The 131,487-nt window shown below is 46.5% G+C and overlaps 3 protein-coding genes across 3 annotated transcripts; 2 read left to right on the top strand and 1 right to left on the bottom strand.

Annotated features, from left to right (window-relative positions):
- Positions 1-1,310: 1,310 nt before the first annotated feature.
- LOC130475251 (ficolin-3-like) lies at positions 1,311-15,495 on the top strand. The gene is made up of 8 exons (XM_056846997.1): positions 1,311-1,401; positions 2,454-2,576; positions 7,311-7,355; positions 8,291-8,326; positions 10,109-10,236; positions 12,144-12,273; positions 13,487-13,621; positions 15,208-15,495. The coding sequence occupies exons 1-8, from the start codon at positions 1,311-1,313 to the stop codon at positions 15,447-15,449; spliced, it is 930 nt and encodes a 309-aa protein (XP_056702975.1). The 3' UTR covers positions 15,450-15,495.
- Positions 15,496-25,296: 9,801 nt separating this feature from the next.
- On the top strand, positions 25,297-93,053 carry MAP3K6 (mitogen-activated protein kinase kinase kinase 6). Its single transcript, XM_056846133.1, has 29 exons — positions 25,297-25,594; positions 37,578-37,717; positions 40,858-40,881; positions 42,683-42,870; positions 54,118-54,286; positions 55,502-55,608; positions 56,509-56,679; positions 58,470-58,582; positions 61,796-61,955; positions 63,315-63,465; positions 64,623-64,730; positions 65,414-65,463; positions 70,161-70,256; positions 71,194-71,272; positions 72,011-72,144; positions 72,341-72,468; positions 73,598-73,734; positions 73,893-73,998; positions 74,946-75,103; positions 77,109-77,286; positions 77,586-77,748; positions 80,618-80,789; positions 82,473-82,646; positions 84,263-84,368; positions 85,165-85,423; positions 87,078-87,187; positions 88,041-88,153; positions 90,216-90,292; positions 92,941-93,053. The coding sequence occupies exons 1-29, from the start codon at positions 25,297-25,299 to the stop codon at positions 93,017-93,019; spliced, it is 3,948 nt and encodes a 1,315-aa protein (XP_056702111.1). The 3' UTR covers positions 93,020-93,053.
- A 935-nt stretch (positions 93,054-93,988) lies between these two features.
- On the bottom strand, positions 93,989-116,306 carry SYTL1 (synaptotagmin like 1). Its single transcript, XM_056846982.1, has 14 exons — positions 116,117-116,306; positions 113,977-114,116; positions 113,265-113,379; positions 111,994-112,042; positions 110,594-110,636; positions 109,274-109,371; positions 108,301-108,429; positions 106,814-106,980; positions 105,463-105,565; positions 100,590-100,751; positions 98,882-98,960; positions 97,172-97,271; positions 96,857-97,062; positions 93,989-94,132 (listed from the first exon to the last, which is right to left on the bottom strand). Exons 1-14 carry the CDS (start codon positions 116,284-116,286, stop codon positions 93,993-93,995), a joined length of 1,701 nt encoding a protein of 566 aa, XP_056702960.1. The 5' UTR covers positions 116,287-116,306; the 3' UTR covers positions 93,989-93,992.
- Positions 116,307-131,487: the final 15,181 nt, after the last annotated feature.

The following is a 131,487-nucleotide window of genomic DNA, read 5'->3' as shown; positions in this document are numbered from 1 at the left end:
GAATTTGAGCAGTTAATATCTAAAAATGATACACACGTTTTAGGAAAAATATATAAGCTTCATCTGAAATATGACACAGAAGAAGAAGTGAAAACAAACATGATAAAGTGGATGCAAAATTTCGGAGAAATGATCAATATGGACCTATGGGAAAAACTTTGTTCCTCCGAATTGAAATATACTGTCTGTCAAGAAGTGAAAGAAAATTGGTACAAAACTTTTTACAGATGGTATCTGACTCCTAATATGCTATCCCATATGACAACTCCAGGGGAAAAAGGTGCATGTTGGAAATGTCAAGAGTCAGACGGCTCTTACTTTCATGTTTGGTGGACGTGCTCAAAATTACAACTATATTGGAAAAGAATTCATCGAGAACTACAGATGATGTTAGATACGAAGTTTACATTTGATCCAAAATTTTATTTACTCAGTATAGTGCCGTCAAGTTTACCTTCGAAATCGCATGACGTTTTCAAATATGCTACAACAGCTGCTAGAACAATTTTAGCAAGAACCTGGAAACAAATCCATATACCTGAAATTGATGACTGGAAAGAAAAACTTCTGGAATATGCAACCATGGCTAAAATGACTTTTGAATTAAATCCTAAACTCAGTGAATCCACTGAGCAATTTGAGGAGAAGTGGATGTCTTTTTATACTTACATGAAATGCAGCTAATTTATACGTAATATGCTTAAACGTTATAATAAATTCTGAAATAAATTTTTATCTTAATTAACTGCCAAGTAGAATATGAATTCTTAAAATATTATAAATCAGCCTGATGTAAGTATAATAAACTAAAGATATTCTGTAATTATGTTTTATTTAAAAACCATCTTATAATACTGTATTGTTTTTATAATGATAACACTTACCCCTTCCCCTTTTCCCTTCCTGTACCCTCCAATTATATAAATAAAATAATAATTAAAAAAAAAGAAGAAAAAAAAGAAGGGATGTCCAGATGTAAATACATTCATTTCTGCCTGCCAGTTCTGGGTGCTTGGAAAAGTTATGCATTTTCCCTAATAGAAGAAAGGGATTGTTGTATGGGACATATTGTACTATCTGGAGGATGAGGCAAAGATTCGCCCAATCCACTTCAGCGGATGTTTTCCAGGAAATGGTCAATATCTTTGGAGATTATTCTAGTTGCATTTGTGACAGGTGAAACAATGGTGGGAAAAACCTTTCGTTAGCTTTCCAAAAATAAGCTTTTTGCAAAGTCATTGTTTCTAACAAGTATATAAAGAGTGTGAGAGCAAAAGCCAGAGGTGGTTGCAAAAAGGGACAGAGCAAAGATGAATCCTCACGTCCCTCTGAAGATGTTTGCAGTCTTGCTTTGGTTCTCTTCCCGGACCACAGCAACCGGAGATCCCAACACATGCCCAGGTAGGAGACAGTTGATTCTCATGCAGTAATTTGAGATCTTTCAGGAAAGGTGCCAGACAAATTCAAGGAAGATAGGTCTATCAACGGCTATTGATGAAGACAGCTAATGGAACATCCATGTTCAGGAGCAGTATACCTATTACTGTGGAGAGCAACAGCAGGAGGACTTGGGCTCTATACCCTTGCTTCTCATTGGTCACTGTGGGAAACAAAATACTGGACTAGATGGGTCTGATCCAGCAGAGCTATTCTTCTGTCCTGGTGGAAGACTTTTGTCTTGGTGCTTCTAAAGGTACTTTGCTAGCTGATCCAAAAGTTCTAAGGGCTGAATATGACCACCACAGATCCTGCAACAATAGACCTATATCCCCAGGCCCATTTAAGGAAAGTGATAGAGGCAGCCGTGACATGGCAGGACAGCCAGCTATTTTTAACAGATGAAGGCCCGTTCCAGGAATTAAGTTCCAGGCGGAAACCTCCCAGAGCACCCGCCATTAGGACCTGCTGGGGACATATGTGTGGGGGGAGGGACATGAAGTCTTTGTAATGTGTCGGTCAGTCCCCTGGCCCAGTTTGCTGACTCCTCAAATTTTCCAGTGTGTGCACCAACATTGAGCCAAAGCATTGAATAATTGCTGTCTGTACCATATGCCCGGCTCTGTTGGGTCTCTCTACTCTTTTCCCTTCTCATTGCTGGCTGGGAAGCGAGTAAGGTTGCCAGCCTCCAGGTCATAGCAGGAGATCTCCTGCTATTACAACTGATCTCCAGCCGATACAGATCAGTTCACCTGGAGAAAATGGCCACTTTGGCAATTAGACTCTATGGCATTGCAGTCCCTCCCCGAACCCCACTCTCCTCAGGCTCCGCCCCAAAAGCCTCCCGCCGGTGGCAAAGAGGGACCTGGCAACCCTAGAAGTGAGGCTATCCCTGGAGCACACAGAACACAGTGGGTCTGGCTTCTGAGTCTCAGACACAGCCTCATCTTGGAGAGAATCCCTCACAGCAAGGAGTGGAATCATCTGCCTCACAGTGTTGCTTTCTGTTCCCACAGAAGTGAAGCTTGTGGGTCTTTCTGGTCAGGAGAAGCTCGCCATCCTCCAGGGGTGCCCTGGCATTCCAGGAGCAGCTGGAATCCCTGGAGAAAAAGGGGCACCTGGCATGGCAGGCCAAAAAGGTATGAAAGAAGCAGAGTAATGCCATAGCATGAGCCTTTTTTCAAGGGAAAAGACATCCTTGAAGGGCCGTGGCTGATCTCTCCCTGGGTGGCAGTGGTCAGCCTTGTGACTGCTTAATATCTGTACATGCATTCAGGTCTGATTCACGCATGCGGGAGAGTGAGGTGGCAGAACGAACCGCAGGTGGGGAAGTTCCAGCTTCACATTTAAAAAGTTCCCCGCAGATAGAAAATTAGTAGAGATTTTACTCCCTCCCATTTCTTGCTGTGCTAGTTTTCGGTTTACAAGGAATCTTTTGGAACAGAGGGGAGCATTCCAAAATATGAACCTCCACCTGCAGTCTTTGATGTGGTGCAGTCCATCCTTCCAGCTCCGTATTTTGCCCCCTTATCCCACTTCGTTTTCCTCACTCTATTGATTACCAGTTAGATTCTGGGTTCAATTTGAGATGCTGGTGATTACCAATAAGATTCCTTCATGGCCTAGGATCTGCATATCTGCAGGACCACCTCTCCTGCTAATGGCAGCTTCACTCACCTTAGGAAAACCTTCTGAAGGTGCCACCCTGCAAACGGGGTCCGTACCTGAGTATTCTCTGTTGTGGATCCCACCTGGGGGAATGGCTTTCAGGGTCTTATTTTGTAGCAAAATAAATACAACAGAATTGTTCAGGAGGGTTCTTTTTATAAAGGACTGTAGATTTAAGTGTGTATAAAAAAATTTCAACTGCATATAACCCCCCTGGTATTACATTATTTATTGGGTGTATTGGTCTTTATTGCATTGCTGTATAATTCTGTAATCCTCCTTGAGTCTCAGGGGAAAGGTGGATGATAAATGAAGTATGTAAACCAATAGAACCCATACTACCACCTCAGCTTTTGATCACCTAATTCCCACCTTACTCTGCTGCAGATGTAAATCAGGCCTTAGTGAGAACTCGAGTGTGGTAGCTATCACAAGTACCACAGTCAGGCCAAATGGAAATCCTGATCTCAAAACAGGTGATGTTTTGCGAGACACAAATGCACCAATTTAAAGTCAACATTGTACACTCCCGTTGCTTTTTTCCTCCAACACCTGGAAACTGCAGGGTTAACAAAGACTGATGAAATGTTCCAGAGACTATACTTTTGAGGGATTATTTGGTGGGAAAACAAGAACCATTACATCTGGGATGCAGTCATCCGGAGACGTTGCAGCCATTCAGTGGGAAATGTTGATGTCTGGCAGCAGGAAGCATGACGTGACTCTGTTGAAAGAATCCTTGGCTGCGTCCACATGGGGATGATTCTCCATTGTGGACTTGTTGCCGCTGCAAATTTAGAGGCATTTAAATCAACAATAGAGCACCCATGCTGGGTAATTCTGTTTTTCTTTCCCCATTTTCTCTCGCCTGCCACCACCACCCTGCATCTAGAGGGGTTTTTTTGCCAGTCTTTTTTTTTTTTAAATCAGTAGTAGGTACATCACTACATTGTTATAATTATATACCTACTACCGATTTCTTTAAAATGGCTAAAAACCTTTGGTGGACAGCAGGTACAAGCAAACATGGAGGGCACATGCTACTGAATGTGGGCAGAGGTGTGTGGAAATCTCCACCCTCCTGCCTACACTGCAGAAAAGCCTCATTTGACTGTGGTGTTTCCAGAACATCAGATCAAAGTTCCAGAAATACATGCAAAATACAAAGTTCCTTAAACCATGAGAAGTGAATGGGAGAAACAGCAAGATGTCATGTGATTGCTTCCTAAATCCCTTCTGCAGATTGGGAGCCAAACTGAAAGAAATCCTCAGTGTAGAAGAAGCCACTGTGCCAGATACAGCATTTGGCACTCTATTGGTTACCAATTAGTTTCTGGGTTCAATTTGAGATGCAGGTGATTACTTATAAAATTCCTTCATGGCCTAGGATCTGCATATCTGCAGCACCACCTCTCCTGCTAATGGCAGCTTCACTCACCTTAAGAAAACCTATTTATTTCATTTATTTGTTTAATTTATACCCCGCCCTCCCCAGAACTGTGATATCTCATTCATACATGTGAATGCTTACTGCTGCTGCATCCTCAACACCAATATGTTTGTATTCAAAAGCCCTCAAATAACAACTTTACCAAACTGCTGGGAAGGTGTTTACCCCCTGCCTTGCACTTTGCAAACATCCCCCAAATCAGCCTTGAGCTAAAAAATGGTTTAGATTCAGACTGAATTTGTGGGAGGGGATACAAATGATTTAGAAGTGGAATGAACAAAATATTCTATGCTGAAGGCCAGGAGGGGAAAAAGCTGCAATAGGGTTATATTTATGAACCAGACATTGATTGAATTGAGGTGTGTTTGTGCATTATGTCACAGGCACCAGGACACAGCTGGTACAGACACTGAATTTCGGCTATGAAACTGCACAGGATATTTTTTCCAGTAATTTGTTTTCCTGTAGATTTGTATGTTCTTTTCTGTACTGCACTGTTTCCCAAATTTTTAATAGCTGAGGTAAGCTTTTTCCTTAAATTACAATCAAACGCATCCTTCATCCTTACAATGGCAAAGGATGGGTGTAACAGTTGTGTTCCCCACCCCCTGAGTTTCTCTACATCACTGCTCTAAACATGCCTCTTGTTCTGAGCATGGGGAAGAAGGCAAGTTCCAGAACAGTGATTCATGCAGGGATATACTCCTGTAAGGCCTCCTCTAAGGGCTGTGCATCCTATATCAGGGGTGGGGAACGTCAGGCCCGGGGGCTGTATAAGGCCCGCGAAAGCGTTTGGTCTGGCCCTTCATGGGTCCTGGCAGATCTCTAGCTCAGAAGGATCTAAGACTGGTGATCCACCCCCTCCCGCAGACAGGAATAGCCTCTATTCAAGGCGGATGTGTTTGTTTTGCCGAGAAAAGGAACCTTTTTTCTGCCTTGAAGAAGAGTCATTAGCTATGGAGCTGCTAGGACTGCCCAAGAGTATAGCAGGCTAATTTTAAGTTGATAATTTTGTATGGCCCGCGAATGATATTATAAATATCTAAATGGCCCTTGGCAGAAAAAAGGTTCCCCACCCCTGTCCTATACTGTATTTGCATTCACAGTGGGTAGCCGTGTTAGTCTGTTTGCAGTAGTCAAAAAGGGCAAGAGTCCAGTAGCACCTTAAAGACTAACAAAAATATTTTCTGGTAGGGTATGAGCTTTCGTGAGCCACAGCTCACTTCTTCAGATACAGCTAGAATGTGAATCCATCGGTCTTTAAGTAGAGGAACAGTATGTAAATGTCAATAGCAGGCTTGATTGGATTAGGTGTGATATGCAGAAGAGTCTGTGATGTCCAGGGGAGAGATGGGTGTGGAGAAATCAGCATTGGTAATGGGCCATGAATGCAAGGTCTTTATTCAGCCCAGGTAAATGCATTGACTTTAGTTTGAATATCAACTGTAATTCAGCAGTTTCTCTTTCCAATCTCCCTTTAAAATTCCTTTGTAAGAGAACTGCTACTTTTAAATCTGCAACAGAATGTCCTGGAAGGTTGAAATGTTCACCCACTGGTTTTTGAATACTGTGGTTTCTGATGTCAGACTTATGTCCATTTAATCTTTGTCTAAGAGACTGACCTGTTTGTCCAGTGTAGATTGTGGAAGGGCATTGCTGGCATGTGATGGCATAAATCACATTAGAAGATGAGCAGGAATATGAACCTGAGATAGTATGGCTGACATTGGTGGGTCTGGACAAAGATTAAATGGACATAAGTCTGACATCAGAAACCACAGTATTCAAAAACCAGTGGGTGAACATTTCAACCTTCCAGGACATTCTGTTGCAGATTTAAGAGTAGCAGTTCTCTTACAAAGGAATTTTAAAGGGAGATTGGAAAGAGAAACTGCTGAATTACAGTTGATATTCAAACTAAAGTCAATGCATTTACCTGGGCTGAATAAAGACCTTGCATTCATGGCCCATTACCAATGCTGATTTCTCCACACCCCTCTCCCCTGGACATCACAGACTCTTCTGCATATCACACCTAATCCAATCAAGCCTGCTATTGACATTTACATACTGTTCCTCTACTTAAAGACCGATGGATTCACATTCTAGCTGTATCTGAAGAAGTGAGCTGTGGCTCACGAAAGCTCATACCCTACCAGAAAATATTTTTGTGTATTTGCATTGAATGCCTATTGATGCAATTACTTCCCATGCAGAGACACAGCAGATTTACCCACCCCACTGAAGGCTGATTGGATGGAGAGGAAATCAGAGCAGTGACTCATGCTGGAATGCAATAGGCAGCCTCCTCTGAGTATTCTGTGCCATCTTTGCAGTGAGAATGATAAATGATTCCATCCCACCTGACGCAGGCCACAGTGGACATACCCGCCATACTGGAGGCTGATCACATGCAGAGATACAGTGGGCAGATTCTTCTGTGTTTGAGCGCAGGGACAATTGATGCTAATCCCAGAGCCATTGCTACACACAATGCCAGACCAGACTGGACATTAAATATCAGAACTAATATTATACCTGGTATAATCGTCCTATTATTTGAGTGGGGGGGGGGATAAGGTGCTTTATCTTCTCTGATTTGGTATAATTGGCTTTGCACAGACTAGACCTATGTTTCCTCCCCTTTCTCAATTGGTATAATTGGCTTTGCACAGACTAGACCTATGTTTCCTCCCCTTTCTCACAGACCCCCCCCCAAAGTGTTCAGTGTTGTTCACATTCCACCTTTCTTTAGGAGACCCAGGACCTGCTGGCAAACAAGGGCCAAAAGGGGAACCAGGTAACCAAAAATTAATTTCCCTTTAAAAACAATGTTTGGGGGGAGGGAGGGAATAGCTATATCTGTGTCTGTCTGCTATAGCAAAACAATATTTATTTAGATATTTATACACTACTTTCTCCCCAGTGGGGGCCCAAAGCAACTCACAACATTGTTCCCCCCTTCTCCATGTTAACCTTACCATAACCCTGTGAGGTAGGTTAGGCTGAGAGAGAATGAGTGGCCCAAGGTCATATAGTAAGTTCCTACGGAAGAGAGGAATTCAAACTGGGTTCTCCCAGATGCTAATCTAATTATTACACCACACTGGCTTTGTATGCCACAAGACATAAATGTTCCCTCTTCCTAGGGAATCCTGGGAACTATGGGGGAAGAGGTTAAGATCTGTAACAGAAGAAGAATAAGAGTTGGTTTTTATATGCCGACTTTCTCTACTACTTAAGGGAGACTCAAACCAGCTTACAATCACGTTCCCATCCCCTCCCCACAACAGACACCCTGTGAGGTTGGTGGGGCTGAGAGAGCTCTTAATAGAACTGTAACTTGCCCAAGGTCACCCAGCTGGCTTTGTGTGTAGGAATGGGGAAACAAATCCAGTTCACCAGATTAGCCTCCACCTCCCATGTGGAGGAGTGGGGAATCAAACCCTGTTTTCCAGATCAGACTCCACCGCTCCAAACCACCGCTCTTAACCACTACACCACACTGATTGAGAGATTGTAGCTGATTGAGAGTGTAGAACAGTTCCAAGGATCCTTTGGGAGAAACCATAACAGTGAAACTGCAGTGTGTCTTTGTGGTGTAGATATACACACATAGGGAAAGAACCCATAATTTCTGTACCTTTTAACTAACCAAGATCTACAAGATGAGTGTCTACATGTTACGATTTGCTTGTAACAAGTTCTTTTCTTTCTTTCTTTTTCAAATCCCAGGAGACCCGATGGACTTTTCGGCTGGCTGCCGAAGTGGTAAGCATCTTTATTACTTCGGTAGGAAAGCATCCCTCAAACATCTATCCCTATTCTAATTATTTGCACCTCAGAACTGTAGCGATATAAAGCAACAAGCTATTAGTGAATTTTCCAAGCCTGATCCAATCATCCCTTTTTCAAAGGAGGATGCAGACTTTGAAATTGCACTGCTTTGCTTTAATTCATTATGAATGGTTGAGCATTTCATGGTAAGAAGCACAGCTGAGCTATTCATAAAATTCCAGCACATACACTGCAATGAGGTTTTCTTCTCAATGCCTCAAAAGCACCAACAAACCAAGATTCAGACATTTCCTAAATGTGGAAGTCTGATCAAAGTTTATCTTGATGAACTGTACTTGGATCAAACATTGGTTGTAACAATCAAATGCAAACTATGGTTTATTGGTAGGTACCAGACTGGGATTTCAAACTTGAGTTTGTAGCTGGTTTGCTAACCACAGTTGGTACTAATTGTGATTTGTTTTGACAGCTGAATTTATGAACCACGCTTTGTTGAGTACTGCTGTCCCTTGCAGCTGACCACAGAAATGGCAGGACAGGAAGATGTCCCCCCTTCTGGGAGGTGGGAAAGGACACAATCAGGAGATCAACTGGGGTTTATGGATAAACTGGGAGACCAACCAAAGTTTGCTGCAAAAGCCATGGGTTAGGGCAATGACTGACAAGCCAAAAAATGATGAGCAACAGATTTAAAAAGAGCATATATAATCCTATTTAAACAATTGTCCTTTAATAAGTATGCAAGATGGGTAAAAAAAATTCAAATATAAAATATCATACAGACCAATGTAAGGAAGTATTTAGATAAACAATCATATAGACCAAATGTGTTTTATCTGAACAGTCTTCCCCAGTTTTGGGCTATATGGTTATCAAAATATTTTCTTACTTCGATCTGTATATTTTATATTTTAATGCTTTAACCTATCTTGTGTATTTATTAAAGGACAGATGTTTTACTAGAATTATGTAAGTTGTCATAATAGATTTTTATCTGTTCCTCAGTATTTTTTGGTTTATAGTTTGGTGTGCTGGTGGGGGTTTAATTTCCCTTCTTTTTTGGTTGTACTCTCCTTAGGGCAGTGATCCCCAATGTGGTACCGAAGGGCACCAAAGTGCCCGCCAGTGTGTTTCCTGGTCCCACAATCCTTCTTCTCCAAAGCAAAGAGCCAATCCTGGTTTTGCTACACCTCACTGGAGTGGGAGGGGCTTTAGAAGAGCCTACAAGGCATCATCTCTGAGTCTTCAGGGAGCCCCATTTGGAAACAGCTCCTTCCCTCCCAGGATGCTGCTTGGCTTGGAACCTCCCAACGTTTTGTAATTGGCCATTTTGTGGTGGGCTGCACCTTCCTGTCCCAGCACCCAGTTTGTGGTGGTGCTCCCTATCTCACAATCCCAACACAATTCCCAAAGGCACAACAACCCTGCAGTTATGCCTTACTTCTCTCCCCAGTGGTGACACAAAGCACCTCACAACATCATTCTCTCCTCCTTTTTTTTTTTTATCCTTGCAACAGCTGCCCTGTAAAGCAGGCAAGACTGGCCCTCGGTCAGCCAGTGTGCTTTCGTGGCAGGGTGGGGATTGAACCTGGGACTCTCAAATCCTAGTCCCAAACTCTAACCACTACACCACGGTAGCCCTTAAAAGTCAAACATTCTGTTTGCTCTCAGTGCTTCCTTTCCTCCACTGCATTTGAGTTTTACCTTGTCGTTTGTCATATTCCGCTTGAGGACTAAATTCTGCTTCGGTTACAGCACCCAGGAGCTGCATGGAGTTACTGAGCAAAGGCAACTTCTTGAGCGGCTGGTACACCATCTGTCTGCTGGACTGCCGGCCGCTGAGAGTCTTCTGTGATATGGATACAGATGGAGGGGGATGGCTGGTAAGTACAGTACATCCTTCAAGGGGAAAGCAGTGTCGATAAAATTATGCATGTGGTGGATAAAGCAGGCAAATAGCTTTCCTCCCTCCCAGCATGGTGTAGTGGTTAAGAGCTGTGGTTTTGGAGGGGTGGACTCTGATCTGGAGAACCAGGTTTGATTCCCCTCTCCTCCACATGAGGGGTGGAGGCGAATCTGGTGAACTGGATTTGTTTCCCCACTCCTCCACATGAAGCCAGCTGAGTAACCTTGGGCTAGTCGCACACTCTCAGCCCCACATATCTCACAAGGTGTCTGTTGGGGGGGGGGAAGGTGATTGTAAGAAGCTTTGATTCTTCCTTAAGTGGTAGAGAAAGTTGGCATATACAAACCAAGTCTTCTTCTTCTCTCTCATACTAGATAAGTAACTGATAGTTAATAAGTAATGAATTCAGGATGGACCAAAGGAAGGTACAACAAATAATTACCTCACGTAATGCTGCCAGCTCTTATGATGTTGGCGGCTACTCTAGATGGTTGTTTTTTTTTAAGGGATTAGGATGGCAGGATCCTAATGGAGTGGCACTCCCCCTTACAAGAGCAAGTTCATAACTTAGGGATGCTGCTGGACCCAGGCCTTCTGTTGAATAAGCAGGTGGCAGTGGTAGCCAGGAGAGCCAATCACCAGCTTTGCAGCCCTTCCTGGGCAGGAAAATATCTTGCCACTGTGGTTCCTGCCTTGCTAACATCTAGATTAGATTACTGCAAAACAAGAGTCACTGGAAAAGAGAGCTAGGAAAAGTTGAAGGCAGCAGGGAAAGAGGAAGACCCAACAAGAGATGGATAGACTCTATAAAGGAAGCCACGGCCCTCAGTTTGCAAGACCTGAGTAAGGCTCTTAATGATAGGATGCTTTGGAGGACATTAATTCATAGGGTTGCCATATGTCAGAAGCTACTTGGAAGCACTTGCCACACACACACACACACACACACACACTGCACTGCACATGAGGCTGCCCTTGAAGATGGTCCTGAAGCTACAGCTGGTGCTGGAAGCTGTGGCCAGAATGTTAAATGGAGTCGGATGTAGGGACAATATCATGCCAGTCTTGGCCCATCTATGCTGGGTCCCAATTTGCTTCCATGTCCCATTCAAGGTGCTGGCATTGGCCTTTTAAAACCCGAGACAGCTTGGGGCCAACACACTTGAAGGACTGCCTACACCTGTATGAACCTACCTGTCCACTCAGGTCATCTTTGGAGTCCCTGCTTCAGGTGCCCCTGCCATCTGAAACCAGATGGGTGGCAAGCTGACAAAAGGTTTTGGTGGTCATGCCACCAAAACTTCAGAATTCCCTCCACAGGGAGATTTGTCTGTCTCTTTTTATTGTAGTCATCCGCCCGCAGGTGAAGTTCTGTTTTAAATAAGAAAAGTAGCTGGAGAGGTGTGACCATACCCTTCTGCCCTCCCCGCTACACAGCTCTGGCTCTCTCCTTACTAGCCTGTTGCAGAAATAGATTCTGCAAGTCTTATTTTTCATTCCCTCTGAAAAAGAGAAATTGCCACCTGCCTAATCAAGTAAGCCGATTTCACTGGCATCAGCCTCAAACTGATGAATAAAATAGTTATCCCATTATAATTCCAATGCCAGGCTTGCATTTGCTTAAGTAAAACCCCATTAATACAATCATACTAACAAAATGCAACCAATTCCAGTCCACATAGCCACGCACAAAGGAGCTACGGCTGCAGCGGCATCGCCCTGGTCAGCTTAGCAGTGACAGCGTCAGTCACCTGGTGGGCTTCTGTACTCATGTGCCCTTAGCTGGATAAGAGTCATTGAGGGAAAAGCCACAATTCCATGATCCTCTTGGGTCATGAATGACCTTCACTTTTCGATTGTCCTGTTCCAATATGTATTTTGCAGGTATTTCAGAGACGGGTAGATGGGTCTGTTGACTTCTACCGAACTTGGAATGACTACAAGAGAGGCTTTGGAAATGAGCTGTCAGAATTCTGGTTGGGCAACAAGAACATCCATCTGCTCACAAGTGAAGGCAAAGGTATCTGGCATTTTTTTAAAAAATTGGGGAAATATCAGTAACTGGCATCCTAGCAGCCCTCTCTCTTTCTCATACAATCTGCTCTGCTATGTTTTCTGCTGCTGCACTGCTGATGTTGAAAAGCCTAGCAGAAGGGGGTGAGGCAGGCACCTACTACCCTAGGGGGCTTTCTGTGGAGGCAGGGTATATAAGTATCCTAAATAAATAAACAAACAGGGTGGCACCATGGCTCAGTGGTAGAGCATCTGCTTTGCATTGAAATTGTCTTGGGGTCAAACCCTGGCATCTCCAGTTCGAAAGATCAGGTCATAGGCCCAATGAAAGACCTCTGCCCAAGGCTGACAGCTTAATTTCTGGTGTTCTTCCTGGTCCCAGTTCTGTTTCTGGAACAGATCAAAACCTGGAAACATGCCAAGTAGGAAAGAGTAGCTCAGGATATTTTTCATTATTCAGAAGTAACCACTGTTAAAGAAAAGGATCTGATTAAAGATGAGGGTCTGATTCAGTCTAAGGTAGCTTCATGTTTCAAAGTGGAACCTGTAATATCTTCATGGGCCTCAGGGAGGCAAGGGAGATCTATAGCTTGTTGTTTTCTTCTCCTTAAAAATTGGCAGCTGCACCCTTGGCAGTACAGTGTAAAAAGGCAGGGTGCCCCTCCCGCCTCCCTCGCCTCAAATTTGAGAATTCCCACGATCACACATCCCAGTTTGAAAACTTTTCGTATAACAACTGCCCAAATGAAGGAAGGTATGTCAATGCTACAAAACCAGAAGGATCAATTCCAGAGTTCCTATTGAAATTAATGTTGTTAGTCTTTAAGGGGTCTGCATCCCATCCCAGATATGTCTGAGATTTATGTGGGGTTCAGTTTCCCCATGCAGGAAGGCTCTATATGTGTGGGGGGAGTATTACTGCAGCAGAAGGATCACACTCATAATTGCCAAATGGATGGAGAGCGCACGGTACAGATCTTGTGCTGAAATGAAACAAGTCAGTTGGTGACGAGTGGCCGGTGGGAAGACCACCTGGGAATCCTATGCAAGCCACCTTGAGTTCAATGAAGGAAGAAAAGCAGATTATCAATGCAATCATAAACACCATTTTTATTTGCGGATAAAATTAAAATATTTATTCTGCTACATATTCACATTTATACTGAGAGCAGGGCTAACAGGTGTGCTGTAAAGTTCTGTTCTCTCTTTCCTAGGGATCCTGCAGCTCCGTGTGGACTTGGTAGACTTTGATGATATGAAAACCTTTGCTCATTATGAATCATTCCAGCTCAGGGGCGAAGAGGAGAACTATCAGCTTGTTCTGGGGCAGTTCCTGAGTGGCTCAGCAGGTGAGAGATGTTTCCAAATGGATTTGTTTAGAAAAAGGTTAAATACTCAGCCAAACATAGAGATTGCAGTAGCAATACAAAAGCCAGCAACAAGCATGGTTGAATAACAGAACCGCAGCACACACCGCTATTTCTTCGCCAGCATGGTGTAGTGGTTAGTAATAGGTTGTTTATGCATGGGAGTTTTACCTGAGGTTCGTTGCTCGCTGGACCCACTCCTGTTGGGAGTCTATGCATCAGCAGTCTCCAAGCTCAAATCAGAAAGTATTTGAATCCCCACCCCTTGAAATGCTGCTTCATAATTGGCTGTAGTTTGAAAAAATTTCCCTCCCCCCCAGCCCAATTACAGCATAAAAAGATTTTAAGAACATTAAACAAAAAACGGAGCAATCTGAAAAGAAGAGGGGGGGATGTCCAAGCCACTGTTTTAAAAAGCCTTCTGCTCAGAAAGAGTTCCGAGGAAGCAGGAAGTTTTTGAATCCCCGCCTCTGGTCATGCTACTTTGTAATTGGCTGTGAGTGAAACTATGCTTCCATGTCCCTCACTTTGCAAATGCATGGAGATTTCACCCAGGCTGAGCTCAGGGAACAGGAAGGAACTGGGTTAATAGAGGAAAGGGAAGGTCCCGGGATTTGTGACGGTTGGCAACGAGGTCATCTCTAATGGAGGGGACACTCATGCATAACTCCAAGGAACAACTGAGACAGACCGGGGGTGGGGGGGTGAACGTGGGTGAAAGTACCCATGCATAAACAACCTTAGATTAGGATCTGGGAGACCCAGGTTCAGATCCACCCTCTGCCATGGAAGCTCACTGGGTGACCTTAGGCCAGTCACCCACTCCTGGCCTAACCTACCTCGGAGAATGGTTGTTGTAAGAATAAAATGGAGGAAGGAGAATGAAATTGTAAGATGATCAGCATAGACCTTTGATGATTATTCCTTTGGTGAGATTGGTGTCAATGAGAGCCCCAATCTTTGTCCAGCATGGTTTCAATACTGAGGAACAACCTTCCAGAAGATGTCTAGAATTCTCCCTCCTTTGTATCATTCTACAGAACGGTACCTTTTCAAAAGGCATTTGATAAAACTGGTTCTCCAGGCAACACTTTCCTTTTCTGATGGTGGTGGTGGAAAGAGCTGTCAAGTCACAGCTGACTTATGGCAACCCCGTAGGGTTTTTAAGGCAAGAGGCATTCGGAGGTGGTTTGCCATTACCTGCCTCTGGGTGGGCTGAGAGAGTTCTGAGAGAACTGTGAATAGCCCAAGGTCATCCAGCAGGCTTCATGTGGAGGAGTGGGGAATCAAACCCAGTTCTTCAGATTCGAGTCTGCTGTTCTTAACCACTACAACACGCTGGCTCACACTTTTTGTTTTGCGTTCCCCCCCTTTTCTACTGAACTGAAACTGCACTGAGTTCTTGTGATTTGGAGGTCTTTTTTTGTAACAGCAGACTGATGCTGTTATGCTTAATTTTTAATTGATTTTATTGTAGGATGTTTTGATCCGTCTTGGAGAAGTGGGACATTGTTTTATTGTTGAAAAAATTGGATCTCCCCCTACATTTCTGTCCCTGTGCTTTGCAGGCGATTCCATGACTTTTCATAGCGGGCTGCCCTTTTCCACCCATGACAATGACCATGACAGCGGGTCACAGAACTGCGCAGTCACCGTGCACGGAGCCTGGTGGTATGCAAACTGCTACAAATCCAACCTGAACGGGGGCTATCCGATTGGTGCTAGGAAGGGCCAGAGGTATGGCATCGATTGGGCAAGCGGCAAAGGAGTTGGCACTTCCTACAAGCGCACAGAGATGAAAATGCGCTAAATACATACTGCAGTGAGAATCCGTGTTGGGCCTATGGGAAAACCAAAGTAAAAAACAAGTTTAAGAATATTGATCTGGTGGGTATATTGTGATTCATTTTGCAGATGGTATCCTGCTTCCAGTATCTTTTCGAGCAGAGGCAGCTGTAGGGGTCTTAGGGGCTATCGGGCATGGAGTGACCTTGCGGGCCCCGCCCCCCGCTGCAGCTCCTTTCTCCTGTCCCCTAATTGTGGCCACTGTTCCCACTTAATTATGACCCTATTCTTTCCCCCCATCCCCATATCGCTGCCTCCTCCTTTCCCAGCTGGTAGGGATATTAGTCTGTAGCAGCAAAATAAAACAGGGTGTCCCCTTTAATGACTAACCTTCACCTGAGACCCTGGAGAGCTGCTGCTAGCCAGAGAACACAAGACTGATCTTGATGGACGATGGCCCGATTCAGCAGAAAGCAGTTTCATGGTATCTGATAGGATGTCAGGAAGGAGATCTTTCCACTGAGGCTACCGATAAAGCAATATGTTTTGAAGACTGATTTGTGCTTAAACAACTGTGGTGTGTGTGTACCGGGGGTGGGGTGTTCCTAACAATCAGATCATATGGTAGAATTGCCAACTAGTGTTTTTCAAGAATATCTGTTCACTGGGTGGGGGCCAGGACAAGTTTTGACTGGTCAGGGGAGTAGAGACTGGTAAGATTTTGATGAATCAGGAGGTGTTAAGATCAAGATCAAATTCTTTTAAAAAAGAATTGTGCAATAATGTGATAACGATCTATCTCCACCGTCTACTAGTTTATGTGAATGCCCAGCTTTTGTTTCAAAAATGTTTTTCCTCATCACAGAGCACTTTCTCCTTATATCTCCAACAGAGCTGTAACAAGGGCAAGCCAAGTGAGACGCTTGCCTCAGGCACACAAAGCTGAGGGGTGCAGAAAACATATATGTATCAGAACTAAAAATATTTGTTGCCGTATTTATCTTGTTATTCATGGATTTATCTTTTTACCAAAATAACTGCTATGAAAGTAGAGGGTGGAATTTTATATTCTTGCTCCAACCGCAAAATTGAACACATGAACACATGAAGCTGCCTTATACTGAATCAGACCCTTGGTCCATCAAAGTCAGTATTGTCTACTCAGACCGGCAGCGGCTCTCCAGGGTCTCAGGCAGAGGTATTTCCCATCACCTACTTGCCTAGTCTCTTTAACTAGAGATGCCAGAAATTGAACCTGGGACCTTCTGCATGCCAAGCAGATGCTCTACCACTGAGCCATAGCCCCTCATTTAGCTAGTTATGGCTCTGCTCCAACATAAAGGGCTAGCAACTCTTAAAAAACAAAATCTGGGGATTCAGAGGATCTAGTAGATTGTGATGACAGACTGATATTGTGATACAATTACCAGTTGTGTTAAAAGCTCTCAAAAAGAACCCCAATGGGACGGCAGAGGGGATGGGGCAGCTGATGGAGGACAGTGCGCACAAAACTCCCATTTTCTGGACGTCTTTTCTTTACTTGCATGCCCATACTGTGTTGGTGTTTTTTTCCCCTTGTCCACACGTGTTTTGCTTCTTCTAGTGGTCGCTTCGATATTTCATTGCCGTATCAGTGACTTATTACAAGCACTTTTAAACTGCATTCACAGTAGGGCTGACAGGGAATCCTTGTCCTGTGGATTCAGTCTCACCATTACATTCTAATGGGACCTTTAACACATCATATTTTGTTTCTTGTCTGTGAACCAAGATTCCAAACTGTGGATGTATCCTGGTTGGTAAACAGGAAACAGATGGAAGGTTGTTAAAGCCTCCCCTTAGGACAGTGATGGCGAACCTTTTAGAGACCGAGTGCCCAAACTGCAACCCAAAACCCACTTATTTATCGCAAAGTGCCAACACGGCAATTTAACCTGAATACTGAGGTTTTAGTTTAGAAAAAACAACTCATACATTAACATCTTTTGCCTTAAAAGAAAAACACAATAACAGAGCTTTCAATGATACAAACAACTTTTTATTGAAAGGTAAAACTTTGCATTTGGCATGCTTTTGAACAATTAATGTTTGTTCAAAACCCCTAAGCTGGGCGGCAGGCAGTCCAGGAAGGGGGGGGCTTTGCAGGCAGTGCGGAGCAGTTCAAAGCCCCCGCTGCCCAGCTGGGCAGCGGGGAGTACAGGGAAGGCAGACGCGACGGCTGCTCAACTTATCCGCAGAGAGGGCTCGGCGTGCCAAGTCCGGCACACGTGCCATAGGTTCACCAACACGACCTTAGGATGTCCTGAGAAGAGGGAGGGGGAGTTGGTTTTTATATGCCAACTTTCTCTACCACCTAAGGAAGAATCAAACTAGCTTACAATCACCTTCCCTTCCTCTTCCCCCAACAGACACCCTGTGAGGTAGGTGGAGCTGAGAGAGCTCTAAGAGAGCTGTGACTAGCCCAAGGTCACCCAGCAGACTTCATGTGTTGGAGTGAGGAAACCAACCTGATTCACCAGATTAGCATCCACCGCTCCAAACCACCGCTATTAACCACTACACCACGCTGGCTCTCAAATTGCACTTAGTTCTGTAACAGCAAAGCCTTTAAACTCAGCCTAGCCAGGAAGAGGTGAGAGGAAGCAGCGTGTGAGTCCCAGAACTACCAAGGTTCATTCTTCTCATGAATCAACTATGCTTTCTTCGTTTTGTTTATGACATCTGAATCCAGCTGTTGAGTCAAACAAGTGATCCAGTCTGCCTGATGTCACTGGCAGTGGCTCTCCAAGGCCTTTTCTTCACATGAGCTGTTTTAATTAGAGACAACAGAGATGGAAATGAAGCCCTTTAGAGATGCAAAGCAAATGCTCTGCCACTGAAATAAGCACCTTTTGCAATTCATTGATGGGAGGTTATGTAGGGATAGCACTGTGATCAGTATGGCAGTTTTTGCTGTGGGCAACTCTGAGACTGTTAGTGGGGCCTTGCCCTGAGAGCTATGAAGAGCCTTAGTCAAACTAGACCTCAGGCCTACCAATGCTCCATTTTCAGACTACCGGAACATCCTCTTTTCTTCGTCTGCTAGTTTCTGTTGAAATCTTTTTGGATTTTCCCTTGACATCCATAGAGAAGACCAAGCTCTGCCTATGCTACAAACATTACATTGATTTTGTATCACTTTACCTGTCAGTGTTTGCTCCAGAGAATCCTGGAAACTGTATTTATTGAGTGTGTTTTTATCTCTCTCTTTCCCCAAGGAGCTCAGAGTGGTATATGTGGTTCTCCCTTCCTCCATTTTATATTCACAACAACCCTATGGGGTTGGTGAGGATGAGAGAGAGTGGCTGGCCCAAGGTTACTCAGTAAGCATAATGGCAACGGAGAACTGAACCCAATCCTAGTCCAAGACTGCAATCACTACACCATATTTTGTAGGGTTGCCAAATCCAGGTTGGGAAATTCCTAGAGATTTGAGGGTGGAGCCTGGGGAGGATGGACTTCATAGTCATGGGATAAGAGGACAAGTCCTCTTATGGATTGAGAGCTGGCTGAAAAATAGGAAGCAGAGAATAGGAATCAATGGTCAGTTCTCACAATGGTGGGATGTGAGCAGTGGGATGCCTCAGGGATCTGTGTTGGGACAGGTGCTTTTCAACCTGTTCATCAATGACCTGGAGTTGGGGTTAAACACTGAAGTAGCCAAGTTTGCAGATGACACCAAATTATTTAGGGTGGTTAAAACAAAATCGGACTGTGAAGAGGTCCAGAAGGATCTCTGCATACTGGAAGAATGGGCATTAAAATGGCAAATGAGATTCAGTGTGAGCAAGTGAAAAATGATGCATATTGGGGCAAAAAATCCCAACTTCACATATACACTGATGGGATCTGTGCTGGCAGCGACAGATCAAGAAAGGGATCTTGGGGTGGTAGTAGATAGCTCAATGAAGTCAACCCAGTGTGCGGCTGCTATAAAAGAGGCAAATTCCATGCTGGCCATAATTAGACGAGGAATAGAGAATAAAACTGCTGATATCATACTGCCCTTGTACAAATCTATGGTGAGACCACACTTGGAATACTGTGTACAGTTCTGTTCATCGCACCTAAAAAAGGATATTACAGAGCTTGAGAAGGTGCAGAAAAGAGCAACCGAAATGATTAGGGGACCAGAACAACTGTCCTATGGGGAGCAGTTAAGAAGCTTAGGGCTGTTTAGCTTGGAGAGAAGGTGGCTGAGGGCAGACATGCTAGAGGTTTATAAAATTATGCATCGTTTGGAGAGAGTGGACAGGGAGAAGTTTTTCTCCCTCTCCCATAATACTAGAACGCGAGATCATCTGTTGAAGCTGGAGGGTGAGAGATTCAAAACAGATAAAAGGAAGTATTTTTTCACACAACACATAGTTAAATTGTGGAACTCCCTGCCCCAGGATGTGGTGATGGCTGCCAACTTGGAAGGCTTTAAGAGGGGAGTGGACATATTCATGGAGGAAAGGGGTATTCATGGCTATTAGTTAGAATGGATACTAGTCATGCTGCATACCTATTCTCTCTAGTATCAGAGGAGCATGCCTATTATATTGGGTGCTGTGGAACCCAGGCAGGATGATGCTGCTGCAGTCGTCTTGTTTGTGGGCTTCCTAGAGGTACCTAGTTGCCCACTGTGTGAACAGACTGCTGGACTTGATGGGCCTTGGTCTGATCCAGTAGGGCCTTTCTTATGTTCTTATGCCCCAAATCCCTAGTTTCTCCTAGAGGTTTCATGTAGATGTTAAGCAGCGCATGGGCCAGAGAAGAACCCTGTGGGATTTTGTAGGGTGAATGATGCTGGACCAAGCCATGTTCCTTAGCACTGCCTTTTGGAAAAGACTGGTCACCCAGGAATGGAACCACCAGAGCACAGTGCCCCCAACCCAGCCTGTCCATCAAGTAGGAAGCCATGATCATTGGTACCAAAAGCTGCTGAGAGGTTCAAAAAAATTAACAGGGATGCACTCCTCTCTTCTAGTGTCTTGACGAAGATCATCAGTTAGGGCAGGGGTGTCCAAACTTTTTTCAAAGAGAGCCAGATTTGATGAAGTGAACATGCGCGAGGGCCGACCATTTTGCCTGACATTCTTAATTAAATTAATTAAATGCAAATTAACTATTTTGTGCAAAGTTTATTGCAAATGGCATACTTATTATGCCCATAACCACAGACTGCACCACAAAAACCATGGCTACATTCCTTCCTTTCCCCAAAGCCCCTTTCAGCTCACCGGACGCCCCCCAGCTTCTAAATCTCCAACCTTCCTTCTGTAGGGAGGGAGCAGGAACACTTCCTCCCCCCTCCCCCCCACTCATGTGCCTCTCTGGGACTGTTGACTCTCTCCCTTCAACCATGCCGGGGGTATTCTGTCCTCCCCTCATCTGAGCCAGGAAATAAACTGGTTTTCATTCTCATGGAGTCCAAGATTCAAACACTCTGACATCTCCCGTGCAGGGAGGAACGTGGAGTTTTTCTCCCCATGAGAGCCAGCATGGTGTAATGGTTAAGAGCGGTGGTTTGGAGCGGTGGAGTCTGGGTAAGAAGGAAGTGGCCTCTCTAGGGTTTCAGACTCGCTGGCCTTCATTCCGGGGGGTGGGGCTGAGACAGCCAATTGAGGCGACCCTCCACCCAAGCATTGCCCCCTCGTTCGGGGATGCAAAGCACAGGCGCAGCCCCCACACACACCCTTTTCTCTCTCTGCAAAACAGGCTGGGGGCCGTATTAAACTGGCCCAGGGGCCGCAATTGGCCCCCAGGCCGGACTTTGGACATGACTGAGTTAGGGCAACTGTTGCAATGTATACAAGCAGCCTCTAGGGGCGAGTTTCTGCTTTGCATGTCCTTTAGTTTTAGCCCTGCAGGGAGGGGGAACTCTATGGCATTGTACCCCACTGAGTTCCCTGTCCTCCCCAGGCTCCATCCCCAAATCTCCAGGAGTTTCCCAACCTGGATCTGGCAATCCTACCCCCCATCCCCCGTTAGTGGCCAAGGGGGACCTGGCAACCCTAATTGGACATGAGTCTGGATTGAAATGGGTCTACTCTAGCTTCTACTCATGCAAGACAGTTTCAAGTTGCATCTCCACTACACACTCAGGCACCTTGTCCAGAAATTGAATGTTAGCTACTGGTTGATGATAGTTTATGAGTGCTGAGAATTTAGCATCTCAAACCCACAGCTCTCACAAAACTACAGTCCTCAGGGTTCCTAAGGAAGAAGAGGCAAAGTAGTTTACACCTGTTCAGAAACCTTTCTCTCCTCTTGGTTGAAAACCTTCCAGCAGAGCCTGGAAATCTCCTGGAATGACAACTGGTCTCTAGATGACAGAGATCAGTTTCCCCGGAGAAAATGGCTGTTAGGGAGAATGGACTGTATCCCATTATACCCACTGAGGTTCCTCCCCTCCCCAAACCCTCCCCTCCCAAGGCTCCCTCTCCAAGTCTCCAGGAATTGCACAACCAAGAGTTGGCAACTCTATCTACCATTGATATGCAATAAATGAAAATAATTAGGTATTTGTAAACATTGACTTTGGTTCTTGCACAGAGGTGATCTGGAGTATTTGAAATGCAGACTATTTCAACCAGACCCTTTTCATTCTAAAAATGCCTTACTTTGGTTGCTGGGTCCAATCAGCTACATGTAACAAAGGGGAAATGCTCAATCAGACACCGCTTAAAATGGAGAAGGAGCAGCAGGTAGGCCTGTCCAACAAACTTTGTTTGAAATGGCATGCACATTTCTTTGATGTTCTCAGGCGTGTCTCTTGGGGAAACTAGAAGGGAGGCTTGGACCTGAGACCTGGAAAAGGGTTTGGAGAGTGCTTAGCACAGCAGGGGTAAGCAGTTCAGTATTCCAGTGGGTCCCTCCCTTCTGTTAGCTTTGGATTTCAGGTGGTGGATGGGTCCAAGAACAACCAGCCAAACCCTCTGGCTTGAAAAACAGCCTCAGTGCCTAGCCTAGGATTTCAAGGGTCTTCCTTTGTAATGATTGCAAAAGGTCTGAATTTCTACAAGCAAGCAAGATTTCAGGACTGCAAAGATAACAGTCACACCATGTTTCTAGGGTGTGTCTTCATGCATCTGACAAAATGGGTCAAAAAGCTTCTGCAGCAAAATGTGGTAGTCTGTAAGGTGCAATGAGCCTCTTCCTTGTTTTGGCCGCAGCATAAAGCTGCCTTATACTGAATCAGACCATCGGTCCATCAAAGTCAGTATTGTCTACTCAGACCAGCAGGGGCTCTCCAGGGTCTCAGGCAGAGGTCTTTCACATCACCTACTTGCCTAGTCCTTTTAACTGGAGATGCCGGGGATTAAACCTGGGACCTTCTGCATGCCAAGCAGATGCTCTACCACTGAGCCACAGCCCCTCTCACAGCCTTTCCCAGAGTGGTCATGCTGGCAAGTGCCATCAAGTTGCAGCTAACTTATGGCGACCCCGTAGGTTTTCAAGGCAAGAGACATTCAGAGGTGGTTTGCCATTGCCTGCCTCTGCATAGCGACCCTAGACTTCCTTGGTTCATCTTCCCAGTCCTCCACTGGCTGCAGCTACCATTGCAATAATGGAAATCCCTTTCATTTGAATGAGGGCAGCCAATAACAGGTCCTGGGGAACATAAGGGATGAAGGTATTCTCTGCTTTTGAAGCTTTCTTCCTGCCTCAACCACTATACACCAAACTAGAAGTACGTGAACAAAACCAAACTGAATCACTTTGGAAAAGCCCCTTGGCAATCTCAAACTAATCTGGAAACAGATGTCCTTTGGCAACAAAAGCAGGCCTGCAATAATTAACATTCTTGATCTGAGGATGAGGGCATCTTGTAACACTGGGTGATTCCCACTGGTCGGTCAGGGAGGCAGGATCAAATTTCCACTTCCTGTCCCTTGGGGTGGAATCGCCCACTCCCTAGTTCGTTTTTTGCCTAGCGTAGGGGCTGCCATTCCAGTCCCAGAACACTTCTGCTAGTTCCTGGGGCTGTCATTCCAGTGCCAGAATAGTCTATCTGGGCCAAGAGACCTTAATGGAAAAACCATTCCGCATTTTCTTTTTAACTGTTTTTTGGGTGTAACGTATTTCAATGGAGCCCATGCAAGTCAATTCGGCATCCCTGGCTCCCATGATCTTTTTTTTTTATATATATATTTTTATTAATTTCTAGTATTGAATGGGAATACAGGAAAGGAAAAAGGGTAAGGAAAAACATAAACAAAAGAAACAGTCATATTTTTACCCCCTTAACAAGGTTACAATTGTCATCAGTTTTTAACGTTATGTTGAATCATCAACTTTATTTTCATAACGGTTATCAAATTTATTGTTGCTTTTTGGTTTTAATAAATTCATAGGTGTGCCATTTGTCTTTTTTTGAATTTTGAGTGTCTGTTTGTAATAATTCTGTTAGGTGTGCCATTGATATGAATTCATATGCTTTATCAATCCAGAGTTCAATTTTAGGTATTTTTTCTGTTTTCCACAGTGAAGCTAGGACTATTCTTGCCGCTGTTATTAGGTATTTTAGTATGATCTGTTGGTCTTTAGTACATGCGTCTGGTGTTTTACTCAGGAGAAAAAGTTTGGGGTCGTATGTAATAGGTTGACCGACTATAGTTTCTATGTTCCTATGAATTTTCTTCCAGAATTTTTGGACTAGTGTACACGTCCACCAACAGTGATAGAAAGTGCCTCTAGCTTTACCACACTTCCAACTCAAGCCAGATGTCGAGCTGTTCATGTTCTGGATATCGCTTGGCGTAATGTACCACCTGTGCAACATTTTCAGCCAATTTTCTTGAATTCCTTGACATAGAGTAAATTTGAGATTAGCTCCCATGATCTTTAATGGACTTTCCAGACTCTCCCATTGTTTCCAGCGGGCAATCCTGTCATTCCTTTTAGTACCTGCCGCTTCTAATGGGCAATCCTGTCATTCCTTTTAATACATCCCTGTGTGAACCAGAAGACTGTAACACTTGGGGTTTCCTTTGGGAGCAGGCCGTCCTTACCAACTAGTCGCAAAAAAGTCCCCGCACACTGGGGATTGGAAAGCAGAGTCTTGTATTAGCGTGAGCTACAGGAGCCCCACAATTTATCTTTCTTCTTGCTTTTTAAGTAGTTTAAACAGGAGGCAGAAGCATTTTCCTGAGCAGCACCTGAACAAAAGCTAACGAAAACATCTCCTTGCGCGTAAAAAGGTAGCACATCGGGGAGAACGATCCCGGTTGGGCTTTCTCCGTGAAGAAACGCGCGCGCGCGTGTGTGTGTGATATGCGCGTGGGATCTTTTCCTGGCGCAAACCGTGCAACGCACGCAACCCTCTCTCCCCTCGGACCGGCATCGCTTTCCAGGGAAAGCACGACTAGAGTTTCCGGCATGTTGCGTCCATGCTGTAGCGTGCCAGGGCGTCAACAGGGCTGGCTTCTTGCACAACGCCGAAGCCTCTTGCCAACCGGAAAGAGGGCAGCAGAGGAGCGCTTGCCGCTCCGGCTGCAGCCTCTCCCAGGATCGCGCCAGGCCGTGGGCGTTGCTGCTGCGCCTTCGCCGGGGTTGGGCGTGCGTTTGTTAGCTTTTTTGCAGAAAAAGGCCCCGGAAGAGAGCTGCGCGACCTCAGCCACCCTCCTCTTGGGACTCGCCCGGGAACGCGGGGCGGGGTTTGGGCAGTCCCACGTGGGACTGGAAACGGACCAAATTTAGGAGTTGCAAAAAATCATCCTGGTTTTGAAAAGGGAAGAAAGCCTCTGATGCAGGGGGCGGCAGCAAAAAGTCACCCCGCTTCTCTTTTTGCTTTTGCAATGGAGCGCTTTCCAAAAGGCGCCTTGTGAATCGGGGTGGGGGGGAGCATGGAGAGCGACGGCTGCAAGCTGGGCAGCGCCGGGAGCCTCTGGCAGGACACTCTGGCCATCGCCCTGACCCCCAGCAGGCCCGTCTCGGCGGGGGGCCAAGGCAGCCGCGGGGGCAGCGGCCGGAGCCGGGCTCTGAGCGTCGTCCTCGTGTTCACCGAGGACCTCACCGAGCCCCTGCCGCTCCGGTGCTTGGAGGACGCCTGCCGGGAGATCCCGGCCGCCCAGCTGACGGTGCTGCCCTTCGGCACCGTGGCCCTGGGCGACATGGGCGCCTTGGACAGTTTTTATAACGCAGGTGAGTCCTCCCCACCCTCCCGCCGCGACAGGATGGGTGCGAAGCTGCCGGGTCAGCAGAGGAGCCCGGTGGCGCCTTGAAGACGGACGGCTTTGGGGGATCGGAGCTCACTTCATCAAATGCATGGGAGTGTGCATCCGTTGGAGATCTGTTTACGCTAAAAAGTTACTAGCAGTGGAAAGGCGGGAGTGGCCAGGAGATGTAAAAACTTCCCACTCCACTCCCACCTTTCTAAGGCTTTTTTATGTATAAATAGATCTCCTGTGGAATCCCATGCAGCTGATGAAGTGAGCTCTCATTGCCAAAAACTAATGGTGGAATTAAAAATTGCTTCTTTTTTAGGGGCCGCTGGGCTCCTGTCCTGATTTTTCTCTGAAGCTGTAATTTTCACCCATGTTGTAGGTAAGAACACCTCAGTGTGTTCAATTCCGCTTAGGGCTGCCAGTTTTTTGGGGTTTAACTGGACTTCTGCACCAAATATGACAGGCAATACCCTACGCTGCATCTCTCCATCAAGTGAAAAGCGGGGAATTTAAAATGACCCAGGGGCAAGCCCCTGTGGCAACACAGGCCACGCTGCAGGGGCCACTCAGTTCAGACCCTGCCAGATGTACTGATGGCAAGGCCTTGCTTCCTCCTGCTGTGCCAATGACTGGTGGCGACCCAGGAGGGTGCAGCTGGTGAGCTGACACTGGTAACTATTGGTGAAGAGTCCCAGTTGGCTGCTCCAGGGCTGGCAAGGCTACTGGGGCTAGGCTTTGCTTGGTCCTTTTTGCCAAGTGGCCTTCCAGAGTTGCAGCTTGTTGGGAGCTTTCCCTGTAAGTTAAATGGCCAGCCTGCCCCTGATGGAAAGTGTGGAAGTGCAGCAGCCCCCCCCCCCCTCAGAGTTTTGCCTTAATGTTCTTGTTGTTATGGCCCGGTATTTCCTGGCAAGTTCCAACAACATTGTTTTTTCTAGCTACAAACAGCACTTGGGCTGTGGTGATTCAGTGGTTACGAAATGTATAATCTTGTTATTGATGCAACGGTGTGCACACTTTTGAGATACACAGAGCTCTTTGTCTAGCAATGTGTATTTGCTTTAGGATGATGTTACAAAGTGCCAGACTTCGTTGGGAAATCCATCTGTGTCATGCAGACAGTGATATGAATATGTTTTTATTGCCCCAGCACTGAGAAGGTTCCTGATGGTAAAACTCATTTGTGCTCTCTTTCTCAGTGTTGAGAAATGTAATGTGTACAGACCACAAGAGCCAGTGTGGCATAATGGTTTGAGAGTCAGACTAGGATCTGGGAGTCCAGGGTTCAGATCCCCACTCTGCGGTAAAGCTAACTGCTCTCGGCCTAACCTACCTCACAGGGTTGTTGTGAGGATAAGATGAGGAAAGCTACCTGTTTCAGTAGTTTCCAGATTGTGTTTTGGGGATCACTGGGGTTGAACACATGAAGCTGCCTTATACTGAATCAGACCCTTGGTCCATCAAAGTCAGTATTGTCTACTCAGACTGGCAGCGGCTCTCTAGGGTCTTGCCTGGTCCCTTTAACAAGATGCCGGGGGTTGAACCTGGGACCTTCTGCATGCCAAGCAGAGGCTCTACCACTGAGCCACAGTCCCTCCCCAGAAGCTTACCAGAGTACCTCTATGAGAAGACAAATTCCAGCCAAAATAACAGGATCTTGTGACATATAACCAATTTTATTGTGGCATGAGTGTTGCCAAGTGTTACAGTAATTTGTCAGAAATGCTTATACCCCAAAGAAATGTTTATACCCCAAAACAGCAGAAGGGGTGGGAGTGGAAAATTATTACAAAGAGAGGCCAGAAAGCCCAGTTTCCCATGACGCGGTGTGTTGTGTCACATTACGTTGCAGAGCCCAGATGCAAACAAAACCCAGTCACAACCATCCATTCAGAGTGGGTGTGGGACACTCCCAACTGCTGATGAATTAACAGAGGAAGCTGAATCTGAACTGTGTATGTAAACCTGTCAGGAGGGACAATTTCCTTTTGTGGCGAGCTAACCACCCCAAATCCCTGTTGAGGCCAAGCCTGATAGTAGCAAGCCTGTCTATGAAATCCGACCAGCAGCTTCTCTCTGGCGTCTGCCTTTAGAAATGTTTCTGCAGCAACCTTTTGAATGTCCTGGGAAGTTAAATCCCCCCCCCACTTGTTTCTGAATGTTTCCATTTTGAATATGTGGTTTGTGTTCATTTATCCCCTGAGCAGAGTTGGGTTAGTTTTACCCCACAATCCTTTGTGGTAGGCAGCCACTGAAGAGCATTCAATAATACATTCTGCGTTCACACGGGTGGGGCTAGCCAGGTCCCTCTTTGCCACCGGCAGGAGATTTTTGGGGCAGAGCCTGATGAGGGCGTGGTTTGGGGAGGGGAGGGACTTCAATGCCATAGAGTCCAATTGCCAAAGCGGCCATTTTTCTCCAGGTGAACTGATTGCTACCGGCTGGAGATCAGTTGTAATAGCAGGGAATCCCCTGATACTACCTGGCAGTTGGCAACCCTAAGCCCAGTGCCTCACGTTTGCTAAAATGTGCCCTGTGGGACACATTTCCCAAAGATAAGTTTGTTTGAAAACAACTCACCATTTTTTATGGTCTTACCCATTGGTTTGGGGGCTGAATTTGGTTCTGTCCTTTACAGTCCTATCCTAAGCTGAATTACACCCTTCAATTACACACTTCAATTCCCATTGACTTGAATAGGCAGAGGGTAAAGCTCTGTTTAGGATGACACTGTCAAGTGTCTTAAATAGCCACTATCTGAGATAACCGCCCTCCAGATCCTGGGGAATTAAGGTCTTCTGGAGAAATACTAATCAGGGCTAGACTCTGCTTAGCTCTGACAAGAGCGGGCTAGCCTGGGCCATCCAGGTTAGCCCTCATCTCTGTTACTGAAAAATACACAAGTTAATGTTGCTGATATAGGTTGAGTATCCCTTATTCAAAATGCTTGGGACAAGCATTTGTTTCGGATTTTGGATTGTTTGGCATTTTGGAATATTTGCATATACATAATGAGATATCTTGGAAATGGGACCCAAGTCTAAAAACAAAATTCATTTATGTTTTATATGCACCGTATTCACATATCCTGAAGGTAATTTTATACAATATTTTTAATAATTTTGTGCATGTGGTGCATCGTGGGGAATCTGCTGTTGGTGCGACCGGCCTGCACACATGCCATTTTAGTACCCTTTGTGGGCATTCAGTAAGTTTTGGATCATTTTGGATATCGGATTTTCCAATAAGGGATACTCAACCTGTAATTGACATGGTGAGTAATTCATGAAGTTTGCTGGCTGTTTTGATTCCTTGATTAGGAAATGGCACACACAAGGTCTCACAATAAGTCATCAATATACACAGGAGCACCCTGCACAATTGTTTTAGTGCAGTGGCATAAATCTGTGCATTGCGTTTGCACTTTGATTCCTGCCAACTGTTCACCTGTATTGTTTCCCTTTCTGTAAAGCATCTCTAAGAAACCCTTTAGTCCCATCAAAGTCTTTGCCTGCCATTCCCTATGCAAGCATGTTATTCTAACATCCCACCTTCCCCTCCTACCGGTAGAGTCCTTAATTAAAAGATTTCATTTTTTAGGAGCCATAGTTGGTTCCATACTGAGTAGGGTTACCAACCTCCAGGTGGTGGCTGGAGATCTCCCGGTATTACAACTGATCTCCAGGCAACAGAGATCAGTTCACCTGGAGAAAATGGCCGCTTTGGCAATTGAACTCTATTGCATTGAAGTTCCTCCCCTCTCCAAACCCCGTCCTCCTCAGGCTCCACCCCCAAAATCTCCAGGTATTTCCCACCCCTGAGCTGACAACCCTAATACTGAGCCATATGGAATTGCAGATCTTGATCTAGCAGCTATCCAGAGCATCCCTGGAGAGTTGACTAGAAAAGGGATACTTCTTGGCTTCTTCTACACTACCTAAGTAGTGGCTAGGGCATCTATATCACACATAGCAATGTATCCTCTGCTGGGAAAGTATGGGTTGCCATTCCTTGTAGGAAGAGAGAAGAAATGACATTGTGGCTAAAAATGAGCAAAGTAATTATTACAGTGATTACCAAAGGAGTGAGCAAACATCCTTCCAATTAGTTGCTTGTGTGACAAGTAGGGCAGGTAATAAATTGGTGAACAACTTGCCATGCTGCTTCGTGCCACTTTATGTATAGGTCCCTTTTTACATGGGACAATCCCAGTTTGCTGGTTGCCCTTTCTAATAAATTGCTGTCCCTGTTTTGACTTTTGGGGGAATGCATTTCAAACATTTTAACACGTTTATCCTTTTCAGTCTTCTTCCTGAGATCTATAGAAGTTAAATATGTGAACAGATACAGCTTGATCCTAGTACACATACACATAAATGCCCACACATGCATCCTAATGCATCATCTAAGGATCGGACCAGTAGTCTGTCTAGTCCAACAGTGTGTTTTTCCATAGTAGCCCACCAGATGCCACTGGAAAGCCCAGAAATAAAGGCACAGAGACTTAAGTCTTCCCTGTTGTTTCTCCCAGCATTGGTATTCAGAGATACACTGCAACTGAAAATGGAGATTCCATTTAGTACTTCGTAAACCTGTCTTCTGGGATTTTGCTCAATTCCCCTTAAAAACTTATGAATGGGCAGTACTAATATGTGTGTATAAATGGCTTGTTTTATTAGAACCTGCTATAAGCAACAAGGAAAAGTAGAATAGAAATATATTTATTTTATTTATACCCTGCTTTTATCCCCAGCGGGGACCCAAAGCACCTTATAAGTTTGTTCTCCCTTCCACCATTTTATCCTCACAACAACAGTTCTATGACGTGGGTTAGGCTGAGGGAAAGTGACTGGCCCAATCACCCAGCGAGCTTCCATGGCAGAATGGGGGATTCAAACTTGGCCCCCAGATCCTAGTCCATGACCCCAGAATGCTGTCTATGGTCACCACTGAGCCTATCAATGTGTTTTCTGGCTCTTACTTCCTTCTTCCCCAAAGCAAAGAGCCAATCCTGGCTTTTCTCCAGCTCACCGGAGCTGGAATGTGGTTCAACTGAGCCGAGAAGCTATATACAGGAAGAGTTCATTCAGAAATGGCCGTCTCCATTGTAGCGGGATGTTTGGCTTGGAATCTCCCAACATTTAATGTAATGTGTAAAGTGCCTTCAAGTCGCAGCCAACTTATGGTGACCCCTTTTGGGGTTTTCATGGCAGGAGACTAACAGAGGTGGTTTGCCAGTACCTTCCTCTACACAGCAACCCTGGTATTCCTTGGTGGTCCCCCATCCAAATACTAACCAGGGCTGACCCTGCTTAGCTTCTGAGATCTGACGAGATCAGGCTAGCCTGGGCCATCCAGGTCAGGGCAACATTTAATAGAACCTTCCAATATTTTGCAATTGGTCTCATCCTTCCTCCGTGGCAGCTATTTTGTGGTGGCTCCCACTTCCCCTTCTCAGAACTCCAAAAGTGCCCACAGGGTTAACAAGATTGGGGATCTCTTCCTAGTGTGGCACTGTAACCACTATACCAAACTGGTACATAAATAAATGAAACCATCTAAGCTAGTGCCTGTCACTACATGCTGAGGCTGTTGTGATGGAGAAATGCAGGATCCCTTAATTAATACCCAGGGGAAAACATTCTTTCTCTGAGAACAGAACTATAAATGTCTCAGATTGCCGGCTGAGAGGAGATGAGGCAGAATGGAGTCAGAGGCAGAATGGAGATGACCATTTGCCCTCCTGTCAGGAGTGGGCAAGAGAGATGTCTGTTTGGATGTAGTGAGTAGGGTCATAAAAGATTTGGAACATGTGAAGTCTTTCTTGACCTGCCTCTATTTGACAAAGTTCCAGCAGACTTGCATCTATTCCAGGGTGGGGAAAGCCATGGTAACACCAGTGACTGTACAAATTAAGTTAGTCTCATATGTTTTATTTTCTGTTATAGTTCTGTAATACCCTCAGGCCCTGACCTGGTTAGCCCAGGCTAGTTTGATCTCGTCAGTTCTCAGAAACTAAGCAGGGTTGACCCTGCCAAGTATTTGGATACCAGGGTCATGACTCGGAGGCAGGTAATGGCAAACCACCTCTGAATGTCTGTTGTCTTGAAAACCCCACCAGGGGTAGCAAGTATAAAATGATGCATATTGGGGCAAAAAATCCCAACTTCACATATACATTGATGGGATCTGTGCTGGCAGCAACAGACCAAGAAAGGGATCTTGGGGTGGTGGTGGATCACTCGATGAAGAAGTCATCCCAGTGTGCGGCTGCTGTGAAAAAGGCAGATTCCATGCTGGCCATAATTAGACGAGGAATAGAGAATAAAACTGCAGCTATCATAGTGCCCTTGTACAAATCTAAGGTGAGACCACACTTGGAATACTGTGTACAGTTCTGCCCACCACACCTAAAAAAGGATATTACATAGTTTGAGAAGGTGCAGAAAAGAGCAACCAAAATGATCAGGGGACTAGAGCAACTGCCCTATGAGGAGCGGTTAAAACACTTAGGGCTGTTTAGCTTGGAAAGAAGGTGGTTAAGGGGAGACATGATAGAGGTCTATAAAATTATGCATGGTATGGAGAGAGTGGACATGGAGAAGCTTTTCTCCCTCTCTCATCATACTAGAACTTGGGGTCATCTTCTGAAGCTGGAGGGTGAGAGATTCAAAACTGATAAAAGGAAGTATTTCTTTACACAATGCATAGTTAAATTGTGGAACTCCTTGCCCCAGGATGTGGTGATGGCTGCTAACTTGGAAGGCTTTAAGAGGGGACTGCACATGTTCATGGAAGAAAGGAGTATTCATGACTACTAGTAAAAATGGATACTAGTCACGATGCATACCTATTCTCTCCAGGATCAGAGGAGCATGCCAAATGTATTATTGTGCTGTGGAACCCAGGCAGTATAATGCTGCTGCAGTCGTCTTGTTTGTGGGCTTCCTAGAGGCCCTGATTGGCCACTGTGTGAACAGACTGCTGGACTTGATGGACCTTGGTCTGATCCAGCAGGGCTTTTCTTATGTTCTTATGTCGCCATAAGTCAGATGTGTGGTGGGGAGGGGTACCTTTACTGGGGCTCAGAGCTCCAAAGGGGCCCAGCATCAGACCAGGCTGCCATCTCCATCACCATGAGGTTAGACTATAAATCATGCATTGAGGATATTTATAGAAACTTATTTCCTCGTATCTTTAGTTCATATCTCTTGCACAATTTGCTGGTGCTAATCAGAAGCAGTGTTAAGCAGCAACCTCAAGCAACATTCTGAACCGCTCAGCCTAGGGCCTTTCTCTAGAGCAGAGATAGTGTGTTTGTGCAGTTAAAGTAGAACTATGTGAATGAGACTTGGAGACAAGAGAGATTTGTTTTCTTCTGTTTCACAAGGGGCCTGTAGTTATCCCAGAATTACAACAGATCTCCAGATTACAGAGATCAGTTCCCCTACAGAAAATGGTAGCTTTGAAGGGTGAGCTCCATCCCCGAACCCTGTCCTTCTCAGGCACCACCCCCAAATCTCCAGGAATTTTCCAACTTGGAGAGGGCAATCCTGTTTATCATTTCAAGAATTACAAGTCTCAGAGTTCCTTTGTCGTAGGCTGGAAGAAGGGACATCTGGTGGGAAGGGCAAAACACCATAAGACAGTGTTGCTGCTGCTACTTGTGGTGGGGATTTGCAGACCCAAAATATATGTGAGCATGTATCTAATTCACTCATAGTCTCACACACACACCATGATGCCGTGTCTGGTGGTGGCTATAAATGCAAATGAGGCAACCAGAAAGATAATGACGTAAATAAAGTGAACAAAAAGTAGTTGAAGGACACCAATATGTACTTCAGTTTTTCAGATCAGACAAGGCCTTTCTGCGGTCGGCCAACAACACAGTAACTAGGGAAAAAGATGAACAGAATCAAGATGGAAATGGTGTTGGTTGGTTAGAGAGTACAAAAATCAAGATATCGACAGGATAACCCCTTTTTTTGCTGGCGCATCAGCATCTTCAGAAGTAGATGTGGTTTTGTGTGCGCACATGCTCACTTGAGCCAAAAAGGTTGCTTCTCCTGTTCCAGTGTATCTTTTTTTTTTAAGCCATAAAGGACAGGCTGTTGCAGAATAAAATAATACTGTGTATAACAAGTAGAGAAGGGATTTCTAGTGTATGCATTCCAGAGGGGTATACTGTGTGAGGCAGTTGCTATAAAAAATTTACGAGAATCTTGTGGCTTTGTGTGTGTATAGAATCTTGTGGCTTTAAAATATTTTTTATTCCAGAACACACATTCATACACGAGAGCCAAGGAGCATGTAGTTCAGAGGCAGATATTTAGATAAGAGGTTAGGACGAGATATAGAAAGCAGCAAGGCCTAATGATCGTGGTATGCAAGAAGTACAGGGTAAAATTTCATTATGTCTGCAAGGGTCCCTCTTTTTCTCCCTGTCTTTAAAATGCTGAAGGGTGTAGTTACGTGCAGTCGTTGCGGGAATTGGTAAATAATTCTTAGCTCCTTATCTAGACAGCTGGAGAACCAGCTGTGTTTATTTCAGGGGTGGGGAGGGCATAATTCAGAAATTAAATGGCAAACTCTGCAAGAAGATTAGAGACCCAGGCGTCTGGACTGGTGGGGGGGTGCTCATGCACTGTAACCACTGGGTCATGCTTGCTGCTCCCACAGGTGCCCCTTCTTGATAATTGGCCTCTCTGTGCTCAGTCTGTTTTATCGTAGGGATTTTGGAGACTTTTTCCCAACAAGATCCTTCACCTTTAATTGAAAGTTCTGTTCAATGACTGCCAGGAAACGTAGTAAAAAGGTCGCTTTTTGAACAAGATAGAAGCACTCACAGCACTTGGAGAGCAGATTAGGTCACACATGTTATTTGCTTATTTTAAGAAAAGGAGCAGAGGAAATGCTGTAATGGGGGAAATCCCAGATCTTGCCTTTGGAATCAACTTGGCATACTGGGCTGGATTAACCAGGATGATAAATACTTTGCAAGGAAGAGGGGGTCAGGCAAGCGGAGGCTTCTGCTACGGTTTAAATGCCTCTAATTTCCCTCTTTACAAAGGTTACCCGCCTTGCTCTGAGCACAGGGCGGCCTGAAAATGTCTTTTCTCCCCAGGCAGTTGGCTCTATGCTCACTTACCTTGCCAAAGTTTGAAGCTGATTTGCAATTGGAGCTGGTTTTCAATTGGAGCGGGAAGTGCACATAATCGAAAGCCAACCTGTAGATTGCTGGCTTATATCTAAATAATTATATCAGATGTACTAAACTGTTAGCGATAGCAAATAAAAGTACGTGCTCCGATGTAAAATCTTTTTACTATATATCTTATATAACATACAATATAGTGACAACTAAAGATTCCTAAACTAACTATGCTAGTGAGCTATACAAAATTACATACAATATATACAAAAGTGGAAACAACCTCTATTACAGAATGAGTGTCTTCAGACCCCAGTAAGGTATAATTAGCAAAGCCAAAAGCAATGCAAAAAATTTTGTTGTGTATCCACGCAACGTGGTATTGCAGAGGCCAGATATTTCAACCAGCGCAGCAAGGCGTTTTAGCGTGAAAGGCGTTTTAGCATAAATCTACGCTACCCCCGCATTCAAGCGGCACCTTTTACGCTAAAACGCCTTGCTGCGCTGGTTGAAATATCTGGCCTCTGCAATACCACATTGCTAATTATACACTATATTGTATGTTATATAAGATATATAGTAAAAAGATTTTGTATTTGAGCACGTACTTTTATTTGCTATGGCTTATATCTAAAGGCAAGTTACAACTTGCACTAAATCAGGAACTGACTTGCGGGATCACAGCATGCAGAGGAAGTGTGGGAGCCTAGAGCACATTCACAAATTTTGGCACTACATTCCTAGTGGCGTACAGTATGCTTTCTTATTGCAAGATGGGGGGGAAATAGACAATAATGTGAAGCTGATGAGAAAAATATTCCAGGAGATTCTTGGAGTGGAATGGGTCAGTTAGGGTTGCCATCCTCCAGATGGAGCCTGGAGATCTCCCAGAATTACAACTGATCTCCAGGGTACAGAGATCAGTTCCCCTGGAGAAAATGGCTGCTTTGGAGGGTGGACTCTATGTCATTATACCTTGCTGAGCTATCTTCCCTCCCCAGCCCCCCTCCCCCAAATCTCTAGGAATTTCCAAATCCAGGATATATAGAGCTTGGTATCATCAGCATATTAATGACAACCAACCCCAAACTATGAATTATTTGTTCTAAGGACTTTACATAGAGATTGAAAAGCATGGGGGATAGAATTGCGCCCAGTGGAACCCCACAACATAGGACCCACACTGATGACAACTGGTTTCCAATAGCAACCCTTTGAGTCTGATCCTTGAGGAATGATTTGAACCAGTCCAGTGTGCGTCCCTTGATACTTACTTCTGCCTCTAAGCGCCTCCACCAGATAGCATGATTTGGTATCAAAGGCTGCAGAGGAATCCAATAAGAGCAACAACAGAGAGGCATGGCTGTTGTCTGCACTCAGATGGAGGTCATCAACTAAAGCTAGTAGAGGCATTTCTGTCCCATCGCCTGGCCTGAAAAGGGTCTACAGCAGATGAGTTATCCAAGATTCGGAGTTGGTCTGCTACTGTTATCTCAATCACTTTGCCCAGAAAGGGCAGATTAGAGACAGGGCGATAATTGGTCACATCATTTTCCTGTAGAGAGGGTTTTTTTTAAAGTAGCACACAGATAACCACTTCTTTGAGTGGCTGAGGGAAGGTGCCCTGAATTAGTGATTGATTTATAATAGATACTAAGGGTTTGTTGATGTGATCCTTACAAGTAGTGGCCTTCACAGATCCCAGGATCTTGTTAACATCCATCATGGGAACTGGTTCAAAATGATCCATAAATAGACAGGGCCTTTCTTCAGGTATTCCTTGTCTTACAACTGACATCCAGATCAGAGTGCATTCCCGACATTTTATCAGCAAAAAACTTGGCAAAAGTATCACAGCCTATTGCTTATAATATATATAATAGTACACTGTTAAAGATTTCAGCATTTTCAGTGTAATAAAGTTTAATATGCTGCTAGTCTGATCATGATTGAATGAGATTGTTTTTATCCAAATAATATATTTTGTTTGCTTTGCTACGAAATCTCTATTTTCTGTTTTTCAACTTTCATTTCCCCCCTACCTTTCAGATAGCCAAAACTAAGATATGAGTGCTAAGCAGTTTGCAGGGGGGCCCTTCCCCCACTGGATGTAGTTACAATTTTGCAAGTAGAAAGCTGTGTACAGTTAAGCCAACCTAAATCTGTTGATTTCAATGGGCTTAGAGTGGCCTAACTCTGCTCAGGATTACAGTGTAAGGCATTTATACTTTATAAATTTCATAAATATGCCAAACAGTACCGTTTTATATGCTAAGTTCCAAATGACTCAATGTATGTTGTTAAAGCAGTAAAATGAGTTCAGGCTTGATAAGAAAGTAAACAGAGCATATATTTTTATTTTCCTACAAAGTTCTGGGTTTGTTTTGCATGGGGTGGGTGGGTGGGGACACACGTTATTTCCATGGCTTCAGATCCCTATCTCTTGCTGCCATTGATTTCAGTCAGAGAATTATACATTGCCTGGATCTCATCCTTTCATTTCTGCTACGTTTCCTGACCATCAGTTTCATTAGCCAACCCCCCAACTTCTTGTATTACAAGAGAGGAAGAAAAAAAGGTCCATCTATCCATCTTCTCCCAACCATGCATAATTTTATCTCTTTTTGCTATAACCCCCTTTTGCCCTCTGTTTTTCTTCTTTACCAAAAAGCTTCCACCGTTGAACCCTTTCCTGGTACAGAAGGTGTTCCAGTCCCTTGTTAATTTGTTACAGTGGTGACGGGGGTATCTGGGGGGGGGGGGACAATTGTTGGGAAGGTTGCATCTGATGGTCTCTCTCTCCTTGCAGATGTGGTTGTGGTGGAGATGAGCAACCGGCTGTGCCAGCCCTCACTCTTTTATCACCTGGGGGTCCGCGAGAGCTTCAGCATGACCAACAACATCCTCCTGTGCTGTTACACTGACCTGCCGGAGCTGCAGACTTTCCGGGTGAGTGAGGGGGTGTATCTGATCGGAGGGGATACGCTGGGATGTCGTACCTCTTGGCCTGCTGTGGAAAAGCCCCCCCCCCCGGTCAGATAGAGGGTGGTTTGGAGCGGTGGAGCCTAACCTGGAGAACCGGGTTTGATTCCCCACTCCTTCACATGAGCGGCGGACGCTAATCTGGTGAACTGGGTTGGTTTCCTCGCTCCTCCACATAAAGCCAGCTGGGTGACCTTGGGCTAGTCACAGTTCTCTTAGAGCTCTCTCAGCCTCACCTACCTCACAGGGCATCTGTTGTGGGGAGGGGAAGGGAAGGAGATTGTAAGACGGTTTGATTCTTCCTTAAGTGACAGAGAAAGTCAGCATATAAAAACCAAATCGTCCTCCTTTTCCAGTGGTGCGTAACATGAACACTCAATTAAAGCAGACTTATACTGTGTCAGAGCATTGGTTTTCCAGGGTCAATGTGTTCTACTCTGACTGGCAGCAGCTTTCCAGGGTCTCCGGTGAAAGTCTTTTACATTACCTGTTGCCTGATTTTTTAACTGGAGGTGCCGGGGATTGACCCTTGGACTCCCTGCAAGTAAACCAGTTGCTCTGCACATGAAGCTGCCATGTACAGACTATTGGTTTATCAAGGCCAGTCTTGTCTGCTCTGACTGGCTGTCCAGGTTTTCAGGAAAAGGTCTTTCACATCATCTGCCACCTGATCCTTTTAACGAGAGGTGCCAGGGATTGAACCTGAGACCTTCCATGCGCAGCGGGCCCTGTACCACTGAGCCACAGCCCCGTTCCCTGTGAACCCATGAAAGCATGATGACACAAGCATGACTGTAGCTGTTCAGAAGTGCTGTAGATTCCCTTGTGGCATTTAGTGAGTGGTAGTAACCACCCCTGATGAGGTTGTGGTCACTATGCCCGTTATCACATCTGTTGAGCGATAAGAAAATGCCACTCAACTATACCAAGGGATGCAATTGCCTCTCTTTCAGTAGACCATGTATCTCATCTTAGCATACACACAGAGGGATCATGCCCTTCAACTGCTCTTTAGTTTATCAGAAGTAAATACTACCTCCAGGTTTCATTCCCCAGAACTGCAAATTGGGATTCTTGTTTCTCATATAAGCATTTTGTGGAAACTGCTGCACCCAAGAGGGGGATCCTCCCTTTAGCCATTCTTTCAGTACCCTGTCATGACATCCTGTGACAAAGAGTTCTGCAGGTTAATTATGACCTGCAGTGAAGAAGTACAACGCATTTTGTAAAAGAATATAGATTGTGTAGAGGAGGCATTACATTTACTCAGCAGTTCAATGCACTTCACATACATTATCTTGGTAATGTTTACCACTAATTTGTAAAGTTGGCCAGTATTGTTATCTACATATTGTAGCTTGGAAGGGAGAAAAATTGAGTTTGCGAGGTTGTAGCAGACTATGGCAGAGGAGCGATTTGAAGGACTTTCGGATGGTTGCTGTCTAACGGTGCAGAGTGATACCCTTCTAAACCCATTGAATTCAATGGATTGAGAAGGGTGTAATGATGCTTATGCAGAATTACTCCAGTCTCCACTCACTGATTTCACTAGTCTTAGACTGGAGTAACTCTGGGTGGGATAGCGCAGTCAAAGATGTTAAGGAATAACTATCATGTGCTCACTGCCCATATATATGGCCAGAAGCTTATGTGGAGAATTTCAGACTTGAGCCAGGAATGTTGCAAGTTGGAGTCGAAAAGCAGGGTACAAATTGGCTTGGTAGTCCTTGCAACAGCTTTGTAAGGCAGATCAGAATTATTATCTGCATATTGCATATGGGGGGAGCGAGGCTGTGAATTCAAAAGTTCATGGCGGAGGCACAATTAAAATGTGGGAGCTTCCTGATCATACCTATGACTCTTCACACTGGTACATTGCTGTTTCTAAATCAAATGGCTTTAGCAGCCATGTATATTCTATACATTATTTTTCAATAGTCATATATGCTCTCATGCTATACTGTAGCCATCTGAACTAAAGTTTTCGTTTCCTGCTCTTAAATTGCTTTGCTTTTTTTAATCCCATGCAAACTTCCCTCTCTTGAACTTCATGCAGGAGCCAGGCTACAAATAGACCTTTGTGTACAATGGGCTGTTTGCAACCAATTAGTGTTATTCCCTTAGCTAAAATGCATTGTTGGTGAAATTGTGGGTTATCATATCCCAGAGGACCCAGTGATATTTTTTGTTAGCTAAGTTTTGAAAACGTTCACTTATCTGTGAGTTTAAGAGAGCCTGCTATCAATTTGCAATTGTCTGGAAAGTAAGTGGCATAACTTAACCACATCCCTTCTGAGGTTAGCTAAAATTTGGTATATAAAAGGAAAAATGGATCCCTGGAAGGTTTGTGAGTTTAGATGAATGCATGCCAAATGTATTAGTGGGAATACGGCTTCGGTCTGTAGAGGAATCAAATACATAACCTGCAAAGCCATCTAAAAATTGATTGTTCAGTATTTATAGATGAGTGACCATTTCATAACATTGGGTTGATTCCATCTCTTTCCATTTTCCCGTGTTTAGGAAGAAATGTGATATTGGATTATTCTTTCTGGTAAATTTTTACTCAGGCAGGTTTTTAAGTGTGTTTGTTAATAATAATATTAATAATGCTATTTCTTTGGTACTTTTGTCTTATTTATGTGCTAATTTGCCATTTTAAAATGAGTGGAAAAATAAATTTGTCTGGGAAATGGAGAGAAGGGGGGTGGATTTTAGTTTGCAAATGCAGATACTGACGGGTTGATCGGGGGAGGGCTTGGTTAGGATGATCTCTATGTGGGAGACAGGCAGTGGCTTCTCTGAGATGGTTTGGAACAAGCATGCCTTAGTGTTCAGACATATTTCTCATTATAGTCTCAGGTCAAACAGGTTGGACATGTTCTAGAACCACTGCAAAACCCTGCATGACCTGTTTTCCAGAGGGGAAAGTTGAATTCCTGGACACACTGTGAGCAGCTGTCCCTCTATTAAGCTAACCTTGGCTGTCCAGAACAAAACAGACCATTGGCTGCCTCAGGGGATAAATTATACTGAACCCGTTTCTTAAAATGTAAATGCAACAATACATTTAATAACCCTCCTGCGTGTTTTTTCTTTCTCTCTAGGAGGAGATTTTCCAGAAGAATTCTGTAAGTCTAGCTTCCTTTCTGACATTTTATTTGTTTATTGGGAAGAATGATAAGCTGCTTTTCAAATGTTTCAAAGCAGTGTATAATGTAGTAAAACAGCCAAACAATCATAACTTTATTTACTTAAACAGATATGAGCCTTTAAAAGCGCTCATTCTTACAATATTAAAAAGATAACAGCTGTATAGAAACAAAGTAGGCCATGTTAAGCATTTAAAAATTAAGTTTTAAGATGGCAAGAGGGGTTTTTTACTTCTTGGGAGAATGCCTGCATAGTCAAGGGATAGTAGACCTTCCTGAGGAAAACCATTCCAAAGCTTTGGGGCAGGAACAGTGAAGTCCCACAGGCAGGACACTTTGGCTTCCTTGCAAAATGAAACCTTAAATTGTTTGTCATATTACGGTCTTGTTCCATCCCTGGGAATTCAGTTGGTCCAAGAAGCTGATCCCCACCCCCAGCACTTTCTAAAATGTATCGCTCGGCATTGAATTAAGCGTTTGTAGTTTGATAGATTGCATTTTGAGACAATATGTATTTTTACCTGTTAGTTTCCTGATGTGTTGGGTAGACTTGTTGTGCACCTGTGTTGCTAGGGTCTTTGGTTGTGTTTTTCAGTAATCAAGTGTAGGATCCCAGGCCCAAGACATTGCACAGCAGAGTGGCTTCTCCTGGGCTTAGACAGAGAGGGTGGGAGTTGAGCACCACCCTGTTCCTAGGGTTGCCAACCTCCAGGTACTAACTGGAGATCTCCCGCTATTACAACTGATCTCCAGCTGATAGAGATCAGTTCACCTGGAGAAAATGGCCGCTTTGGCAATTGGACTCTATGGCATTGAAGTCCCTTCCCTCACCCCACCCTCCTCAGGCTCCGCCCCAAAAATCTCCAGGTGTTTCCCAACCCGGAGATGGCAACCCTGTCTGTTCTACCTCCACACTACTCCCTTCTGAACAGGGAACCAGAACTGGTCTGTCCTCCTCCCTCAAGCCTTTTAAAGGGGAGGGGCTGTGGCTCAGTGGTAGAGCATCTGCTTGGCATGCAGAAGGTCCTAGGTTCAATCCCCAGCATCTCCAGTTAAAGGGACCAGGCAAGTAGGTGATGTGAAAGACCTCTGCCTGAGACCCTGGAGAGCTCCTGCCGGTCTGAGTAGACAATACTGACTTTGATGGACCAAGGGTCTGATTCAGTATAAGGCAGCTTCATCTGTTCATGTGTTCAAAGGCCCTAGCCTGGGCATGTTCGGTGGCCTCCCTCTACCTAGAAGCCCCATGAAGGCGTGGCCAAACCTACAAGGGACCAATAGGGTCTTCTGAGCAATTTTTGCCCTGAGGGTGGAGCTTCCCAACAGCCGCAGGTGGGACAGCTGGTTGTCAAAGAGCCAAGGGTCAAGGGCTGCCTGACTCTTAAGGGGCTAGGCACCACTGATCAGCTTGCTGGTGTGAGGATCTTTATACGGTGCATCTATGCCCCTTCTAGGCCTGGTGGATGCCAGGCTAGACAATGTGAGGGGTCAATAAGGGTGGGCAGGGTGTGGTGTTGTCTCCCCCACCCCTGACATTAAGAATCTGGATCTTAAGTAACAAGGGAGAAGACGATGGAGAAGGAGAAACAAAATTAAAGCCTTAATAATGGGTGGAATCCAAAGGTGAGCAGAAGATTCTTCCACGGGTAGAAGGGCACCTTTGGGCCCAACCCAATGTAGCCACCAATATTCAGGATGGATGTTCCATGTTTAAAAATGCATTCCAAAGATGGAGATGGAAAGGGTTTTTATGGGGCTGATTCATCCCCTGTTCTTTCAGGACTGCCACTGCAGCTACACTGTCATCCCTTACGTGGTGACAGCTCAGAACAAGGTTTTCTGCTGCGACTCCAGCGTCATGATGTGCTTGAGTGAGCTCTACCAGCCCAACTTCAACATGGAAGCCTTCTTCACCCCGTTGACAGAGCAGCTTGCCAAACTGCTTGAGGGTACCTCTGCCAACTCCTGGTAATGTTCCCCCCTCCTCCTTCCACATATACACTTGACTAGACTGGCAATGGGAGGAGCATGCATGTGTGTAAGATTACTGCCATTATTTAATTGTGTCGATCCATTTCCCCCAGAGTGTGAACGGTTTGGGGCAGCTTTTACAGAGGGAGCTTTCTTTGATGGGGAAAAATACTGGATGCAAATGTGATAGGGCAAGGAGGTTTATAATTTATTTCATTTAAATCCCACCTCTCTCCCCAAAGTGGCTTTCATCACATTCCTCTCTTCCATTTTAGGCTCTCAGTAACCCTGTGAGGTAGGTTAGGTTGAGGGTCTGTGACCTGACCTAAGGTCAACCAGTGAGCTTCTATAGCTGAATGGGAATTTGAACCTGGATCCCCACATCCCAGTCTGACACATCACTGCATCAAACTGGCTGTCTATAAATGTAGAGGGCAAGCAAGCTTTGTGGAGGCAAAGATGTAAGCACACATGCAGGGCAGGTTCCTAAGGAATGTTACCTGCCCCTTTCCAATTAACTCTGTCCAACTCTCATCTAGGCCTCTCATTTACCCATTTGGGTAAATGAGTAGAATTAAAAATGGCTTCCACTTAATGATGCTCTAGGAATTTCCCTTAGTCTCTGTGGTAGACCGTAGAGACTTGAGGAGGCAGCTTAGAGCATCACTCGGAAGTGACATCTTATCCTTCTCCAAACTCTGCTCTTCCCAGGGACTTCCCCCCAAAAATCTCTCAGTATTTGCTGAAGCAGTAGTGGGAACACTACTCTCATTGGAGTAGGCGGATTGGTTTTAGACCCTAACTCAGACAGGAGGAGAGAACCTCCAGATACATGTGAATTGAATTAGTCAGGTACATGTGAAGTGAATTGAGATCAAGGTGGGGGCTATAACTCTCTGAACATATAATTTTCACTTATGGTCTGAGGAGGTCCAATTCACCGGATTGGGGATAGGGATGATTCTGCTCTGCATGCAGAATACCAGGGTGAGACCAGGGATCCCCAACCTTTTTGAGCCTGTGGACACCTTTGGAATTATGAGTAGGGTTGCCAGCTCTGGGTTCAGAAATTCCTGGAGATTTCAGGGTGGAGCCGAGAGAGTGGGGTTTAGGGAGGGGAGGGACCTTGGTAGGGTGTAATGCCGTGCAGCCCACCTTCCAAAGCAGCCATTTTCTCCAGAAGCGGAATAATATATTTTAAATAAACAAGTGATTTATGCAGTCTGGAGATCAGTTGTAGTTTTCAGAGATCTCCATCCCACACCTGGAGGTTGGCAACCCAGAGGCAGGAAGGTGTGTGCCACTACAAAATGGCTGCTACAGGAGGCAGAGCCAAGTGCAAAATAGCTGCTACACAATGCGGAGCCATGCACACATGCCAACACACACAAAAGAGGAAGGGAGATGGGAAATGTGAACACATACGCAGAAAAAGCTGCCATAGGGCCCATTTTCCAAAGCTGCCATTTCCTCCAGGGCAAATAAGCTCTGTAGTCTGGAGATCAGTTTTAATTCTGGGTGACTTCCAGGCCTGATCTGGAGGTTGGCCCCGGGAGCTCTGCCAGCGCCAAGGGGTCATGTGGCTCAGACCCTTCTGTGGCAGCGGTGACCTGTGCCAACTCAGCCATTACATCTTCTTGCTTTGTGGGGAGGTGATGGGGGAACCTTACCCATTCTCGGTGCTGCTGGCCAGGTCAAAGCTAAGCAGCTTCTACAGTCATTGCACTGTTGAGCTTGGGGTCATTTTTACATCCTCAACTCCTCCTGAATTCAAAGCGATTGTGTTCCAGCCAAGACTTTGCAGAAAGTTCTAAAAAAAGAACCCCAAAGAGGCCAGGATTTTAACTTTGGGAAGGGATTTCTTAATTTTTTTATACCCTTCCTTTCTCCCTAATGGAGACCCAAAGTGGCTTTCAATGTTCTTTCCTTCTCTGTTTTATCTTCACTACCATCCTGTGAGGTACATTAGGCTGAAACGCTACCTTTAACCTTTGACTCAAAACCCCTGTTCTTAGACCGAGGTCTTGAACAATAAAACCATAAAACTTAAGTAAGACCTAGATCTAAAAAAACACCTTCCTTCGACTCTTCTCTGCAGCCTCTAAAAAATGAGCAACAAAATAAGTACACTGAGCCTCAGAGTCCTCTAATAGGAACTGAACCTTTTGCTCCAAAGTTGCTCGAGAAAATTTGGACCATTTATTAAAATATGGCACAATCTATTTTAGCCTCAGTTTGGACACATAAGGGCATTGCAAAATGACATGTACCAAGGAGTCCACTAACTGAAGAGGGCAGGGGCATAGCCGGTCTGAAAAAGGCTATGAAAGGCTGAAAGAGAGTGATTGGCCCAACGTCACCCGGCAAGCTTAATGGCAAAGTGGGAATTCAAACCTGTTTCTCCCCAATCCTAGCCCAACACTCTAACTACTACAGTGGCTCAGACCAAGATGTCTGTGACAGAAACTGTTGCATTCAGAGAGAACAGCGACAGATAACATGACAGTTGATAAGAATCTGCCAATTAACTGTCGTGAATGCAACCATGCTTTTCTGCCCTGTGTGTTAGAAGCTTCATTGGATGGAGATCCCTTGAAGTTTCTTCTTCGGGCCTGCGTGCTCATGGTTTTGCTTGTAACAAGGAAGTTTTCTTCTCTGTCCCTCTCCCAATCCCCCCCCTTTAAACTGGAAAGCTGAGGCATTCAAGATGGTGTTAAAGATACCGAGGTGTCATTGTTTACAAGTGACGCAATCCTAGCCAGGAAGATTCTTAGAATTCCGGGGACAGATTTGTCACTGAAGATAGCAGTATTTTATTTAAATGACTGTACGTGGGAGTGGATGAATGGTGTTGACCCCTACTAAGTTCTCCAGAAGAATGTCACAGGACGCTGCCTTCTACTGCGTGAGACCCTTGGTTCACTGAGTTCTGTATTGTCAGCTCTGGCCAGCAGCAGCTCTCCCCGGTCTCAGGCCAAGAAAAGTATTTCCCAATAACTGCTGCCTGAGGTAACTGGAGATGCCAGGGATCAGACCCGGGACCTGCTACATGCGAAGGAAGCACCCAGCCACCTCTCAGTGTCTTCCAGGCGTTGATGGAAAGAGTCCTCAGTCGAGATGCTCTTGGAAGATTCCTTCCTTCCCAGGTTTCACAGATAAAAATAGGCATGTGCTTGTAACACCACCATTATAGCAAGGGTCATTTAACACACACACACACACACACCTGATGCACACACAGTGACATATTCCAAAAACTCTATGCTGCTTACTGTATTAAGTAGCGAAAACCAGGTCTGAAAAGCCAGGAAAGTGATCACTCTTTTGGCAAAGATACACTAGCAAAATGTTTGTGCCCTATAATAAGGGGGTGAAATGAGCCTCAAGGGTGTGAGAAGGGCATTCAGTTCATCATGTGGCATCTTCATGTCAGCTCATTGGAGAGCCAGGGGAGTGTCCATGGTTGGCCTCTCAAGACTAACCCTGGGGAGATGTGGGTTCAAATCCCCACTTTGCCAAGAAATTCAGCAAAAAAATTGATTGGGCAAAGGGAAGATGAACGTGCACGAGAGTCACAGTCCACTAAGGTTGCCAACCTCCAGGTATTAGCTGGAGATTTTCCCGCTATTACAACTGATCTCCTGCCAATAGAGATCAGTTCACCTGGAGAAAATGGCCACTTTGGCAATTGGACTCTATGGCATTGAAGTCCCTCCCCTCCCCCAGGCCTGCCCTCCTCAGGCTCTGCCCCAAAAACCTCCTGCCAGTGGCGAAGAGGGACCTGGCAACCCTACTGGGTGTCCTTGGGTGATTTACTCTAGGTCAGCCCAGTCTACCTCTCTGGGTTCTTGGGGGAATAAAATGGACAAGAATTGAATGTATGTTACCCATAGCTGCTTGGAGGAAGGGGGAAATAGCAATTAGTGCATATACATTGCATGCAGGTGCAGAAAGCCTGTGCCGTTTAGTGGTTAGAGCGTTGGACTAGGATCTGGGAGACCCAGGTTTGAATCCCCACTCTGCCACAGAAAATTGCTGGGTGACCTCGGGCCAATCACACACTCTCAGCATAACCTACGTTACAGGGTTGTTGTGAGAATACAATGGTGGAGGGGAGAATAAAGTAAGTTGTTTCAGGTCCTGAGAAAGGCGACATTTAAATAAAGTAAATAAAGATTGGTGAGAAGCAGCATCCCTTCTCCAAACCTCCTCCCCGCTCCCCCAAAGATGTAGGTAATTGAATTGTGAACATATCAGACTAACATAGTTTTAGCAAGACATCCCCAGAAGGGCATAATAGAGACATTGATCCAAAAAATATAGTCTATTCCTGTTTTTGTCGTTGTTATTGTTGTTTATCCGGAGTTGTTGAGTAGTCTTAGTTTGTAAGTCACCTTAGACCTTCTTATGTGAGGAATGGTGAGGTAAAAATATTGTAATAACATTAATAAACCAGGGTGTTTGGAGCATGTGAGATCTCTTCTGATGGGGTGTCCTTCCACACCACTTTCAGGAAGTCAGCTTGCAGTTTAATCTAAGCAAAGGGTACGAGGCCTTTGAACTCAGTTTCCATGGTTGCTGCTGGAATTTATTATCTGTTTGAGCTCATTGGCATCCCACCCTACCTCCAAGGGGCTAAGACAATAACCCTCTTGAAGTATGTTACTTGCCAAAGATCACTCAAGGACCTTCAAGGTCGAGTGGGGATTTGAACCCAGGTCACCCTTGCCCCAGTTAAACACATGTGTCCGTAATGCCACACAGAAATCCACGTGTTTGCTGCAGAACAAGACACAGAAATGAAGCACAACAGTGTGAGGAATAATTTGCAGTCCTGCACCATTGCAGAAGCAGTTATGAGACTGAAGAAGAGGAAGAGTTGGTTTTTGTATGCTGACTTTCTCTACCACTTGAGGGAGACTCAAACTGGCTGACAATCACCTTCCTTTCCCCTCCCCACAACAGACACCCTGTGAGGTAGGTGGGGCTGAGAGAGCTCTAAGAGCTGTAACTTGCCCCAGGTCACCCAGCTGGCTTCGTGTGTAGGAGCGGGGAAACAAATCCAGTTCACCAGATCAGCCTCCGCCGCTCCTGTGGAGGAGTGGGGAATCAAACCCGGTTCTCCAGATCAGAGTCCACTGCTCCAAATCACCGCTCTTAACCACTACAGCACAATATCAGGCCAAATGGGATTTTGCAACCAGTTGAGGTAGTGGCAAATATCTCCTGAGACAAATATTACCCACAGCAGGAAAGCAGAGAAGTGTAGTGGTTAGAGTGTTGGGCTTGCATTTGGGAAACCTAGGTTCAGATCCCTAGTCTTCCAGGGAAGCTTGCTGGGTGACATTGGGCCAGTGTCTCCCTCCCTTCCCCCCACTTAGCAGGGTGATTGAATTTAAGGATATAAGGTGGGGTTTAAATATTTTGAATAAATAAAATCATATAGAGTCATGTATGCTGCCCTGCTCTCCTAGGAGGAAGGCTGGGATAGAATGCTTTAGACAGACAGAAATACAGGCTATCTTCACAAGAACAACCCTGCGAGGTAGGTTAGGCTGAGAGAAACTACCTGGCCCAGGGACACCCCAGTGCGCTTCCACAGCGGAGTAGGGATTTGAACCTGGGTCTCCCAGACTGGAGTCTGACACGGAAACCACAACACCAAGCTGGCTAAGGGACTCTTGCTCACGTGTAGTTTGGCAAGCCTTGCTATTCTGTTTGTGCAGAATGTTGTGCCGGGAACACAGTCCAGGAGAGCGCAGACCTATTGTGCAATGCCTTGCATGAGTCAGACAGGAGTGTGGTGTGGGAGTAGGTCTGTTATTGTGTGTGTGTGGGGGGGGGATGTTTTGCATGTGTATATGGTGCCCCACACTGGACTTCTTGAAAGAAGAGGTGATCTTTCTGGGGTCAAGCAGGGCCAGCCTTATCCAAGGACTAAAAATCAGACCTTGTTCAGCACAGTTTTTTGAGTGCAGGATAATCCTACGGGTGCCTGTCAACTATATTAACTTTTGTGGTGGTACAAGCTAGCCATCACCCTCTTCTTATACGTTGTCACCAGGCAGTGTTTAACAAGAGAACATGGTACAGTCCTCACGGGGCGACTGCACCCTGCTCCTGTATTATGGTCTGTAAACTCTGAAAAGGGATCATGCAAATCTCCACACCATGACAAGCTTCTCTGGCTGATTTTGGCCGTTCATACCGCTGTTTGGAACACACTAGCAGGCCTGCTTTTTTTTAAATTCTAAAACGTTTTTATTATTATCTAAAATAATACAACAGATAATACAACACTAAAAGTAGCAATGATAAAGTTTAGGAAATACAATACAGTGACACATGGAGATCTTACAGCAAATGGGCTGGATCAGATTTTTACAACAAACAAAATAATCAAATTGGCGCAGAGAATATGAAGAGCGTTGGCTGGTACACTTGAAAAAACTGAGATATCTATTACCTGACATTTAAAGCCCGTGGCAGGCCTGCTTGTATTTTATTTTTCGGGTCTGTCGACAACCCTACATTGGTCACCTGGGAATGCCTGGCAGGGACTCACAAGTTTGAATGTGCATGCTTAAATGCTTGCATTAGCACATGGGGGGAAAGGGTTCAAATTCTTTCAAGGAAGTATACTTCCATGTTAACTTGTTGTTAATAATGAGTACTATTGTTCATGTGGAATCACCCGGGGACGTTTCAGCTTGATGTTGTTGCCAAGGCTTTCCTATGCAGCTTTTCTCTCCAAAGTGGCTTCCTGAAATTTCCTGAACAGATTAGATTGAGCAATATAACTGAAACAAGACAAGCGTGCACATCCTAGGGCATTCCTCATTCACTGGGCTGGTTGTCATAAGCCCCAGGCAAAGATCCAAAGGCCCTTTGGCTTATGTCTCTGGCCACGCCTAGACCTAAGGACCTTCCAGGAGAGGAAGAAACAAAGTCCGGCCAGACGGAACACCCCAGGATGTTCAAACAGAAAAACAAACACAAAACTTTTCCAAGAGAATCACTTGTTTGAAAGCACCCGAAACAGTCTTGCCAACATCCCTGCTTTACAAGTGTGAAGAAGGAGCTGTCTTCAGAACAGGGAGTCCCCTCCACACTGGGCTTCTTCTCCTGGACTCAGTTTATTTACTTATTTCCTTCTTTTATACCCCACCTTGGTCTCCAATGGGCACTCGAAGTGGCTTGCATCGTCATGAGAGAGTGTGACTAGCCCAAGGTCACCCAGCCAGCTTCCATGGCAGAGTGGGGATTTGAACCTGGGTCTCCCAGATCCTAGTCTGATGCTCTTAACCACTACACTACAGTGGTTCTCCCAAGGAGGTTCAAGAATAGGGTACCAGTTTAGCACTGTTGGCTGCCAGACTCCAAGAGGGACAGTTTGCTCAGTTGAGATGTGTATTTAAGCCATGTATCAGAATGATCCGACTGAAAGGGCTTGGAACATATTCAGCTACCTTATACTGAGGCAGCTCATTGTTCCATCTTGCCCAGGATTCTCTGTTCTGATGGGAAGCAAGGTGCAAAGCAGTCCTCTGGTTTCCCAGGGTCCTTGAACTACAGCAGGCCAGGGATTGAGCCTGTTCCCTCACCACTTTGTGAAGGACCCATGTAAAGAAAACATTGACAGATGCAATGAATGGCACAGATGAACCACTTGTCTATCTAGCTACTTGTGCATTTTCATTCTGTGCCATTCTGGGTGGTGTACATGGTTTTCCTTTCAGTCTTGACAATACCCTTACAAGGTAGATGAGGCTGAAACCATATGTTATTGGGTCAAGATCACCTAGCTAACTTCATGGCATAATGGGGATGTGAACCCAAGTTTCCTCAGTCCTAGCCCAACACTCTGACAATTGCACCAAACTGCATCTGAGTATCTACTGCTTAAGGGGATGTTATTTATCAGGTGATGTTTTTGATCTCTGTGCCATGGAGAGCTTTAGCTGCCCATTTGCACCCTTTAAGCCTCTATTCAGGATTGCCAGGCCCAGCCTGGCAACTAGTGGGAGACTGGGGACAGCATTTGATTACGTGTGATGTCACTTCTAGGGAAACCAGGAAGTGATGTCATGCCTCTCTAGGAATTGTCAGAAACTCTGTGGTAAAAAATCAGTGTTTTCTAGAGAGGTATGACATCACTTCTAGGGAAAACCTGGAAGTGATATAACATCATTGCTGATGGTACTTCCCCCCCTCCCCCCACCCGTGGCCACTGAAGTGTAGACAGACAATGGCTGCTGGGGGCAGGAGGTCTCCTGCCCTCAATAGGCATATGGCAGCCCTACCTCTATTAAAGAGACAGGACATTTTTTTCAGGACTGTTGGCTGCATCAATAGGAGTATTGTGTCTAGATCAGGGGTGGGGAACCTCAGGCCCGGGGGCCGTATGTGGCCCCCGAGGACATTTTTTGTGGCCCTCGGGAGCTCCGGGAACCCTGCCGCGGGAACCCTGCCGCGGAGCACTGGGGGGGGGGAATGCACGGAGACTGGGACCCGGTTGCTTGGTGCTCCGTGTGCCACCGGGTATGTGTGTGTGGGTGGGGAAGGTGGGGTGGCTGGGGCCCGGTCGCGCAGGCCGGCATGCGCGGGTGTGTGTGTGGGGGGAGGCTTTTCTCTCTTCCTCTTTTTCTGTCACTCTTTCTCCTTTCTCTCCCTCTCTTCCTCCCTCTTTTTCTGTCTCTTTCTTTGTCTCCCTCCGTCCTTTTTTTTTCTTTCCCTCCGTCCTTTTCTTTCTTTCTCCCCCTCTCTCCATTTCTTTCTCCCTCCCTCCCTTTTCCTCTTTCTCTGTTTTCCTTCCTCCCTTCCTCCCTTGCCAATCGACTGTGGGCTGCGCCCCCCTGGCGCCTTGTTTTCTGGGGCCCACTGCTGGCTGCCCTCCCACCTGGGAGGGGGGAGTGGGGGCGCCCTGCAGGCCTTCTCTGGGTGGCCTCCCCTGGGGTTGCCAACCTCCAGGTGGTGGCTGGAGACCTGGCAACCCTAGCCTCTCCCCCCCATGGGAGATCTACACCTGGTATGGCCCCCAAAAGATGTTATAAATGTGCAAATGGCCCTTGGCAGGAAAAAGGTTCCCCACCCCTGGTCTAGATCAAGGGAAGTAATACTACCACTGTATTCTGCATTGGTCTGACCTCACTTGGAATACTGTATCCATTTTTGGGCTCCACAATTTAAGAAGGATGTTAACAAGATGGAGCGTGTCCAGAGGAGGGTGACCAGAATGGTCAAAGGTCTGGAATCCATGCCCTATGAGGAGAGACTTAGGGAGTTGGGTTTGTTTAGTCTGGAGAAGAGAAGGTTGAGGGGAGACATGATAGCCATGTTTAAATATTTGAAGGGATGCCATGTTGATGAGGGAACTAGCTTGTTCTCTGTTGCTCCAGAGACTAGGACACGGAGTAATGGATTTAAACGAATAGAAAAGCAATTCCACCTAAACATTAGGAAGAACTTTCTGATGGTGAGGGCTGTTCGACGGTGGAATGCACTGCCTCGGAGGGTGGTGGAGTCCCCGTCTTTGGAGGTCTTTAAGCAGAGGCTGGATGGCCATCTGTCGGGAGTGCTTTGATTGTGGGATCCTGCATGGCGGGGGGAGGGTTGGGGTCACTGGGGAAGTGGGAGGGGTAGTTGTTAATTTCCTGCATTGGGCAGGGGGTTGGACTAGATGACCCATGTGGTCCCTTCCAACTCTGTGATTCTATGATTCTAACCTTAAGAGCGTTGTGTGCCACCTCCAGTTGGGGATATTTAAATCACACTTTAGGAAGTTCTGTTGCTAAGAACATAATTTCCTGTTGTTCCTAAGAGCAATGACTTCTGTTGTTGCTCTAAGACTTCTTCCAAAGAAAAGCAAACGTGCACATCATATGCTCCGAATCATGGATTTCCGACCACACCAAAAAGAAGAAGAAACCCTGCTGTTCACATTCTCCTCGCTTTCTCCAGAACTATGGCAGGAAGTTGTGGTAGGCCTCAGCAGTTTTGTCACAACTAAGTACACTGTTATCAGGACTCCGGTTCTGAAAGTGCGTATCTTGCCTGAGGAATGGAATGAAAAATGTCAGATGGGGCTGTGGTACAGTCAGCATTTGGGGCGTACCGTTCTGGCCATCCTGCCTCAAAAAAAAAGGTTTCATGGGTACAGAGACCTTAAGGTGCCTTCCTTTTGAGGCTTTCTGTTCGGGGCTTTCAGTTTAGAAGATTGATGATAACAGGTCTGTGAAACTATGTGTGGTGTGGAGAACTTTTCTCGCTTTCCCAGAACTTACAGAAGTTAACAGCTGGTGGATTCAGGACAGGCCCTTAGAAAGTACTTCTTCACACTGAGCACCAGTGCCATATTAAACGACTGCAAGATGAGGTGATGTCCCCACAATGGCTTTTGAAGGAAGGAGGATTAGAGAAATCTGTGGAACAGAAGTCCATCAATGGCACATAGCCCTGATGACTAAATGGAGCCTCCAGATTCTGTGTCAATGTACCTCTGATGACCAGTTGTTGGAAAGCAACAGCAGGGCCTTCAGTGGCTTGCTGCTGGGTAGGGTTGGGTAGGGTTGCCAACCTCCAGGTACTAGCTGGAGATCTCCTGCTATTACAACTGATTTCTAGCCAATGGAGATCAGTTCCCCTGGAGAAAATGGCCACTTTGGCAATTGGACTCTATGGCATTGAAGTCCCTCCCCTCCCCAAACCCTACCCTCTGCCCCAAAAACCTCCCGCCAGTGGCGAAGAGGGACCTACTGCTGGGTCTTCCAGAGTCAACCACTGTGGGAAGTAGGAAATGGATGGATCCTTGATCCGGTATGGAAGGGCTAGTTAAAGTAATACCAGAATACAGCGCTGTACCCTTTTTTGCCATCCAGCCTATACCTCCCCTGTGGTACAGAAGCTCAAGGGTCTTGTGAAGAATATTGGGCCCAGTAGAAGACTGACACTCGTGGACCTCAGATATCTCCTTCTCCACCCATCTCCCTTATTTGCCTCCATTCTAGGAGGACTCTTAGCTTGGGAGCCTCCCAATATTTTGAGTGCCCCCCTCAACTGCAGCCATTTTGTGGTAGCACCCCCCTACCCTTTCTCAGCCTTCCCCAAAAAAGTTCACAAGTTCAACAAGGTTGGGGGGATCCCAAATGCTCAGGCTGTACAAGAAGAAGTCTCCTGATTAAATTCACCATCTCTCTTGTGTGAGCCATGGTCATGATAGCATTCAGGTCTTTGCTCATTCTCCAGTGGCTACTTCCGAGAGATGATCCGGAGCGACATCCGGAGGGCTCGAGAAAGATACAGCGGGGCGCAGCTGAGCCACGAACTGACCACCATCCAGCAACGCCTAGACAGCGTCGAGTGCCTCAGCCTTGACATTGTCGTCAATTTTCTCCTGGCCTACCGCGATGCGCAGGTGAGTGGGGTTCACTGGTGCTGCCAGGCCCATAGCAGTGGCACGGTGGCACACGGTGACTTTAACTGGTAAGGTGGACGGTAGGGAAGAAGATGGTTCTTTAGGTGCCCCGGTCCCAAGCTGTTTAGGGCTTTCAAGGCGAGCACCAGCACTCGGAATTGTGGCCGGTAACGAACAGGCAGCCTTAGCAGGACTTTCAGCACTGGGCTGATCCTTTCCCTTGCTTCCAGCCTCCGACAGCTGGCTGCTGAGGACTGGTTGTCGTTTTCGAGTGGCATTCAGAGATCTAACCTGGATTGCCATAGCTAAATCATACTTTTTAAAGGAAAGCCATAATTGGCGCATCAGCCGAAGCTGATAAAAGGTATTATGTGGCACAGCGCACCTTTAGGCCTCCGACTGTAGGCCAGGATCCAGCAGCGGCCCCAAGCTGCAAATTTGCTATTTCAGGTTGAGTTCTTTAAGAGGAGCTATATTAACTTGGATGAAACTGAGTTTGATTTTTGCATTGACTAGAACAAAGAGGTTCAACTGTACCCTTTTCCGTTGCTTTCTTATGTGGTGAGCTTTTCCAATTCACTTGTTGCCAATTATTCCTCATTTGTCTGGGTTTTTTTTAAACAACATTTTTATGCAGTTGACACACACACACACAAACTGGCATCACTTTGAGTGATGATAACTTTTGAGTTTTGTTGGTATGGTCAGGTAAAAAATACCACTTAGTCCTGAATAGTGAGATCCCCTGTCAAAAATTGGAACTGTTGAATGGAAACAATAGATCTTTTCAGACTTTACAGTCCTGAATGCTACAAGCCTACAGACCGTGCTTATCAGACATGCACACTACCCGTACTCCTACCAATATGTGCAGTCACCGTGAATGGGTCACGCATGTATTTACTCTGTGCACACAGCCTCAGCACGCTCAAACTGGCCACCAAATTGTCCAGGGTTTACATTTACGCACACCAAAGCTATATACACGTGGTACATATATGTGCATTGCCCCTGGTCGCACTCCATGCCAACGGTGTGCATGGGTTAGGGTCATGGGTAGTGCATTCTTCCATTACATGTAGTTCATGGGCTCCCAGTACGCAGGATTGTAATGGGTAAAAAGAGGCAGAGTGTCCACAAAATTGAGTAACATCCCTGGTCCAGAAGGGGACTGTGTGCTTCCTGCAATGCCGCTTCTCTTGATATCCATTTCAGGATTTTGATGCCATCATCACTCTGGTGGAGACCTTGCAGACGCTGCCCACTTGTGACATTGCTGAGCAACATAACATCTGCTTCCACTATGCCTTTGCTCTTGACAGGTGAGGAATTTTGCTGAGCTGGGCCGGCTGAAAGTATTTTGTTTCTCCCGGCTAGGTCCATGCCGGCATTGGTCAGCCACAAGCAGGTAAATCCCTGTGGGGTCCCTGTGCCAACATCAGGTTTTGAGGAGCCTTTGACCTTGGGTGGCTTGGCCAGACAACCAGCCCGGCTCTGTGTCCAGCCCCAGTGATCTCCCTGGCTCCCTCAGGCCTAGAGGTATGAGAGCCAGCGTGGTGTAGTGGTTAAGAGCAGTGGTTTGGAGCGGTGGAGTCTGATCTGGAGAACCGGGTTTGATTCCCCACTCCTCCACATGAAGCCAGCTGGGTGACCTTGGGCTAGTCACAGCTCTCTTCGAGCTCTCTCAGCCCCACCTACCTCACAGGGTGTCTGTTGTGGGGAGGGGAAGGTGATTGAAGGCCGGTTTGATTCTCCCTTAAGTGGTAGAGAAAGTCAGCATATAAAACCCAACTTCTTCTTCTTCTTGATGAGGGTATCAGGACAGCTGTCCTCCTTAGGAAGGATTTATCATTTATCTTCTCTATCTGTGTGATGGCCCTGTCTGGGGGTCAGTATTGTGGGGCACCAGCCCAAGGCCCACACCCTCAGCCTCTCCCTCTTGCCATCACTCTGTGATGCTCACTTTTGAGGGAGCGGGCAGGGAGAGGACCCATGAGAAGGAGCAGCTCACAGCCTCTGCCTCTCCTTTAGGGCGGCATGGTGCCGATCAGGCCCAAGGGCAGAAGGGAAATGAGGGTTAGCAGCAAAGTAGGAGGCTCACTCGGGGCGTGGGGAGGACCTGCTGAGAACTTCTTGTTCAAAGGCCTTTCAAAGCCTGAAGCTGGCACTGGCCTGCTCTTTATGGCCCTCTGATGCCGAGCATTTGTGTGGTGTGTTTGCAGGCGGAACCAGCCCGGCGACCGCAAGAAGGCGCTCTCTGTTCTTCTGCCGCTGGTGGAAAGGCCTGAAGGGGTGGCGCCTGACCTGTATTGCATGTGTGGCCGCATCTACAAAGACATGTTCATTGATTCTGGCTTCACAGATGCTGAGAAGCGAGACCAGGCCTTTTTCTGGTGAGGAATGTCAGACCACTGGTCTTTCCAAGTCAGTCCTGTCTGCTCTGACTGGCAGCAGCTCTCCAGGATCTGCAGAGAAGGACTTTCACATCCCCTACTACCTGGCCCTTCTAGCTAGAGATGTTGGCGACTGCACCTGGGACCTTCTGCATGCCAAGCTGGTGCTCTGTCACTGAGCCACAGTCTCGCAACCAGTATATTGATGGTTTGAAAGCATTTGCTGGGCTGTCTTTCCTGCTCGCTCAAAGCAGGGTTACATAAAACAAAATGCATGGATTGCACTGCAACAAAACCAAACTCGAATAAGTCATCAAATCCAAAAATCACCCCCACTAGGTCAACTGTTTATGAAGGATACTGCCCAAGGTTTAACCCTGTCCTCTGTCCAAGGAGCTCACAACAGCATACATAATTCTCCCCTCTTCCAGTACATCTTTGTAATGATCCTTTAAGGTAGGTTAGGCTAAGACAGAGAGACTGAACCAAGGTCAATAAAACAAAAATCCAGTGGCAGCTTAAAACACGTAACAACATTTATTTCAGTATGAGCTTTTGTGGGTCACAGCCCACTTTGTCAGATAATGTGATGGAAAACTGTGTGCATGTAAAGTGCCATCAAGTCACAGCCGACCTATGATGACCCCTTATGGGGTTTTCAAGGCATGAGGCTAACAGGGGTGCTTTGCCATTGCCCTCCTCTACATAGCGACCCTGGTATTCCTTAGTGGTCTCCCATCCAAATATTAACCAGGGGTGAGCCTGCTTAGCTTGTGAGATCTGATGAGATCGGGCTATACCATGCTGCCTTTCCCCCCTATGGAAAACTATACTGAGGAATTTTATGGGATGGGCTGTGGGGGTGGGGGTCAACGCTTGGTGTGATTAACGCTACATTGACAGTTGCACTTTCAAGTGTAAATCTCAATGTAAGGGGGAAAGGAAGGAGTTGATGTAGAAAGGGTAGGAACGGTGGTCAGAGGCCACCCAGCAAGCTTCCCAACCAAGTATGGATTCGAACCTGAGTCTCCCCGATCCAAGCCTAATAAACTAGCTATGATGCCACGTTGGCTATCTATACAGTGAAAGGCTACTCAAAAAAGAAATGTTTGACAGCCTCTTCTAAATTGGAGAAATCCTTTCTAACCTTTTCTCTCTAACCTTTTCTTGTCAAGGCTAGAGAGGGTTACTCTTCAATACCTATTGACTTGACCTCAGTTTGGCTAAGGTTGATGAGGTGGGGTCCCTCAAGAACAGAAAGTCTTCCTTGGGGCCTGCCCTTTTAGGGGAGCTGCCATGTTTCTCGGATATCTCAAGATGGCTGAGGTATGAAGGTGATTCTTAAGGGTGTTTGCCTGGAGTGGCGTGCTGCATAAGTGTTTTGCATGGGTAGCAGCCCAGTGTAAATGAACCACCATGTGAGTGCAACATCCCACAGCTGAGTGTTGTGTTTAAATCAGGTCCCAGTCTGGTGCCAAAGAGTAGTGGTGGAAAGGGCCGTCAAGTCACAGCTGACTTATGGGGACCCCCATAGGGTTTTCAAGGCAAGAGATGTTCGGACGCGGTTTGCTATTGCCTGTCTCTGCGTGGGCTGAGAGAGTTCTGAGAGAACTGTGACTGGCCCAAGGTCACCCAGCAGGCTTCATGTGGAGGAGTGGGGAATCAAACCTGGTTCTCCAGATTAGAGTCCGCCGCTCTTAACCACTACACCATGCTGGCTCTGCAAACAGTGGAGGAAGCCTTTTCTTAGTTCCTCAGTCTGAAGCTTCCTTACACTTTTCACTTCCCAGGTACCACAAGGCCTTCTTAACGGAACCCAGCCTGCATGCTGGGATTAACTCTGTGGTCTTCCTCATGGCTGCTGGGCACAAGTTTGAAACCTCCGTGCAACTCCGGCAGATAGGTGCGGGGTTTTCCTTTTCTTTTTCTCTCATAAAGGGTTTCCAGGAAAGCAGTGTCAAATATGTGTGAGAGGTAGATACCACAATTCTTTACGAAAGGCTTCCAGGTGGACCATGTTGGTTAACTGTTTAAACTTTGGCCGGTAAGTCTGCAAGCATTTAGCTGTTGTTGACTATTTTTAAGCAGATAACATCCAGTATCTGCTTGACAAATTCAGTCTTTTCATGCCTGATTCAACAGCATCATGACTGGGAATACTGAGACACAATCAAATTAAGCAAAATATAAATGAAAGGGGGTTGTGTGTGTGTTTTTCCCAATCAGTTCACCTAATGCAGATACACTTTGTTAGCCTGCAGGGGAATTTTGAGAAAGGGTCATAGGTAGGGTTGCCAACCTCCAGGTAGTTATTGGAATTCTCAGGCACTTATGGCAAAGAATGCAAACACATAAATATGCTGCTAACAATATATTGTACCGAGGCACAACACAAACAAATATAGGAATACAAATGATGCACTAACATGCTAATACATGTGTAAGCTACATCTGAGCCTGCATCAATCGTCCGTATAACTTTAAGTCTTGGAAGCTTGATAATACAAGTCAAACTTAAAGTCCTTGAAGTCGTGTGTTGGAAGCCAAAATAAGTCTCCGGTAAGTTCCTTATTTCGCATTAGCTTCTTCCAGTTGGCAATCCACGCTTACAATATCCTCAGAACTTTTGTTCTGCAAATATTTTTATGTCTCATTTTGAACATCAATTTATTCATAACAACAACCCTTTTTTTGATAATATCCTTATGTGGAAGCGTTTTATTGATGACATTTTTTTGATTTTCCATCCTATGGACCGTTTGGAGGAGTTTATAACATGGCTCAACATTCGCCATGCAAACATATCATTTACGTGTACCTCTGACTGTCAAACCATTAACTTCCTGGACATCTGTGTATTTAAGACACAGTCACTCCAGCTAGCAGTAAAACCATTCAAGAAGAGTACTGACAAAGGAGCACTTTTACATTTTCAATCCCACCATCCTCAACATCTAATTAAAAATTTACCATATGGTCAATTCATTCGATTAAAACGTAATGCCACTTCTAATGATGATTATAATGAAGCAGCCAATTTTTTGAGTCACACCTTAAGTAATCGGGGTTTTCCGATTAATGTTATCAATCAAGCTAGAACACGAGTGGATAACATTCAGAGAAAGGATCTATTAATAGGTAAAAAGAAAGATAACACCACGAGAGGAATTACAGCAGCCCTACAATATACACCATTAACGGGACATATACAGAAAATAATTAAAAAACACTGGCACTTGGTCAGTAGTATCCCCGGCTGCGAATTACCCCCCCTTGTTGGGAATAAACGCCTGTGGTCCTTTAAGGATCGACTCATTCACTCTGATACTAACACACCTCCCAGGACCAAGTTACCTGCCGGACATTTCCGGTGTGGGGAATGTGTGGCTTGCGTACAGGCGCTACCCGTGAAAGAATTTGTTGACACCCGCACGATTTCAGATTTGTTTTGAAACATTTTTCTAATTGCAACAGCAAAAATGTGGTTTATTTAATTAGATGCCCGTGCGGTCTTTTATACACGGGTAAAACCAAACGACATATTAAATTAAGAATAGGTGAACATCGGTCGCGCGTGCGCAATAGGATTTTAGAGGCGCCGCTCACTGAACACTACATTCAAGCCAAACATGCAGACCACAAAATGCAATTCTTCGTGGTCTGGCAATACCAGGGTAAACCTTATCAACATCAGAACATTGACAGACTCTTGTGCCAGCAAGAATGTAGATTCATTTTTTTATTTGATACGCTGGCACCAAATGGTTTAAATTCAGGTTTTGATTTATCCAGTTTCTTATAATTATGTGTATTTAACATATTTTTGTATTTAGGTGTTAGAATTGATAGAAATATTTTATCTATATGCCTATAATTGTGGTTGTGCTTGCTCCTAATTGGCAAGTCAGCATCACCTGTTTGCAATTAGAAATACTCTCTTTATATTCAGAACACATGTAGTAATAGGTTAGATGATGCAGATTCGTCATCCACCATTACGAGGGAGCTATGAGCTTATCCATTTGGGTATATATACATGATTATAACTTTTATATTTATTGATTATGCTTTGCACTCCTATTTGTAAAAATCTTTTATTGATACACGAGCACTTGTACACTTTTGCAGAACAAAAGTTCTGAGGATATTGTAAGCGTGGATTGCCAACTGGAAGAAGCTAATGCGAAATAAGGAACTTACCGGAGACTTATTTTGGCTTCCAACACACGACTTCAAGGACTTTAAGTTTGACTTGTATTATCAAGCTTCCAAGACTTAAAGTTATACGGACGATTGATGCAGGCTCAGATGTAGCTTACACATGTATTAGCATGTTAGTGCATCATTTGTATTCCTATATTTGTTTGTGTTGTGCCTCGGTACAATATATTGTTAGCAGCATATTTATGTGTTTGCATTCTTTGCCATAAGTGCCTGAGAATTCCAATAGCTACTTTTTGGGCACTAGTCCTAGTTTCGGTTGCACAACCTCCAGGTAGTAGCTGGAGATCTGCTATTACAACTGATCTCCAGCCGATAGAAATCAGTTCACCTGGAGAAAATGGCCATTTTGGCAATTGGATTCTATGGCATTGAAGTCCCTCTCCTCCCCAGGCTCCACCCCAAAAACCTCCCACTGGTGGTGAAGAGGGACCTGGCAACCCTAGTCATAGGAATCACCAAAAATGGCTAGGGTAAGGCAATTCACAAATGGTTGGGAGTCTTCAGGCCCACTCTCCTGCCATGATGGAGGCAGCTGCCATACATAGAGGATTCCAAGCATGGTGACCTAAGAAAATCTATACGAGCAAGTCAAGGGCTCACAGGCCAAGATGCACATTCTGGGATGGGCTTAGCACCTTGCTAGTCAGTCAGCTGGTATGGAGCAACTCAAAGCTCTCTGCTTTTCTTATTCCATTCAAGTTTTTTTTTAATTGGGTACCAAGAGACATTGGCAGGCACTTGGGTGCTTCTTGGCACCATGTTGGGAATCACTGGTTTTTGAGCCAGAAAGCCATAACATATTTGGGATTTTTGCTTAAAAATTCTACCTCTCTCCCGCTGCTCTGACAAAATTTGTTTCACCTGTGGAAAAATCTCTTCCTTTTCCTCCCAGGTATGAAGCTGAGCTGTGTCCTCGGCCGCAAGGGCTGCTTGGAGAAGATGGAGCATTACTGGGATGTTGGTTTTTACCTGGGCGCGAGCATTCTGGCTGCTGACATGGACAAAATCATTCAGGCCTCAGAGAAACTTTACAAGCTCAACGCCCCTGTTTGGTATGTGGCTGGAAACTCTGGGTCCTGGGCCAAAGGCTCGATGCTGAGACCCTGAGGAGAACCAAAATAAGAATGTCTGGGTACTATAAAAGTAGGTATAACTAGAAAAAACAGCACCCAAGTTGCAAACAATGCAAGACAATGTACAAAATAGAATTACAAAAATGACAATACAGAGAATACACAAGACAAAACAACTACAACAATAAACCGTGGGGAAACGCTGAGAGCGTGTATCCCCGTGCCTCGGACCTGGCAAGAATATGTAGGAAACGTTTGCAAATGATGCGAACAAGAAGAATCAATGTCCAACTCTGAAAATGACGCGAAGAAGCGTTCCCACGCTGCTGTGCAGGCAAAAGATGTCCAAGTGCGATGACACATAAACCTTCAGTACGTGTTATCTGGATCAAGTTGACACATTTCACTATGGGCTTCATCAGCCCAATATGCGTAACACTTGATATGAATCCATAGTAGGCATTGATCATGGGACCTCAAAAGGTTCTGGTCAGGATCTCCAAAATGGATCCTGTGTATCTTCAGGGTCCTTTTTTTATTTTTATTTTTTGTTACTGGAAATTTTCACCAAAAGGAAGAAATGGTTATAATCATTCTGCAGTTACTTACAGCAGACCTTCGTCATTTGGCGGGGGATCCGTTCTCAGGATCACCGGGAATGGCAAAATCTGCGAATGATGGGTGTTGGGAGTCTGCTGCTTTGTAGGTGCAAAACAACACGTTTCCCTCAAAACGTAACAAGGCGTGGGCAATGGTGTGGAACTGGCTGAAGACTGTAGCACGTGGTCAGGCTGCAAATAAGTGAGATCGTGAGCTGAAATCTTCGAATGGCGAGGGTCTGCTGTGTTCCTATAAACGAGAACCCACTTGATGAAATGAAGATGGTGACTGCAGATTTTCTTCTAGTGGAAGTTAAACACTACTTAAGGCTTTAAAGAAAAAACAGACACAAAATGAGCAAGTTTTGCATCAGAGAGGTAGACATTAGGAAGAATTTTCCAGCAGAACGGTTCCTCAGTGGAACAGGCTTCCTTGGGAGGTGGTAAGCGCTCCTTCCCTGGAGGTTTTGAAGAGGTTAGACGGCCATCCGTCAGCAATGCTGATTCTGTGACCTTAGGCGGATGATGAGAGGGAGGGCATCTTGGCCATCTTCTGGTCACTGGGGGTGTGTGGTGGGGAGGTAGTTGTGAATTTCCTGTATTGTGCAGTGGGTTGGACTAGATGACCCTGGTGGTCCCTTCCAACTCTATGATTCTAAGCCTGTACTATGTGTGAGATAAGCTACTTACAAGTGCATTTCTCTTTCTCGCTCTCTCTTCTCCCCCGCCCCCACCCCAGGTACCTGAATTCCATCAAGGAGACATACATCATATACAGTCATTTCAAGATTGCTTCGGACACATGGTCGCCCAAACAGGAGCTGGTGGATTTCTGGTTGGGATTCTTGATGGAGTCGTGCCAGACCTTTGTCTCCACAGAGCAATGCCCGGTACGTTGGGATGCTGAGATCTTTGTGGTGAACATGTTTGGCAAGCGAACTGACCTTTCTCGTTGGCCGTGATCACACACGGACAGAGCCTCAGGTCGGCCAGGCTCACCTTTGCTGTCCAGCCCCCAACCCGAGCAGCACGCTAAGTAGCTTTGCAGCTGTGCGGTAGCTGTGGTGGTGGTAGAATTTCATGTCTCTCTGCCTTGCAGCCAGATTTGCACCTGAGCTGTAGGTGAAATCGATTTCCCCCAGGAAGGCTGGGTCAGGCAACGAAATGATGCCAGGGTATGGCTGGAAATCTACGAGTCCTGTTGGACTGTGCACAAACATGCATGTGCAAACTGCTGCTGATCCAGACAGACTCAGCCAAATGGGCAATAAGACTTTTTGAAAAATTGCAGTGTATATTTCTAGATAGTTGACTGTTTCAAATCAAGTTTCTAGTCCTGAAACCTGCAAATACAAATAGATTCTATTTAGCATGAGGAAACTGGCTAGGGTTTCTGGGGCTTAGTTAGGCTATCAGCACTCTCTGTAGCTTTTTCTGCCTCGGTACTAGAAAAAGCAGAATAATGGATGTAAGATAAATCTAAGCTAAGCTGCAATGGACAGTGTCGATTACAGGTTTTGGGGGTGGGATCAGGGTTTCTGGACGTGAGGGTAGGAAAAGTTGTCTGTCGACAACCTACACTGTGGTTTCTGGTTGTCACTAAAACGTCTTCCTGCTTTGATGCTCTTACAGAGCTCAGTGTGTTTTCAGCTTGGGAGGTGAACCCCTTCTGTTCTCTGGTTCCCCACCTGGCTGGATAGGATGAGGCTCTCACAGAATTGCAGGCCTGTAAATGCCATGGACTTCTGCACCTGTCTGATAGCAGCAATACTGGGGAGGGGGGTGCTGTGTCTGAGCTCAGGTTCCTGTAGGTTTCAGCCCTCTGCCAGGACAGTCTTTTGGAGCTCATTTTCCTTCCGTGGGTGAAGACACACACACTCACACACACACTATTTTTGAACTGTGTGGCCAACCCCCAAGCCCTCTCCTTGCTCGAAGCCCAAATGTAGTGGAGGAGAGCAGGGGGAGTGCCACGGGATGCTTGCCACTGGCCGTGCGGGACTGCTGGGGCTTGGGGTCTCCTCACTCTGGGTGCCTTCGTTGGCAGGTGCTGATCTTGGAGTTGGCCAGAGTGCTGCAGCCCTCCCAGCTCAGCGTCTGCAACACAGAGGGCAAGAGGTCCGTGACGTTGAGCCACATCGGCTCCCTGGAGGAGGTATGTCCGGGATGGCGTCACGCATGGGTAGGAAGCCCCCCGCCTGTGTACCAAACAGTTTCAAAGCTTTTTGCTCAGCACTGTGTTCTCTGCCCATGCAACCGAAGCAAGACCCTGAGATGCCGACTGCCCTGCTGGTCCCGGTGGGTGGGAAAAGGCAAGGAATGTCTTGGGCCTATCATTGCTCCCTGGACCCAGGCATTCACCCAGTGTGGTGGTCCAAGGCACTGGCGGTACCACTGAAATGCAGCTTTTTCCCAGCATGACTGAAAGATCTCTTTTCCCCTCTCCTTGCTTTGGAATTTGCCAGATTTGGAGCGGTGGAGTCTGATCTGGAGAACTGGGTTTGATTCCCCGCTCCTCCCCATGAGCGGCGGAGGCTAATCTGGTGAACCAAGTTGGTTTCCCCACTCCTATGCATGAAGCCAGCTGGGTGACCTTGGGCCAGTCACACTCTCTCAGCCCCACCTACCTCACAGGGTGTCTGTTGTGGGGAGAGGAAGGTGATTGTAAGCCGGTTTGATTCTTCCTTGTGGTAGTGTCCCCAGTGGTGTTGATGACTTTTCGGGGCTCGCATGGTTGGGGAAGTTTGCTTTTGTTTTGGATTATTTTTGTGTGGAGAGGAAGTTTTGTGTGTGTGTGTGTGGTTTCACTCTATTTCGAATTTCGATTGTTCCCTGCAGGAAGGGATTTCATCCTGGACATTTCCGGCATCTTCCATCCGTGGAGTCAGGTGATAACTTTTTAACACTGTTTAAATAGCTTGTGTTGAACTCCATGCTGGCTTGATGCTTCGGCAGGCTCGCTTGCCGCCTGCTGCCTTATAAGAAAGCCGTGGGAAGGAAGGGGCCACTGGCCCTCTCCTCCAGGCCTCACTTTCACTGAGGTGCTGAACCTCTCTCTAGGCTGTACCACTTGAGACAACGTGGCGGGAGATCAGGTGCTCTCCCATTAAAAAAAATACCCTCAACCCAGAAAAAGAGCATCACAGGGAGAAAAGTAGCTTTTTCTTGAGATCTTTGCCAGCCTTAGGATCAAGACAGACAAGACCCCAGGAGATCCACAATCAGGTCTTCACAGCAGTCTGTTCTTCCAGCAGTCTGTTTGCACAGTGGCCAACCAGATGCCTCTAGGAAGCCCACAAACAAGACAGCAGCAGCATTATCCTGCCTGTGTTCCACAGCACCTAAGATAATAGGCATGCTTCTCTGATTCTGGAGAGAATAGGCATGCATCATGACTAGTAACCATTTTTACTAGTTGCCATGAATAGCCCTCTCCTCCATGAACATGTCCACTCCCCTCTTAAAGCCTTCCAAGTTGGCAGCCATTGCCACATCTTGGGGCAGGCAGTTCCACAATTTAAATTTGTGTTGTGTGAAGAAATACTTCCTTTTATCTGTTTTGAATCCGTCACCCTCCAGCTTCAGCAGATGACCCCGCATTCTAGTATGATGAGAGAGGGAGAAAAGCTTCTCCCTGTCCACTCTCTCCATACCATGCCTAATTTTATAGACCTATATCATGTCTCCCCTTAACCACCTTCTTTCCAAGCTAAACAGCTCTAAGCATTTTAACCATTCCTCATAGGGCAGTTGCTCTAGTCCCCTGATCATTTTGGTTGCTCTTTTCTGCACCTTCTCTGCATATTCAGTTACATCTCTGTGGAGCCCTGCTATTGGTCAGAGCTGTACAAAAAGGGTTGAGGGGCTGGATAGAATCATAAAGTTGGAAGGGACCACCAGGGTCATCTAGTCCAATCCCTTGCACAATGTAGGAAATTCACAACTACCTCCCCCCCCACGCCCCCAGTGACCCCTACTCCATGCCCAGAAGTAAGGGTCACTGGGGGTATGTGGGGGGAGGTAGTTGTGAATTTCCTCTTTGCCCAGATTCATGAATCAAAACTGGGCACCCTCTTATCCCTCTTCAAAAAGGAGATGAGCAAAAAGATAAGTACTTTGTTCCTTGAAAGAACTCAGGGAAGTGAGTTTAGATTAGCAGAGCTGTGTGGGGGTGGAAGGGTTAAATCTCTTCCCACCTCCCTGTATGAACATAAGAAAGGCCCTGGTGGATCAGACCAAGGCCCATCAAGTCCAGCAGTCTGTTTACACAGTGGCCAACCAGGTGTCTCTAGGAAGCCCACAAACAAGATGACTTCAGCAGCATTGTCCTGCCTGTGTTCCACAGCACCCAAAATAATACGTGGATGCAGTTTTACAACAACTTAACGGAGGTCCACAAATCCCCGTCAATGCACTAATTGACTCCGGTTGCTGTCGCACTCTCATAAGCGAAGCCACGTTTGCTGCACTCAGAGCCGACTCAGAGGCTTTACCCGCCCCCGTCCAATTTGCTCAAATGGACGGGAGCCAATTCCAGGGGGGTCCAGTTGATCACCGCACCATAGGGGTGGCAATGGGAATTGGTTCCCACTGGGAACAAATAGACTTCACTTTAGCCCCTATCCGATTTGAAGTGGTCTTGGGAATTAACTGGATTAAAGGACATAGTCCCAGTATTGATTGGGAAACAAACACTATCTCTTTCGCTAGTCCCACCTGCGACCAGCATCGGCAAAACTTTGCTCTGCCATTTCCGCCCGTTCCAGCATTAACCTCTACTGCCCCAGTACCACCGGCTCTACCCGCTGTATACCGGGACTTTGAAGATGTCTTCGACCTTAGGGAATGTGATGCCTTACCCCCCCACCGGGCCTCAGACTGTGCGATTGAAGTAGTAAAGGACTGCACATTAACCAAAAGTAAGATTTACCCTATGAGCGCTTCCGAGCGCACTGTCCTCCGGGACTTTTTGGACAAAAACCTCGCCAGAGGGTTCATTCGCCCTTCGAATGCCCCAAACTCGGCCCCCGCGTTTTTCGTCCGGAAAAAAGAGGGCGACCTTCGCCTGTGCATTGACTTCAGAAAGCTCAATGCGGTTACCCAGACCAACGCCTATCCTATCCCATTAATATCGGATATTTTGGGACAATTACAGGAAGGCCGTGTGTTCTCTAAATTAGACTTGGTGGAAGCCTACTACCGAGTCCGTATCCGCGAAGGAGATGAACACCTCACTGCCTTCTCTAGCTGTTTCGGAATGTATGAATTCCTTGTAATGCCATTCGGATTAAAAGGGGCCCCGGGGGTCTTCATGCAACTCATCAATGAAATCCTACATGACCTTCTATATCGTGGGGTGGTGGTCTACTTAGATGACATTCTCATTTATTCGAAAACTGTGGACGAGCATGTGACTCTGGTCAGGGAAGTTCTACAACGCCTGCGTAACCATCAACTGTTCGCTAAACTAGCTAAGTGTGAATTTCACCAAAGCAAACTCACGTTTTTGGGATACATCATCTCCCACCAAGGTCTTCGCATGGACCCCGCCAAAGTCCAAGCCGTCCTCGATTGGACTCCCCCCACCAACCGTAAGCAAGTACAGCAATTTCTGGGATTTGCAAACTTCTATCGGGGATTCATCCCTAACTTCGCCCAAGTGGCTCTACCCATTACGGACCTGCTGAAAACTAAGGGAAAAGTAAGCTCGGCTGCCTTGCCCTCCGCAAAAATCCTATGGACTGAGCAATGCCAAGCCGCCTTTCTGGCCCTCAAACGCCTCTTCACTTCGGAGCCGGTGCTACGGCACCCAGACCCAAATCAAATGTTCATTGTGCAAGTCGATGCTTCCGATGTAGCCATGGGAGGGGCTCTCCTCCAGCAAGGACCGGACGGTCTTCTTCACCCTTGCGCTTACTTTTCAAAAAAATTTGCGCACGCTCAATTAAACTGGCCCATCTGGGAGAAAGGGGCCTCTGCAGTTCATCATGCACTGACTTTATGGCGGCAATTCTTGGAAGGGTCTAAAGTACCCTTTGAAGTTTGGACCGATCACAAAAATCTAGCTGTCATAATGTCAGCCCTTGGCCCACAGAACCAGAAATCACCACAAAGTCATATAGAGTCCAAACAGATGGCTTTTACTGATCAAATAGGCATACAGTGCAAACGAATAAAATGACAGCTATGAGAGGCTCACTAGCTGGGAGATATTATAAGGCAGGAAAGGCGGGAGATTACACGCATGAATACAGTTTCCCAGGAGCTGAGTTCCCAGGCCTAGGTATGCGACCTTGGGGGGCAGACAATACAGCACAGAGACAGAGGCAATAACGAAACCGAGATAGCAGCCTGACAGGCATGCTCCTCTGATACTAGAGAGAATAGGTATACAGCATGACTAGTATCCATTTTAACTAATAGCTATGAATAGCCCTCTCCTCCATGAACATGTCCACTCCCCTCTTAACGCCTTCCAAGTTGGCAGCCATCACCACATCCTGGGGCAGGGAGTTCCACAATTTAACTATGCATTGTGTGAAAAAATACTTCCTTTTATCTGTTTTGAATCTGAAAAAGGCTTGTGAAGATCCACCTCTCACTTGACCCTCAGTTATCTGAGATCCATTATCTAGCATTCCAGGAATTGAAACTGGGCCTTATGGGCAAAAGCATTTGCGCTGCCATCGAACCGTAGGCATGAATTGAGAATGACAGCCCTCCAGAAGATGCGCTTGGTTCCCATCGTTCAAAGAACAATGCATCCCTGCTAAGTATAGCAGCAGGACAAATGGATTCTGGTGGCAGGAGTGAATCCAAGTGCTCTGCAGTAGGAAATTTTGAAGCGCACATTCTCGCTCAGCGGAAGAAACTGCCCTGCCCCTGCACCGCTGTGGAGTTCATTAGACCAGCAGTTGAGTCCAGTTGCTTTTCACACACCCCTTCCCACCTTAGCCCAAAAGGCTGGTACAGGAACAGCTGGATGATGGGGTCTTGCAGAAAGGATTTTCATGTTATTTCTTTAATTCAAAATATTTGTGTCCCGCCTTACTGTATAAATGTCTACACAGCAGCTTGCGACACTAAGTAATGATAAATAACAATAAAACCAAATAAATACAGAAGAAAGAAAACGGGCAGCAAAAAGCAATTTAGAAATGGCAGCAAATTAAAATCAGGAAGATTGTAAAATGAGACAGAAGAGCCTTTTGAAAACAACACTGGCCATAAAAGCAGCTGCCACTCACAGAACTCCAATGAAGCAGGGGAACTCAAAGGCCTGATGTCTAAACTCTTGTAAATGTGGCCCTAGGTGAGCTTCTGCCACCACTGAGAAGGCCCTGTCTCTGGGGCTTGCTCACCTAGTCTGGGAATTGGGGGGTGGGGGGATATGCATGGCAGAGCTTCTGACAGTGACCTTAACTGGTGGGCAGAGTCAAGCAGGCTGCGAGGCACCTTCAGAAACCCACCTCATCCCAAACCATGAAGAGCTTGATGGGCAATAACCAACAAGTTGAGGAGGAGGGGCTGCTGCCACAAAACATTGATATCCCCCTCCATTTCCGTCTTTTTTCCCCCTCACCAGTATCTCCAAATGTGACGAGAGGTGTTGCTTCCTGTATGTGTTGCACACGGCCGAGGACTTCCAGTTGTGTTTTCCCACTCAGTACCACTGCCGCTGGTGAGTAGGGGTGCCTGCAGGGAAAGGGAGTGTGGCAGCATGGAGTTGTGGTGAGTGTTGGACCATGATCTGGGAGACCCAGGCTCAAGGGCCTACAGGTGAGCTTGCTGGGCTTTTCTTGGGCTAGTTGCATATTCTCTGCCTAGAGCCTACCTCATAGGGTTGTTGTGAGGATACTGTGGGGAAGAGGGAACCACGAAAGCCATTCTGAGCTCCTTAGAGAAAAGGCCGCACGACTACTTCCACACAGCAACGATTCTGCATTTATTACTGTTGTGAAGGCATGTCTGTTGACAGTAAAGTACCCACGAGGGAGTTTTCTGTGCAGTTTCCTCTTGCCAGTCACCGTTGTGTCTGCATTTCCCCCATGTTTCACCACTTTAAAAGGAATTGGTAAATTTGTTATAACTTTATGGTACTATAGCAATCACTGATTTTTTCAGCCTTCAAAAAAAGCCCTCTGGTGTTGCAGCAGGGAAAAATCGGGTCTGCAGAGTGGTGACGGGGGGGGGTCACCTTTGAAAACGCATGCTGTCCTGATGGCATTGGGTCCTTTCAGAAAAGATCGTAGCAAAACCAGGCTTCAGGGAGAGAGAGCATGACGAGGGTGGGGAAAACCTGGGAAATGGACAAATAAAACACCATGTCATGTGGATACTCCTCTCCCCCCTCAGAAAAAAACCCCAACATTGCAGTTTGGAAGCCAAGGCGGAGAAAAACATCTGCAGAAGCCACCAAAGTTTTCGTTTTCGCTCTTGGGAAAACAGAGAGATTTTTGTAGGACTGATCTGGAAGCTGATCCATATGCTATGGCTTTAAGTAACACAGGCCCATGCTGTGAACAACTAACTGAAAGTGTATTATATACAGCATGGGATACATGGAACAAAAGGATGCTGAAGGACTTAGGCATTTTCTTCCTCCTCTCCCTTCTTAGGTTTTGTGAATTGGTCCGTTCTTTCATGTCAGAAGCAGGTGAGGAAGATAGCACCTACAGCTCCCCAGAAGAGCTAGAAGTGAGTTGGGGCCAGGGGAGAGAGGGGGCATCGGGTAACCTAGAGCCGTCTTGAACCCCCGCAAGCAAAAATAACCAACGGGCCCCTTCTTGGCCCCATCCTTCATCTAAAGACCTGGGGGGAAATCCTGCCTTGCTTGGCTTTGTGGTCCCATCAGCTAAGCAGGGTCAACCCTGGCAAACATTCGGATGGGAGACCACCAAGGAATACCAGGATTGCTATTAGGCTTGCCAGGTCCCTCTTTACCACCAGTGGGAAGTTTGGGGGGCAGAGCCTGAGGAGGGCGGGGTTTGGGGAGGGGAGGGACTTCAATGCCATAGAGTCCAATTGCCAAAGCAGCCATTTTCTCCAGGTGAACTGATCTCTATTGGCTGGAGATCAGTTGAAATAGCAGGACATCTCCAGCTAGTACCTGGAGGTTGGCAACCATAGTAGCTATGCAGAGGAAAGCAGTGGCAAACCACCTCTGTTAGTCTCTTGCCTTGAAAACCTTACAGGGTTGCCATAAGCCGGCTGGAACTTGATGGCACTTGACACACACAGTCCGGACCAGGGCCCCGCATCTCTCCGCAGCCCCGGAGTGTGCTTTCTTTCAGGAGTGTGAATTGGGCCCCAGCTTTCTTAGGGCCTAGCAGGTGTGCTGACTGGCCAGGCCCATTGGAGGGCAGGCCCGGGATGGACGTCCCAGGAAGTTTTTTTCTAGGCGTCTCCCTAATCCTGCGTTTTTGGCTTCTGCAGTACAATTATGAATACACAGAATCGGGCAACAGGGTGATTCTGGGCAAGGGCACCTACGGGGTGGTCTACGCCGGGCGAGACCTCAGCAACCAGGTGCGCATCGCCATCAAGGAGATTCCGGAGCGGGACAGCAGGTAGGTGAACATCCGGTGGGTAAATGATGGGGCAGAAGGCCCAGGGGTTAGGGCTGCCTTCACATGGGACCAGAGGGGCCTGGGGCTATTCATGCAAAGTCCGGCCAAGCCTTGAAGGGTCGTCCAGTTCCCATATTTGCCATGGCCCTTGGAGAAGAGAGTACCTCTTTTGTTAACTGTGATGGCCACTCTTCAGGTATTCACAGCCCCTGCATGAAGAGATTGCTCTCCACAAGCGTCTGAAGCACAAGAACATTGTCCGGTATCTGGGCTCCGTCAGCCAAGGGGGCTTCCTCAAGATCTTCATGGAGGAGGTGCCTGGAGGTGAGATGCTGAAGATACAGTCTTGAGTGTATATTTTTCTGTCTGATCTTACTGTTTATCTGTTGCCATTTTTTAAATCCTTTAAAACTTCTGCCAGCGTGGTGTAGTGGTTAAGAGCGGTGGGTTTGGAGCGGTGGGGTCTGATCTGGGTAGAACCGGGTTTGATTCCCCATTCCTCCACATGAGTGGCGGAGGCTAATCTGGTGAACTGGATTTGTTCCCCCCCCCCTACACACGAAACCAGCTGGGTGACCTTGGGCTAGTCGCAGCTCTCTCAGCCCCACCTACCTCACAGGATGTCTGTTGTGGGGAGGGGAAGGAAAGGTGATTGTAAGCCGGTTTGATTCTCCCTTAAGTGGTAGAGAAAGTCGGCATATAAAAACCAACTCTTCTTCTTTTAAGCTTTAAGGTTAAAGGACCTGCTGGTCCTTTCCATAAACACTTGTGCAACCCAAACTGATCTCCTGCACAGAGACACTTCTTAGTGAAGCTGCTGACATTTATCCAAAATGGCTAGGCAGTTATGGATCATGTGCTCAGATACCTGTGCAAGCCCAAGAGAGAGATGTAAAAATTAAAGACTTCTCAACTTCTTGCAAATATGGAAACATTTCTTTCTGCAGCTTTGAGGCATATTCTTAAGCCCTGCAATTTGGGAGGGCTACCAGGACCTAGATGGGAGAACATAAAAAAAGCCCTGCTGGATCAGACCAAGGCCCATCAAGTCCAGCAGTCTGTTCACATGGTGGCCAACCAGGTGCCTCTAGGAAGCCCACAAACAAGACGACTGCAGCAGCATTATCCTGCCCTGTGTTCCACAACACCTAATATAATAGGCATGCTCCTCTGATACATCGGAAGGCGCCATGGTGTAGCCCGATCTCGTCGGATCTTGAAAGCAAAGCAGGATCAGTACTTAGAAGGGAGACCACCAAGGAAGGCAATGGCAAACCACCTCTGCTTCTCACTCATCTTGAAAGCCCCTCTCTGGGGTTGCCATAAGTCGGCTGCAACTTGATGGCACTTTATACACACACACACCAGGACCTGGAGAACTGTCTTGGGAGGCTGGATACGAACCCAGAGCCCACACTCCACCCCCCCAAGACCTCTTTTTGTTCTCCTTTAGGGAGTCTGTCCTCTCTCTTGCGTTCCATGTGGGGCCCTCTGAAGGACAACGAACCAACCATCGTTTACTACACCAAACAGATCCTAGAGGGGCTGCGTTACCTGCACGACAACCAGATTGTCCACAGAGACATCAAGGTGAGAGCAGCCTCAGGTCGGGCTTGTCTGCATTGAGGAAGATTGGCGCCAGCGCTGAGCGTCATGTCAGAATGGCCAGGAGAGGAGAGGGGGAGGGGAACCTCTTTTCTCCACCATGTAGTTCCTTAAAGCTTGACTTCGTTTTCTGGGGTTGACAGGGAGATAACGTCTTGATCAACACATACAGCGGAGTGTTAAAAATTTCCGACTTTGGCACCTCCAAGAGGTTGGCAGGGATCAGCCCTAAGGCAGAGACCTTCACAGGTAAGGGATGTTGCACAGTATTAAAAAAGGAAGAAGAGGGGCTCTTGTATCAGCATCTCATGAGATATTTCAGAGATTAGATAACCAGCGAGCACTCTTGCCTGCTGGTGGCCATCTCTGAAAGTTCCTTCCCTCAGAACTGCCTTCTCCCATCTGTACTAAAATAGCATGCTCAACAAACATCCTTCCCCAGATATCAGTTGCCAAATGGAGCAACAAAGACACACACACACACATTTGGCATGCCACTTCCCACAGAGAAGCCACAACACAGGCCAGGGCTAGGTTTTTGATGTAACGAAGTTAGTGTGGTTCAGCAGATGTTGTTTATTCCATTTTCAGCGCCGTTGCTGGATTCCAGGTATACAACTGGTCTCTCACCCTCTCCTGTAGCGGTGGAGTTTCTCCTGATAGCCATATGAACATTATGGGACCCAAGCTAAGAGCCATAGGGCAAGTGCCCTTGTGCTCTGGCCCTCCACCTCGCACCTCCTGACCCCTTTGAACTGGCTGTTCTCTGATCTGGAGAACCGGGTTTGATTCCCCACTCCTCCACATGAGCGGCGGACACTAATCTGGTGAACTGGATTTGTTTCCCCACTCCTGGGTGAGCTTGGGCTAGTCACAGCTCTCTCAGCCCCACCTAACTCACAGGGTGTCTTGTGGGGGAGGGGAAGGGAAGGTGATTGTAAGCCAGTTTGATTCTTCCTTAAGTGGTAGAGAAAGTCAGCATATAAAAACTAACTCTTCTTCTTTTTCTACATCATCTTCCTTCCCTAAGGGGTGTGACTGCTTTTAAAAAAATTATACCCCACATTTCTGCCCTCCTCAGGGCCACCAAGGCTCTGCTTATTGCCTAAAAGTTATAAAATTAATAATGAACATATTTTCATTGCCGGTGGGGTGTGGCTTCCTTTACTCGTTTTAACTCTCCCCTTCCTTTCCAGGCACCTTGCAGTACATGGCTCCGGAAGTCATTGATCAGGGACCCCGAGGTTATGGCAAGCCGGCGGATATCTGGTCCCTGGGGTGCACCATCATCGAGATGGCGACAGGGAAGCCCCCTTTCTTTGAGCTGGGCAGCCCACAGGCCGCCATGTTCAAGGTAAGGCAAAAACCGAGTCCCTCTGTGGGAGAGCCTATCTGACTTGTCTTCGTTGACTCAGAGCCCCGCAAGACAATCAACGAAGTGTGACAGTTGATTGTCTTGTGTCTGTTTTATGCTTTTTATCACCTCACAATAAAGGAATTTGCACAAACATTGCTGGGCTAAGAGTCAAGGGGTGGCTTGTGCCAGTTGTGAAAGCCAATCCAACCCCAAGCTACATGTTTGAAGAACTTTAAGTATGTAGGAAACATTAGCTTGGTAAGGAACATGCTTCAGGAGGCACCAAACATTGAGAACAGTTGAGAGTCAGTTAATGGGGGGGTGGGAGGGAACAGAGAGAGATGGGGAGATTGGTATGCTCAGGAGTTTATAGAATCCTCAAAGGAAAGATTTCTTTGTGTGGGAGGGAATTTCCAGTTTGTTCATGACTTCTGAATGTAGCCATTAAGTTCTTCCAGTTCAGGTTATCTAAAATACCTATTTTGAAGCTTAATATGTGTGTGTGTGCTTAATTAACAGTATGTGTGTGTGTGAAGTGCCGTCAAGTCGCTTCTGACTCATGGCGACCCTATGAATCAACGTCCTCCAAAACGTCCTATCTTTGACAGCCTTGCTCAGCTCTTGCAAATTGAGGGCTGTGGCTTCCTTTATAGAGTCAATCCATCTCTAGTTGGGTCTTCCTCTTTTCCTGCTGCCTTCAACTTTTCCTAGCATGATGGTCTTTTTCAGTGATTCTTGTCTTCTCATAATGTGACCAAAGTACGACAGCCTCAGTTGAGTCATTTACCTTCTTGGGTCAGTTCAGGCTTGATTTGATTTAGAACCCACTGATTTATTTTTTTGGCAGTCCACGGTATCCCTAACACTCCTCCAACACCAGTATACATAACAGCAAATGGAGGTTATGGGAAATTGGCCATGAATTAGCTACTGGATAATGAAGAAGGGATAGATGGGAATCTGTTGGCTTGGGAGGAGGTGGCCACGTAAGGTGAAGGATAACGCAAGAAAGTCTTGCGTTGATGAAGATGGTCTTGGACAAAATCCTCATGGAGGAAAGAAGCGATGGCTGAGTGAATAGAGGAGAGGCCATTCCAGGCCTATGGCATACCAATTTGACAATAGCGGATGAGAAATGTGGGTGAGAGCTGAGAGGCTATGCTCTCCCATTTGCAACAGGGGTGGGTCTCGCTCGACAGGCAACACTTGCTCCGACCCATTGCTGGCAAACCGAGGCCCCATCCTTGAGTCTGTCTCCTTTTCCCAAAGACAGAATCTTTTTTTAAAAAAATTATTGGAAAACAATAACAATAAACAATAACAGCAACTAAAAGAAGCAGGAAAAAAGCAATCTTCATGATTTAAAATACAATATATCTATATACCCAATAAAATAACAACAGGATTCCTATGCTACAGCTTATTTCTTTGTAATATTGTCAAAGGTTTTCTTTGTCTTCATATTCATATTTGTCTTCATATTCATTGTCCCGTCCTGACTGAGCACAACGCATTCCCCTTTCTCGCCCTTATTTATAAAATTCTCTATTTTATTTATAGTTTGTGACCATAACTCATCTAAACTTATTGTATCTCTATTTTTCTGAAATGTTGTTACCGTAGCTTAATTAAAACATATATTTCTTTAACTTTAACCAGCCATTCCTCTATCTTTGGAGTCGATTTTTGTTTCCAATGTCTGGCAAAGGTTGTTGTAGCAGCAGTTATCATATGTAACCCCATACAAAGTTGGTCTTTAGCTAGATTAGGTACCAGATTTAACAGGAATATCTCGGGTTTACATGGGATATCCATCTCCATTCCAGCAGCTAAGCATTTCACTATTTCAGACCAAAATGATATAGCTCTCTCACATTTCCACCACACAAAGACAGAATCTTGACAAGACATACCACCACACACAGTGCGGATGGGCACTTAAGGCCATTTCTGGGGGGACGACGACATTGTTTACCATCTGCAATGATGTGTCTGGTTGTAGGTCGGCATGTTCAAGATACACCCTGAAGTGCCCAACTCCATGTCGAATGAAGCCAAGACCTTTATCGTGAGTTGTTTCGAAGCCGATCCAGACAAGCGCGCAACAGCTGCCGCATTACTTCAGGAGTCTTTCTTGAAGGCCCCCAGTAGGAAGAGAACCAAGAGCCCAGCAGTGACAGGTGAGAAGGGGAGAGAAAACCCCCCAGTGAGCCAAGCCAGGCTGGCAGTCCAGATTATTGTGGGGGGGCTCTTTCTTTGATACCCATCTTATGTGTATATGTCAAGTGCCGTCAAGTCGCTTCCGACTCATGGCGACCCTATGAATCAGTGTCCTCCAAAATGTCCTATCTTTGACAGCCTTGCTCAGGTCTTGCAAATTGAGGGCTGTGGCTTCCTTTATGGAGTCAATCCTCTTTTCCTGCTGCCTTCAACTTTTCCTAGCAGATACCCATCTTACGGTCTTCTTTTGTCTGTACAGATGACCCGGCAGTTTCTGCCACACCGGAAAGGCCCACTTCAGCAGAGGGCGTTGTTGAGCTCAGGAATCACTCCCCATCCTCACAGGCCTTGCGGCCACAGACAGAGAGTATTTTCTTATCTCCGAGTTCCAGTGAGGTGATCCAGAGGTCCACTTACTTACGGTAAGATCTGGGGCAGACAGAAATGGAATGGGACCCTTTACTTGGGCATGTTCACAGTACACCCAAAAAACACAGACACTTAAAAACACACACACTCCCAAATTTTGCTAAAACAGTGTGTTGGTTTTGACAAGATACTGACCTAAGGAATCAGCTAGATTCTTCATCCTCCTACTCCTAAATGCCTTACTTACTGCTCGCATTTTTCTAAGAGGGACAAACTTGTTTTCTTTTTTATTTTATGGAGTTTTGTAAGGGGCCGTGGCTCAAGTGGTAGAGCATCTGCTTGGCATGCAGAAGGTCCCAGGTTCAATCCCCGGCATCTCCAGTTAAAGGGACTAGGCAAGTAGGTGATGTGAAAGAACCCTGCCTGAGACCCTGGAGAGCCGCTGCCTGTCTGAGTAGTAGACAATACTGACTTTGATGGACCCAGGGTCTGATTCAGTATAAGGCAGCTTCATGTGTGTTCAGATCTTATTTAAACAGAAAGCAGAGAGTCAAAGTTGGTCGAAGTATTATTCAGAAATTCAGATGTATATTGTATTTTATACTCATGAAGTTGCCTTCTGCTGAGTCAGGCCTTTGGTTTCTCCAGGGCAATATTGTCTACTCCAGGCTTGACGTTTTTGGGAGCAACTTAATTGTTATCAAGAGCCTTGGGAGCTACCAGTCACAAAATGGTGGCTTGGGGGGTGGAGCCAGTAACAGAATGGTGGCTTGTACAGGAATCACTGTGTTTTAGAGCAGATCTGCCATGTTTATAAGGGGAAGCCTTTTCTTTGCTGTTTTTCCCCCAGAAAAGCCCAATTGTAACTTACCCTGTAGGGGGAAATATACAGTTACACTACAATACTTTCCCCAGATGAGGGAAATAGCAGCTTTGATGCAGGAGAAAAGAGTCAGTAGCACTCTTCTTTCCCACCCAGAGCAAGGGTGCATCAAGGAGAAAGAGACTAGATGGCGATCTGTCAGCAATGCTGATTCTATGACCTTAGGCAGATCATGAGAGGGAGGGCATCTTCTGGGCATGGAGTAGGGGTCACTGGGGGTGTGGTGGGGGGAGGTAGTTGTGAATTTCCTGCATTGTGCAGGGGGTTGGACTACATGACCCTGGCTGTCCCTTCCAACTCTATGATTCTAGGAGGAGGGGCAGATGGGAAAGGGTGCCAGTTTGGTCGTTTCGCCATCCAGAGCAAAGGTGTGTATATGCGTAGGCCTCTTCCTTCTTGACGAGAAAGAGAAAGTGGAGAGAAGCTGCTGTGGGTAGCTTTAAAGGGAAGGGAAAGTGACTACTGCAGCACTGGAGGACGTCCAGAGAGCTACTTTTAATTGCTTGGAGACTGACCTTCTGCCCACCTCTGATCTTGTCTGACTGGCAGCGGCTCTCCATGATCTTAGGAAGAGGTCTTGCACATCACCTCCTGCCTGATCCTTAGGCATGCCAGGGATTGAACTGAAGACCTTTTGCATTCAAAGCAGAGGCTGCCAGTGAGCCTCAGCCCCTCCCCCATGGCAAATGGTGAAAATGTACTTGAGATTCTTCCCTTTCTCCCAGCTAATTCTAATTCAGAGCTCTGCTGAACATTCGTGGTACACAATGTGAGCATTGCTAAAGCCACGCAAGAGAACTGCAAGCTCTAGGTTTGCTGTTACTCTTGGGTTTTGCAGAGGTTTGTGTTTCCTCCTTTCTTGTGTTTCCTCCTGATGTCTGAGAAGATAAGGAAGCGTTTTGGTGCCATCTGGTGGCTATGTCCTATCACTACCACCCATGATATATATATTTTTAATCACACAGAAAATATAAAATGAAACAGGTGCCCCATTACTCCTTATAGACAAACAAAATTTATTCAAACAAAAAATTCTGCTTTATTACATAGTACAGGAGGTGATACCATAACCATCTCAGAAGATATACTTCCTATTCATGATTAACAGTTTGCAATGGGTAAAAATACATATTTTGTAATGGCGAGCTGCCAAAGATTCCCGCTCACAGCATTTTATTGTGGTTTTAAACTCTCTACGCCACATTTCAGAATAAATATCAAACCTTAACTAAAGCCCCACCAAAAAAATTAAATGACCAAAGTGTAAAACGTGGCAACCATTGAAGCATCACATAAAACAAAAATGAGACAAATTGGGCATGAAGCAGCCAAATGTTGACAGGCTCAGTGAGCAGAATGTGATCCTTTTGCATTCCTCAGCAGTGGCAGCCATACTTTTATTTTCAGGCAACCTAAAAGACACAGATGATGGACTAGCTTCCAAGTTTTACACAACTCTTCCTTAGCTGTCTTTTTTTTAAAAGAGAAAGAAGACAGGGAAAACAAGAGGAGGAAAAGATTTTAAAACGTTGGTAGTAAAGACTGTGGTGTATGGGCAGTCCTGAAGATGATTCTGGAATTTCTTTACAGAGTAATGCAAAAGCCAGCATGGTGTAGTGGTTAAGAGTGGTGGTTTGGAGCGGTGGACTCTGAACTGGAGAACCGGGTTTGATTCCCCGCTCCTCCACATGAAGCCAGCTGGGTGACGTCACACTCTCTCAGCCCCCACCTACTTCACAGGGTGTCTGTTGAGGGGAAGGGAAGGCGATTGTAAGTCGGTTTGATTCATCCTTAAGTGGTAGAGAAAGTCAGCATATAAAAACCAACTCTTCTTCTTCTTCTCCTGAGCCTGGCATTCAAATGGTTAAACCCAAAGCGAAAGAGGTGAGCTCTCTCCAGCCGCCTCTCTCTTGGTGGAAACAGGACACTTTCCATGGCCGGAGCAGAGGATGCAAGTGTCTCTGCTGAGCGAGGCCATGGGTCTAAGTTGGGGCCCAGGCCCTGCCCTTGACCCTGGCCCTACCACTGTGTGTACGCAGGACTCCGGAGGAACTGGCCGATGTTGACCTCAACCTCTCCTCTTCTTCCCATGAGGAGAGCGGCTGCTTGTTCTTGCTGAAGAAGGACAGCGAGCGGAGAGCCACGCTCCACAAAGTCTTGACGGAAGAGCTGCCCAGCATTGCATCCGCCATACATGAGGGCCAGGAGGAGGTAAGCGCTGCCCAGCCCTTTTGTGGCCTAACGGGGACAAATCTTGACTCTGAGAATCTCCTCACACTTTCCCGGCTCTAAATACTTGACCCCTGGCTTGACCTCTAGAGTCGCCAGCTCCGGGTTGGGAAATACCTGGAGATTTGGGGGACGGAGTCCAAGGAGGGCGAGGTTTGGGGAGGGGAGGGACTTCAATGCCATAGAGTCCAATTGCCAAAGCAGCCTTTTCTCCAGGGGAACTGATCTCTGTCGCCTGGGGTTCAGTTGTAATAGCAGGAGATCTCCAGCTAGTACCTGGAGGTTAGCAGCCTTGCTGACCTCTGACCCTTGGTACATCTCACTCTGAATGGCAGCAGAACTCAAGCAGAGATGGCGCTTTCCCAGCACCTGAGATCCCTTCCCTGGAGATGCCAGGGCTTGAACACACATGAAGCTGCCTTATACTGAACCAGACCCTTGGTCCATCAAAGTCAGTATTGTCTACTCAGACCAGCAGTGGCTCTCCAGGGTCTCAGGCAGGGGTCTTTCACATCACCTACCTGCCTAGTCCCTTTAACTGGAGATGCCAGGGATTGAACCTGGGACCTTCTGCATGCCAAGCAGATACTCTGCCACTGAGCCACAGCCTGAATGAACCAGACTCTTTTTGCAGGTGCACAACCACTGAACCACAGCTCTTCCCAAAAAGGCCCTTTATTGGGAGTACCACTCCAATGTACTCGGTCGCCTTTTGAACCACGCAGGGGTAACTATGTGGCTACCAAACCCAAACCTATGGCAGGAGGGATCTCTCTGGGCCAGAACCAGCTTATACTGCTGGCTCAGCCTGCCTGAGGGAGTTGGACATGGACAGAAGTCGGAGGAAGGAAGTTCAGTTGAAGCTGATGGGCAGTCGAGTCAGATGGAAAAAACCAAAATGCTTCTTTATTCTATGAGCAATCAAATTGTGGAATTTGCTGGTGAGGGCCACAGGCTTTTAAAGGGGATTAGGCAGATTCTTGGAGAAGAGGCCTCTAGCTAGTAGCCATGGGGGCCAAATGGAACCTCCACATTCAGAGGCAATAAGCTGGGAAGCAGGGGGCTGTGGCCTCAATCCCTGTTTGTTGTCCCTCCCTAATAAACCGGTTGGCCACTGTGTGAGACAGGATGCTGAACTAGATGGACCACGGGTCTGATCTAGAAAGCCTCCTTATACGTTCTTATCACTGAAGCCTTGGCTGTCAGTACAGTTCAATGAGTGACTGCTGAATTACAACTAATAATGAAGCTCAAGACCATGCATTCTCCTGGATTGAATAGGGACCTGTGATTCCTGTCTCATTACCAATGCTGATTTCTCCACTCCTACTACCCCTCTGCATAGCACACCTAATCCAATCATGCCTGCTAGTGTCATTTACTTGCTTTTGATATTTGCATGCTATTGCCATTGGGTGTCTGAATTCACTGTTCTCTACTTAAGGATAGATGGACTCACATTCTAGCTGTATCTGAAGAAGAGAGCTGTGACTCATGAAAGCTCATACCCTGCCAGAAATTTTGTTATTCTTTAAGGTGCTACTGGACTCCTGCTCTTTTCTACTGCTGCAGACAGACTAACATGGCTACCCATCGTGATCTAGCACAGTTCAAGGCCCTTTACCTTCCTGACTGTGCCTGGCCTTTTTCTCTCTCTGTCTCCAGAGCCCCTTGTCGTTGGAGCACATCTCCCAGCTGGTGTCCTGCCTCAAGAGCTACATCCGCTCTCCCAATCGCAAGCAGCTCGCCCAGGGCCTTCTGCAGCTCCAGCTCCACCTGCAAGCCGATCACCTTAGCCTGTATCACCTGCAGGCGCCGCTCTTCACCTTCCAAGACACTGTGAGTGCGTTGGGTAGATGAGCCAGGCAACCCCCTAACAAGGGATGCTCAAACGTTTACCATAAGGAGTGTCTGGAAACCAGGGCCCCCAGGAGGGGACAGAGTTTCAGGGTCCCTGGGGCCTCATAGAGGCAGGCCAGTGATGTGACTTGTTTTGGCATGGTGTCTGGGTGGTATCGACAGGGTCAGAGGGAATCTTTGTCTAGGGGCTCTCAGCAGCCTTGCCTAAAGTTTGAAATTTCATAATACTAGAACACGGGGGGGGGGGTCATCTGCTGAAGCTGGAGGGTGAGAGATTCAAAACAGATAAAAGGAAGTATTTCTTCACATAACACATAGTTAAATTGTGGAACTCCTTGCCCCAGGATGTGGTGATGGCTGCCAACTTGGAATGCTTTAAGAGGGGAGTAGACATGTTCATGGAGGAGAGGGCTATTCACGGCTACTAGTTAAAATGGATACTAGTCATGCTGTATACCTATTCTCTCTAGTATCAGAGGAGCATGCCTATTATCTTGGGTGCTGTGGAACACAGGCAGGACAACGCTGCTGCAGTCATCTTGTTTGTGGGCTTCCTGGAGGCACCTGGTTGGCCACTGTGTGAACAGACTGCTGGGCTTGATGGGCCTTGGTCTGATCCAGCAGGGACTTTCTTTTGTTCTTAAGAGGGGGCCTCTGGGGAAAAGCAAGTCTCTAGTTCTTTTCACTTGTGGGAACATAAGGAAAGGATTCTACCTGATTGCTTGCAAAGAAGTAAACCATCCCCCTGCCTCCCACATTCTGGCCAGTGGGGACAAATGGAGGGGTTAGAGCATTGGGCTAGGATCAGGGAGACCGAGGTTCACGTCCCCACTCTTCCAGTGGAAGTTCATCGGGTGACCTTGGGCCAGTTACACACTCTCAGCCTAACCTACCTCACAGGAGTGTTGTGAGGATAAGATGGAGGAAAGGAGAACAATGTGAGCTGCTTTGGGTCCCTGTCAGGGAGAAAAGAAAGATTATAAATATTTAAATTAAAATAGATTAATATTACAAATAAATAGAGGTTCTGAGTATTGGTTCTTTTAAAGCTGTACTTTATATAGTGCTACAGGTTTAAACAACAGGCTGCCTATATTCCACAGTGATATCCTATATCCTGGTCTGGCTAGCCCTGGCTAGCTTGGTCTTGTCAGATCTCGGAAGCTAAGCAAGGCTGGCCCTGGTTAGTATTTGGATGGGAGACTGCTAGGGTCGTGACACAGAGGCAGACAATGGCAGACCACCTCTGAACATCTCTTGCCTTGAAAGCCCCACAGGGTTGCCTTAAGTCAGCTGTGACTTGACAGCAAAAAAAAAAAAAAAGTCATCCCATATCAACACCTCCGTCTTCAGCTCCCACATCACAAGATGGCCAGTTATGGGCCTGGAACATTCCTCAGTTTTTTAAAAAATGGCTTCATCTAGATAGTACTCCAAGCATGTTGCCACTGGGGTTTTGAGGGATGCTCAAGTCTGGTTCGGTGTCCTTTGACAGGCTCTAGCCAGGGTGGTAGAAGAGAGACTGTACACCTGATGCCAGTGGGAAGAGGGCTGCTCAGCTGACCTTGCGCATGTCCTTTCCCACCCCCCCACAGGTGAAGCAGGCACTGAGGAAGCTGCAGATTAAGCCGCACTGGGTGTTCGCACTCGACAACCTCATGGGGCAGGCGGTCCAGGCAACTTTCACTGTTCTCTTGACAGGTAAGGTGCAGGCAGGGGAGGTGGCGGTCTGTCCTGGGAGAACTGGACTCAGTCATCTTGTCCTGTGGAGGGATCCTCGGCATCTCCAGTTAAAGGGGCCAGGCAAGTAGGTGATGTGAAAGACCTCTGCCTGAGACCCTGGAGAGCCTCTGCCAGGAGGATGGTGCCAAGTTGTTTTCTGTTGCCCCAGAAGGTTGGACCAGAACCAACGGGTTGAAATTAAATCAAAAGAGTTTCTGTCTAGACATTAAGAAGAATTTTCTAACAGTTAGAGCGGTTCCTCAGTGGAACAGGCTTCCTTGAGAGGTAGTAAGTGCTCCTTCCCTGGAGGTTTTTAAGCAGAGGTTAGATGGCCATTTATCAGCAATGCTGATTCTATGACCTTAGGCAGATCATGAGAGGGAGGACATCTTGGCCATCTTCTGGGCGTGGAGTGGGGATCACTGGGGGTGTGTGGGGGAGGTAGTGGTGAATTTCCTGCATTGTGCAGGGGGTTAGACTAGATGACCCTGGTGGTCCCTTCCAGCTCTATGATTCTGAGTAGACAGTACTGACTTTGATGGACCAAGGGTCTGATTCAGTATAGGGCAGCTTCATGTGACCCTAGAATCCTGCACTTTAAAAAAAATCGCAGCTTCCATAACTGGGGAATCAGAGTATCTGGGCTGTACTCTTAAGAATCCAACTGGCATGCAACTGTTTGGGGATCGGATTTCCTAGCGTGTAATTGGAAGCGCAATCCTGTCCGCTGAGCCACAACCCCTGCGTTTCATCTGGGCTTCTCTGGCTCTTCCAGAGCTCAAGGTGAAGCCGTGGCTCTCGCATGGGAAAGGCTGTAGACCCCCCATCGATGAGGAGGAGGAAGGGGCACTTTTGACGCAGGAAGAGCCGCCCTCACTCCAAATCCACAGCAACGCCATGAAGGGCAGCTCAGACACGCCAAGCTCTGGCATCGGCACCAGCAGCAACGGCAGCTGGCTGGACTCCCAGCATCCCCTGAAGGGCCGCGGGGCCCTCTTTGCCCAGCTGGGCCATCTGCAGGCAGAGACACAAAGGTAAGCCTTTTCTTTGTTAGATTCAAATAGGGTTAAGTGCGTGGGGTGAGGATAGTAGATTCTTTCCCCCTTTGGGATAATTTGGGTAATTAACAGTGTTGGTAACTGGGAGGGGCCTGTGAGAAGGGGCTGCAGCATCGTCAGGTAGGGCAAGAACCGGCCCCACCACCCAATCAGGAAGGAGCAGATATGGTGACATCATGACAGAAGGGCAGAATCCTGAAAGCTGGTAGGGGTTTGGTTCAGTGGCAGAGCATCTGCTTGGCAAACAGAAGGTCCCAGGTTCAATCCCTGGCATCTCCAGTTGAAAGAATCAGGTCATAGGGATGTGACCAGAGACCCTGGAGATCTGCTTCCAGTCAGAGTAGGCAATATTGACCTTGATAGATGGGTGATGTGACTCAATAAGAGACCGCTTTATGTATGCACCCCAGCTAAACCAGAGAGAATTCAATCTTTCCCCCATCACCCATGCTTAAAGTTACCCCAGTCCTCTAAGTACTGTCTATCTGTTTAGGACATTTTTATCCCAACCTTCTATCAAAGCACTCTGTGTTCTCCCTTCCCCCCACTTTTTCTTCATAACAACCTTGTGAACTATGTGAGGCTGAGGCTGAGTGACCAGACCACAGTTACCCACCAAGATTAATGGTGGTTTGTGAGGGGGCATGGCTCAGTGGTAGAGCATCTTGCTTGGCATGCATTAAATCCCCAACATCTCCACTTAAAAAGACCAGGTGATATGAAGGGCCTCTACCTGAGTCCCTGGAGAGCTGCTACCAGTCTGAGTAGACAGTTCTCGCCTTGATAGACCAGTGGTTGATTCAGTATAAGGTAGCTTCATGTGTATCCTAGTCGGACACTTTAACCATTAGACAACACTGGCTTTATCAAGTTCACAGTTCTAGTATGGTTTTCCCCACTCTGGAACTGCACCTAAAACAATCTCCCAAACTGAAAACTGTCATATCACAAAGTAAAACGAAGTGTTTTGAAAATAGGTAAGGTAGCATCCCTACAAGCCCCATCCCCTTCCAGTCCTGGGTCCTGACCCAGCTTTGGCCAAAGAATCAGTTGATCCCACAACAATGGCTGTTACCGCACTAGGTATTCCCAGCGATGTTTTAAGAGTTTGAAAATATTATAAAAAATACTGTTCGCACTTTCTATGTATTCTCACCGATGTATTAAGAGTTTGAAACTTATAAAAAATACTGTTCGCACTTTGTTTGGCCCCTTTAGCTGTGAAGACGTCTTCCAACCATTTTTTAACCGTGGCACCCTTTTAAAGCGATGTTTTTAAAAACATTTCCAAACTCTTGATACATCGCTGGGAATACCTAGTGCAGTAACAGCCAATGTCAGAGCCTCTGAGCCAAATGGAGCCCATCACTCCCGGAATCCATGTGTTCAGAACTCCCTGTAAGTTTTGTGGTCTCTCTACCCACAGTAGCTCTCTGCTGTGGGCCCAGAACACCCCAATCCAGCGAGCGACAGTGGCCTAGCAGTCTCTCATATCACGTTGGGCATACTGCTTAGGAGAGTGCTGCACATACTTTTGGTTGAGTGGTAAACTAGGCCACGTCCCCATGGAGGCCCACCATTACGGACGCGCACAAAGTGGGCTATTCTCTCACCTTTGCTGTTCTGCCAGGTTGCAGTGGGAACTGATGAAGAAGGAGCACGAATGCCAGAGACTCCTTCAGGAGGCCCTGCAGCACGTGGAACAGGATGCCTGGGTTCTCAGAAAGGCCAAGCCAATAGGTGAGGTCATTCAAGATGGAAGGCTTCGGTTGAAAACCACCCACGCCCCAATGCATGCCGAGGCAGGGCTGTGCTTTCATTGTCCACAAGGCTGTGCCTTCATTGCACTGAACAAGTTGGAACTCTGCACCCAGGTAGTGCAAATTCTGTTTCAAGAAAAGCTAGATTAGACAGCCTGCCAACATGATGCAGATCTGGACCAGCTGTCTTACTTGGCATAATTCTGAGTCCACTGGTCAGATGACGCCCAATCTCCATCTTTCAGAAATCCTTATTCAGCCATTACTATGGCTGGTAAGGTTTCATCGGGTTTTGTCCACATTATTTGGAACATATTTTTGCAGCCATGAGGGCTAGAAACTTGTTGGAAATTATTCTTAACATGCTAAATTCTGCAGAATCATTTGCACACAGCTCAGACTTTAGTTCTACTGTCACCTGTGCACAACCCACCCACCCCAGTCATTCTCCCCCGAGTCTGAATCATTGGCATTTGCGGGGCTAGTCCCCCATGTCAGGCTTTTGGTGGAGTGGGGGGAAAGGGAGGGGTGGGGTGGGAGGTTAGCTGTCATTTAGAACCAAAATACCGTACAAGGTAAGGTGTTGTCGGAAGGCATTTGGAAGGGAGCATCTCATCATAGCCTTTTAACGAGCAGAAACCATGATAGCTGAATAAAGCCTCCAGGTTCAGAGGCAGTATACCTCCATATCAGCTATTGGGCTGCAGTAGTGGGCTACTGTCTTTATGGTTTGCTTCTGAGCTTCCCAGAATCATTCAGCTGTCCTCTGTGGGGAAACAGGATTGTCTGATCCAGCAGACCTCTTCTTAAATTTTTTCTCCACTTCCCCCCAGGAATCTCTAGCTCTCACCTGCCTCATCTCTGGAGGAAAGAAGAAGAGGCTGTCGACCACCTGCTTGTTGAGTGGTTGGAACAGCATGGGGTAGACCAAGACACCATCATGACGGTCAGTCCCCTTTATGAGCCCCTGTGCAAGCACCACCTTCTAGCAGCATGAGGTCTGTCCCTCCCCTCATTCCACATTAAACTGACAGTGGGTAGCCGTGTTAGTCTGTCTGCAGTAGTAGAAAAGGGCAAGAGTCCAGTAGCACCTTAAAGACTAACAAAAATATTTTCTGGTAGGGTTTGAGCTTTTGTGAGCCACAGCTCACTTCTTCCGGTATCGTCCCCTTTCAGAAATGATAAAACACTCTTGATATTTGTCGATGTTGCGGAGCCAGGCCTGAAAGTGCACAAATGCCCTTTATGTGGAGTCAGACCATCGATCTCTCACCTTCTACCCAGGCAGCAATGCTCCAGGGTCTCAGGCAGAAATCTTTCTTAACACCTACAACTGGATCCTTTTAATTGGCAATGCTGGGGATTGAACCTGGGACCTTCTGCATGCCAAGCAGATGCTCAGCCACTGAGCCATGGCTCCTCCCCAGTGGCAGGAGCCCTGTTCACATGTTATAGTGAGGGTTGCCAGCTCCAGCTTGGGAATTCCCTAGAGGTTTTGGGAGGGAGCTCTGCAGGGGATGTGATGTCATAGCGTCTTCCCTCTGAAGCTGTCATTTCCTCCAAGGGAATTGATCTCTCTAGGCTGGAGGTCAGTTGTAATTCCGGGAGAACGTCAGGCCTCACCTGGAGGTTGCACAAAGGCTCATAAATCAACAGTCCATAATAGGAAATTAATTTCCTATTGTGGACTGTTGATTTATGAGCCTTCGTGCTGCCTCTTCTATGAAGTATTCTTAATACTGGCACAGGTTAATTTTGAAGATTGCTTACCTGGAAGCTGGCAACCCTGTGCACATACACCCTGCATGTATGTTCAGACACCTGTTCGAAATAGAATCATAGAGTGGGAAGGGACCCCCCAGGGTCATCTAGTCCAACCCCCTGCACAATACAGGAAATTCACAAGCCAACACTTGTTCACTTTACTAACGAAACCAGGGACCAGTACCTGGCTCAGTGTGGCGTTTAATTCACGTGACTGGCAGTATATGTCGTGAATGTAACACATAAAGAAAAATTAAATGTTCATCGTTGTGGTGATCACTTCGTGAACAAGTGACAGGTAAGTGCAACCCTGTTTACACTGTACGTGAATTGCACAGGCACACATTGTAACTTGTGAACATGACCTGTGTGTAGGGGAGTACTGGTAGTCATGAGCACCTGAGCCCAGTGGGACCCTTTGCAATCTCTCCGCATACCCGGTAAGGCCTTGATCAGGCAGCACGTTCTAGCAAATGCAGCCCCGCTTCCAAAGGCAGTTGCTTGGGGCTCGGTTGCCCTGGTTCAGCCACCGCCCCATTTTCTTCAGATGCTCTATGAGGAAGCAAGATTTAAGCTAATTTCCCCTCTCCTTAATCTAGCAAAGGACAGCTCTGAGGGAGGCTGAGGAATCTCCTATGGGAAGGGTCAGGCCGGACGATGAAACAAGTAGCTAAATTCTGTGCTGCAACATACAAGATCCGCCCGACAAAGCGGGGGCTTGGCAATCTAGCCTAAAACGGAAAATGTTATTTTAATCTGAGGTTTTTAGCTTATTTATTTATCTATTTAAGAATTATATATCCCAGTTTTAGATATTGTATCTTTTAATTCTATTTTGTAATTGATATGAATATTTTAATGGCTTTGCCTTATTCATAAATCTGATTAGCAGTCACATATAAAGTCCGCTTCTTAAAGTTGGGTCATGGCAACTAGATCATTTTTTATAATTTTTCTTTTAATATTTAGTGAATTTTAGTTTCTTAAATATTAGTCAAGAATTTTAACCAGGTATTGTCTTTTTAAAATTGATGTAATCTTTTATCTCATGTATAGATGATACTAATGTTTTACTGGCATATGCCATACTAATAAATCTAATTCTGATTCAGCCACCCCCAGCTTCTCTGTCAGGAATGTGCTGTGCATATTCCCCCCCCCCCCACACACACACACAGGAGACATTCTGTTGCTCCCCAAACATCTGGCCAGTTGTCACTAACACTTCTTTCCCTCCTCCTCAGCTTACAGACCACGGCTTCACCCTGCCCATCTTGTTGAACTGTGCTACCCAAGATGACCTCCGGTATACCTGCATCAGGTAGGGCTGCAAGCTTGCGCTCCCCCCTGGGTATGTCTCATTTTAAGACCAAAGATAAAGTAAATTAACGGAAGCATTGTTGGTCAGAAGCTTCCCTCCCCAACATGGTGTGGAGAAAACAGTTTTTCCCCCTCCCCCTAATATTAGAACGTGGGGAGAGAAGATGGCATGGTGTAGCCCTCTCATCAGATATTGGAAGCTAAGCAGAGTCAGTCCTTGGAAGGGAGACCACCAAAGAAGGCTCTGCAGAGGCAGGCCATGGCAAAACCACCTCTGCTTCTCACTTGCCTTGGAAACCCCTTGCTAGGGTCGCTGTAAGTCGGCTGCAACTTGACGGCGCTTTACACACACAGTACTAGAACATGGAGTCACTCCACAGAACAAATTGACAGTGGATTCAAGGCACCCATAAAAAGAACTCCGTTTCACACAGCAGATAGTTGACTTGTGGCAGTCACGGTCACCAGATGTGGTGACTGCCAACTGTGTAAGATGGGTTTTAAAAGAGGGTTGGACAGATTACTGGAGGACAGCAGAACACCTCTGCTAGTCAGATGCTGAGGAGCAGTCTACCGGCAATGGGCGTTGCCTGCCAGCCCTGCAGCATCTGTGTGGACACTGCATCCAACTGGATCTGGACTAGATGAACCATTGGTCTGATCCAGCAAGGCTGCTTTTAGGACATGTGATGTGGTTGCAAGCAGCAGGTATAGAGCAGCACGATATGGATCTGGGCTGCAGCCAGGGGGAAGAACTCTCTACTCCCCTAAGGGCTGTTCCCCTGATCAAAAAGCCCCCTTTTAAGCAGTAGTAGGGGGGGAGTAGTAGTAGGGGGAGAGTAGTGGGGGGGGGGAATAGTAGGCTGTCAAAGACAGGACATTTTGGAGGACATTGATTCATAGGGTCACCATGAGTCGGAAGCAACTTGACAGCACTTAACACACACAGGAGGGGGGAAACCCTAATACCCAGATTAAACCTGTCTTTTAAAGAAAAAAAAACCCTACCAGGGTTAAAGGCCTGGGGGAAGGCTTTTTCAACTAACAGAACAGCATAAGGTTAATGAACACCGCAGTTCCAATCTGTATTCTCCCCCCTCCTTTACAGCTAACAGTGCCAGCCTAAATAGCGTTACACCCTTCTAAGCCCAATGAAATCAGTGGACTTTGAAAGGCATAATTGTGTTTATGATTGCACTCTAAATTACACACTAGAGGAACCAGTACAGCCCTGTCATTTTGCTCAGTCCTAAAAGCGAAATGAAATCTCTGTGGTCAGAGGCAGCATCTTTGAGCCGATCTATGTGTTATCTTCTTTCACACGCTCCCCACAGCTGCTGTATGGCTATGGGGAATACATGAAAAAGGTAATGTGTAGTGTGGCTTTCTGAGAATACCCGATATTAGAAATTAACAGAAGGGGAAGGGGGGGCATGATAAACAGGCTGCTGCCAGAAACAGATGGGCGGTTTTAGAAGGACCTTTGCCTAATCAAGCCAGGCAATTAAAAAAAAAAATTCCCCACTGGGAGCTCCTAAAGTAGTGATCCCCTACCCATGGGTGCGAAGGTGCCTGATATCTTTCCTGGCACCAAGGCGAAGAGTCAATCCCTCAATTTCATTGGAGCAGGAGGCATTTCAGAAGAGCCCTATTTGAAAACAGCTGCTTCCATCACAAAAAAGCTAGGTTTGTGGGTGGTCCCACCATTTTGCACCCAGCCCTGATGGCAGCCCTTTCAACTGGCCCCCATGGCAGCCATTTTATGATTGGCCCCATCAACCCATGGCAGCCATTTTGGTGTGGCACTTGTGACCTCTTCTCAAAATTCCAAAAGTGCCCACAGCTTCAAAAAGGTTAGGGACCCCACCCTAAAGCCTTTCTTAGAGCCAGCATGGTGTAGTGGTTAAGAGCGGTGGTTAGGAGCGGTGGACTCTAATCTGGAGAACTGGGTTTGATTCCCCACTCCTCCACGAGTAGCGGACTCTAATCTGGTGAACTAGGTTGGTTTCCCCACTCCTACACATGAAGCCAGATGGGTGACCTTGGGCTAGTCACAGCTCTTAGAGCTCTCTCAGCCCCACCAAACTCATAGGGCATCTGTTGTAGGGAAGGGAAGGTGATTGTAAGTCGGTTTGATTCTCCCTTAAGTGGTAGAGAAAGGTGGCATATAAAAACCAACTCTTCTTCTTCTTTCTGCCACTTTGCAAAGCCAACCCCCCTCATGACAAAGCATCCAGACCTCAGGAAGCACGATAAGCAACCTACAGTTTATTTTGGTTGTGAAACAGAGGCGCAGTTCCCTCAGCAAGCAGGCACGTAGCCTGTGACCCAAGGGTCCCCACTCCTATCGAAGCCAGCCACTACCTCTTGAAGTGGGAAAAAGAACCAAACTCACAGAAGCCATTTAAAGAGGTAGCATTCGATAGATTAAGACCCTTCACTGATGACTGCAGTTCTTTGGGGCAGCGGAATCATTTCCAGGGCCACCCCCATGGTTTTGAATGGTCAGGTTTTGGAAGACGGGCCGAGGGAGCTGCAGTGCCTTTCATGCCCTTAACTGTTCCTCCGCCGTAGTCCAAGGCATCATAAGTCACATCAGCCTAACCAGCAAGATGTTTAATGCACCTGATTGTCCTCTTCTTCTGGCAGAGGCGGAATGGTGTGCTGTATCTGGAGGGCCATCACGGAACATCGGCAAAGCCTCGGCCAGCAGTCCAGAGCAGAGTGAGAGGGCAGGGTGGACAATGTCTTGAGCCATACGGACCCCAACGTCGCCAGGCTGTATTCTTGCCAAGCCATAAGGAAGCTCAACAGCAGATGCTTCAGTCCCCGCCTTGCCTCAGTGAAAGCTGGCTGCTGAAATCTCACCTGCCTTTTGGTGAGGGAAGGTGGAAAAGTCTGTCCCAGGCCCCCCCTCTTGGAAACAAGGCCTAAAGAAAACCCTGCGTGGAGTACATTTCCATGGAAATACCTCTGCCAAATTCTGCAACCCTTTCTTAGACTAAGAGGGGAGGGGGAAGGGGAGTATTTATTCCCCAGGCCAGACTCTGCAAGAGAGGCAGAGGGATTCTGAACTACGCTGCAATGTTACGCCCACCTTACGCGCTGCAATCAGAGTAGCAAAACGCTCCCTGCTTGCTACAAGCCTTGGGTTATGAGCCGCGCTCAGCAGCAAAGGCCATAACTTTAAAAACACAGCTGTAGACAGGAGAAAGAGACGGCAGAAACAGCATCCACCATTTGGGGGCCTAACCCAAACCGCAGAAAGGAGGCCGGGAAGGCTGAAGGAGCGAACGGAGGGCTCGGTTTCTCCGTGTGCCACCACCACAGGATGGTAAAGTGCAGGAGTAAGGGAGTAAATAAAAACGAGGAAGCAATATTTGTCTGTGTTGATGAAGCAGGGGGGAGGGGGAAGAAACCAAGGGCAGCCAGAGAGCACCCTGCGGCTAACATAGGAGGGGATGCGTGCATGTGTTTTTCATCTTATCTCAGCACCAGGCCTACAATAACAGCCTCCCTCTGAGTTTGGAAGAGCAAGGGTGCCTTTAGGCATAGGGGGCAGCGCTGGGGATCCTGGAAGGGCTCTCTGCTGCCATGAGATGCTAGAGATCTTGGGGGAGGCTCAGTTCATCTCCGTCTCCACCCGCCCCCCCATGCAAGTGTTCCACTGCAGACTGACAGGGGCGGGGGGGGGGGGAGGATTAAGTCCTAAGGCTCAAATTGGTCCGTAGAGGAAGGCCAGCTTCTACCCACTGGCCTGTCTTCTTGAACACCGTCTCCCATACGTGGCGCTCCTCCTCGGTCGAATCCATCCAAGGCACTGGCAGTCCGTAGCTCTTTCCTGCATATTTAAAAAAAAGGGCTATGTCAGGTATCATTGGATCAATCAAGAGGTCCATCAACAGCTACTATGCTAGATGAGAGCCAGCGTGGTGTAGTGGTTAAGAGCGATGGTTTGGAGCGGTGGACTCTGATCTGGAGAACCGGGTTTGATTCCCCGCTCCTCCACATGAGCGGCGGAAGCTAACCTGGTGAACTGGGTTGGTTGTTTTCCCCACTCCTACACACGAAGCCAACTGGGTGACCTTGGGCAAGTCACGCTCTCTCAGCCCTACCTACCTCACAGGGTGTCTGTTGTGGGGAAGGGAAGGTGACCATCAGCCGGTTTGATTCTCCCTTAAGAGGTAGAGAAAGTCAGCATATAAAAACCAACTCTTCTTCTTCTACTAGCCATATTTGGAATTGCCATATTGGGTAGCAGTCTACCTCTACATACCAGTGCTAGGAGGTAGGAGCAGGGGAGGGCCTCAGCCTCTACATCCTGTTTGTTGAACTTCCAGGGCAACTGGGTGACCACTGTATGAAACAAGGTGCTGGACTAGATGGGTCCCTGGTCTGATCCAGCAGGGCTCTTCTTAATCTTTGTAGGAGACTGACCATCTAGATCTGGCAGGGGCTAATGGATGCACGGCATACTGCCTCTTACACATGTCGGGGAAGAGTAGCCACAGGCTAGAGCCAGGTTTTAATTTTATCTATTAAAACATTTATACCCCACTTTTCCTTGTGATTCAAGACAGCTTTGGTCTGGCCTGACCCTATGGGGACATGAAGGGCAAGACTCAATGTGGTTGAGAGGTTAGAGTGTTGGACTAAGATCTGGGACACCCACTCAGCCATGGGGCTCACTGAGGGGGGACCTTTGGCTCTCTCTCACAGTCAGTCTAACCTATCTGACAGGGTAGCTGCTGTGAGGACAAAATGGAGAATGATATTGTATACCACTTTGGGTCCCCATTGGAGAAGAAAAAGGTATGAATATCTACATAACTACAAGTAGAACTACAAGTAGACTGCAGGGCTCAAATTCTCTGCAAGAGGAAAATTAGCAACACGGTGAAATGGGGTTCTAGCCCACTTTTTTTTTTTTTTGCATGCGGTGCTAGTTTTCTTGATTGCAAGGAGGTTATAACCTAGGGGAGCACTCAGACATGGGATCACCCAACTGCATACAGAAGAGGAGCAGTCCTTTCCAGCAACTTGGCACTTGGCAATGCTGAAGCCTCCTGACTGTTGAGGATCTTGACGGCTCTCCCCAAAACAGGGCAGAAAAGCTTGGATGGGATCCATCTTCACCCAGGAATCAGGACACAGTGGCTGCCTGTCTCCCATCTGTTGTTGAATTTGTTGGTCTTAGCACATAATTGTTTCCAGGGGATGAGAGAGAGGAGGAGAAGGAACAATGTGCAGCTCAGGCGAGAAAAGGTGAGCGGCGAGAAAATCACAGCAAGCAGAGCCAGCGGCTCTACCATCGTCTATCTCCAGCCTTTGGGCCTGTCTCCCGAGAAGCCTTTCCAAATTCAGGAGGCGGAGTCCAGCTTGCGTGTTGCTCCTTTTCACACAAGGAGCAACGACAAGCCAGAACTGGCCTACACAGGGAGCAGAGTGAGGCATGCAGGTGGACGTGGGCTGAATGCTCCACTCGCCCATGTGAATGTTCTCCACTGGGAGAAAAGGTTCTCTCCCGGCCCACTCCCTGCTTGTTTTTTTGTTTTAAAGGAGGGTCCCCTTCACCCTACCTAACCCTGACTGGCAGCCCCTTCGTGTTCTCTCTCTCAGCCTCCTTCAAGCCCCATCTGCACATACAAGCTTCTCCCGGCTGCCCTTCCAGGTGAAAACGAGAGTGTCCAGAAGCCCTTACAAAGGCACAGAGGTCCCTGGGAGAGCAGCTGTGAAAAGCAGAAGCATACAAAGGAGGCTGAAGTTGGTTCCCAGTTGTGGGGTGGTCCAAAGATTGTTTTGGGTGCAGCTGAGCCCCAGTGTCTGTATGTGCATTTGTCCTGGGGGCGCCCCACTTGGGAGCAGCTGGCAGAAGAACCGGACTTTGGACCAGGACCCAGCATATGCCCCCTTGAAGGGCACAGTCCCCAGAATGTGGGGATATATGATATGTGGTGGCCCAGACATTATTTTGGGGTGCAGAGCTTTTAAATTGTCCTCGGTATTCAGGAACTAGGAGATGTAAATAACTGGGAACCAACTTTAGCCTCCTAGCGTATGAGCTCCTTCAAGGCACCCTTGTTGGTCAATTATCAGCAGTGGGGGTTTGTGTAGGTCTTATAGTGCCGCCTTGTTTGCAATAGGGGGTGCAGTTCTCATTGCCGTATCACCAAAAAAAGACATTGCAGAGTTGGGAAACAACAGCCAAGGCGATTAAAGGGTAGTAGGGCCTTCCTATGAGGAAAAACTCAAGTCGAGGGTTTTTTCAGTTTAGAAGACAGACGGCTAAGGGTGTGTATGAGGCAGAGGTTCATAAAATTATGCCTGAGGAGGAGAAAGTGAATAGAGAGAACTCCCATAATCCAGGGCAACCGATGAAGTTGGGAGAGTCAGGGTGGACAAAAGGAAACACTTCTTTACTGAGCGAGTCATTCGTTTGCAGACATAGCAATGGCCATAAGCATAGATGGCTTTAAAAGCAGATGAGATAGACTCATGGAGGGGGTGGCCTAAGCACCCTCAACTAGAGTTCCAGGCCCTCCCCAGGACTCCGTCAAGTCCTTACCTGTGCCAAGGCTCAGCCGGATGCCTCCGAGCCGCTGCTTGGAGAAGGTCTCTTGGTCCCAGATGGTGAACTCGGCACATGCCTCTACCAGATCCTTAACCTGGAACCCGTCGTAGACCATGGTATGGTTGAAAATCGGGCTGAGGCTCTTCTTCACAGTGCGGGTCCTCTGGCGGCTTGCCTTGCTGTCATCAGGGAGTATGTAGCTGGAAACAGAAGAAAGGGCACTCAGTTGGGGAGGAATTAGGGTTACCAGGCACCTGCCTGTGGCAGACAAGCTCCTGCCCCTCCATTTTGTGCCTGAAAAGTACTCACCACTGAACAAAAGTGTCCACAGAACTGCCCTTGAAGGGAATCAGGTTCTGGGCATTCTTCACCCAGATGTGCAGCTCTCCGGTGGGAGGAAGCCCTCCCCCTGAAAGAAAGCCACGTCAACAAAAGTGACCAAGGAGGCCTCGCCTGCTGCCCTGACCCAACACAGCCTGAACTTGGACTTTCCCATCTTTCACATACCAATCAGAATTGCCCTTCTCCCTCCCATCCTCAGAGGCACCAGATCCTCCCACAACTCAAAATAAAAGCAGAACGAAGGTCAAGACTGTGGCCACAGAGTACGGGAACTGCTCCCATCTGTGATATTCATGCACTGCAATCCTATACAGAGTTACTCTGGTCTAAACCCATTGAAGTCAATGGGCTTAAACTGAAGGAACTTACTCCAAGTGTTCTGCATAAAGTAAAACTGCTTCTGTGTCCAGCATTCTGACCAGTGGGGTAAAGGCTGAAAATACTTGGCCTTATTCAGTTGTATAGCAAATTAAAATTCTGTCCATTTTTAATAACGAGTACATTGGGATGGATCCAACCTTTTCCCCCCCCCCACTCAGTTTCACCTAATTCCTGCCATTACTACAGCCCCCCCTTCCACGTGGCTTTTGTCCATGCAGGTCCCATGATCCCCAGCATAGCCTTTTTTTGTAAATCAAAGGGGACTCCCTGCTCCCATTTTCATCAACAGAGAAGCTGGTTAGATATAACACATCAGGCTGCATTTAGTCTGTTGCTGTTTTGCCCTTCCTACTCCCCCAGAATATCCTCTAATTATTAGTTATAACCCATTTTTTGCCCTGATGGGAACCCAAAGTGGCCTACAGTATCATTCTCTCCTCCATGTTTATCTTCACAACAGCCCTGTGAGGTAGGTTAGGCTGGGAGAGAGTGAGTAGCCAAGGTCAGCTAGTGAGCATCCATGGTAGAGTATGGATTTGAACCTGAGTCTCCCAGATCCTAGTGTGACGCTGTAACCGCTATACCACACTGGCTCTTAGGGTCCGTCATCCTGAAACAAAGGTGATTTCCCACCCTGAGAAAAAAAAACACTTTGGAAGACCAATTTTGCCCGTTTGGGGACTGGCTACTTAGGGTTGCCAACCGCCAGGTAGTTAGCAAAAAATAGACACTTCTGTGTATCTTGTAGTTACAACCAAATAAACACAGACACAATATAATAGACCAGCTAAGCAGGTTCTAATTAAAGAAATATTGAACCTGCTTAGCTGGTCTATGTTATATTGTTCACTGGTTGGTGGATATTGATTAGTATGTAGTAGTAGTAGTTGTAATGGTATAGGTTTTGATATACATTGAATATTTGTAACTGTAAGTATTGTGTCTGTGTTTATTTGGTTGTAACCTGCAGGTAGTAGCTGGCGATCTCCTGCTATTACAACTGATCTCCAGCCGATAGAGATCAGTTCACCTGGAGAAAATGGCCGCTTTGGAAGTTGGACTCTATGACATTGAAGTCCCTTCCCTCCCCAAACCCCGCCCCAAAAACCTCCCACCGGTGGCGAAGAGGGACCTGGCAACCCTATTGCCACTTGCTGGGGGAGGAAAGGGGATTGGGATTTTGCTCCCTGATCAGATTAGCCAATGGCCTTGTGGGGGTTTGGAAGTGCGACTCAAAATGCCATCCGATCTGGAACCCAAATAATTGGGATAGGAAATTGCAGCAGCAGCACTTACCTTCCGAGCCGGCTGAGATGAACTTCAGGGCTACATTGAGTTTGCCACGGCTGGGCAGAGCATCGGGAGTGACTGGCGTCTGAGAGAGAGAGAGAGAGAGAGAGAGAGAGATGGGTCACACAAGGGTGAACTCAGCCGGATAAGCATCAGGAACACCTTGTCAAGGAGGAAGGGAGGGTGAGCAGGAGTGGGTAAGAAAACCAACTGGGAGGTGCTGGCACTGTTGATTTTTGGCACTGGATAGAAGTAATCTTTATATATAACCTGCCCGCCAGCTGGCATTTAGAGCACTTTACAAACCCAAAGTAATAAAGCTGTATGAAACCATTAAACACACCTTTGCACAACAGAAAGGAAGATACCTGGCAGAAAACGAAAATGCAACTAGACTTCTAGGAGGGCGACTTGGAAGACAAAAATCTTTTATGCACTCTCCATTTCCTTGCGTCTAACTTCCTGTTTTTCGGGCGGGGGGGGGGGTTCAGATGCATGCATTTTGCTCCCTCTAGTGGTCAATTCAATATAATTTTATGAAGCACAAAAAGCTGCTGTTTTAAACTACACGGAGAAATGCTTCATTTAAAAGCTGTGTGATATCGAATCGACCATCAGAGGGAGCAAAATGTGTGCATAACTGGGAGAAAAAAAAACCCTGAAGAAACAGGAAGTTAGATGCAAGGGAACTGAGAATGCATAAAAGGCCAAAGTCATGGGAAACAGTGCAGTGGCCAGCCTGCAAGTCCTGTTCCCACACATTTGCTCCATTTTATATTTCAGCCTTCTCCTGTGTTGGCAACTGCAAAGTCAAATGGTAAACAGATTTGGGCCAGAGGATTCCAGTTGCTGACTCCGTTTAAAGCTAAACCCTGAAAGTATTTAGTAAAATACACTTTTGCTGGCTCATTTTTTTAAAAAAAGAATTAAGTGAGAGGTCTGGAGGGGAGTGAATTCCACGCTATGGGTGTCCGCTGACCAGGTGCACAACAGTGGGTTTGCCAGGCCACAGGCAGTATCTGAGCCCAGATCTCTCCTGGCTATTCTTCTGGGTGAAGCAGATTTTGAAATGTTCAGGAGGAAACACCACATGTGAAAGAGGGCACAACTGGGGGGGGGGGAGAGAGAGAGAGAGACTTTGCACAATATGGCTCCCAGCTTGATTTCATCAGCAGCCATAGCAAGTCCTCTGGACTAGTAAGGAAAAGGCCAGCCTTGCAAGGTTTGGCGGTGCGGGACCGAGGCTCTCACAAAAATCATTTGGAGGGGGGAAATGCCATTTGGGTGCAAATCACATCACAGCAATCTTTAGGGGGCAGAGGAAGAAGCAGGACTCTCTTTGCTTGTTTCACCTCCACCTGGAAGCAGCTTTGGGAAAAAGAAAAGTGAAAAAGGGAACCAATTAGAGCATGACTTCAGCTGAACGGACAGAAAATGCTGCACATTGGGTGGGGGGGTATTAATTTTATCCAGACTAAGTTTTCCACTAGCAGAAGGCACCTCCACCAGTGGAACAGAATTTTCCTGCCTCCCACTGCAGGCTACTGGTCTCCCCGAAATGCTGTTCCTGGGAGACAACCCTCAAGAATGTCATGAGGGGCAAATCTGGGGTCTGCAGCAGGAAGGGGGAACTGATGGAAATTATATTTCCTCTTCCGTCGGTAGAAAATTTAGTCTGCACCCAGCCCACTGGTTTAAAGCCAAAGATGTTTACCCTGGGCTGGAGGTTGAACCACTGGAGCCCTGTGTTGCTCCAGTCCCAGGCCTTCAGCTCTATCTCCACTTCTCCCATGAAGAGATTTCGGCTTAAGGAGTCGTGATGCCAGACGGACAGGTTCAGGATGCGGCCCTGCAGCTCAGCCTTGTCAATCTTGTACTGCAGACCAGGAGAGGGGATGGGAGGTGCATGGGGAGGGCAGAGAGAAGAGAAGGAAGGAATGGCAGAAGAAACAAACATGATTACAGTCCAGTCTACACTCAGATGGATTCAAAGAACCAGTGACCCCACTGCAGCACATCACTCGTGCAGCCAAATGTCAGGGATCCTCCTTTTGTTCCCCCTACCACCACCAACTTGCAATTTCCCAAACCCCAATATCAGTCTTAGGGCTCAAAGAACTTGTCTCTTTTGCCTTCATCTTGGCATCTCCCGTCAAAGGATCTTAGGTAAGAACATAAGAAAGGCCCTGCTGGATCAGACCAAGGCCCATCAAGTCCAGCAGTCTGTTCACACAGTGGCCAACCAGGTGCCTCTAGGAAGCCACTAACAAGTCGAGTGCAGCAGCACCATCCTGCCTGTGTTCCACCGCACCCAAAATAATAGGCATGCTCCTCTAGAGAGAATAGGTATGCAGCATGACTTGTATCCATTCTAACTAATAGCCATGAATACCCCTCTCCTCCATGAATATGTCCACTCCCCTCTTAAAGCCCTCAAAGCTGGCAGCCATCACCACATCCTGGGGCAGGGAGTTCCACAATTTAACTATGTGTTGTGTGAAAAAATACTTCCTTTTATCTGTTTTGAATCTCTCAGCCTCCAGCTTTAGCGGATGACCCCGTGTTCTAGTATTATGGGAGAGGGAGAAAAACTTCTCCCTGTCCACTCTCTCCAAACCATGCATAATTTTATAGACCTCTATCATGTCTGCCCTCAGCAGCCTTCTTTCCAAGCTAAACAGCCCTAAGCGTCTTAACCGCTCCCCATAGGACAGTTGCTCTAGTCCCCTAATCATTTTGGTTGCTCTTTTCTGAACCTTCTCAAGCTCTGTAATATCCTTTTTTAGGTGTGATAACCAGAACTGTACACAGTATTCCAAGTGTGGTCTCACCATAGATTTGTACAAGGGCAGTATGATATCAGCAGTTTTATTCTCTATTCCTCGTCTAATTATGGCCAGCATGGACTTTGCCTTTTTTACAGCAGCCGCACACTGGGTTGACATCTTCATTGAGCTATCCACTACCACCCTAAGATCTCTTTCTTGGTCTGTTGCTGCCAGCACAGATCCCATCAGTGTATATGTGAAGTTGGGATTTTTTTGTCCCAATATGCATCACTTTACACTTACTCACATTGAATCTCATTTGCCATTTTAATGCCCATTCTTCCAGTATGCAGAGATCCTTCTGGACCTCTTCACAGTCCGATTTTGTTTTAACCACCCTAAATAATTTGGTGTCATCTGCAAACTTGTCTACTTCACTGTTTAACCCCAACTCCAGGTCATTGATAAACAGGTTGAAAAGCACCGGTCCCAACACAGATCCCTGAGGCACCCCACTGCTCACATCCCGCCATCGGGAGAACTGACCATTGATTCGTACTCTCTGCTTCCTATTTTTCAGCCAGCTCTCAATCCATAAGAGGAATTGTCTTCTTATCCCGTGACTATGAAGTTTGCTTAGCAGTCTTTGGTGGGGGACTTTGTCAAAAGCTTTTTGGAAATCCAAATACACAATATCCACAGGCTCATTCCTGTCCACATGCTTATTGACACTTTCAAAGAACTCTAATAGGTTAGTGAGACAGGACCTAGCCTTACAGAAGCCATGTTGGGTTTTGCCCAGCAGACCTTGCCCTTCTATATGCTTGACAATTCTATCTTTAATAATGCTTTCCACTAATTTACCCGGAACAGACATTAAGCTAGCTGGCCTGTAATTTCCTGGGTCCCCCCTGGAACCTTTTTTATAAATGGGTGTTACATTGGCCATTCTCCAGTCCTCTGGTACAGAGGCTGATCAAAGTGACATATTACATATCTTTGTTAGAAGTTCAGCAATTTCCCATTTGAGTTCTTGAAGAACTCTAGGATGAATACCGTCTGGTCCCTGTGACTTGTTAGTTTGCAGTTTGTCTAGACGTTCTAGGACTTCCTGCCTTGTTACCACTATTTGCCTCAGTTCCTCATTTTCCCCTCTCCAAAATCTCTGTTCAGGAGAAGGAATCTGCCCTGTATCTTCAACAGTGAAGACAGATGAGAAGAATTAATTTAGTTTTTCAGTCTATGACCAACTGTTCAAGGGCACAGTCTTTTAGGATGTCTAAATTTTTTTATCTCTTTGGCTTGTCTGGAGCGTACATTTATCCAATCAATATGAGGAAAGTTGAAGTCTCCCATTATTACTACTTCATTACCTTTACATGCTTCCCTAATTTCATTCTCCATCTCAAGATCACCCTGAGCCATTTGGTCAGGGGGCAGATAGAACGTCCCCAGTACTAAATCTCCTTTGGGGCCCGGAATCGTCACCCATAAGGATTCTGTGGACGAGTCTGCCCTTTTTATGGTCTCTAGCTTATTAGACACTATGCCTTCCTTGATATACATAGCAACACCCCCTCCAATACGCCCTTCCCTGTCATTTCTATACAGTTTGTAATCAGGGATGACTGTATCCCACTGGTTCTCTCATCTCCACCAGGTTTCTGTAATGCTCACTATATCTACGTTTTCTCTTAAAACCATGCACTCTAATTCCCCCATTTTTGCTTGGAGGCTTCTAGAATTAGCATAGAAACGCCTCCACACTGTTTCTCTCTTTCGACTTGCCTGGCATGTGCCTTTGGGCATCTTAAAGTGGCTATCCATCATTTTTTTCCATTCCCTTTCATGTCCAAGTAATTCCCATGCGGGCAATCTGAAGCAATTTTCCCTTTGTCCGTGTGCACTGAGTTTGCCTGAACCGGATGCTTCTCAGCTCCTGTCGGCTTTCCCCCCAGGTTCAGTTTAAAAGCTGCCCTGCCACCTTTTTTATATTACGCACCAGCAGTCTGGTTCCATCCTGGTTCAAGTGGAGCCCATCCCTTTTGTATAGGCCCGGCTTGTCCCAAAATGTTTCCCAGTTCCTTACAAATCTAAAGCCCTCTTCCCTGCACCACCGTCTCATCCACGCATTGAGACTCACCAACTGTGCCTGCCTAGCTGGTCCTGCACGTGGAACAAGTAGCATTTCTGAGAAAGCTACTTTGGAGGTCCTGGCTTTTAATCTCCTGCCTAGCAACCTAAATTTGGATTCCAAGACCTCCGGACTACATTTCCCCACGTCGTTGGTGCCAACATGCACCACAACCACTGGCTCCTCCCCAGCACTACCTACCAGACTACCTAGGTAGTAGCTGGTGGGAAAGACCCCAAGAGCTACTGTCAGTCCGAGTGTACAAAACAGAGCTGAACAGATCAGTGGTCTGAATCTGTATTAAGGCAGCTATTAGACAACTACAAGATGGAGACCAGCAAGGACTTGTGAGTGGCAATGCATTTTACCCCCCTCCACTATATCCTCTTTCCCTTCCTTGAAAGCCTCCCTAACTTCTCCCCTGGCTTCCTTCTTTCCTTCCCATCAACAAGACAACCTACTTTTATCTGTTCCCCTGTCTTCAGCTTTCCCTCCTTCCCTCCTGCTAGCAGCCTCTCAGGGGAAATTCTAGCCAAATTATGTTGTGCCAGTTGAATTGTGTGGTGCCAGCTACTAGGACTGGACACAGTTGCATGGTGGGGAAACTGCCCCCTACATCCCCTACCCACACAATTTGCTTTTATCTCCGCCTGGCAGCCTCCATATCGTTTTACCCTTCCTTGCTTCCTCCTTTCCTTCCCACCCACCAACCTACCTTTTATCTACACCCCCACCTTCTGCTGTACTTATTATATATCTAATTATTTATTTATCTAATTCATTTATACCCTGCTTGTCTCCACAATAGGAATCCAAAGCAGCTGACATCATTCTTCTCTCCTCCATTTCATCCTCACAACAACTTTGTGCAGTAAGTTAGGGTGAATATGTGTGACCTAGTGAGCTTCTGCGGTAAACTGGGCATTCGAACCTGGGTCTCCCAGAACCTAGTCTGAAACTTTAATCATAAGATGATACTGGCTTTTGTGAGGTGGCTACTGTTGAACCATAGTGAGCAGCTGGGCCTGGATGAGTCATACAAGTCGGGTGCTAGCTAGTCTCCCAGTGGTTGCTTCTGGGCTCAGCCCCAGTGAGTCCCCACCCCCAGCAAAGGCCAAAACAGATCTGGAAAGGGCCTTGCTTGTCAGAAACCAAGGCTTGCAGTCTGCCAATACTGTTGTGGTTGCCCAGCAACCCCCACAGTTTAACCTGAGAGGGCATTCATTTCTTAAAGCTGCAGGAGCTATTTTGGAGGGTTAATTCTCCCCTTTTTTTATTTCTGATTTTTTAGCAAATCTGCACCTTTTCCAGGTTTGTTAAAAGACCTGTCTTATCTGTTCATTGCTCCAATCTCTGGATTTGAGTATCTACAGTTCTGGCCACATTTAAAATTAGATATATTGATGATAAGACTGGCTATTTTCCCCATTCTCAGTTATTTCTCTCTGCTTATCATCTCTCTCCTTTAAAGTGGAGAACAGTTCCTATAGAAAGGACGAGCAGGGACAACTCACCGCAAAAAGAAAGAGTAAGCAGGGGCGAAGAGAGGGTCCTGGCCCACATGTATTTGCCAGAGATCCCTTCCAGCTTCCTCTGTCTGTGGGAGCCTCAGAAGTTGCAGAAACCAGGTGACAAGAAGAACACACAGACCAGCTCTTAGAAGAGATGCCAACATTGGTTCTCACCTTCAGCGTCTCATTGAATATGGGGTCTAGGCTCCGCTTCTTGATGGCTGTTTTCCTCTTGCCTTGGTTGGATTTGTCAGGAAGAAGGTAGGTTTTGACATACCTGGAAATGAGAGGGATATGAAACAAGAGGACATGGGTCCCATCCTGAGGGACACTTCCAGGGTTGACTGCCACAGCTGGCAAGCTTTGACCCACAACTAAGTCCACCTTATTTCGAAGGGAACCACCCCAGAAATGCCACAACCATCAACTGGTGAGCAAAGGAGAAAGACTGAGAAGGGGGGCTGAAACAACGAGAGAGAGAAAATAAACAGAGAAAACAAGGGAAGGATAGATTGGGTGGGCCTGCGGCTCAGCAGCAGAGCACCTGTTTTGCATGCAGAGGTCCCAGGTTTGAGCAACAGCAGCTCCATTTAAAAAGGATCAGTTAGGAGCTGACATGAAAGAGTAGATCTTGATACACTCAGAGGGCACTTTCACACATTCTGAATAATGTACTTTCAATGCACTTTAACTATTGTCTGCAAGTGGATTTTGCCGTTTCACACAGTAAAATCCAGCTGCAAAGTGCATTGAAAGTGGATTAAAAGTGCATTATTCAGTATGTGTGAAAGTGACCTCAGCGTAAGGCAACTTCATGTGTTATGTGACAGTTAAGACTTGTGAAAATGAACTGCAATTGGGGAAATTTGAAGGTTATTCTTTGATCTGATCCATTTTATACCAATTTTAGGGATGTTTATATATCAGAATATACAGTTATTATAAAAAGAAGATTGACTACAAGATAGATAACAGGTATAATTGAATTATATATATACATGAATTTTTTTATTTGATTTTGAAACAAAATACATTTATATGTATATAACAAAATTAGGATCAGAACTATATTCAAAAGAGTATACAAATTTATAATGAGATAGATGGAGACCGAGGAGAAGTCACATAGTTTATTTAAATATGTTATTTGTATTTTCAACAATAATCTATTGTTTTTCTATTTTAATGATTTTTATTAATTGTTGATTTGTTTGTTTATATACTTTGAAAAAAAAGGATTAAAATTATTATTAAAAAAAAGACTAAAAGAAACTATACAAAAGCTGAGTATTAGAAGTGTGCCAGGCAGGTATGGAAAGACTGGGGAAGGCACTGTTGCAGTTCACATATATGAGCATAAATACCAGTATCTATGGTTGGCAGGAGTCACTTGAGTCCTTGGCAGAAAATCTGTCCCCCCCGCCCTTTAAAAATGACCTCCTCGGGATCCTCAAGGCACTTGGGCTTGATCACAGCAACAGGTGAAAAAGTGACAACGACAAGCAGTCCCCAATCCCCAACTCACGAGTCTGTCCGTTGCTTCCTAGCTTCCGCGAGTTCTCGGCACTGGATGATCTGAACTTGCAACTCCTTCTTTTTGGTGTCATACTGCAAGGAGAACTGGATGCAGCCACTGACTTCCACGCTTCCGAGTTCATTGTCGCTGAACACGCTCATGAGGCTGCCACTCATCTGCAACCGAGCAGGAAGAGTGAGTGTCAAAATCAGCCACCCTTTGATCCTGCTATTCCTCCAGGGAGCTCAGGGTGGCATCCAGCATGGTGTAGTGGTTAAGAGCGGTGGTTTGGAGCAGTGAACTCTGATCTGGAGAATCGGGTTTGATTCCCCACTCCTCCACATGAGCGGCAGAGGCAAATCTGGTGAACCGGATTTGTTTCCCCACTCCTCCACATGAAGCCAGCTGGGTGACCTTGGACTAGTCACAGTTCTCTTACAGCTCTCTTAGCCCCACCGACCTCATAGGGTGTCTGTTGTGGGGAGGGGGAGGGAAGGTGATTGTAAGCCGGTTTGAGTCTCCCTTAAGTGGTAGAGAAAGTCAGCATATAAAAACCAACTCTTCTTCTTCTTTTCCTTCCAATTAATGCTCACAAAAAGCCTGCGAGGTTGGTTAGGCTGAAAGAGTGTGAGTGGTCCCAAATGACTGAGTAGGGTTTGAACTCTCATGTCCCAGTCCTAGGAGGACCCTTGGTAGATGGCCCTTGAGTTCACAAACTCTCTCCAAGATTCTTCCCCTATTTTATCTATCTCCAAACAAGGGTTCATGACGGAACGGTTCTCCTTCTAGCTGAGGGGCTTAGTAGACACACCTGAGGCACCTGGGCTCTTTTGCACAGGGCCCTCATTTCTGGTGGTCTGCGCCCCCTTCAGGAGGGTTTATATGCAACAGACAGAGGAAGCAAAGTGAAGAGGATTTCAGCACATTAAGGGCGAAAACGCATGGGAGGTTTTGCCTTGGATTTGCCACTCTCTAGATGGGAGGCTTGGAGAAGCTATTGTGAAAATGAATTTCAAATGGGGATGTTTAAGGGTTACTCATTGATCTGATTCCTTTTTATAAATTTTTACTATTACTTTTAGGTAACCTCTTAATAATGAATGAAATAGTAATGTTTTATCATTTAATATAATATTGGGATTAGTAAACATATGCAAAAGAATATTCAATTTATTTTTTAGATGGAGGGGGGTGAAGGAGAAGTCAACAGTTTTTGTTTTTATTACAAATTAAAGACTATCATTAGCAACAATATTTGTTTTTTAAATGATAAAGAATTTCTTTTGGCTGTTGTTATGTTGGACTATATGATATGGAAAACAATAAAAAATTATTTAAAAAAATAAATTCTCAAAACTCTGCATGGGGGTTTATTTTTGAGTTTTGAGAATTTGGCTGGGGAAAATGTGGATTTAGAGAGTGGCAAATCCAAGGCAAAGCCTTCCATGCGTTTGAGACCTAAGTGTTTCCCCAAACATGGCCCCTGACACACATACCGTGGATGAGCTGAGACTGGAGAATGAAGAACTGGTGCTCAGCACTTTAATCTGGGGACTTGTCATATTGTTCTTTGGAGGGGAAGAACCTGAAGCTCCTTCCCTGCCATTTTCCTTGCTTCCGTTACTCTGAAAACACAAAAGACAAAACTATCAGGGAAAAGAGGTTATTTCTACAGCGGAGCACCCTGCAGATTTGTGCCCATCTGTGTTCCATGGAATCTGCCAGAGGATTTCTGTATATAGAAGGAGGGAGGGAGGGTGATTTTTGCTGCCTCATCGCTTCAGACCTCTGATTTCCTTCTTACTCTTCCCCTGTTCCCCCAGTGCACCACTTGGGGAGATTGGGGCATTTGGGGCTGCCGTGGGGGGGGAGAGCGATGCTGCATGGATGGAAATCTCTTCCACTTACAGAAATTACCAGTAGATCCAAATCACGGGATCCATCGCATCAGCCATTTTATAAAAAGCCATTCAGTTTCACAGTCCACTCTATCTTTTGGCAGATACAGAATAGGGAATGATCGATGCGTACCTGTCTATAAGGCAGCAGTGTTTCATTGTTGACAAAACATTTCGTATCCTCTCTCCTCCCAAATCACCCCATATGAAAGGGGCCACTCTTATTCCTATTTTTCATACTACAAACTGAGGCTGAGAAATAGCCGTTTGGTTTGTTATGTGGACTCGCAGTTATTCCATCTATCACAATTTTTAATGCCTCCAAGGAGCTTAGGGTGGGGCTTACATTGTTCTCCCCTCCCCTGTTTTATCCACAAAACAACCCTGTGAGGTAGGCCAGGTGGCAAGCATGTGACAGGCCCAAGGTCAACCTGTGGGTTTCATGGCTGAGTGGGGATTCAAACCCAGGTCTTCCCAGTTCTAGTATGACACTCTAACCACTATACCATACTAGATTTCTCAATTTAGACAGTAGTTAAGCCTGCATTGGGCTGCCGAGCAATATTCCTACCTGCACGGAGACCAAGATGGGCGGCTGCTGGTCGGTCTGTCGTCTCTCCTCTTCCTCAGTCTCTGAACTCAGGCTACTGAAGGAGTCACTTCTCTCAGCTGCGAAGATGGTGGAATTGAAGGGGGAAATGCAGCTGAGGCACAGAATGGGGAGACCCCACCAAAGCAGGCACCACCTGCTGCAATTTTTGACTCATCCACAGTTTATGAGTAGGGTTGTATGTATGATGCACCAACATGACTGTCTTTTATACAACAGTGAAAAGTTTTGTTTTTTTAAATCATGGAAGTTTTTGATGATATTTCATTTGGCAGGTTGCATTTTATCTGCTGTTTTACTGGCTGCGGTTTCTATCATATGCGGGTGGGGGTTATTCCAGCGAATTCTGTTTTTTCTCTCTCTTGGTTGTAAGCTGCCTTGGAAGCCAATTTTGATGGAATACGTCTATACACCCACACACAAACACACAGCAATTCTACACAAGCTTGAAATCCAGTATTGTGTGCAGAATTCAGCACCTTGAGAATATCTGAAGTTCAGAAATATTTGGAAAATGGTTCTTGTAGGTTATCCGGGCTGTGTGACCGTGGTCTTGGTATTTTCTTTCCTGACGTTTCGCCAGCAGCTGTGGCAGGCATCTTCAGAGGAGTAACACTGAAGGACGTACTCCTCTGAAGATGCCTGCCACAGCTGCTGGCAAAACGTCAGGAAAGAAAATACCAAGACCACGGTCACACAGCCCGGATAACCTACAAGAGCCAATAACCTCTGACAGTGAAAGCCTTTGACAATATTTGGAAAATGCTTGGTTAAAAAAATGGGGGGGGGGGACAGGATTACCAATGGGAGAGCCTCTGACACCCTGCATAGTCCCTTTGTCCCTTCCCAGGACCAGTAGAAGCAGAATCGCTTAGTAAAATAAGCTACCATGTCCAAAGGGAAATCTGCACAATTCGTTCAAGTTACAACATCCAGGTTTTTCCCACAGCATACAGCTTATTCGCTCTCCCATTAAATGCCCACAGCAGCTGGACAACATGGGTCACCTTGTCCCCAGGGTCCCATAAAAGTTAGCACCACCCCAGAGCAAACACTATAAGTGAGCCAAATGCAATCTTAGCAGTGTAGACAGTTTAGCATTTTGGCCTCAGGGGGTGGAAAGGTTGTGGTAACCCTTGTGCGGGAAGATATAAAACCAAAAAAGAGACCAGGCTAAGATCTTGGCCTTTTGCCAGGAAAATGTCCACACAGCACCATTCCCATATGTGGTGATGCACAAAATAGGACAAACACTAGAGTCATCTGTGTGTTTCTGTTTACCTGGCTTGGTCTCGGCCACCTGTTCGAGGGACTGGGTTGCATCCTGTAGAGAAAAACAGCCATCTAGAGAGATCTGCATGTCAACTCCTCACACAACTGTCTTTCAATTTGTATTTGCATATGCAAATCATACCTGTTCCCCCTCCTTCCCCCATCCCTTCAGAACACAGAGGTGCGCAGCCAAAGCAGTGTGTGGACTCAGCAGCAAAAAATGCACGGGGGGGGGGGGGGTCCAAGCCTCCCAGAACATCTGCATCTTGAAAACCATCCAAAAGTTCCCACTTTGAATATGACAATCATGCGAATGAAGTCGAGCATCCCTCCAGCTTCCCATAGATTTAGGAAGCTGGGCTCTCAAGAGGAGGAGTTAGGAAGAATATTAAAGGATGCACACTAGGGATGCCAGCCTTCAGATGGGGCCTGGGGATCCCCTGGAATTACAGCTCATCTTCAGACTACAGAGATCAGTTCCCTTGGAGAAAATTGATGCTTTAGAGGGTGGACTCTATGGCATTGTACCCCACCAAGGTCCCTGTCCTCCCCAGGCTCAATCCCCAAATATCCAGGAGTTTCCCAGCCTGGACCTGGCAACCCTACCCCCTGCCATCACCTGCCGTGGGGGACCTGGCAACCCTAATGCACATCTCAAGGTTTCAGCTTATAGGGAGCCACCTTCGGGAGTGAGGCTGACAACGTTGTGCCCGCTGTTGCCCATGCTGTGCTCAATTTAATACCACTACTGCCCTGCCTACTTGGTGGCAGCAAGCAGGTGGGTGGGCACAGCAGGCAAATCCAAGCTGGCGTGCTTCCAACCTTCACATGTTTGGGATCCAACAGGGCAGGATTTCGGTTTGATGAGGCCCTAAGCTATTGAAGGTAATGGGGCCCTTTATATGTCCAGCTGTCCTTTGTCAACAACAAATTGTCACTGTTTTTTGTGTTGCCTACATTCAACTGTGCTGCACTGCAGTCTGCAGCTGCATGCTATATGTTGCCATGCAACCAGTCCATGCAGAATGTAGGCACCCTATATATAGAAATGAGCAAACCAGTGATATTTTAGGGAGCAGGCTAGCAGGCGGGGCCCATTACTTACATCATAGGAGCCTACACAACACAAAACACTGTTGCTGTATGTAGGTTTTATTTTATTTGTTTTTTATCTTATATTTTGGAAATGTACATCGTTTTTTTTTCCTTTAAATTTTTCGGGGGGGGGGCAAGAAAGTGGGGCCCTAAGCTATAGCTTGTTTAGCTTATACGTAAATCCGGCTTGTTTAGCTTATATGTAAATCCAGATCATCTAAGGCTACTGACACCCAAAGAGAGCAGTTCAAGGCCAATTCGTGTCCTGCTCAAAACCACACATACTGCTGCCCATGACCACCAAGAAAGCTTACCTGCGGATCTTTGGACCAAGACAGTGGAGGAGGTACCTCGCCGGGAAGACTATGAGGCAACAGAAACATGGTTACTCTTTTCATGGCAAGGCACTGAGTAAATGAAGGGGGGCGGTGTTGCCCCCATTTCCCCTCCCAGAAACAAATTCACAACAAATATCAAAAGCAGAACAGAAAAAGCCCAGCGAGAAGAAAAAATCATACGAAAGCCTATAAAAGGACCTTCTCTCCACACTTAAATGGCAGAGGTTCTGGCAATTCCTAGAGAGGTGTGATGTCACTTAAGTTTTCCCTGTGAGTATTGTCATGCCATAGGTCCCACAGCCATTATTTTATTTTATTTTTCTCTCACCGTTACTCAGGGTGGCAGCAGGAAATGGAACCTGGGGACCCCCCACACACCTACCAGAGGACTGACAACCCCTGCATACAGTCCACCCCCTGAAGCTGCCATTTTCTCCTGAGGACCTGATCTCTGTAGTCTGAAGATCAGTTGCAATTCTGGGAGAACTCGAGGCCCCCCCACCTGGAGGTGGGCAACCCTAGTTCCAAAGATAGAGCTCTGTCACCAAAAAGGCCTTGTAAGCAGCCTCAGGTCAGGGGGCACCCAGAGCAGGGTCTCTGATGAAAGTGAACAGGCAGATCTGTACAAGAGAAGACCACCCCTCTGCTGCTGTGATCTATCTGCAACATGTAAGAGCCTAAGCAGATGACCAATGGTTAGGTTTTTAAAAACCAAATCCAATCTTTCCAGTCGCTTTTCATTTAACAGGATTGTTGTAAGTATTCCTAAAACAAAAAGAGCTTTGAAGCACTTCAATTATTATTCCCTAGAAGCTATGATTGACAATTTCTCCAGCATCCACTGCATGCTTACTGAGGCTCTGATCTTCTAATATGTTTCCACACAAACACAATTCTCCATGTGGCTCTCATTGCAGAGGCATTTGTGGGGGCGAGGAAGTGTCCACACACTGGTTTTCCCACTCTGCATTTTCCTTGCATCAGCTCCCTGCAGCCATTTCCTTTTCCTTCACCACAGGCCTTTTAAAGAAAAGGGGGTGCTGGACTGTCACCACATTATAACAGTCTATTGAGGTAATTTAGTAGTTCCCAACATTCATTTTTTATAAAGTAAGTCTCTAGCCCTCTCCATTGTGGAATTACAAAAGGAAACGTGCAGCCTGTTTCAGCTATTGACTTTTCCAACAAACACCCCCCCCCCAAAAAAAACAGCCTCCCTTCCCAACCCAACCATTAAAGTGTCTCACCTGTCCACCGTATCCTGGATGTCAAAGATGTTCTCCTTCTCCTCCTCCGCAGAAGGCTCCCTGATTGGCTCCAGATCTCCCAGGCTGGCCCGTTGCTTTGGTCCCCATTGAACTGCTTTGGTGCAGAGAAGATCCCTTTCAGACTATATCATCTCATTATTTAAAAAAAAAAATCCACAGCATCTCAGAATTCACCATTAGCCATCACAGCTACATAGAACCTTAATGTACCGAGATTATACGCTTGAATACCACATACTGCCCATAAACAAAAGAAGAAAGCTTTCACTTTGTGACACCAACATTTACACAATTCCTTCGGTGTTCAAAGTGCTTCACGCATATTATAGTGTTATAATTCTTACAACGATCCTGTAAGTTAGGCTAGTCTTATTAGCTCCATGTTGCAGAAAAGGGGGAAAGAGGGAAAATGGTTTGCCTTAGATCCCTTAGTAAATTGCGGCACAGCTTTTAAGGCCCCCAGAGAATCATACCTCTTCCCCCCCCGGCACCCCCACTCAGATTGCTTATGAGTTTCCTGAGGCATCTACTGATGGAAACAGAATAACAGTCATAGGCCTTTTGGTCAAATGCAGCAAAGCAATTATTATATGTCCCTTTTCGGTCAGGAGAAACTGGGCCCTAAGTAGCCTTCAGGGAAAGGATTCTGCTGCCGAGGTGATGAGAGTGTAAGGGCATCTTCCTCTCTTACCTCTGGGCTTCTTTCTGCGGATAGAAGCCCGGACAAGGTCTGAGCCGAAGTGATTGTGCCGCTTGGAACGGACATCCCAGAACCAGTCCCCAGAGAGGATTTTCAGCCAGCTGGGATCAGAGACAGACTCCCGCAGTTTGCTTGAGGGAGGAAAACAAAAAGAAAGAGACAGTTTCCAGAGGATCCGATTCGTATTGCCTTGAAACATAATAGAAATGTTTCAGAGACTGCTGGGCACTTTGGGGGCCTTGTTTCTTGAGCACAAGGAGGTGAGAAAAGTTTCCAAAGTTAGGTTTTTAATTCAACGTCCATGAAAAGGAATCCAGATTCGGTAGTGTGAATGTCGCCAAATAACAACTGCTCATTAGTTTAAATTTATTTTAAAATATTTGTGTCCTGCTCCTAGAGCAGCTAAAAATTTTTTAATTTCAGACAAAGACACACAACACTAATAGCAAGAGAGCTATCATAGTAACTGACCTCTGTCCACAAACCACAAAAACATAGAAACATAGAGCTAGAAGGTACCTTAAGGGTCATCTAGTCCAAGCCCCTGAACGACGCAGGAAATTCACAACTACCTCCCCCCACCCCAGTGACCCCTGCTCTATTCCCAAAGGAAGGCAAAAAGCCTCCTTGTTTGGCAAGGATTGGAACATCCTGAGAAAAGGCTCTGTGAAGAGAAAAGGGGGAGTGAAGAAATGGGCAAGGATTCTAAGGACAAAAATGCACGGTCGCTTTAGCCTCCTTTATCCCGTTTCAGCCAGGATTCAGCCAGGATCGAACACATGCGTTTTGCCGAACGTGCATTCGATCCTGGCTGAATCCTGGCTGAAATAGGGAATAAAGGAGGCTAAAGCAACCATGTGTTTTCGCCCTTAGCTGGTCTAAAGGCTTTATTTATTTAGATATTTATACCCTGCCTTGCTCCCCAGTTGGAACCCAAACACGGTTCTCTTACATCATTCTCCCCTCCTCCATTTTATCCCCACAACAACATCCCTCTGAGGTAGGTTAAACGCTGAGAGAAAGTGACTAGCCTAATCTCCCAGTGAGCTTGCATGGTAGAATGGGGATTACCACCAGGGTCTTCCAGATGCTAACCTAACACTCTAACCAATGCTCCTCGCTGGCACTCCTGGTATTTCACACTCCTGAAGGCATTCTTTGCTTTTAAAAAGAAATCAGAATGGGTGATTCTCATGCGACATTACAAGCGCCTTCCAAGTTCTCTTGAGCCTTAAAAAAAAAAAAAAACAGGGCACAAACCATGCAAATTATCTCCAACTGCTTCTTTATTTATATATTACTTTATGAGAGTTTCAGTCGACAAATATAAGTATTGATTCAGAATACAGGTCCACCTAGCTCATTATTATCTACTCTGGCAGTGGCTCTTCCTGTCAAAGGAAGTTCTTGCCACAACACCTGAGATTCCGCCATTGGCAATGCCAGGGCCAGGACACAAGACCATCTCCATTTAAATTTATTTACTTAATTAATATTCCACCTTTCTCCCCAGTGGGGACTCAAAGTGCCTTACATCATTCTCCTCTCCTCCATTTTATCCTTGCAACAACCCTGTGAGGTAAGCTAGGCTGAGAGTCTGTGACTGGCCGAAGAACCATCCTGCCTGTGTTTCACAACACCTAATATATTCGGCATGCTCCTCTGATCCTGGAGAGAACAGGTATGCATCATGACTAGTCTCCATTTTAACTATTAGCCATGAATACCCCTTTCCTCCATGAACATGTCCACTCCCCTCTTAAAGCCTTCCAAGTTGGCCGCCATCACCACATTTTGGGGCAGGGAGTCCCACAATTTAACTATGCCTTGTGTGAAAAAATACTTCCTTTTATCTGTTTTGAATCTCTCACCCTCCAGCTTCAGCAGATGACCCGGTGTTCACCCTGTGAGCTTCCATGGCAGAGTGAGGATTCGAAACTGGGTCTCCCAGATCCTTAGCAGATGCTCTCCCACCTGAGCTATGGGCCCCTCTTTTAGGTAACACACACAGTACTATCCTAAGCAGAGTTACATCATTCATTCTAAGCCCATCAATGGACTTAGAAGAGTGCATTTCTGCTTCGGCATTGCGCTGATGGTCTTAGCCAGTTTGCCAGGGCAGCTGACTCACCTGATCCGTCCCTCCTCCAACAGTTGGAGTTGTGAGTCTCTCTGCAGCACTTCTGCAATGGTGCTCTGTTCCTCCTCGGTCAGGAAGCTGAGATCCAGCAAGGAGTCCATATCAGCATCTGGATCTGTGTGAATGACTCGATGCGACTCCATCAAGTCAACACCATTCATGTCCAAACACCCAGGATTTCTTAAACACCTCTCGCGTACCGCCCATCAGTATACCATTGTAATATGAATGCCACCAGCGGGTTCAGCCAGAACACCAGGAACATCATTTCATTCCCTGCTGTAGGCACCGACAAATCTCTCAGGAGGGAAGTGCGCGGCTTTAGGTGATGCTCCAGGTCTTCTCCATCCTAGACACCTGCTGAGAAACAAGACCACAAACCACTGAATATGGTGGGGAATAAACCATTTAACACCAATCCAACAGTATGGATTTTCCCCCAACACGCAGTTTATAACCATCATGGATTCTCCTAAGGAATTTGGGAAACAGGCTGCTAGAAATCATTTTAGAGATTCCTAGCTGTCCACCCATTCCGACAGAACTACAGTGTTCTCTGGGGAAGAGGAAAGGTCTATTAAACTAGGTCCAGTTCTGTTTCTTGAGTATCTTCCCTCCATTATGAGACATGCTGTGGGTTGGTTCTGAAATTAGAAGGGCTGAGTCTGCCTGGAAGCAACATCTTCTGACATAGAAACTAACCCCACAAGACTACGAGTAGCCATGGCTATTAAGTATGAAGAAGGGAGAAATGTACTCTGCACATGACCAGGGTCCTCTTCTTTATTATTATGTCACAAATGTCACAGATGAACCCTAAAAGTAACCCTGAAAGTTTCTGAGCAAAACCACAGCCTAATCTAAATATAAGTGTAATCAAAGAAACTGTTCAAGGTAAATTTCCATCTCCCCTCCCCTGCCATTCTGTTTATGAAATGAAGAAAAGTATACGTTATTAATTTCAAGAGGTTTTTTTTCTAAAAAACAAATCATGTAATTTATTTTTAAACATAACTACCAATGAGAAAATAAACTAAAGAGAACAAAAATTGTAAAAGAGAAAGATATATCTTGGTCCAGAAGCCCACTGAATAGGCACAGACTTGTTTTTTCTGACATTTAAAACTGGTCAATAAATAATAAGAATATATTTCGCTCCTACAGTGCTCACACATTATCTTGTTGAAACCTTTACAACAGCCCTGCAAGGTTGCATTGTCAAAGTTGGTGTGTGGAGCCTTAACACGTTTAAAGGGTCAGCAGACAGCACGTGGTATTAGCAGTGGGACAGACCACGTGACCTTCACACAAAGCCCAGCATGGAGAAGGATGTCCGTGGCCTTTGAAACTGGAAGCACAGCAGAGGAGAAGAGTTAGTGGAGCTGATCTTAGCAGAAGCAGAAACAGATAAAAAATTCTGTTGCCCCCCAAAACTGAGAATTTTTCTACTAGTTCTTGGGGTAAGACAGGAATATTGACAGAATATGGACCCCTAGTTACAGAAAGGAAAGGCTGTTTTGAAGACCTACAGCCTGCCAAGGAAAAAAGTATCTGCCTTCAGACCACCACTACCTCCCTCGGACTTCAGGATCTCAGGCAGGGTAAGCTCTTTCTCAGACCTGGTTCCTTTAACCGGGAGATGCTTGGGACTGAACATGGCATGCTCTACTATTCGGCCACAACTTTTCTTCTTTTTGTCAGAGATAAAGGACCCATCAGAAGAACAACAGCAGTGATAAGCAGGTAACCAATGTAATGTGCTTTCACAGATGGGGTCAACATGCTCGAAGGTCAGAACCTTCAGGGAAAACTTGCAGAAGATGCATTTAGAGACCCAGAGTGGTATAGTGGTTAGAGCATTCTAGGAGCCAGGAGATTCGAGTTCGGTTGACTAGTAGCCATGAATAGCCCTCTCCCCCATGAACATGTCCACTCCCCTCTTCAAGCCTTCCAAGTTGGCAGCCATCACCACATCCTGGGGCAGGGAGTTCTACAAATAAACAGCACTTTTAAAAAAGGCCACGAAAATAGCTGGACCACATGAGACTTCCACAGAAGAAGTGAAAGTTCTCTCAGTGAAAGTGTGATTCCAACACAACAAAGAGACAGAGGCAGAGTTACAAAGCAGCCCTCCCAGACTGCATTCAAAGAAAAATGCACAGCCAACACACAAACCCTGCAGGCTTGCAGCAGATGCAAGGGGTAGATTCAGAACACGGTGCAGTACAGGAAGACGTCTCTTACACATCATTTATCGCCCACTTTTCATGTCAAGAAAACATCCCCACCCTTGGAACAAATTACAGCCTTTTAAAAGACACAACTCATAATTTTACATTAAAAAGAGAGCCATCAGCCCACAAAGCAACCTTTAGTTTTTCATCAGTCAAAGCTGCATCATTTTAAAATATAAAAAAAAACCAGCCCGACTATTAAATAACCACACAACCACCAAAATAAAAGATCCTTTAATGTGCAGTTCAATGAAGGTAAGAAAGTTCCATCATGGAATCCAGGCCAGGATCCACAGGGTGGGATTGCCAACTCTGGACTGGGAAATTCCTGGAGATTTGGGGGCGGCACCTGAGGAAGACAGGGTTTGAAGAGGGGAAAGAGCTCAGCACGGTATAATCCCAGAGTCCACACTCCAAAGCAGCCCTTTTCTCCAGAGGAACTGACCTCTAGTCCAGAGATCAACTGTAATTCCAGGAGACCTCCAGGCCCCACCTGGAGGCTGGCAACCCTAAAGAAGGTTCCCAGGAGATCTCCCATTCAGGCACTGACCAGATACACACACATGAACACATGAAGCTGCCTTATATTGAATCAGACCCTGGGCCTGGGTCCATCAAAGTCAGTATTGTCTACTCAGACCTGGCAGTGGCTCTCCAGGGTCTCAGGCAGAGAAAGGTCTTTCACATCACCTACTTGCCTAGCCCCTTTAACTGGAGATGCCGGGGATTGAACCTGGGACCTTCTGCATGCCAAGCAGATGCTCTGCCACTGAGCCACAGCCTCTCCCTCAGTTGGCCTTCAGCAAAGTGGCTGCATCAGGTGCCAGGATAAAGATGGGAGGAAGCAACTCTCCCTTAAAAGGGAGTTTCCTCTCTCCTATGAAGTGAGAGCCAGTGTGGTGTAGTGGTTACAGTGTTGGACTATGACTTCAGAGACTCAGGTTCAAGCCCCCAGTCTGCCATGGAACCTTGCTGGGTGACTTTGGACCAGTCCCACTCTCATCCTAACTTACCCGTAACAGGGTTGTTGTCATGAGAATAAAATGAAGGGTGTGGGGGGCGGGGAATGATGTACAATATGTTGCCTGAGCTTCTTGGAGAAAATCTGGGATAAAAGTGTACTAAACAAATGAATGGCCCATAAAACCTTGTGCGAGCGCATGCTGCGTGGACAGACAAGCACAGGTCATACAATATGTAAAGTGGGCAAACACAGAGGCAGAGACTCTGGAACAACATTATAGCCGGCTGAAACACATAACAAGGGGCGGAAAATGAGAAAACGTGTTAATATCCTTCTAGGATGGGTGTAACTCTGCTTAGGATTGCACACACATCCGACCCATTTTAACAGACCCGGGAAAAGGTTGGTTTTGACCTTGGTTTATTAAACCATCAGAATGAACCCCAAAACATCAAATCCCTCACCTATTTGCATGAGTCAGAGGCTCCAGTTTGTTACATCAGCAAAAGAATCACATCGATGACCCCAAGTCACATAGGGTTGCCAGGTCTCTCTTCGCTACTGGCAGGAGGTTTTTGGGGTGCAGCTTGGGGAGGGCAGGATTTGGGGAAGGGAGGGACTTCAATGCCATAGAGTCCAATTGCCAAAGAGGCCATTTTCTCCAGGAGAACTGATCTCTATCGGCTGGAGATCAGTTGTAATAGCAGGAGATAAAAGATAAAACAGAAATGGATCACTGTAGAAGAAAGACAAAATTCCTCTCATGTGAGGACTGCATTTGTGCAGGACAAGAACATGCAACGTGTTCCAAAGTTACAATGCAAAACATTCACGGACTTTGGAAACTTGGTAGAATGGATACTATGCAGCATCCCAAGCCATACACAGAAAACAGATGTTCATATCCATAAAACTCCTGGAGACCCGCCATAGGAAATCCACAGCTGTCGGAAGAGACCCCTGTGCCCCAATACCAGCTCACAGTGAAAAAAGATGCACAGGCTCTGAACAAAGATGATCAGCTAGCTGAGCTGACCAAAAGGCCAAGCAATTTCTTCACTGGGAATGCAAACAGAAGACGCATCTGCTCCAAGCCCTAGTCCGAAGGAGGACTAGGGTACATTTTGATGCTGGTGATGCTTTTGCTCACCCGTGCAACACTGGATACTGCCCCCAGAGATGTGGTGCATGCCTGCAGGGATCACTGAGAGCTGTCCCCTTTAAGCGCAACGCAACCTCCTGGCTTCAACCCTCCCCCTTGGCTCCAGCAATTGGCAGCAGCCTGGCCCAGCCAGCAAACTCTGCAGCTCTGTAAAGAAACCAGTTTAACAAGCTCAAGCAAGAAGCTTTAATTTTTTCCTTTAAAGGTTCATGTTGATCTATACATTTTTATCCTGGCTTCCTTCTCCAAGCTGCTCAGGGTGGCATACATGGCTCTTCCCAGTTTGTCCTTAAAACAACCTTGTGAGGTAGTGCTAAGCTGAGAGAGAGAGACAGACAGATAGGTCCAGGGTTACCAGCACGCTTTATGATTGAATGGGGATTTGAAACTAGATATCCCAAGTCCTAGCAGACTTCTTTGTTTTGCCATCAAGTAACAGCCAACCTGGATGGCCCAGGTTAGCCTGATCTCGTCAGATCTCGGAAGCTAAGCTGGGTTCATCCCTGGTTAGTATTTGGATGGGAGACCACCAAGGAATACCAGGGTTGCTGTGCAGAGGAAGGCACTGGCAAACCACCTCTGCTAGTCTCTTGCCATGAAAACCCCAAAAAGGGGTCGCCATAAGTCGGCTGTGACTTGAAGGCACTTTACACACACAACAGCAGAGTTATGGTGACACCCCCCCCCCCAGGTTTTCAAGGCAAGAGAGGTTCAGAGGTGATTTACCATTGCCTGCCTCTGTATAAGAACAGAAAAGAGTAGGAGCCCAGTAGCACCTTAAAGACTAACAAAATTTCTGGCAGGGTATGAGCTTTCGTGAGCCACAGCTCACTTCTTCTGATCACAAAAGCTCACACCCTGCCAGAAATTTTGTTAGTCTTTAAGGTGCTACTGGACTCCTACTCTTTTCTACTGCTAGTGACAGACTGACACGGCTACCCATCATGATCTGCCTCTGCATAGCGACTCTGGTCAGTGCTTCCGAGATCTGACAAGATAGGCTGGGCGGTCCAAATAAGGGCCCCGACACTCTAACAACCGTTTATTTCTTTCCTTCATTCACACGCTGCTTTTCTCACCCATTGTGAGCCAAAGCACCCTACATCCCTCTCATCTCCTTCACTATATCTTCCCAACAACCCTGTCACGTACGTTAGGCTGGGCATGTGTGACTGGCTCAAGGTCACCCCGCAAGCTTTATTCCATTATTTATTGATAGCTCACCTTTCTCATTGAGACGCAAAGCAGGTTACAGAATAACGGCAATGTACTTCTACAGCATTCAACAGCCAATGAACAATGCAACCGTGCAGAATTTAAAGGCAATGCAAACAACAAACAACCTAAGACAAGGTATACTATGAACAGCGTAGTAAGTAGAATTACAAAGGTCAAAGACAATGCAAATTAATACCTAGAATCCTCCTTGCAGTAGACTTCAATCCTCCTCTGTTATAGGCAAGACCTCCTAGGCTGCTCCAATCCATTACAGTTCTAATCCCTTCTTAAAAATGCCTTCCTGAAGCTTCCCTGGCAGCGCGGGGATTCGAACCTGGGTCTCCCAGATTCTAGTTTGATACTCTAACTATGCCACACTGGTTGTTAGTGGTGGGCCTACAAGGAGGCAGCAGTAGAATCAACGTGACCCCTTCCTCCCCGAGGGTACAGGAAAGTGTCTTGTGCAATTTTGTTGAAATGAACCAAAGATTTGTTTCAGTGAGAATTCCATCAGAGAATTTCCCAGAGTGCTGTGCAGAGGAGGTGGACTTGCGGGAGCTGGTTTCTATTGGAAGTTTCTAACTTCACCCCCCAAAACGTCTTGGCCATCTGTAGAGATTGCCAGGGCTGCACCCAATGTCAGTCTGCAGCAGCAAAAATACACCAAAGACTGTGCAGCAAAAGATAAAAAAAGGAAACATAAGAAACCAGGATGTGGGTTTTGCATTCCTGTTGCCTACCTTATCAACAACTTGTTTTTTGTCGGCCTGCCCCTTTCCTCAATTCACTTCCTCTGTCTGATGAAACAGCAACCCAAAAAAAAAGCTCATATCACAAAGATTAAGTGGAAGCCTTTCCACAAGCGGCATTACCACCATCATCGCACTGGGAATGCCTGAACTGAACTGTGACTGAACTCTTATGTCTGCTCTAACTGGTAGTGATCCCAGACCCAAAGCGGCTTAAGTCATTCTCCTGTCCTCCATTTTCTCCTCACAACAACCCTGTGAAGTAGGCTAGGCTAAGCGTGTGTGACTGGCCCAAGGTCACCTAGTGAGTTTCCATGGCAGAGTGGGGGATTCAAACTTGGGTCTCCCAGATCGTAATCTGACACTCTAACCACTGTACCACACTAGCTCTCACTGTGCCACAGAAGAAGAGTTGGTTTTTATAAGCCGACTTTCTCTACCACTTAAGGAAGAATCAAACCGGCTTACAATCACCTTCCCTTCCCCACAACAGACACCCTGTGAGGTAGGTGGGGCTGAGACAGTCATGACTAGCCCAAGGTCACCCAGCTGGTTTCATGTGTAAGAGTGGGGAAACAAATCCAGTTCACCAGACTAGCCTACACCGCTCGTGTCGAGGAGTGGGGGATCAAACCTGGTTCTCCAGATCAGAGTCCACCGTTCCAAACCACCCCTCTTAACCACTACACCACACTGGCTCTCAGATCTTGTGGAGCTGTTGCCAGCAGAGTCAGCAAGACTGACCTTGATAGTTCAGTGGTCTGGCTCAGCATAAGGCTAGGAGGGAGCCCTGGGTCAGTGGGAGAGGACTGCTCTACATGCAGAAAGACCCAGGATCAGTCCCCAGTATCTCCAGCTAAAATGGTCAGGTGACAGGGAAGTGGAATGGTATAGTAAAGCCCGATCTTGGAAGCTAAGCTGTGTCAGTACTTGGAAAGCAAGACCCCCAAGGAAGACTCTGCAGAGGAAGGCAATAGCAAACCACCTCCACTTAATCACTTGTCTTGAAAGCCCCACCAGGGGTCGCTCTAAGTCGGTTGATTTTGGAGCACTGGACTCTAACCAGGTTTGATTCCCCACTCCTCCACATGAAGCCAGCTGGGTGACCTTGGGCTAGTCACAGCTCTCTTACAGCTCTCTCAGCCTCACCTACCTCACAGGGTGTCTGTTGTGGGGAGGGGAAGGGAAGGTGATTGTCAGCCGGTTTGAGTCTCCATCCAGTGGAAGAGAAAGTCAGCATATAAAAACCAACTCTCATTCTTCTCCTTCTTTAGTCAGTTTTAAAATATATATCAATAGTAGATATACTGCTACTGTCTTAATGTACTGTGTATACAACAGGGGTCCCCAACCTTTTAAAGTCTTTGGGCACCTTTGGACTTTGGAGGTGGTGAGTACCCCCCCCCATGGCTGCCTCAGGAGGTGGAGCCAAACAGAATGCCTCCCTCCTCACACCTGGAAAGAAAGCCTGAAGGAGGAAGGGAACCACACACTAAGAAAAGCCCAGGTGCTGATTCCCCCCCCCCCGTGGGAAGCCGTTTCATTTGAAAGAGGGCAGCCAGTAACAAGCCATGCCTTATAATGGCCCCACCTGCTTTCTGAAAATCTTGATGGGGTGCCAAGGGAAGTACAGATGGGCACCATGCTGGATAAACCCTGGTATATAAAATACCATTTTTGAAAACTGGCAAAGACCCCACCGGAGGCAAGGGGAGAGCAGTGGGCATGAGGGGAAAGAAAGGAGGAATTGCCCCATTGCTCCGTTACTGCCGCAAATGCCTTTGCATTTCAAGCGGTAATGAGACCAAAGCAGGGAATCACCCTTGCTCAGAAGCAACCAAGTAGTGCCATATGTCACACTGCAGAAATCCAGTAATGACTACAGTTGCCAACTTCCAGGCGGGGTCTGGAGGCCTCTCAGACTTTCAACTGATCTCCAGACAGCAGAGATCAGTTCCCCTGGAGAAAATGGCTGCTTTGGAGGATGGACTCTATAGCATTATACTCTGCTGAGTTCCCGCCCCTCCCAAACCCCACCTTCTCCAGGCCCTACCCCCACATCACCAGGAATTTCCCAATCTGGAGATGTTGTCTGATATTTTTAAACATCAAAGAGAGAGAATGACTCTCAAGTGAATATTTGGGAACAGTACTGGAAGGGCTGGAGAGCATCTGATGAACATTCCATATCCACATTGGCAAGAGCTGAAGAGTTATGCAAGTTCACCTGTGGCACCCCAAATAACTCACAGAGCCTTAAAGAAGAGCCTTTCACGCACCGTGAGCTATTCGGTCTGCTACATTCATTATAGCTTGACAGAGGCATGAAGATATTTATTTTATTTGGCGTCATGAATGCACATGGGAAGAGCAGAGGGCAGATCTCTGCCCCAAGGAGCATACAGTCTAAAATCTGACACAACAACAGGAAGGGACGTGGAGATGAATGGGGATGAATATGTACTCAATCCAGTTGCACATGCTTAGGCTGAATTTTGGCAAGGAAGGAGGGGGGTTGTGTCAAAGGCCTCATGGGAAAGGTGGAAGGAAGTAGGAGAAGGAGCATCACACTGGCATTCTGGGAGGCGGTTCCAGGCCCAAAGGAGGAAGATCCTCCTTTTAACAAGAATGCATGAAGCTGCCTTATACTGAGTTGGACAATTGGTCTATCAAGATCAGTATGGTCTGCTCTGACGGGAAGTGGCTCTCCAAGGTTTTAAGTGCAGGTCTTTCAAACCACCTACTACTGATCTTTTTAACTGGAGATATATGGGATTGACACCTGGAACTGTCTGCATGCAAAGCAGAGGCTCTACCACTGAGCTGCAGTCCAACCCCTTAATAAGAACACACGTGGCAGCCTTCTACCAAGCTAGCCCCTTTGTTACTCAAAGTCTACTGTGGCTAGCAGGAACTCTCTGGGGTCTCAGGAATTTCATATACGGTAACTTCCAGCCTGATCCTTTTAACTAGAGGTGCTGGGACCTGCTGCATGCAGATTGAACCTGGGACCTGCTGCATGCAAAGTAGGTACTTTCACAGCAAGCCATGGCCCACATAAAGACGCATACATGCATGAACTCGGGCTGCTGCGTAACACTGAGTTGGACCCTTGGTCTTTCAAGGTCCATTTTGTCTACTCTGATAGGCCGTGGCTCTCCACAGGGTCTCAGAGAGACGTCTTTCACATCATCTACTATGTCAGCCTAACTGGAGACACCATGGATTGTAGCTGGGACCTTCTGCAAGCAAAGGAGATGCTCAGTTGCTGTAGTCCAGACGGTTGCATCTCTTCAATAGGGTACAAGCACACAAAAACAGAAGGAACCCCACCACAATTACCACCAACCCCAACCCCCCCAAAAGCTGAGAAGGGTGAAGCAAGACCAACTGACAGATCATAGGATGCAAAATGTGGTTTGTGAAATTCTCTGTAGCGGAATGGATGACGAAACACCAGTCTGGACATAGCTGAGGTGTCTTCTCAATTGCGATGGGTGCATTTCAGAAGAAAAACAGAGACAGCTGGTGAACCTCAGATCCCCTGTGACTGGTCCTCATCCACTCCAAAATTTTCTTCAGTACCAGTCTGGCCCCCATCATGAACACATGAAGCTGCCTTTTACCTTAGTTTACCAAGGTCAGTCCTCTGTACTCTGATTGGCAGTCACTGTCCAGGGTCTCAGGTCAAGGTCTTTCACCTCATCTACTACTTGATCCTTTTAATCGAAGATGCTGGGGTAGGGCTGGGGTAGGACCTTCTGTATGCAAAGCAGATGCTCTACACACTGACCCACGGCCCTTGGAGGAGAAAGACAATCCCCTCTTTCTTTTTGCAAACATAGCCTGGCAGAATTACGGTCGAAATTTTCACAGCCAATCAAAGGTTAGTCCAGCTGGATCTTGCCGTGGAACCCACACCCTGCACAAACAAAGCCTCTCCCTATTCCCATGAAGACTCACAGATTCAGTCCGCGCAAGCTCCCAGATGACCTTATTCAATTTTTTAGATTACCATTCCTGGAAACTAAGAGCTGCTTCACAGATGATGGGTTTCAGGAGCATTCTTGTACAGGAAAATATGAGTCCATCACAAGTGTGGAGTGTGTGCTGTACTGTAGACCAGAGAGCCCAAGCTCATCCGAGGAAGGGAATTGCAACCTTGTATTAGAAGTACTAAGAGCCCCGTGGTGCAGAGTGGTAAGCTGCAGTACTGCAGTAAAAAGCTCTGCTCACGACCTGAGTTCGATCCCGACGGGAGTCGGTTTCAGGTAGCCGGCTCAAGGTTGACTCAGCCTTCCATCCTTCCGAGGTCAGTAAAATGAGTACCCAGCTTGCTGGGGGTAAAGGGAAGATGACTGGGGAAGGCAGTGGCAAACCACCCCGTAAACAAAGTCTGCCTAGTAAATGTGATGTGACATCACCCCATGGGTCAGGAATGACCCGGTGCTTGCACAGGGGACCTTTACCTTTACCTCTAGCTTTATTATAAGTACTATTAGGAGTATATTCATGTCATACATAGTATTCCTCATTAGTATGTATGGGAGTGAAAGCAGGACAATGAAGAAAGCTGACAGGAAGAAAGTAGATTCCTTTGAAATGTGGTGGTAGAAGGGAGTGTTACCATGGAGCACAAACGCCTTCCCCCCCCAAAAAAAATCAGTGGGTTCTAGATCAAATCAAGCCTGAAATGTCCCTATAATCTAAAATGACTAATCTGAGACTGTCGTACTTTGGTCATATTATGAGAAGACAAGAGTCTCTGGAAAAGACAATCATGCTAGGAAAAGTTGAAGGCAGCAGGAAAAGAGGAAGACCCAACAAGAGATGGATTAACTCTATAAAGGAAGCCACAGCCCTCAGTTTGCAAGACCTGAGCAAGGCTGTTAACGATAGGACATTTTGGAGGACATTGATTCATAGAGTTGCCATGAGTCCAGAAGCGACTTGACGACACTTAACACACACACACATTAGAAGTAATCAAAATAACAGCATTGGCTTCCCTTTCACTCCCCTTCACCTGCCTCAATCTTTGGCTTCCCACCAACACCTTCTCTGTTTCTGTATGATGCTCCAACTCTGAGGGTTTGGTGTTCATAACATCTGCCCATGTGCAGTCATTGCAGGTAATTTGGGGTTTCGCCCCTTTCCTTTAAAACTTAGATTTGAAAGAGCTCCCGGCAGGTTTGCAGAATGTGATGTAACAGGTCTTGCCGGCCCCACCGCGTAGACGTCTATCCACAAGGGGCCAGCCCTTCAGAAATAGATAAGAGTGATTATGCAGGAAATGCCAAAGTTATTATGGAAACAAGGTTCTCATTAAGGAGTGGGAGAGAAACCTTCCCTCTTCCCTAAGTGTATAATTTTAACACCTCTGCCAAAAATGCTAAACTACACAGAAATCCAGATCACTGACTTCGCAGAAATTGCTTGAAGGAATTTGATGCAGAAAATAGTAAAGACTTGAAGGTTAAAGCAGAAAGTGCGAAAGCAGAATTACAACTGAAGATCAAGTAGACAAAAGTAATTACTACTACAGGATAACACAACTTGAAGGTTAATGATACAGAAATGGAAATAGGTAAAGATTTTCTATTCCTTGGCTTCATCATCAACCAAAAGGGAGACTGCAACCAAGAAATCAGAAGGAGATTGAGACTGGGAAGGGCAGCCATGAAGGAGCTAGAAAAAATTATTAAGTGAAAGGATATGTCACTGGCAACCAAGATCAAGAGAATTCACCCCATAGTATTCCCTATTATTATGTAGGGGGGTTAAAGTTGGACAATGAAGAAAGCTGACGGGAGGAAAGTTGATTCATTTAAAATGTGGTGTTGGAGGAGACTTTTATAGACACCATGGACCGCCAAAAAGACAACTCAGTGGGTTCTAGATCAAATCAAGCCTGAACTGTCCCTAGAAGCTAAAAGGACTAAACTGAGGCCATCGTACTTTGGTCACATTATGAGAAGAGCGCCACCGTGGTTAAGGTGTCGAATTAGCACCTGGAAAACCCAGGTTTAAATCCTCATTTGAGCCATGGAAGCTTGCTGGGTGACCTTGGGACAGTCACACACTCTCAGTCCTGACACTGGCTAGTATTTGGATGGGACACCTCCAAGGAATACCAGTGTTGTGACGTGGAAGCACGCAATGGCAAACCACCTCCCAATGTCTCTTGCCTTGAAAACCCTATGGAGTTGCCATAAATCAGCTGTGATTTGACGGCAAAAAAAGGAGAAGACAAGAGTCTCTGGAAAAGACAACAATGCTAGGAAAAGTTGAAGGCAGCAGGAAAAGAGGAAGACCCAACATGAGATGGATTGACTCAATCAAGGAAGCCACAGCCCTCAGTCTGCAAGACCTAAGCAAAGATGTTAACGATAGGACCTTTTGGAGGACACTGATTCATAGAGTCCCCATAAGTCAGAAGCGACTTGACAGCACGCCTGCTCACACACACTTGCCTCTGGGCTAGCTCTTTACAAAGCCGCTGTGCTGATTAACTTTTATAATGACGGGGGGGGGGGGGGAGAGAGGCTGTGACTCAGTGTAAGAGCATATGCTTGGAATGCAGAAGGTCCCAGGTTCAATCCTTGGCATCTCCACTTAAAGGATCATGCTTTAGGTGATGAGAAATATCTCTGCTTGAGACCCTGGAGAGCTGCTGCCAGTCTGAGTAGACAATGCTGACTTTGATGGACCAAGGGTCTGATTCAGTATAAAACAGTTTCATGTGTTCACAATTGCTGGCTAATCAATCAACTCTTATTCAAGTTTCACTTGGCTTGTTTTTGTGCCCATCTTCCCCTTATGCAGAAAGCTAGACAAGTGTCTCTCTGCAATTTGTGTTGGGAAAGGTTTGTGCAACTGGTTAGACAGATTTCATCAGAATAAACCCAAAAGACCATCGTCTACAAGATAATGCAAGACAGCCTTGACATGCAAAGAGAGGAAGCAAAAGAGGGAGCAGCCAGGGAGGGCGTCAGACCTTGGGCGCTCATTCCCTACAAAACTGCTCAAAGAAGGACAAGGGAGAACATAACAACATAAAAACACAAGAAAGCCTATGCTGGATCAGACCAGCTGTGGGGTGGGTTCCCTGTGCAAAGCCCACTTGAATCATGGGGTTCTGATTGTAGTCACTCTGGACATGATTGCCTAAAGTTCTGACTCAAGAGGTGGAGCCTTAGATGAGGGCGGAGCCTATTGAAGCAGGGACAGAGCCTAGACATAGCACATTTATGGTTCTTTTCACTGAACACAGCAGAATGTGAAATAATGTTGGGGCTGGGGGTCGTATGGAACAGTCAGCTAGGGGGATTATCCTAGTCTGGGATAAGGGGAAATTCCAGGTGGGCAGGTGTGTTTGTCCACAGTAGCAAAATAAAACCTGAGGCCAGGGCCTCCTTAAAGACCAACAACATTTATTCCAGCATCAGCTTCTGTGACCCGGAGCACACTTCCTCAGAGGCATGAGGTGTACAATTAGGGTTGCCAACCTCCAGATACTAGCTGGAGATCTCCTGCTATTACAACTGATCTCCAGCCAACAGAGATCAGTTCCCCTGGAGAAAATGGCCGCTTTGGCAATTGGATTCTATGGCATTGAAGTCCTTCCATTCCACTCCCCAAACCCTGCCCTCCTCAGGCTCCGCCCCAAAAACCTCCCACTAGTGGTGAAGAGGGACCTGGCAACCCTACCAGTAGGGGAAATACTGGATCCCCGAGGCCATTTATCATCAGGACCCAGTGGGAAAGCTTATGCCCCCTCTCCATGCATGCCAGTGTCCTAGGGTTGCCAGCTCTGGGTAGGGAAACACCTGGAGATTTGGGGGGGGGGGGTCCCTGAGGAGGGTGAGGTTTGGGGAGGGGAGGGACTTCTCCAGGTGAACTGATCTCTGTCACTTGGAGATCAGTTGTAATCCCAGGAGATCTGGAAGTTGGCAACCCTACAGGGTCCCGATCCAAATAGGGCTAAATGTACCCAGGAATCAGGTTTCACCTGTGAACTCTCCACACCTTGTCTGAACAAAAGACCTTGTGGGGGGTCAAACGTGGGGCACAAAGACTTTGTAACATATGAATCTGCCCATCTTCCTACTGTTACAAGCCCCCATCACATAACTACAAAACACATCCCAAATTAGCATGAAGCCAGTCTGCAACGAAGCACCCAAATGTTTGCGCACAATGAAAAGCCCCTGGTGCCTGCGTACTAGTTTGCATAGGGATTTTGCAAGCAAACAGCTTGGTTTGTGGAGCAGGACTTGCCCCGCCCCTAAGAAAAGCACACGCCATATGCCCAATGATGGTAGGACACCTTTCCTCAGACTTCAGATTGTCATGCAAAGGGATGAGCATTACCAACGCTTGCGCCAATGTCAAAGGCCGTCAGCAAGTCACAGAGGGCTTAATACATTCAAAGAGAGGCTACCTGCAGGAGAACAGGTCCAGTGCCCAGTCCAGAAATCCAGTCCAGGTTTCCCAGCACTCTCCCAAGAAAGCTAAACACTGCTCTGAACCGGAGCCAAGCCTCATTCACCTGCGACTAGCAGAGAGGAGGAATTCCCCCCCTTCCCGGATTACCAGATTCCCCAGGGCAGCCAAGCTGTTTCACAGCCTGTGTCCCCACCCACCTAGTAAATGGGCCCAGGCCTCACCCCTCCCAGAGGCTGGAACAGCTTGCCGCTAAAGGGCAGGTTTCAGCCTGCCCTGACCACACCCGCTTGGCAGCTTCTGGATGCCTCTCACTACACGCACCTCTGTGCGCTCACACGTGAACAACGCTGTGCATTTTGCACCCTGGTCCAGAAATGTATGACTGGCCCCCAAGTTAAGAGAGTGGCTCTACCCTCCCAAGTCGGACAGTTTATTGCAGGATCTGAATTCTGAACCCTTTCCAATCCTCTTCCATGTGGGTTCTGCAGCTGAGCCGCCAGAACCCTGGTTTGCAACAAGCCACACAGTCACAGGACTAGAGATTTCAAGTTGCTGCAGAAAGTGTCAAGGAGTGAGCATTAGAGAAA

This window comes from Euleptes europaea, chromosome 3, assembly GCF_029931775.1.
Source record: "Euleptes europaea isolate rEulEur1 chromosome 3, rEulEur1.hap1, whole genome shotgun sequence".
In the NCBI taxonomy this organism is placed as follows: domain Eukaryota; kingdom Metazoa; phylum Chordata; class Lepidosauria; order Squamata; family Sphaerodactylidae; genus Euleptes; species Euleptes europaea.
This window is presented reverse-complemented; position numbering and strand designations above follow the sequence as displayed.

Bases quoted from the DNA above. Each gene is read 5' to 3' on its own strand.
- MAP3K6 (XM_056846133.1), top strand. From the start codon at position 25,297: ATGGAGAGCGACGGCTGCAAGCTGGGCAGCGCCGGGAGCCTCTGGCAG. The intron at 84,369-85,164 runs GTAAGGTGCAGG...TGGCTCTTCCAG, and splicing joins TTTCACTGTTCTCTTGACAG to AGCTCAAGGTGAAGCCGTGG. The intron at 87,188-88,040 runs GTGAGGTCATTC...ACTTCCCCCCAG, and splicing joins CAGAAAGGCCAAGCCAATAG to GAATCTCTAGCTCTCACCTG.
- LOC130475251 (XM_056846997.1), top strand. From the start codon at position 1,311: ATGAATCCTCACGTCCCTCTGAAGATGTTTGCAGTCTTGCTTTGGTTC. The intron at 1,402-2,453 runs GTAGGAGACAGT...CTGTTCCCACAG, and splicing joins AGATCCCAACACATGCCCAG to AAGTGAAGCTTGTGGGTCTT. The intron at 7,356-8,290 runs GTAACCAAAAAT...TTCAAATCCCAG, and splicing joins AGGGCCAAAAGGGGAACCAG to GAGACCCGATGGACTTTTCG.
- SYTL1 (XM_056846982.1), bottom strand. From the start codon at position 116,286: ATGAATGGTGTTGACTTGATGGAGTCGCATCGAGTCATTCACACAGAT. The intron at 100,752-105,462 runs GTGAGAACCAAT...CCTGGTCTGCAG, and splicing joins TATTCAATGAGACGCTGAAG to TACAAGATTGACAAGGCTGA. The intron at 94,133-96,856 runs GTAAGGACTTGA...TTAAATATGCAG, and splicing joins CCGGCTGAGCCTTGGCACAG to GAAAGAGCTACGGACTGCCA.